Source organism: Onychomys torridus, chromosome 22 (genome assembly GCF_903995425.1).
Source record: "Onychomys torridus chromosome 22, mOncTor1.1, whole genome shotgun sequence".
NCBI lineage: Eukaryota > Metazoa > Chordata > Mammalia > Rodentia > Cricetidae > Onychomys > Onychomys torridus.
In genome coordinates, this window is record NC_050464.1 from 25,450,889 (window position 1) to 25,594,723 (window position 143,835).

The 143,835-nt window shown below is 47.0% G+C and overlaps 2 protein-coding genes across 3 annotated transcripts; one reads left to right on the forward strand and one right to left on the reverse strand.

The window, feature by feature from the left end:
• Window positions 1-27,913: 27,913 nt before the first annotated feature.
• On the reverse strand, window positions 27,914-98,036 carry Glt1d1 (glycosyltransferase 1 domain containing 1). 2 transcript variants are annotated; one of them, XM_036172466.1, is made up of 13 exons: window positions 97,830-97,892; window positions 92,545-92,667; window positions 87,328-87,476; window positions 79,050-79,155; window positions 73,634-73,685; window positions 67,134-67,170; window positions 66,244-66,300; window positions 56,115-56,210; window positions 55,276-55,325; window positions 45,408-45,451; window positions 44,421-44,541; window positions 40,813-40,911; window positions 27,914-28,517 (listed from the first exon to the last, which is right to left on the reverse strand). In XM_036172466.1, the coding sequence occupies exons 3-13, from the start codon at window positions 87,449-87,451 to the stop codon at window positions 28,356-28,358; spliced, it is 948 nt and encodes a 315-aa protein (XP_036028359.1). In that variant the 5' UTR covers window positions 87,452-87,476; window positions 92,545-92,667; window positions 97,830-97,892; the 3' UTR covers window positions 27,914-28,355. The 2 variants fall into 2 exon arrangements, with proteins under 2 accessions (XP_036028359.1, XP_036028358.1); XM_036172465.1 differs by lacking the exon at window positions 92,545-92,667 and having other exon boundaries at window positions 97,830-98,036.
• An 18,727-nt stretch (window positions 98,037-116,763) lies between these two features.
• Slc15a4 (solute carrier family 15 member 4) lies at window positions 116,764-141,484 on the forward strand. The gene is made up of 8 exons (XM_036172220.1): window positions 116,764-117,346; window positions 125,417-125,706; window positions 129,573-129,741; window positions 130,113-130,190; window positions 130,458-130,626; window positions 135,143-135,298; window positions 136,410-136,568; window positions 140,426-141,484. Exons 1-8 carry the CDS (start codon window positions 116,792-116,794, stop codon window positions 140,572-140,574), a joined length of 1,725 nt encoding a protein of 574 aa, XP_036028113.1. The 5' UTR covers window positions 116,764-116,791; the 3' UTR covers window positions 140,575-141,484.
• The last annotated feature ends 2,351 nt before the right edge of the window (window positions 141,485-143,835 follow it).

Genomic DNA, 143,835 nt, shown 5'->3' on the forward strand with positions numbered 1-143,835 from the left:
AGGGCCCCCACCCCCTTCCAAGATGACATCTTCCACCCTGAGGAGATTCTGGGTCCCTTCCTTCCTGCAGCCTCGAGGTTCTGAAAGGACTCCAACATTTCAAGGGCTTTGTCTAAATCTGCTGTGGCCACTGCTATCTTCAGACCAGCCCGGCACCCCCCGAGGAGTCTCTTCAGAACTCACTAAACTAAGGGAAGACTCTCTCCACTGAGTGGATTTATTTTCTTCCCTCCCGAGGTGCAAGCCGTAAGGGTCAGAATAACTTACTCCATTCTACTGAAGAGGAATTACGCCTGGACGGCTCCCCGAAGGACAATCGCGGCTCCAGTCCATATGTAAAGCAGCCTCGGGGAGCCCCGCTCTGCAGCTGCGCCCTATTATCACAACGGCGGCAGGCCGCCTTGTCTTTAACTGTAAACGCTCCTGACAGCTCCAGCGGAGATAATTACGATGCTTAAGGGAACTTTCGGCCTTGCTAAAAATACTGCGCATCAGTTTGAGGCGAGGGAGGTGCTTAGGTGGTACGATCTGCTAAAGACTCAGGAGCTGGCGGCTGCAAGTTATGTGTGGGAACCGCGTGGCTGCCTGGCCGCTGCCGTTTTCATCCATCAAAAGCGGTGCTCGGTCTCACAGCTGAGCCTGGTCCTGGTCCTGCCCGACAGGAGAGTACAGTAAGGAGCGGAAACTGGTGAGTTTCATGGCTGAGGGAGGACTGAGGGAGGTCATTCAAACTCATGGGCTTCTCTTGGGGACACAGTTCAACTCAAGCTCCCAGTGCTCTGGAGGCTGAGCCCAGGCCAGAATATCTACCAGCCACCATCTCTCCCTGCCCCCACCAGCTCAGGCAGGGAGAGAGGGAAAAATTGAAGACAAACTGCCCTCAAGCCGCCATGTGGGGGGAATGTCTTCCACACACCTGTACTTTATTTACTTTTACGGGAAAGGGAGGTATACTCTTGAGCACACTCTGCACCAGCTGGTGGCCCTCACTTTCATCCTGGTATTGAAGAGGCAAAGACAGGAGAATCTGGGGGGGGGGGGGGGGGCTCACTGGCCCGCAAGTCTAGCTAAACCCTTGAGCTCTGGATTCAGTGAGAGACCCTGTCTCAAAAAAAGATGGAGAGCTGTTTTAAAAGGTACCCAACATCAACCTGTGACCTCAACATTCTCGCATGCATGCATACCAACACACACACACACACACACACACACACACACGCACGCACGCACGCACGCACGCACGCAGGCACGCAGGCACGCAGGCACGCACATGCACACGCACACACAACATGCACACATACACATAAAAGGAATGGGATAGGGGAAAAGAAATAACCGGGTTGTTTCCTTGCTCGTTAAGGCAGACTACAATAAGGAAGTTGAACGTGACACTCAGCGCCATGGATGACACTGGCAGTCTGGACAAGATCTGTGTTGTTTCGAGGGCTGGCATCAAAAGAGAGGTACAATGAAGGGACCCCTTTCTGGAGGACAAGAGAGAGCAGAGTAAAGAAAAGAGGTAGCCTGAGTACCTCAAAAGCCAACTCTTCCCCCAACATTTGCATGGCTCAGCCAGCAGAGGAGGGGAAAGTAACAGGAGGACACAGGGCAGCCTGTGGGATGAATGTCCTCCAATCGCTGATGGAGGGGAAGGCTGACTGTCAATCAGTGCAGAGAGACTCATTCCAACCATGGAATATACCCTCTGTAAGATTGTGGGTGTGGGGCTCAGAGCTTAAAAGGTCCTTTTTCCACTGCTTCTGATTTTCTTGGTGAGGAAGAAGCACGTGGCTTTGGGAACCAGGAAGGGGCTTCTGGGCTGCCCTGAGCATGCATCAAAGAGAACCATCAGAAAGGTAGCTAAGATTCATGGGCAAGTTGTGTGTTTCTGTCGGCAGCTGGATACAGGTGTGAGGCAGATGAATAGTCGGGTGGCTTGTGTCAGCGTGGAGGGGTGCTGGGGACCATGGCATTGAAGCATGGAAAGGAAAGAAGGGATTGGAAATCAGCTGTCCTCCCCACCAGGATGGGAGACTGACAGAAAGGTCTTAATAGAAGGTAGCACCAAAGGATAACTGGAGGGCTGAGAATGTAGCACAGGTGGGAGCGTTGTTTGCTGAGTACTCACAAAGCCCTGGGTTTAATCCCAGCCCTACATAAATCAGGGTGCTGGCACCTAAATCCTAGCACTTGGAAGGTAGAGGTAGAAAGAACAGAAAATCAGCTACTTAGAGAGTTTAAGGGTAGCCATGGCTATATGAGACCCTATCTTGATAAAACAAAACAAAACGAACAGAAAAGGGTTTGCTGGAGCTGAAGAACAGGGAGCTAAGCCTAAGGTAAGATTGGAGGCAGGATCCGTGAGGGAGAAAGTGATGGACAGTTCAGAAAAACATCTACAACACAGTCCTCATCATGGATCCTTCAGAATGTCTCAGCATTAAAGGCCAGTGTCAGACCTGGAGAGACAGCTCAGCTGCTATGAGCATTTGCTGCTCTTAACAGAAGATCTGAGTTCACCCAGCACCCACCCATGTCAGGTGGCTCACAGTCATCTCTAACTCCAGCTCCAGGAAGATCTGACACCCTCTTCTGGCTTCCTGGGTAACTTGGCACTCACATGAACACACACCACCACCACCACCACCACCACCACCACCACCACCACCACCACCACCACCACCCAAATAAAATTTAAAGAGAAAATGACAGAGGGCCATGACCATGGTTTGAAAGCACAGGAAATGGGGTAGTTAATCCTCACTTACTCTCAGGCTTTGTAAGTGTGGGGGACTTTTGACTAACTCTGGAAGTAAGAGTAGAATCTCAGTGTGTGGTTGTTAGTGACATGGTGTCCATTCTCAGAGGAAGTGTTTCTCTCCTGGTGTGTGTGTGTGTGTGTGTGTGTGTGTGTGTGTGTGTGTGTGTGTGTGTGGTGTGAATTGAATCTCAGAGTTTAAGAATGCCAAGCAAGTACTCTACCAGGGAGTTACACTCCCAGCTTCTCATATTCATTTTGAGACATATCCCAGGCAGCATCTGAACTTGCATTCTTCCTGTCTCTCAGTCTCCTAAGTGCAGGGATGACAGGCATGAACCACTGTGCCTTGGTCATGATTGCTTTGGACAGACTCCTGGGAGGTCACCTCTGAGCCTTTGGGATGGCCTTCCTGATGCACGTGGCTTTGTTCACCGGGGACCCTTCGCCAACATCAAACAGTAAGTGGGATTTGTGGTAGAGACGAGAGCATGCAGTTGTCAGCTCAGCCTAAGGAGGAGCAAATGATACAGTCAGTCATGGGTGTGGTTGAATATGAATGTGGTCATCGCTGACCATAGTGAGCTGTGAGTGAGATCATCCATGAGCATGGCTAGCTGTGTGGTCAATAGTGAGTAGTCGGATGTGAACAAGGTCAGCCATGAGCTTGGTCAGCTTTGAGTCGGGTCATTGGTGAATATGGTCAGCGTAAGTGTGGTCAGTGGTGGGCATCGGCAACTGGGAGCACAGTCGGTGGTGATCACTGTCAACGGTGATCATCTTTCAGTGTCTGCAGGACTAGTAATAGCCAATGAAACCTCCAGATAGCAAAGCTGGGACTTTTTGATACTTTTGTTTTTTTTCTGGTTAAGACACAAAGGCTGGCAACAGTCTGCGTGCATTGGCTGTGGCTGTCCACTTGACGCTCATGGAGAGCTTGACTCTCTTGGACCTACCAAAGCGTCTCTCATCTGCTGCCATTGCTCTGACCCTCCCACATCTTACCAGCTTAGCTCCCTGTTCTTCCCTGTTTGTTTTGTTTTTATCAATAGTGTCTCATGTACCCATGGCTACCCTTGAACGCTCTAAGTAGCTGATTTTCTGTTCTTTCTACCTCTACCTTCCAAGTGTTAGGACTATAGGTGCCAGCACCCTGATTTATGTAGGGCTGGCATTAAACTCAAGCTTTTGTGAGTGGTAAACTATAACCACTAACGTAAAAGTTTGCTGAATTCTGGGAGTCTTCCTAGTGGCAATCTCCTTCCCAAGGTAGTCTTGAGGATTGTGGTTAAAGGTGAGGACCAAGCTATTGTAGGTAAGGTGAAAACTAGAGCATTCCAGGTAATGAGAGGATCAGACATTCTCTCTAAGATAAAGACAGGGGCATCCTGGGTAAGATAAGGACAGAGCATTCTGGGAAAGATGAGGCCCCTGGCATTCTAGGGAAACACCTACCATGGAAAAACAGAGAATTGGAAGTGTCATTTTTCACAAGGACAGTAGGAAGAAAGAAAAAAAAATCCCAAACACATGAAAAGAGGTTGAAGCGGACTCCATAGCGTCCCAAGTGTAAATTAAAAGTAGGCGGCAGCAGCGTGTTTTCTCCCCAGCAGACTGGCGCACATCCCAATGCACGGAAACACGCTGCGTTGGAGAAGCTGTGGGAAGCAAGGCCTCGCACGTCGCTGCTGGAAACCCAAACCGATGCAAGCTCCATATGGACAGACTTGGCAACAGCCATCCGCTTACAGATGTACATCCCTCTGACCCTCCACCCGCACCTGTGAGTTCCCTTCACCTGCACATGTGTGGCACGTGTACGAGAATGTTTAATTGCTGCATTTTCTTGTAATAACAAGTGGTGGAGAAAGACCATATGCTCATCCATAAGAGACTGTTTGGATAAAGTGCATTGAACCATTCGTGGGAATATGTAATAGCATGCTGAGTATGTAGAAAAAGAAGGTGGGGGTGTGTGTGTGAAAAGATCTCAAACTGATGGAGAAAGAGAAGCAATTCAGAGGGGGAAGTGGGTTGCAATACAGTTTAGACAGCAGGCAACTGTGTGTAAATAAAAGTAGAGGAATAAGAATGTATTTTGTGTTTGATCCTGTCTGCATGAAGATACTCTATGACCTATAAAAAATGAGTCAAGAGCCAGGCAGTGGTGGCACATGCCTGTAATCCCAGCACTCGGGAGGCAGAGGCAGGTGGATCTCTGTGAGTTCGAGGCCAGCCTGTTCTACAGAGTGAGTTCCAGGACAGGCTCTAAAGCTACAGAGAAACCCTGTCTCAAAAAATAAAACAAACAAAAAAGAGTCAAAAGTTGTGACTGGCTTAGAATTGAAAGGAGTAGGCCGTATGCAGGTGTGAGTGTGTTATTCACTCGAGGGATTCATTTTAAGAATGGCTTGTCTGTAAGTAGCAGGATGTGTTGATGCTTCTGAGGATGTGGGCTGCAATTGGCCATAGAAAGCTGTTTGGTACTGCTGTGTCCTTGCTGTGGAGTTGGTCTCTAGGATTCTCCCTCTGGCCCCTGCTAACCACTGTTTACACATCCCCTTTCCATGGGAGCTGCAATTAAATGCAGCAGAAGTGGTGGTGGTGGCACATGACTTTAATCCCAGCACTTGGGAGGCAGAGGCAGGAGGATCTCTGTGAGTTCAAGGCCAACCTGGACTACAGAGTGAGTTCCAGGACAGGCTCCAAAACTACACAAAGAAACCCTGTCTCGAAAAAAACCACCACCAATAACAAAAAGAAGTGATGGGGTGTTGTTTCCATATTAGGGTATAAAAAGATGAGCCGTTAGGTAGCATTATGTATTTGATTGGGTATGCACCAAAATTCCTAAGTAGAAGCCCTAACTATAACTATATAACTCCTGTTGTTATTAGATGAAAAACAGGGAACCAAAGAGATGGCTCAGCTGTTAAGAGTACTTGTTGCTCCTTCAGAGGACCCAGGTTTGAGAGCCAGCACATACTTGGTGGCTCAAAACCATTCATAACTCCAGTTCCAGGGGATCTCATTCCCTATCCCGGCCTCCACGGGCACCAGGCATAAGCAAGGTGCATATACACATGCAGGAAAAACACTACCATGTATAAAATAAATCAGTCTAAAAGACAAAGATCTGAAAGAGACATCCAGACTCCATTCTCTTTCTCTCCCTCCCTTCTCCATCTCTTCCTCTCTCTTTCTATCCCCCCTGTTTCTCCTCTGTGTCTCTCTCCTTTTTCTTCCTTTACTCCCATCTTCTCCCTTAACTCTCTCTACTCTGTTTCTTTCTCTATTCCTTCTTCTCTGACTCTTTCTCCCCATGTCTGCCCATGCTATCTGTCTCTCCCTACACCATGTATGGAGGCAAAAATACAACCATCCTAATTTTAGTAAGACAGCCTGAGCCAAACATTGGGTACCGGCTTCCTGAAATGTTATTAAAGCTACACAATCTAGGAGAGTTGTGAAGAAAGGGACACAGAATTCACTCTCTTGCTCTTGCTCTCGTTCTCTGGAGGGAGCCAGGAGCCATGTCACAAAGCAACATTGTGGAGGCCCCTCTAGCAAGAAAGCAGGGTTGATCAGCAGCCACCTGTGTGACCCAGAAAGCCACTGTCTCCACATAGGCATGGAAGTGACTGCGGGACCAGCAACCACAGTGGCAGCCTCATAAGTGACCCTGCGTCACAATGTCTGAATAGACTCGCACTGGTTTCCAGATGCTGTACCCAGGACATTCATTACACAGCAAGAGGTAACCTACACATCTGTATAACTGAATTCCCAAAGTTCAATCTCTTGAAACCACAGACAGCTCCCATGGTCAGGAACCAACCCTGGCTTTGCCTCTCACAAGGTCACACACAGTCAAGGTATGCTGTGTTGGCTGATGGCTTGGGGTCTGGGAGGTGCTCATAGCTGCTAGAAGGTCTTTGCTCATCGTTGCTAGAAGGCCTTTGATCCATCCAAACTGCAGGCAAAGGCCGTCCTCCATCCACCATCAAGTGAGCCTGACGTCGCCTGGGGTCCTCTCAATATGACAGCTGACTTCTCCCAGAACAAATGACCCGAGAGATCATCTTGGCATGGATTTGAGAGTCTCACACTGTCATTGTCACGATGACATACTGATGACACAGTTGGGGATATTCTACACATCAGGGCACAGCTGGTGGAGTGGATGCTGATACTGAGAGCCTTCGGTACCTTAATGGAGCCTTCCTTGCAATGTCTATAACAGACTGGAAGTTCAATACGGCCTCAGCCTGGGGGTGGGATGAGAGTAGGGAGGAAAGGTGATGGGTGCAGAGTGGGAATGAACACAGGTTTGCCCTTGAGCCTTGTGGGTAGCCACTGTCGTCTGTCTTGTATACATCACTTCCATCCTCTTTGTCTCTACACCGAACCTATAGATGGGGGTGGGAACATGAGTGACAGTGGACTAGGAATATCTGCCTGCATCTTCCAATGTCTAGATGTCTGTCTTTGCTGGCAAAGACAGCTCCAGCATATGTTGTGTTTCCACGTCTGCATGGCAGGTCACAGAGTGCCAATAACTATTTATTAAGAATTTTCCTACTGCTGTGCTTTTAAGTTAGATCCAATTTTGCGCTATTAGTAATAATCATAGCCAATCTCAAAGCTTGGCGACCACATGATTCCATTTCTGTAATGGCCTTTAAAAATAAAACCCTTGAAATCCATGCTGAAGGAGAGCAGGTGGGGAATACCAGAGGTAAGGAGCAGGGACAAAGGATAGCACATGGAAATTTCTGGAATCTTGATCACAGTGCAGGTTAGAATGCATGTGGTATGTCCATAGAACTCACTATGTGTGTGTGGGGGTGGGGGGGATGCATGTGTGTGTGACACCCACAGAAGACAGAAGAATGTGTTGGATGCCCTGGAGCTGGAGGCATTGTGAGTCATCAGACATAGATGCTGTGAACTGAACACAGGTCCTACTGAACCATGCCTCCAGCCCCATGAATTTAGATGTACCAAATGCATGTAGGTGCCCACAGAGACCAAAGAGCATTTTATCACCAGACCTGGAGTTATAGACAGCTGTGAGCTGTCATGTAAGTAATGGGAATTGAACCTGGATCCTCTGCAAGAGCAGCCAGTGCTCTTAACTGCTCAGCCATCTCTGCAGCCCTGATACCTTCTTAAGCTGTTTTGCTGATATGGGGTCTCATTGTTGTCTAGGATATCCTGGATCTGAAACTCACTAAATTAGTACAGGCTGGCATCGGCCTCCCAAAATGCTGGGATTACAGATATGAACCACTATACCCAGCTTTATTTGTATATTATATTTTAAACAGCGTCTTCTATACCTACACTGACCTTACACTTGCTCTGCAGCCAAGATGACCTTGAATTCCTCATCCTCTTACCTCCACCTCAGTGCTAGAAATTCAGGGCTATGCCAGGTTTCATGACTCCTCCGGTCTGAGTTCTAACCAGTGGCTCGCTGTTTTATGAACTCACATTCACAGTGGGGAGGGGTGGCGTGAGAAAAGGAAGGACTCTCAGCCCAGGAACGAACAACCTGAATTGTTGTTCAGTACAGGGCCCAGTGTGTTCCAAAGAAGACTGCAGCCATGGTCATAACAGCGGAGAGGGTTCCAAGCATCAGGCATGGACCAGCCATCCCTTTGTGTCATGGTTCATCTGGTCTCAAAGGAACCTAACACAGAACTGGGCTCTCATATTCAGGGGAGAATTAAGAACCGTCCGTAGGGTGCCTGCAATAGTCCTTCTGTAGCCCTGTACCTGATCCCAGAGGCAAGGACCAGAGCTAGCACCATACAAACTCCACAGCCAGTTCTCAGCTCAGCACACAGCTGCCCTCAGGGAATACATTGACAGATCTTTCATTTCTTGAAAGACGTTGAAACTGGGATTTCTTCTATAAAATGTCTCAATTTAAAAATATCGACTCAGCTTGTTTCTCATAAGCGTATAGATCCTAGCTCAACCTCTGCATTACAAGTCGACTGAGTGACTGCATTTGAAAATGTCCACAGCAGCATGGCATGTAACTTTTTTTCTTCCAGAATCTGGCTGAAGTACAGGAGGAAACCATCTTTCCCTCGCCTGTTATTGCACAACAAACCATACAAAATCCTAGAACAGTGATTCTCAACCTTCCTAATGCTGCAATTTTTTAATTTAGTTCCTCAAGTTCTGGTGACCCCGCCCCACACACACACACTATAAATTATTTTCATTACTACTTCATGACTGTAATTTTGTTATGAATCGTAATGTAAATATCAGTGTCTTCTGATGGTCTTAGATGACCCCTATGGAAGGGTCACAACCCACAGGTTGAGAACTACTGAACTGCTCCACTTGCTGTTGACAGTTAATCACGACTGTCAACTTCACAGGATTTAGAGTCATCTAGAAGACACATGAGATGTGTCTGTAAGGACATTCCCAAACAGAAGGGAAGACCCATCCTGAATGTGGGTGGCACCAACCAAAGAACTGGGATCCCTGATTGGATGAAAAGGAGAGAGTGAGCTGAGCACCAGCATCCATCTCTCCATGGTTCCTGACTGTGGATGTCATGTAACCTACCTCATGCCTGTTAGACCCATGTCCGTGATGCACCATGAGAAAGGAGAGAGACACTACTTACAGGTTCCAATGATTTTAATAATTTACCATGTAAGCGGGTCACGGATTGATCAGGGCTGCAGGACAAGGACTCGGGAGCCTTGTTTCTCCTCACAGCCCCAAGCAGGGGCAGAAGTGGGGTTTGTAACTACAAAAATCACAAAAAATTTGTGACCGAGTTACAGTCACAATTTTCACCAATCAGAAGTCAAAGATTAGGGACTTTCCTTGTGTGTCCCATCACTGTCAGCCAACATACAATGCAAGCCTTCCAGTCCAACCAATCAGATTCATTTGTTCCTTCTGTGGTTAGGAACAGTCATCATGTTTCTAGAGAACTAAAGATGACATGTGACTATTTCTATGCTTTAAAAAAAAGGTTGGGGGGCTGGAGAGATGGCTCAGAGGTGAAGAGCACTGGCTGCTCTCCCAGAGGTCCTGAGTTCAATTCCCAGCACCCACATGGTGGCTCACAACCACCTGTAATGAGATCTGTATACATAATAAATAAATAAATCTTTAAAAAATAATAGGTTGGTCAGCTATTGGAAGGTTCTCAGCTCTCTTAGGGCTTAGGAATCTACACTTTGTTTCACCCCTGTGGGTAGAATGGAGTCTGAAATGGCAGTACTTAGGCCAAAGTCCTTTGACCTGCTCTCTTCAATACCTTCCTTGCTATGATGGACTATGCCCTCAAACTGAGTTAAAAGACACCCTTTCCTTCCTTCTTTAAGTTGCTTTTGTAACCTATTTTGTCATAGCAACAGGTAACAAAGACTTAAAATTATCATTTGTTATTGTAAGTTATTTATGATTATATAGTGGACTTGGCTAATTATAATTTATTGTAGTAGCTTATGGTGATTATAGCTCATGAGTTTGCAGTTCTGTTGTCCAAATCAGGCTTAGCTGATGGTGCCTGGTCCTGCTCAGAGATCTGTCAGCTGCCTGGCCTAGGTTGTCCTTCGGTGGAGGAGTCTGTGTCCACACAAGGATTCTTGTCCTCCATCAAGCCATCCTGGGTTCCTCCACAATGAAGCATGGGTTCATTCTGGAACTTGGAGATACTGCTTGTCCTCCTTACCTTTGATTGTCAGTTTGACACAGCCAAGAGTCACCTGAGAAGGGAGTCTCAATTGAGGGATTGCTTGGATCACATTGACCCACGGGCATGTCTGTGGGGATTGTCTTGGTTGCTAATTGATATAAGGACTCGGCCCACTGTGGGTGGCAGCATTCCCCTAGGCAGAGCTGGTCCTGGGCTGTCTAAAAAAGCTAATTATGCAAGAGCATGCGAGTGAGCCAGCAAGTTGTATCCTCTATGGCTTTTGCTTCAGTTCCTGCCCTGATTATTTATAAGCTGAAATGTACCCTTTCCTTCCCTTGGTTGCATTTGGTCTGAGTGTATTAGTATAAAAATTAGGACACTGTTCTCACTACATCCCATTCCCCAAGGCAAGTCTAGAGGCTGTATAGCTTTTCTTCCTCCACATGGACCAAGTACCAAGAGCAATGCCCAGGCTGAGAAGGGTACAAGGCTACATTCCTACCTCTGTGGCTTGCCACTGCAGCTATACCACCTTTCTGCCCGGACTCCATGCTTCACACTTTGCTGACTGCAGCCCCGAAACCCCAGGTATGAAAGAGAACAAAGAGACTCACAAAAGAGCACATCAGTGAACTACTTAGTCACTACTAGTATTCACCTGTGCCCCAATGACCCAAGGAAGCTGGGTTTTCTATTCCAATACCACCATGAAGTTAGCTGCATACCCTACATGGGATCGAGGAAGAGAAAAGACCTTGAAAAATTGTTCAGCCTTCAGGAACATCATAGACCTGTGAGAGCTTGCCCCGCATCCTCCAGGAATGTGTGGAACCATGGTACTGCTGTGTGCTACCACTTGGAAACTAGTGCCTGGAACCAAGGAAGAATGGCCCATGGTTTCAGCAGCTTCAACACATGTCACTGACTCCATTGCTCCTGGGACATGATAAGAGAAAGCATCATGCAGGCAACATGTAGAACAAAGCTGTTTAACACATGACAACCAGGAATCACAAACACAGGAAAGGGCAGGGGGTGGGGAGGGCACTCTTTTAACATACACTTCAGTAACCTACCTGGGCATGCTTATAACTCATGTATCACGGTGTTCATAGAAGGATCAAGTACATTCAAATGTGGACTGTGCTTCTGGTTCCCCACACCACACACGACTAAGTTGTGTGTGTGTGTGTGTGTGTGTGTGTGTGTGTGTGTGTGTAGAAAATGTGCCCTGAACCTTTAGGTTCCTTCACACAATTTTTAGGAGTCACAAGCTAAATAGTAACATCGCATATCCCCATTGTCAAGTGAATTTAAGGAAACAGTAGTGGTTTGCATAAGGCCCATGTGCAGTCTCTTCACATAAGCCTTAGAAACTCCTGTGACTATGTGTGTGCATGGACCAGCTTGCATACACACACTCCAGTGGATCTCTATGTTAGAGTATTTATTGCATCTTACTTTATTCTCTCCAGACACCAGCAACAGCAGGGACCTCTCTGTGTATGGTATGAGCATTTAGAAATGGTTCAGACACCCCCACTGAATGCCTACTAAGGCTTGAATGGATTAAGTTTGAACAGCAAACACCCTTTGGTCTAGAGAGAGGATATCACACAAGAAAAATATTGTCATGTGACACTCTGGATACTGCATTGTTTTTTTTTTTTCTCCCTAAAGCCCCTGCAAATCTAGTTACATGTGAACACACCTTTACACTTAATTGATGCCCACCTATATCTCTAGAGAAGTGAAAATTTTTTCTGAAGCCTGCAAGGGCTCTCTAGGAGTCCTCTTATTTTTCCACTGGGTCTTTTGCTTTTGTTCTCTGACCTGAATTCTGCCCAGTTCTGCCTAAAAGAGATTGCCCAGTCCCTGGGCATATTTAGAAGAGGTAGTTGGCTGATTTATAACAACCAGGATGGTAAAACATGTTTGCTTAGAGCACTGTGTCCAGTTTCTATTCTCCAATTTCAGCAAGCTAATAAGGAAATTGATTTTCTTGCAGGGCATAGGAAAGACTTATTTCTTATATGCAGCACAGGGATTAATAATTCATTAATGAGCTCTATATGTCTGTGGGGAAATCCATTTGACAATGCTACAGTGACATTTAGAAGGCTGTCTGACTCTTCCTTAGGCACACAGATGATTGGGCTCTTTCCTACTGTCATCTCTCACCTCCAGAACAAGCTCAACTGCATAGAACAGAAATCTCAGAATGACAGTCACGTGAACAAAATGAGCTTTGCTCTACTATCACGACTTGATAATAGTCTTCAGACACCTAGGCCACTTCTCACTTGTGGTTGTAGGATGACGACCTCTGAAGCACCAGAGATGACATGGTCATTTCAAGCAACAGGGAGAAGGTAGAGAAAAGAACTCCAGCCCCTCTCAATTGAGTCAGACCTTCCTAGAAGTTCCTTCAAAGAGGTCTTACCATGATCTTCCCAGAATTTGATCATCTGCTCACACCTAGCTGCAAGGGAAGCCACCAAAGCAGACCTGAGCAATTGCCATCTGTATTAGGTACTTATCTCAGTAGTATGAGAAAATACTTGACAAGAAGCAACTTAAGGTGAAATGGGCTTGTTTTAGCTCACAGTTTGAGGGGCTACACTCCATCATGGTGGGAAGGCATGGCTATAGGAGCATGAGGCAGCTGGCCACATGACATCTGTCATCAGAAAAAAAATAGGTGCTGATGCTCTTTCTCCTTTTTATTCAGTTCAGGACCCCATTCAATGGGCTGATGCTGCCCACATTCAGGGTGAGTATTCCTTTCTGAATCCAGACTTGAAACTTCCTCATAGACAGGCCCACATATTTGTCTCCTTAGTGATTTTAGATCCTGTCAAGCTGACAATCAATATTAATTATTTTATACTTCTTGTGCCTGAGAATGAAGGAAGAAGAGACATTAGAAGTGCTCATCACACCTCAGTCTTTGACAACGGTGCTTCCCCACCCCCATTCAGCTGCTTATCTTACAAAACCCCAAGGCTCATTTTCTATGTTGTGTTCCATACCTGACTTAATATGTCCTACCAGCTCGTAGAGCAGTGGTGGCACACGCCTTTAATCCCAGAACTTGGGAGGCAGAGCCAGGCAGATCTCTGTGAGTTTGAGGCCAGCCTCAGCTACCAAGTGAGTTCCAGGAAAGCACAACGCTACACAGAGAAACCCTGTCTCAAAAAACAAACAAAATGTCCTACCTGCTCTACCTCCAAATGCATTCAGAATCTGTCTGTCTTCTCTGAATTCCCCTGCACAACTCTACACAACCACACTGTCTCTCCACCACTCCCTTCACAATGGGAAAACATGATCCTGCCACTCTCCTGCTTGATATGACCCAAAAGCAGTCCCTTACACTGGGAGTGAACACCTGAACTCAGTGACTCCATGACTTCAGTCTGAGTTCATGTCCTATCTCTGAACCTCAGTGGCAGTTGACTGCTGTTCTTCCCACGCCCTAGTGCCTTTCCACCACAGGCTCCTGCATTCACACTTTCATCAATTTGGGCACCATGGTCACCTGACATTTGTGAACTATGCTTTTCTGGAGAGTCCTATCTCTCAAACAGATGTCCTTCCTCACAAACACTTCCCATCACCCAATATCTGAGTATCAGTCTCTTCATGCCCACCTCCAGGCACTCCTCAGCTCTGTTCATCTTCTCTTCCATACTATGCCACCACTGAAATTGTCTGATGTACTTATTGGCTGCTGAATAGACTGACTCTGCTCACTAGAACCCAGTGCAGCAAAGAGAGCTGCCGCCTTTAAAAAAAAAATTAAAAAATTTTATCCTCTTGTAAGTTTATGTATAATATATACCCATGTATGTCTACATACATACAATATGATAATACTCACCCCTACTCTCCATGTTCCTCCCCCAAGAGCACTCCTTCTTAAATTAAAACATTGTTTTATAAATGAAAAAAAAGTTACTTAAATTTAAAAAAAATAATAAAAACATTGTTTTTTGATAACCACCTAAGTCCAATTGGTGTTGCACACACATATGTGCATGCGTGTATGCCCCACCCCACCCCACTGGAGAGTGGAAAGCCTGCCAGTGGCCGTTCCCTCAATAAAGAGGGATTCTCTCTCCCCTAGCAACTACTAACTGCAATAGGTTCACCAGTAAAGGGTGGGCGTTGGGGAGCACCTTTACCCCACCTCCATCTACGCCAGCCAGAATTTTGACTGACTTGCCTCTGAGTTGATAACCACGGCTGCTATGAGTCATGAAGGCAATAGCATTAGCAAGTTTAACAGCCAGGCTCTAGCGCTATGCCCGCCTGTGTGCTGCCACACTTCCCGTCATGATGAAAATGGACTGAACCTCTGAACCTGTTAACCAGCCCCAATGAAATGCTTTCCTTTATAAGAATTGCCATGGTCCTGGTGTCTCTTCACAGCCATAGAAAAGTAACTAAGATACCACCAACCATTCTCTGGGAAGAAGCAAACCATGAGGAAGACAAACCCAGGAGTCCATTAGGTACAAATTTGTAGAGAGTGGATCTTGGGAGCATCTTCCAAGACACACGCACCAGCCACTCAGAGCTGTTGACTTTCTGATGATTTTCTGTCCAGCCCAAAAGAACCTAGGAAAGAGAGCTGCTCCCACCATGATGAAATTGTACCAGACAACTTAATGAAAACTCCTCAGCTCCTGCTGAGACATTAAACAGTTGATTTCCACATGGAAGCCCCCATCAGCTGTGACAAACCCATTATAAACTATTTCTTTCTTCTTTCTTTCATGGAAATGTGAAGAATGACAAAGATTAGCCAAAAGATTTTCTCCAAAATACGATCTTGTCTTCGGGCTTCACCACTCACCAGCGGAGACGCAGCAATGGGTGGAGAGACAAGAATGTGCAAGATGGATTACACTCTCACTTCCAATTATAATGAGCTATTAATTACACAGCTTGGCATTAGCTTGGATTATAAACCACTCATACAGAAAGAGAGCTATTTTTCTCTTTCCAGCTGGGTTCCTCCACAATCACCTTCCAGCAAGAGAGATGAAGCCTCTGCTTAGAGAGTTTTACATCCCGATAGCTGACACTGCAAGGGAAGAAAGAGGCAATGTTAGCTCTCAGAGATTGAAAATCACCTGTATGTGGCTAGTAACTCCTGGGCTGCCCACCAAGACTTTACCTTGCTCTGGTTGACCTCGGATCAAAGCTGGCACCTCAAATATCTGCAATTGACCTATTGAACATGCTTGCTACCCACTGTCAGGATTCCACGTCACACTTCCTGTGCTGATCAGCCATGGACACACTGATTTCTTTCAGCTGGGCTAAGAATGGTCCACACCACGTTTGAGTGGGACTTGGCTCTCTATTTCCCCCTTAACACCCTCAAGATTAAAGCCATGTGTTCATCTAGCATGAAATGAGTAGGTCGATAATCTCAGGCTACTGTATCTGAGGTGTGCTCAGCTTTTAGACTCAACTCCTGCACTGTCACCATTTTATTAGTATGCTCTAGAAAACCAAAGTCAGGCTTTAGCCAGAAGCTACTGGAATTTTATTGCTATTCTTGTCATTGTTATTATTCGAGACAGGATCTCACATAGCTCAGGCTGGCCTAGAACTCACTATGTAGCCAAGGATAATCTTAAACTCACGATCCTCCTGCCTCTACTTCCTCAGTGCTAGGGTTACAGTCATGTGCCACAATGTCCGATTTTATGTGGTGTTGGGGAATCTGTAAAAAATAAAATTGAAAGGTTCATTTAAAGTTAAATGTACCTTGAGTCGTCTTGGTCTAGCTGCAGACAAACAGAAAACACTGGGATCCTGGGAAGCCAGCTACCCAACCCAACCTCTGTTATAGTCTACCCTCCCACCTCCACATACTCCCCCACACACAAACGACAAGCAAAAGACCAGGAAGACAAAAAAAAAAAAAAAAAAAAAAAAAAAAAGGCCCAAACAAAGCAATATGAAACAAAAAGTCTACAAAAGTATCACTGAGTCCATTATGTGTCAGCTGTCTAGTGCCAGGTATGTGGCCTGCTCTTAAGTGTGATTTATATACCGAGTGAGACTCCATTGGAGAGAAGGAAGTTTTCCTTTGCAAGTGAGTGTCAATTGCAGAGAGCTTCTCGGTGAGGGTTGGGGGCTTGTGTCCACTTCCCCTCCCAGCACTGGAACGCCTGTTAAAGTTTTAAAATAAATGGGATGTAAGAGAGAGGTGAGAGACTCACACAGGGCTTTTGTTGATGGGGCCGGTGGAGATAAACAAGAGAGAGGAAGATAAAGACTCAGTTGATGCTGGGTTGCACCACCCTTGTTACTCAGCTAATGAGGTTAGAGAGGAAGCAGCCTGCCTTGGGGTTACAAAGACTGTTCTCTGCCTCAGTCTACCCCAGAGCTCCTGCCGGACTTTGTAAGGATGTAAAATAAATTGCCTTCCTTTCACGTCTCAGAGTTTCCAGGGCTCTTATGATGAAATGAGGGCCTGGGCCTTCTGCTTGGATCAAACCCGTGTGGGTGGGTGCTAGGCAAGCGCCCTATGAAGTGAGCTACATCCTCACCCCATCCATGAAATTCTGGAGGGAAACTCAATTTTAACTTTTCGTGAAGATCTCAAGGCCTCCGGGAAGAGATTGTCTCCAGTGAGGCACCTACAAGGTAGGTGTTGTATTCCATGCCTACAGCTTCTTCATCCCATAAATGGCATGTGTCCTTGGGTCAAAGTCACTGAGGAATAAGGCAATAGGGAGTTAGTGACTATTTTTCTGGATTTCTCTTCTTTTATTATTATCTGTTTGTTATTCATAGGTTTGTTTGGGATTTTTTTGTTTTTGTTTTTTGTTTGGGTTGTTTGTTTTTTGCTTTTTGGTTTTTTTGTTTTGTTTTGTTTTGCTGTGTGTTAGTTTTGTTTTCAAGACTGTGTTTCTCTGCATAGCCCTGACTGTCCTGGAACTTGATTTGTATAGGCCAGGCTGGCCTCGAACTCACAGAAAATTTCCTGTCTCTTCCTCCCTAGTGCTAGGATGAAAGGTGTGTACCATTACATCCAGCTGTTGTTTGTTTTTGAGGCCGAGTCTTGTTACTTAGCCCAGGCTGGTCAGGAACCTACAATCTAAATGCTAGGAGAGCAGGCATGCACTACCACACTCAGCTATTTCTTTGTTTTTTTTAGTATAATTTGTTTTCTTTGTGTGCTTGTGTGTATAGCATGCCTGCCTATGTGTATGCCTGTTGGAATGCATTCTCATGGATGCATGTTGGAATGTACATGCACATGTATGTGGAGGCCTAACGTTGATGCCAGAAATCTCACTTCTTAGTTCTTCCATCTTATTTTTTGAGCCAAAAATCTACTCATCAAAGTACCTAGAGCTGGTCTTGATATATCCTCATTTTAAAAACCTATATTTAAGAAATTAAGACCCCCATCTCATGCCTTGTCACCTAAATAACCAGGGTGGCCCTGTGAGTTCCAATCCGTGGGCAGGAAGTGTCATGTACAGTGAGACAGTCCCACCACACACACATACACACCCTGGTGATGTTTGTCCTTTTTTGGGTAATGCCATTATAACACAGTAAAAAGGATGCACACAATCCAATTTTATAACCACACAATTGTTTAATTAAGGAATCTATTTCTGACCATGTACATTGTTGGAAATCTCCTACCATTGTAGTTGACATTGTGATGGGGCCATCAATCTCTCTAATCATCTCTGATTGCATCCTTTGGGTAAATCCCTACACGAAAAATGGTTAGGCAGAAGACAATTCATATTTTTAAGGCTTCTGAGGATGGCTGTATTGGGTTATACATATATGTGCTTAAGTTTTTATTGCCTTCATTATTTATTTTGCTATTTATGCCATGCATTTTAAAACCATCGTTTACAACTTTATAAATATCAGTTAAATAGTTATGAGTTTGGAAGCTGAGATAAATTCTGCATTATAAGTTCTGGTATATGCATTAAATATGGATTTATACATATACTTAGATAAATATTTAAATGTTCATCTATTTTCTCTCTTTACATTATATGTACATTTTATTCCTGCAACTGTACTGGCAGTGGGAACATGTCAGTGGCACAGTGTTACTTCGGAGAGTCACCGCCTTGTGCTCTGATGTGTGGTTCACCCCAAATTGGAAATTACAGCCCACAAGGTCATGGGAGCTGGTGATGTTCGCACCCTTAGTATTGTTATGAGTCGCTGGAGTTCTGGCCATCTGTCATGGAAGCCTTGAGGACAAATCCATCTGTGATGACCCTTCTGGTCCCACAGGGCAGAAAGTGAATGTTTTAGCTTAGTCTGTTAGCATGGCATGTCACCTGCTGCCCACAAGTCCCTGTCCCCACAACCCCTGGGATTTTATTCAGTAATCCATGTACACAAAATGACAGAAAATCCTGGATCTTGTGATAATTCATCTGATCTGTAAGCATCCAGGGGCTGATGGACACATGAAAAGACAATATTAACTCAACTAACAAATTATGGGAGCTACATTGAACTGTAGTCCGCAAAAAATGCACGTTCCAAAATTCAGTGCACAGTGATGTTTAGAAAGGAGATATCTACAAGCAACATAGGTGGCATCCTCCTGGAGTAGGGTGGACCAAAACACAGGTCCTTGTCAGATAGATGGATAGGCAAGTCAGGGACACACAGAGAAAGATGCCAGGGACAGATATTAGAACAACGGGGCCACCTGCCAGGGATTGCCTAGTGCCACTATGACCTGGCTGTTGGAGTATCCTCCCTGAGAGCCTGGGAGGGAACACAGCCCTGTCTGCATCTTCATCCCAGGCCTTGGCTGCCAGGATTGTGAGCAGATAATGTCTGTTGTTTGAAGTCACCAGAAATGTAGTCACAGTCATGGAAGTCTTAGGGATGAACTAAACTAAAAGACTTCCATTCATTCTGGGCTCACACAGCCCTCTATCTACTCCACAGTCTGCCCTTAGGGGCTCCCAGCACAGATGGACCTGCCTTGCTTCCCTGTGCCTTCTGAAGTGGGTCTCACTGGTGGTGGCCCAGCAGAAGAGGATGAGGAAGGAGAGGGTGAGTCTCTCCATGGAGCCAGAGGACTTGCGCATGCTTGCACACGCACGCACGCGCACACACACAAAAGAAAAAGCTGCAGCTCCTATGAAGGGCCCCCTGCACATAGCTCCCCTCCAGGCAATCCATGTCCCTGCTGTGTCTTCAGGTCTGTGGAAGGTACATGTTTCCCCCACATGAGCCCCAGGCATACTCAATTGGCTGTGGCTTTCCTGTCTGCAGTCATATCTATGTAAGAAATCCTTTTATAACACCCTCCTTAGTACTGATGGGCCACTTGTTCCCATGGGGCTATGACTGACAGGCATTTGTGGGTGATGAGTGACAGTTACATGGACACAGTGTTGTATTATTACATTTGCTATTAGGTATGCTCAAATGTCTCTATGACAAAGAACTAAAAAAAAAAAAAAAATTACATGAGAACAGATTTCTTTTCCCTGGAAGCAGAAAGGTTATAGCAGCCATGGAAATATACCACTAAATCACCTGTCTATGAGAACATCCCAGCCATCACCTCTCTCTATGCCCTAATGCCTGCAAGATGGCTGCTGGAGTACCAGCCATCACACCTGAATTCTGCCTTGCAAGTAGGTATGCCTCCTGTCTCTCCTAGTGTCATTCTAGGGGGTTCTATTTGAAACTCAGACTGGAGATACACAGCGCTGTCATTTAGGCACATTGCCTCTCTGAGCAAAGTCACACTTTTGTTGACAAAGAAAGAGAGAGTAGACACTTGACATCCATGTGCAAATAGCATTCTTCACCCATGACCAAGGATTCAATCTCACAGGTCTCAGACCATGTGAGGTCTAAAGCACAGAGGTCTAACCAAGGCTGAGAAATATGTACAAGTTTGCTCAGTTGCTGTCCAGGACACAGCCTGGGTCAATGGTCAGGCCACAGCCTAGAGACCTGATGTGGCTTGTCAAGCTCCATGCTTGATGGAGCTCAAGTGCACTTTACAGTTCTCATGGCCTAGCTCGTCCCAGCTAAGTTACTACCAAGTGTGTCCAACCTTTGACATTTCCACATCACATCATCATCTACAAAATCATACTCAAGAACTGTACAGTCAAGTCACAGAAAGAAAAAGGAATCTCAAGATATTCTGAGTAACTTTCTGATTTGGGGTTCGGCTGCACTGGTAGCCACCCTTGGCTCTGTGCAGCCCAGAGGGTGGGCATGCCTGCAAGCCTCTCTCACCACAATCTAGCCCAAACTGGCTTAAAAAACAAAGATAGCTGGACGTTGGTGGTGCACGCCTTTAATCCCAGTACTTGGGAGGCAGATACAGGCCGATCTCTGTGAGTTCGAGGCCAGCCTGGTCTTCAAAGTGAGTTCCAGGAAAGGCGCAAAGCTACACAGAGAAACCCTGTCTCGAAAAAACAAAACCAAAACCAAAACCAAACAAACAAACAAACAAACAAAACAAAGGTAAATTATTCTGGAGATAAGATGGTGGTGTATTGTGGAGCCAAGGCATAAGACTGGAACTGCCAGATCTAAGAATGGAAAACCTTGTCTGTCTGTCTGTCTGTCTGTCTGTCTATCTATCTATCTATATATCCATCATCTATCTATGTATCTATCATCTATGTAGTATGTAGTATGTATGTATGTATGTATGTATGTATCTATCTATCTATCTATCTATCTATCTATCTATCTATCTATGTATCTATCTATCTATGTATCCATCATCTATGTATCTCTCATCTATGTAGTATCTATCTATCTATCTATCTATCTATCTATCTATCTCTATCTCTCTATCATCTATCTATCCATCTCTATCTATGTATCTATCATCTATGTAGTATGTATGTATGTATGTATGTATGTATGTATGTATCTATCTATCTATCTATCTATCTATCTATCTATCTATCCATCATCTATCTATGTATCTATCTATCATTTATGTATGTATGTATGTGTGTATGTATGTATGTATGTATGTATGTATGTATGTATGTATCTATCTATCTATCTATCATCTATCTATCTATCTATTTTGAGATAGGGTCTCAGTATGCCTACTATGTAGCCCTGGCTGTCCTGGAACTCATTGTGTATAGACCAGGCTGGCCTGTCTCTGCCTGTGATTAAATGTATATACCCCCAACTTCTAGGTCTGAGTAAGCCTTTAATACCTCTCTCTCTCTTCCTCCCTTTCTCCTTCCTTCCCTCCCTCCCTCTCTCCCTTCTTTCCTCCCTCTCCCTTCCCTCTGCTGACTACTTGTGGATCAGAGCAGATCCAAGCTCTCAGCTCCTGCTCCAGCACCATGCCTGTATGAGTGCTGCCATGCTCCTTATTATGATGGTTGTGGACCAACCCTCAGAAACTGTAGCCCTAATAATGTCTCTCTATAGGTGGGTGTCCTTACAGTGATAGAAAGGTTGCTAAGACAGGGACTTTCGTGTCTTGAACCTGTATTTGAATTTGCTGAATTTGCCTCTGGCTTCCTCACTCATGTGTGAGGTGAAACCTGGAGTCATTTGTATGACATGTTGATAACTCTTGGAATATTTTCAAGATTTGGTTTTTACTTATGTGTCTCTCTCTCTGTGTATGTGAGTGTAAGTACCCTGGAGGCCAGATGAGGATGCCAGGTACACTGAAGCTGGAATTAAAGGAGGTTGAAAACCACCTGATATGAGTGCTGGGCACCCAACTGTGGTCCTCTGCAAGAACCGTACACATTCTTAACCACTGAGTCATCTCCTCCAGTCCCAGAGTCTGGAATTTTAAGTGTGACATACCATTCACCCTTTGGATTGGGAGTAGTGGGCGAGACAAATGGCCCAGTCTGGCAGTGGGTCGACAGGTCCAGAAGATACATCATGCCTGCACATGCACAATGATCATGTGCGAAGATGATAAAGAAAAGCAGGGCAGGAACATGGAATCCTGCCTCTTACCTGTATATGGGGGCCCAGGGGGCAAGACTCAGCTTTTGCTATAACATTTTCTCTAAGGAAAATTCAGAAGTTTTTTTTTTTTTTCATTTACAAAACTCTTAGGTTATTTTTAAATTACTACAAGCAAGGATAATTTAAAGGTAGTGTATGCGAGTGAATTTCTCCAACCACCTTTTCATGTGTAAGAAAGAGAACCCCCCCCCCACACACACACACAGAGTTTCCCTTCCCTCCAATCTGACAATTAAATATGCTGAGGCCTTCCAGACAGCTTGTGAGACACATCCAGACCTTGCATTTGAAGGCCAAAAGCTTTCTTCCCCAAAGCCCTACTTTGTGATTTAGACTTTGGTGTTCAGGATACCTACTCTTTCTGCTGACATTCAAAAGCCTCTTCTGAAGTCCAAAGTTAGGAACCCGACTCCAGGGGCTGGAGAGACAGCCCAGCTCAATGATAAAGAGCATATACAGCTTTTGCAAAAGACCTAAGTTCAGTTCTCAGCACCCACATTGGGTGTACACACACCCCTGGAACTCCAGCTCCAAGGAATCTGACACCCTCTTCTGGCTACAATGGCCAATGCACACTCATGCACATACCCCCACACATAACACATAAATAAAAGTAATAAAATTAATCTCAAAAAAATAGAAACTGACTCTGGTGTTAGAATGGGCACTGCTTGTTTCAGCTCTCAACTGTAGAAAACTTGTGCATTTGAATTTTTCACAGTGAACCACACTCAGGTGTGAGGGTACACAGATGCAAAAAGTACCCAGATTAATGTTGATGTATTATCCTGCACTCAAAAGTAAACCTGTTTTCACAGATACTGGAACACAGTAGGATAGCCTATGAGGTCTGTCCAGAAAAGAATTCTAGTCTTATATTTAACACTCATTTGTCAGAATTCCTGCCATGATATCCTCAACAGGCTATGGTCTTTATACCATGCAAGTTGCACTTCAGTGTGTGTGTGTGTGTGTGTTCCCCAGGAGCCAGAAGAGGGCATCAATCCCCTAAAGCTGAAGTTACAAGTGGTTGTAAGCTGCTGGATATGGGTGCTGGGAATGAACTCAGCTCTTCTGTAAGAGCAGTGCATGACCTTCATTCACTACTAAGCCATCTCCCCAGCCCCATGCATCTCATTAAAAAAAAAAAAAAAAAAACTTTTTAAGATTTATATTGTGTGCATGGGTGTTTTCCCTGCATGTATGACTGTGCCCTAGGAAGTCAGAAGATGTTAGATCTCCTGGAACTATAGTTACAGACAGTTGTGAGCCACCATATAGGTGCTGGGAATCAAACCTGGGTCCTCTATAAGAGCAGCCAAGGCTCTTAACTGATGAGCTATCTCTCCAGCCCATGCATCTCATTTTTTTTTAAATGTATAAGAGTGACTTCAGTAAACACTGGCTGGTAGATCTCTTTGGAAAAGATCTCAATGTCCCAGAACCCTCCACCACATACAACAAAGCACTGACTCACTCCACACTGTCATGAATTCTTTCAGAGGGAGCTTGTGAGTATGTGTAATCAATACATCTTACTTATTGTTTCCAGTGGCCATGCTTAACCTGAAGTAAAGGGACATTTCATGCCACGAAAAGTCTTACTCTCTCTTACACTGAGTTTTTAATTTAGGAACAGCAAAGTCTGAGGTGCCGATCGATAGGATGCGCTGGCAGAGAATTTGGACTATAAATGATCATCTGATGGAGAAAAGGTGAGTGGTGACCTTAAAAGGCTAAATTAAAGCCCAGAAAAACACTGTTCTTGACATTAAAAGTTATTCAGCGATTATGCAAAGCAGGCTGCCTATAGCCACAACCAGGATCTCAAATCAATATATCGCAATGGCTGTTACTACAGCAGGGCCACCCTATGCAGGCACCACCTTCTTCTTCCCAAGTTAGATTTCAACTTTTCCACTGGACCCAGGAGTTAGTATATCTCAGCATCTCTTGCAGCTTTATGTGGCTATGGGATAGGTCCCAAAGTAAGAATTATCTTGAAGAGGATAGGTATTTTTGTTCTTGCCTAGAATTCAGGCATAAAGGAAGAACATAGGCAGCTTCTTCATACCATGAGCTAGTAATGGCCACCTCCCCCTTGATGAGGGAAGAGGAAGAGCCAGATGGAAAAAGTGTGGGTCTCTCACCCCACAGAAAACTGGATACCCCAAGGGAGTCTTGTTATTTGAGAGGGAGAGAGAGAATTAATTTCCCTGTTGTTTAAACCACTACTCATTTACTCATTTAGGGATTTTTCTGGTGTGTGTGTGTGTGTGTGTGTGTGTGTGTGTGTGTGTGTGTGTGTGCGCGCGCGCTGGGAATTGAACCCAGGACCTATAGAAGAATAGTCAATACTATTTACCACCAAACCATCTTTCCAGCCCCTGCATTATTTCTTTGAAACAGTCTCTTACTGAGAGCCTGGAGCCAGTGTGGTGGCCAGTAAGCCCTAGTGACTCTTTTGTCTAGGATCCCCAGAGCACTGTGTTTATAGACATATATGTCTGTTAAATAGCAATTTCCTCTGAGTTGAAACAAGAAACAAGCAATTCACAAGTCTCAAGAAGACCCTGAAACTGAGCAGTCACACAAGCCCTCTCCTTCCCCAAGATTATAATAGGTAAGGAGGGCAGCTGAGGAAGAGGAGACTCTCTGACCCATAAAACTGCCTGCCCCTCTTGTAGAGAGGCACCCAGGCTAGCCTTTGCAGAGAGTAATCTATGCTCTTACATAATTCCTCACCTACACTCCTGTACATAACCCCAACAAACTCACTGGTTCACCAAGTTGGACCTTGGTAGAGCTTGTACATTTGTGTGCCATGGATTCCCTAACTGGGGCAAGTAGTTTGTTTTCCAGGAAAAGTCACACAACAGTGGTCAAACCTGGCTTTTTTCATAGGTGCTGGGATATAAACTCAGGTCCTCAGGTTCACTTAGCATCTCTGAGCCATCTCCCCAGACCTTATTTTTTTATTTTCCTGTTGTCAAACACAATGTCCCCAGAGTCCTCCTCCATATCCCTGTTAAGTTGGTCCCTCTGATGAATGTTTAAAATGTTTTAAATACCACCGCAGGGGGCAGAGAGATGGCTCAACAGTTAAGAATATATGTGCAGAGGACCAGGGTTCAATTTCCAGCAGCTCACAGTTGTGTGACACTCCAACTCCAAGGACTCCGATGCCCCCTACTGGCCTCTGCAGGCTTCTCAACACACATGAACCCATTCAAGTTCATCGATATATAAATAAATATAAATCTAAAAAAGTAAATAATGTGCTGTTTGGACTGTAAAGCAGAGTTGCAAATGTTGGGAAAGAGGCAGGAAGTGATGGGGTTGACAAAATGGAGGTTGGGGAGTATTGCAATTAAGTGAGAAACCATCCACACTGGCTCTTATGTTGGGCAACCTAGCTGATGGCACTTTCTGGAGAGGCTGTGGAACCTTGGGGTTGGAGTCTTGGCCAATGGAGGGAGCCATTGGAAGCATGCCTTCAAAGAAGATAGTGTTCTGGCATAGCTTCCTACCCCAGCTCTCTGATCAGACAAAATGTGAACAAGCTAGGCCAAAGCCCCCACTGCCACACAGAGTCACCACAGCCTCCAGGGCAGATTGAATGGCCCGGCAGATGAGCCAAAGGAAACCTGACCCCCCCTTCTGTTGCTTCTGTAAGGGATTATGTTGTGACTAGAAAGAGAACAGGTACGGAAAGTTAGCTGCAGCCCAGTCTGTGAGGAGCTGACATGATGGAACTGTCATGAGTGCTGGGAAGCAGTGATAAGGCTCGCAAGAGCCCAATAGTACAAGGTGCCCACTAAGTGCTCCAACATTTGCAAACCTCCCTCCTGGGCCTGTGGGGTGAGCGTGTCTCCCACACACAGGCCTGCAGCAGCCCACCTCACTCACATGCCCCCTTGAAAGGACAGCTGCAATGTGCCCCTCTGAGAAGGTGGGATCTCCAAAAGACAGGGCCTACTCTGTGGTCTTGAGGCCCTTATCGGCCTTGAGTAGGGTTCTAGGACCACTACCTCTTCGTTCTGACTTCCCAGCTGCGAAGGGAGCAGGTTTGCTCTGCCAATCATTCCTGTCAAGAGGCTTCTTTGCCACAGGCCCAGAGCAATAGAGCCAACCAGGGGTGGATTAGCAACTCCAACCTGTGAGCCTGCATAAACCTCTCTTTACCGCTTACTACAGTGCCTGTTATGGAAAGGGAAAACTATCACACTTGCATCTAAGTCCGTGTCAAACCCCTCTGATCAGACACTCGAGTATCGTATTTGTTGTCTTGGGGACCACAAGAGGTGCTCCTGGGATGAATAAACAGCGGCTGTTTCTGTATGGCTGATCGTGGCACACTTTATTAAGAACCCTCCCTTCCCCAGAGTGCACATTTCGGAGGATGTGACGCTGGCAATGTGGGGCTCGGGCAGTGATGTCATCACCAGGCCAAGGAGAGGCATGCATTCCAGAGTATCCCACTTTGGAAGCAATGACACCTGACCTCTGCATACCTCTCCTGAGGTGGGTTTGAACTCTGAGCTCAGAGGAACCACTCTCAGGATTCAGGCTTCATTACTCCCTCCCTCTCCTTGTACCCAGAGAGGTAAGACCCCAGCACAAGCCAGGTGCTAAGGAAATGGGCACGTCGCTCAGCCGGCCTCCAGACGCTAGGAGCCCAAGGACTGTGGGATTGCTGCTGCCTCGGCTGGAGCCTTCATGAAAGTGACTGTGCTGGATATGAGGTACAGAAATGGGAAGCCGAATGATACCCTATGGAATGGTGCTCTGTTCTTATCCCTGAAGTACTGGCTTACAAAGTTTACTTCCTTCTAGCCTGCTTCTCTTAAAAAGAGATGTTGCTGATAGTGTTTCTTTCTGTCTGTCTTTTTCTTTCTTTCTTCCTTTCTTTCTATTTTTTTTGTAGAAAAGCAAAAGGCCCAGGCTGTGCCTTCAAAGTTGGACCAAAGACAATATGGGTGCTGAGTCCTCCTCAGTTCCCTCCAGAGTCTGACATTTTCTTTGCATGTGTGGCTCTTGGCTGCGTTTTCCTTCTCTCCCTCCTCCAAGCTGCTTGCTTTAGCGCAGGTGGCCATTCCATGTCCTGCTTACAGTAACACAGCCTTGCTGGAATCCAGCAAGAGGGCACAGGAAACATGGTGTGCTGGGAAGATCCTACTGACCCCCAGGCTGACCTCCCCATACCCCCAGTGACCTCCTGTCACAGTCTTGGGTGCCACCATTGTCCGGAGTCTCAATTCCCTAGCATTAAGAGAGAAGAATGGCCACACTGAATTCAAGGTCCTAGCCTCCATCATGGGGGCCATCCAATCATCTTCCAGGCTCCCTACGACATGATACAGGTGGGCAGGACATACCTGCAGGGCAACCTGGCCTCTTTTGGAAAGCATCCCTCAGGTGCATCAGTAAGGAGTGACATGTTCTGACACAACCCATTCACAGCCTCTCCAGGGCTTTAATAAGCATGCCAGCCGCTGCCTGAGCCCCCACATGCCCACCAGAACCCTGTGATGGGCCGCAGGTCAAGATCTTATCAAAAATGCTGCCAGTTCCACATTGTTGACAGTCCTGGCCTTTCTGTTTCTTCTTCGGGAACAGGTAAGGATAGTCAGAGCACACCCTGAAGGCACTGAGCTGCAAACACTTTTGGGGACTGAGTCCTAAGGACTTTCAGGAGTGAGCTATAAGCCCATCCAGAACGGAGCTGTAAGCACTTTGGAGACTGTGTCTGCCACGCAGGAGAGTTGGGGGTGGATAAGTTCCTGGGGACTCCAGGATTCCAGTGGTCCAGGACTAAGTCCCATCTTTTGGCATCTTCCCAGAGCTGAGCACCGGATGGTTGTTGGGACAGATGTGGTAAGCAGAGACTTCCGTCATTTAATCCTCCGAGCTGGCCTCCAGCTTCCGGATGAGCCGCTGGTAGGTGTCTCTTTCCACCTGCCAGGAATGGTGTGTCCTCACATACTCCCTTCCATTGGTCACGATTTCCTTCTCCAGTGCAGGATCACTAACCAGTCTCTTTGCCAACTGAATGAACTCCTGAAAGACAGGAAGTGGATGAGAAACACACAGGAGCGATGAGCAGAGGGGAACCCGAGGACGCGTCTGAAAGCCTATGTCTGCACCAGTTCCTGGTCATCCACCACCACTCCATCCCCTATGTCAGACTCACAGCCTAGAGAAACAATACTTCAGTGTGGGATCAGAGTGGTGCAAGCATTGGGGTTAAGAAACACTGTATAGGTTGGGCTGGAGGGATGGCTCAGTAGGTAAAGGCGCTTGCCACCAAGCTTAACAGCCTGAGTTCAATCCCCAGGACCCACATGGTGGAAAGAGAGAACCGACTGCCATAAGTTGTCATTTGGTCTCCATGTGTGTGCTGTGGCATGATCACACCCACACCCATACACACAAATGAAAATGTTTGTGTATGTGTGTGTGTGTGTGTGTGTGTGTGTGTGTGTGTGTGTGTGCAGAGACACAAATATGTGTATACACACAGACACACACATGCATATGCCATATCCAAGACCATATGCTCACACTGTTCTGGCAGTTTTGCAGTGACCAGTAACTACAAGCAGCAGCATGCACAAACACACACACACACACACACACACCCCTATCCAAATTTGTGCCCATAAACACCTGCGATGAACACCCAGGGAAAACCCTGGAGCTGTCAATCATGTCTCTCTCCAGTCTTCCCTAGCCCAACACGAATTATCTCTCAAGCCTATTTCTGCAGTGGGAGGTAGTTACACAGAGATGCACACACGGTCAAAAGTGCTAACGATAAGTGTGACTCAGCCTCAGATGGGATGTGTTTATCACACCCTCCAGGTTCAGGGAACACTGTATGGGATGTTAAGATTGTAAGAGCTGAAGGAAGGGATGCAATGCTATGAAATGTTGCACCTGTGGTCCACCTGCACAAGACTGGGTCCACTGAAATTCTGTCAAGGAGTGAGGAGGGTCTCACAAGGCCTCACCCCTTCCTGAGAGGCCTCACTCCTTCCTGAGAATCTGTAGCCAGACCAGGGTTGACAGGGGATGGACAGTGTCCTGGTTAGATTTTTTTTAAAAAGATTTATTTATTTATTATGTATACAGAAGAGGGCGCCAGATCTCATTGCAGATGGTTGTGAGCCACCATGTGGTTGCTGGGAATTGAACTCAGGACCTCTGGAAGAGCAGTTGGTGCTCTTAATCTCTGAGCCATCTCTCCAGCCCCTTTTTTGAGAAGTCTTTTTTTTTGGGGGGGGGGGGCTGAGGATCGAACCCAGGGCCTTGTGCTTGCTAGGCAAGTGCTCTACCACTGAGCTAAATCACCAACCCCCTGGTTAGATTTTTATCAACTTGACCTGTGGGTTATCAGAAGAAGGGATGAGAAAATGCCTCCACTGGCCTGTAGGCAAGTCTGTGGAGCATTTTCTAAATTATTGCTGCTTAATGTGAGAGGGTCCAGCTCACTGTGAGTGGTGCCACCCCTGAGCAGATGGTCCTAGTTGCTATAACAAAGCAGGCTGAGAGATGAGTGGTGGTGCACGCCTGTAATCCCAGCACTTGGGAGGCAGAGGCAGGCGGATCTCTGTGAGTTCGAGGCCAGCCTGGTCTACAGAGCGAGTTCCAGGACAGCCAAGGCACAAGGAGCAAGCCTGTAAGCAGCTTCCGTCCGTGGCCTCCGTTTCAGCTCCTGCCTCCAGGTTCCTGCCCTGCTTGAGTTCCTGGCTTCCCCTAGCGATGGACTACGATCAAGATTTAGAAGCTGCAAGAATCCTTTCTTCCCCAGGTTGCTTTTGGTTCATGGTGTTTTATCATGCCACTGAAAGTTAATATAAGAAAGAGAGCTATTGTCCTTAGTGGTGTAGCCACTGGTAAGGAACCCGTGCTCATGAGAATAACCGCTGAGTCCCACAGAGAGAAAAGGGACTCATTGGGAAGAGAATCAAATGGGAATGAAGGGGAGCAAGAGGGAGTAAGGTCCAAATCCATTAACTATATATAATTAATATATGCTAATGAAGAACTTTTTAAAAAATCCCGCTTTTTTCTTTGCAGCGGCCCAGGAGTCATGATTTCTTCCCTCTTTTTATGGCCACAGCCAGAGACCATCACCTCACGCACTGGGCACAGAGAGCCTCTTCCTACCACAGGCAATGCCTGGTGCAGAAGGAAGCTCTCAGGTTCAGGGTCAAATCTTCAAGTTCTGCACTACTTCACTCCCCGAGTGTGGCTCCCAACACGCCAGTTACCACCTCTGAGCTCCTACTGATCACCCGGGAAGGAGTGAAGGCCACTGTCCCTGCAGGCCGGATGCAGAGCGTGGGAAGGACCTGGGCTTTGGTTTTGGGTCCTGTAGCTTCCCTTCAGACCACCTGTGTGTTATTTATTGAGACACTGAGAGGCTCCTGCTGACCAGTCCTTCATTTTGAAGCCTTTCATAATTAGAAAACTAAAATGTATTCTGATAGCAAAGCTTGCTTAGGGAGAAGAAGGGAGCACACATTATTTATTCTGCTTGCATGGAATTCTCAGGAGTTCACAAACTCCCCTTCCCGAAGTAAACGAGCAGATGGGCCTCAACTGTCCACCACAGTAGTGACAGCAATTGCTACAGAAATTCATGCTGAGAGGGCTGGAGCAATGATTCAGTCAGGAAATTGTTTGCCTTGCCAAGATGAGGGCCTGAGTTCCATCTCCAGCACCCCACGGGAAGGAACCTCCATGTGGCGGCACACACTTGTAGTCTCAGTGCCAGGGAGGCAGCGACAGGTGGATCTCCAGGGCTCACTGGACAGCCAGCCTAGCCTACTTGTGAATTCTAAGCCAATGAGAGACCCCGTCATAAGTAAAAAACAAACAAGCAACCAGCTGCAGTGTTTGGGGAGCAGCAGAAAAGGTCACCCTCTGACCTCAACATGCACCCCACCACCTGAATGCATACTTGTGCCCATAGCGCGCGCGCGCGCGCACACACACACACACACACACACACACACACACACACACACACACACACTACGACTCTCATGTAGGCACTCATACACACTTAATTACTATTATTCTCTTACTCCCTCAGCTCAAGTAAATTCCAACCAGGAGACAGTGCCTAAGACTTTACTGTCAAGAAGGAACATCCACATTTTCTCAAAATTATTGTTAATTAAATGTTGAATGCCTTTTATAGCTGGCAATATAAATAGCAACATTTATGTGGGTGGGATTTTATTTTTATGTATTATGTTACACATTTTCTAGTAAATTGGTGTTCTTTTCACCATAAAAACATAACATATTTATTCTCACTGCGTGGCAGAACAGCATTCTTATTAAAATCATTTGAGGGGCTTAGCACTCGGGAATATTACTTTATGATGCTGGCCATATCTGTGATTTATCTGATGGAAGACTGGGCTGAAGCCGGGCCCTTGCTCACTAATGCTGCAAATCTTAGAGCAAAATCCTGAATGATGGGGGATAGGCCCTGATAAAATACCCCTTTATTTGTCTGTTTGTTTGTTTATTATTTCCTCAGCAATGATGGCTGAGAAGAGGGCTTGAAGCAAGAAAGATCAGAGGTAGAAATTGTATGTACCTGATGGCTGCCTTAATGGGAACTAGGGAAAGGGGTAGAAAGAAGAGAAATGGCCAGACCAAAGAAAGGGAAAGGAAGGAAGGAAGGAAGGAAGGAAGGAAGGAAGGAAGGAAGGAAGGAAGGAAGGAAGGAAGGAAGGAGAGAGAGAAACTCTTACCCCGGTTCTGCAGTGACCATCTCCTGAGCCAGGGTATCACCCCTATAAGTGGATGAGCTACCTGCTCAGTCGTTTGCTCTTGGTCACGGACTGTCTGCTAAGTTAGCTGCCACATGCCCCCATCCCTCATGCGAGGGTCTTCTTTACATTGTAAATCTCTCACTCCTCCTGTTGGAGTCAAGTCTGATTTCCCCTTCCCGTAACTGCCAGTGGACAGGACTGGGATCTTGCTTTCATTGACACGGGACGTCAAAAGTAATGTTGTTCTGACTTGCAGGCAAAGCTTTGAAGAAAGAAACTTCAGTAGATTTTAGAAGTAAAATCTAGCTTTAGTTTTTGCTTTTCTCTCTCAAGTCTCCTCGGAAAATGATGCAGAAAGATGCTTGGGGCAGCCACACTGAGGATGAGACACCAAGGATGGAGATGCAATGCCACTTCAAGAGGAACGCCATCCTGGACCACCCGGCCTCCCGATCGGCTATAGCACAAGTTGACTCACTGGGCTGGCAGCTGGCCCCAGCTGGCCCAGCTTGCCTCCATGGGACCCAGCTGCTTAATCAGCCATGAACACAGCAGCCTGCAGCCCAGTGCTTACTTCCTCCTTCCTCTCAGATGAAATAACCAGTTTCTAATGTAATGTGGTCCAGAGAGAAGACTTGAGCCAAGCCTTATCTATCCACACTGACTATGGTGCCGTGCGTAGCAGGCACATCATGGGGTAAGCACAATCCATTCCTTTGACTCAAGGACAGAGAAACCCTGAAGCTGGCGACAGTCAGGAGCCATGGCAAAGGTCAGGAGCTAGGATGCCTTTGACTGGTCCATACTCCATGGCCTCCCGCAAGTCCAGGCTATGTGTAAGACATCAGACTGCCTATCTGAAACCTACCAGGGGCCACCACAGCAAATAGACCAAAGAACCACAGGGCAAAGGCCACAAAAAGAGGTCTGTGGAGTACTCACACTAAATCGGGGCAGAAGCCGATTTGCAGTCAGTCAGCCTGGAGCAATCACAGGTTCCACGCGGCTGTCACCCGAGAGCACACCAGAGTGCTGACTTAACCAGGTCAAGTGGCTTTGAGGGGGATGCTTTCTCTAGGACCAAAGATGCACTCTTGAAAGCCATCAACAGAGATCAGTAAAAGGCAGAGAAGGTGCGCACACTAAGACAATTAAAATAAAAACCATGTACAGAAATCCAGTTCCTCATGCATGCTTACAAACAGACCTTGGGAAAACCATGTGCCGCCCACCCCACAGTGAGCAGCCAGTAGTGGCACACACAGGGAATCACTCAGAAACACAAAGGACGGAGCCAACAAAATAAAATGAAGGTGTCAGCCAGAGCTGCCCCCAGGGTTGCAGGTGTGTGGAGCCTGGCTCAGACACCTGCATAAAGGAGTTTGTTTGTTTGTTTGTTTTTTGGTTTTTTTGAGACAGGGTTTCTCTGTAGCTTTGGAGCCTGTCCTGGACTAGCTCTGTAGACCAGGCTGGCCTCGAACTCATAGAGATCCGCCTGCCTCTGCCTCCCGAGTGCTGGGATTACAGGCATGCACCACCACCGCCCGGGCTTTGTTTGTTTGTTTGTTTGTTTTAAGTGGTACAAATAAGCATTGTTTGTCTTCAGATATGTAACAGTTTTCTGCTCACTTTCTTTCCATGCCATTCTCTATTGCTAGTGGAGACCGTATCCTTTCTTTAAAAAAATAAATAAATAACATTTTTAATTTATTCTTTGAAAACTTCATCTATGTATACAAAGTATCTCAATCCTATCTACTCTCTCACCCCAGCTGTCTCAAAGTCCCTAACATATCTTTCCAGCTTCATCTGGGGCGGGGGGTTGGGAAGGGGTTTGCAGGCAGTGGCGCACACCTTTAATCCCAGAACTCAGGAGACCGAGCAAAATGGATCTCTGTGAGTTCGAAACCAGCCTGGTCTCCAGAGCGAGATCCAGGACAGGCACCAAAACTACACGGAGAAACCCTGTCTCAAAACCAAAAAGAACTCACTGAAATAAGAAGCACATGATTCACGGTCGGCCACTGGGCTACGAGCAATCTACCAGTAGCCCCGTACTCCCTCCCCCACAGCCAACAACTGCCAATGGATTCTCAGCTAGGGATGTAGCGCTAGGAAACCCCTGCCCGATCTGTGCTGGAGTTTTGATTGGCTTGAATGAAAAATGTCCTCCACATCGTCGTAGACATTTGAACACTTGGTCCCCAGTTGGTGATGCTGTTTAGGGAGGTTTAGGTGATGCAGCCTTGCTGGAGAAAGTAGATTACTGCGGGCAGGCTTTGAGATCACAAAGGACTCCACAATTGCTACTAATTTGCTCTCTGCTTCATGATTCCAGCCAAGGATGGGCACTCTCGGCTTCCTGCTCCTGCCCTGTGTACCATGCTGTCGACGCCATTATGGATTCTAACCCTTTAGAACTATGAGTCAAAATATAATAACTTCTTTCTTCTATAAGTTGCCTTGGTCATGGCGTTTGATCACAGTAACAGAAAAGTGAGACGCGTGTCCCTGTGAGTCCTTGGGTGTAACCACCATGTCCCGGCCAGCAGACAGTACTCCACAGCTCTCCTCCTCCTCAGCTTATGGCCCTGCCCTCCAGGAGCTTGGGGCTGATGAGGAGGCAGCTGGCTCGTTTACAGATGGTTAAAAGAAGAAATTAAAACCGCACATCTGGTGCTGGGGTGAGAGCCCGGCGGTTACTTGGGCCAAAGAGAGCTCAACAACAGAGATGCTAGCATGGGAATGGTATTCTGCTGAGACCAGCCCCTGTGGGCCACAACCAGTGGGTCTGAGCAGAGGAGGGCATGGTGGGTATATGCAGCACCCCCAGCCTGGCCTAGCACGTGCATCACTCCCTATGTGTGATGGGAAGAAGCAGAGAGTTCTCAGACGTGGTGGACGGAACTGAATTTTCATGATTTCAAACAGGTTCCTTTGGCTGCCCAGGGCCAGGAAGGATGCTGTAATGGAGGTGGCTGCTGAAATAGACCAGGTAGGACCAGGTACTACTGTCTGGCAGTGATGGGACACAGTGGATACTGGGTTCGGCTCTGTCTTGGAGACAAAGCCCATAGGAAGTGGGGGAAGTGGGAGATCAAATGCAAGCAGAGGCTGCAGGTGGGTGACTGGACCCATCTTCCCCTCTAGCATTACCCTGCCTGTGACAGCCCAAGAGCATCCTCTAAGGGTGCCCCCAGACACCTGCTGACTTCCAGGGTACTCAGCAGCCAGCACCTTCTTTACAGTGAACTCCCACAGAGCAGCACTGCTTGGCTCCTATTCAGGGACACCGGTATATCTGCCACACACCTGGGTACCGAAGCGGTCCCCCCACCTCTGTGCCTGGTGAGGGATCTGGCAGTGGGGTTGGCCGAGCCCTCATAGAACATAGGCGGACCGAAAGAGTAAAGGGACGGAAGGAAAGAGAACCCTTCCCTTCAACCCCTCTGAGCCACAGCTGGCCCCTTCCCCAGGTGGCACATCCATGTCCAACTCATTTTTGTTTGGGTGAGAATACAGAGGCAAGCTGGTAACTGTGCAGAAGCTAGGATAGTGGAGGGATGGGGAGGGGATCACCGTGGAGCTCACTGGGAGAAACCATGCACCCTCTCGACCTCATATTTTGGGAGAATTCTTGACTAAAGGGTTCTCCTGATGGTGCCCCCACTCTCCTGAGAGCTAGGCCCACACTGAGCCCAGGTGATGCTGAGGTCCGGGTCTGAGCTAACCCCCCAGTACAGCTTCTGTTTTCCTGAGGCGTGAGCCCCATCTGGTGGCTCTTTCCACCCAGCTGCACTCATCAAGCCCAGGCTCCTTGGGTCACTAGGGGTTTCCCTTCTGCCAGACTATGCCCTCTGTCTCCAGCAAAGGGTGGGGGTGGGCCTCAGACAGGAACGGCCCCTTCTCCTGATGAACCTGGGTAAATAAAGGCAGAGAGAATCCCCTGTGGAGACTGCTAGGTGGGACAGTGCCAGAATTCCTCGAAAGGAAAGCACAGGGGAGGAAGGGAGAAAGGGAAGGAGGAAGGGAGGAAGGGAGGGAGGAAGGAAGGAAGGAAGGGAGAGAGGGAGAAGAAGATAAAAGGATGGAGGAAGGGAGAGAGAGAGGACAGAGTCACAGTGACAGAGAGAGGTGGAGCAACTATCAGCATGTGTGCAGAGTCAAGTGTTCGGAGCGGAGTGTGCATGCATGCGTGCGTGCGTGCGTGCGTGCGTGCGTGCGTGTGTTCGTCCATTTCCGCATCTTTCACCTGGGCTGGGCTCTTTGCAGGACCAGAGTCCCTGGAGCACAGATCAGTCTCTCAACCCTCTTTTGGTAGGTGTGACTGCTAGGATTCACAGATCTAACCCTGCATGGTGCCTGTGCACCACACAGAGAGGCTGAGCCGAACCCCTCTGACAAGCCCAGCCAAGGCTCTTCCCTGCCCAGAGCCCCTCTGTCCAACACTGGAGCCCTGGCCTACTCCAGCTGGGGCTTCAGAGCATCCAAATGTACAGGGACTGGGATCTGGATGCTTAGTGGCTATTTAACTAACTTCTGTTTATTTTTGTACGCCAGTTATTTGTGCGTGTGTGTGTGTGTGTGTGTGTGTGTGTGTGTGTGTGTGTGTGTGTTTTAAAGCATGTAGAAGTCAGAGGTCAAGTTGCAGGTCGGATCTCTTCTCCTACCATTTAGGTCCCAAGGATAACACTCAAATCTTCAGGCTCAGTGGTAAGTGCCGTTTTACCATTAAGTGATCTAAATTTAAATTTGAAGATTTTTGAATAATCAAATCTAGGAAGTATCAGTTTTCAAAGAACTTGGCACAGCATTTTCTACTTTCAGAGAGTCTTGCCTCCATCTTCTGGATGAAGGAGCATCAGAAAGCCACAGTGGGTTTTGAATGGGAACAAGACCCCTGAGCACCACCACCTCCCAGCCTGGACAAATTCCCAGAGTACCTTGCTCTCCCCAAACACAGTCAAAGCAATCCTGCTTAAAGAAGGCGGCATTGACCTTAAGAAAGACACAGGCCTTGAGATGGGGATGTAGCTCAGTGGATAGAGTCCTGACTGGCATTCATAAAGCCCTGAATCTGATCCCCGGTACTGCTTACACTCAGTGTAGTGGTGACCTTCTATAATCTCTGTACTGGGGAGACCAGGGTGGGGTGGGCAGGAGGATCAGTCATTCGAAGACATGATGGCTATATATACAGAGTTTGAGAATAGCCTGGGCTACATGGACATTGCCTCAAAAAGAAAAATAATATGTATATATTATATACACAAACATAAGCTGGTCAGGCAGTGGTGGTGCATGCCTTTAATCCCAGCAGTTGGGAGACAGAAACAGGTGGATCTCTGTAAGTTCGAGGCCAACCAGGTCTACAGAGTGAATCCCAGGACAGCCAGGGCTACACAGAGAAACTCTGTCTTGGAGGAAGAAAACAAGCCATGTTAACCACTAAGGATAAGAGCTGGCATATAACATGCCCTTTATAAACATTAGCCACTGCCCTCATTAATATTCCAAAATTTATTTCTCTACAGTTGGCTAAAGAACAAATAGAAACCTTCTAAAGGATAAGCATAAGCTTCCCTTGAAGAGCCCAACCCTAGCAGAATATGAATTCACAGTTTCTATTAAATGTCGTATGATCTTAATTTTGAAGCTATAAAACTAAGCTATAAAAAACACCTAGGAAAGTCACTAGACTCATTTCTTCTTAAATGGAGAAATAACCAGATTGTTGAGGTAATGAGAAATCAATGCTGAGCAGGTTTGGAAACCTTCGCTTAATTGAAATTTTCCAGAGGTGAAGTATACAAAAACAGAGATTATTCTGTGCTTACAACCATGAAATACATTTAGTCATCAAGTTTTTAGATAAAAAAAAAAGACAGATACAGATAGAGATATAGACAGATATTAGGTAAAGATAGACAGAGATAGATAATAGTTATATATACATATAGCTATAGATATACAGATATACATATAGATAGATTTACATATACATAGACACACATACGTTAGATAGACATATAGCTAGATAGCAATATTAGATATAGATAGATATAGACGTAGACACAGACAGATATAGATGACCCTGTAGGCTCTCCTTATAAGGTTCCCTAAGCAAAAGCCCTGTGCTGCTTAGTTTTTGACACCTTGACCCACACTAGAGTCACCTGGGAAGAGGGAACCTCAGTTGAGGAATTCTCTCCATCACATTGGTCTGTGGGTATGCCTAAGAGTTCTCTGAGTTGGAGGCCAGCCTGGTCTATAGAGTGAGTTCCAGGACAGCAAGGGCTATACAGAGAAACCCTATCTCAGAAAAAAAGGAGGAGGAGGAGGAGGAGGAGGAGGAAGAATAGGAGGAGGAGGAGGAGGAGGAGGAGGAGGAGGAGGAGAGAGCAGAATGAGCAAGCCAGTAAGCAATGCTCCTCTATGGTTCCTGTTTCTGTTCCTGCTTGAGTTCCTGAATCCCCTCGGTGATGGACTATGACCGGGACGTGTAAGTCACATAAAACCACTTCCTCCCCAAGTTGCTTTTGGTCATGGCCTTTACCAAAGCAATAGAAAACAAACAAATGCAGCCCTTTCCTTCCAGATTCCTCTCTATGCACCTGCAAGTAGCTGTCACAGGGTTGGGGGTGAAGGGGTGCTGGTACAGGGTCTGGCTTTAACTATTCACTGTCAAGGAACAAGGGCTTAGGGGCAGGTGCTGTCTCAGGGGATAGAGAACAACGCAATGTAGAGATCCAAATTCTGAAAATGGGCATCAGATCTCCATTTCTCAGCAGCAGAAATCACTCTGAAGGGCTGAGTCCTCTAGAGGGTGTGGAGAAGAAGGTTGGAGACAGAAAGGCAGCTACAAATAAAACCAGTGTCTGAGCACCCAGTTCCATGTAGTTGTCGCCAGGAGTGAACTTCTGAGCCTCCTAAATGCTGGGTTTATAGACACATGTCCGGTTTCATACTATGCTGGCGCCTAAATCCAGAGCTTCATGCATGCTAGGCTGGCAATCTACCAACCGAGCCACATCCCAGCATCTAAAATGATCCTCTTTCTAGAGGTCAGTACAGCCGTGGTTCTTCCATCTCCACACCCAGCTATGCTGCGTGGTCCATGGGTTTCTCATGCCCTCTTCCTCCCTCAAGCTTATACGGTGCCTGGCCAAATTCAATGTTTATGTTCCACACACCAAGGCCCCTTTCTTCTGCTGCCCATCCTTTGGAGCTACTCTGAGCTCCCAGACTCTGCCCAAGGTTCCTGGCCACACACCCTACCCCCTTACACAGGCCCTACCTCCCCAATCTCTCTGAACTCTTCAGTCTTTTCTCTTCAGCCCTCTATGGGGAGATCACGTTTCTTTATGTTCTCAATGAAGGAAGAACAGCTCATGAAGAAGGAGTAACTATATTTAGCTTGGATTCAGAGAGCATTTGTGCTTACACATTATTTATGTCCTGTGCATTTCATAGACATATTTTAACTCCCAAAGCCGGTGATCTGACAGGACAGTTCTTCTTAATAAATGAAAAGCTGATTCTCATACATATCTGAATGCATATTTGAAACTACGTTTGCCCTTCCTGCAGCCGACCAGCCTGAGTTCCGCAGTGGTTGAGATGAATACAGTGCCAGCCTGGAGTTCCTTAAAATGTGCGTTATTTGTTTTTCAGGCCACGTATCTATCCCGCCACACACTGGGTGTAAAGTCTGACGGAGATGATGAGAGAGGACAGCGAAGTATGTGTGACATCCGTGTCTCGCGCACCATTTCAGAGTGTGAAGAATCACAACACTCCCCGCGTAGAACTAGAAGACCTGCTGTTCTAAACATCCTAGGTAAAGCCAATGTGAAGACGCTGAGTTGAAACACATCTGCAAGTAAGTTCTGTAGTGTGTGTGCGCGTGCGTGCGTGCGTGTGTGTGTTTGGGGGGGGGGGGGAGGCTGTGTCTACGGTTCTTAGTGGCTTGTGCTGACCTGAGAGGACTTGAACATGAGAAAGGCAGGGAGCTGTACCTCCAGACCCCAGAATGCACACAATGTCACAAGGTACCTACCAGGAGGCTAGAAGCCCTTTTCTTCTGCTCCACCCTGCCCCAGACAGCCACTTAAGAGAACACCTGTGCATTTGGTCTTTGTTTTTTTTGTTTGTTTATGTGAGGTTAGTTATGTTTTGTTGGGGTTCTTTTAGAGAAGGTGTCATGTGGCTCAGGCTGGTCTCGAACTAGCTACATAGCAGAGGTTGACCTGGAACTTCTGATCCTCCTGAACGCACTTTGACAGGTGCGCATTACCATACCTGGCTAATGCACGCCGAGCAAGCCAACTCAACCAATGGAGCTAAAATCCTCAGGTCAGAAGTAACCCTGGATTTCTAAAAGCTGCATGTCCCTCCAGGGTGAAAACAGAAACCACAGAGCTCGGCTGGGCAGCTCTACCTCCACCAGGAGCTGGGGGGTGGGGGGGTTACAAGGAACCCTAATTTACAGCCGTTCTTCATACAGGCAGGTGGAAATCACACCAATGAGGCAAACAGGGGAAAAGGACTCTCTCTACCTGAGGATTGGAAAACAGCAGTCCTGTGACTCCATGCTCCACCACAGCCGAGTTCCCAGGGATGTTCCGGGCCAGCACAGGAACTTCTAAATCCATGGCCTGTGAAGACGAGAGAAGATTGGGGGAGGGGAGTCATTTAAGGGTCAGACAAGGGGGGCTGGAGGATGGCTAAGGTGGTAAAGTGTTTGCCCTGTGAGCATGAGGACCCGAGTTCAGTCCCCTAGGATTCGTGTTAACAACAAAAACATAACCAGATACGGTGGTGCAGATCTGTAATCTCAATACTGGTTATGGGGTTGGGAAGACAGAGGGGGATCCCTGGAGCTTACTAGTCAGCCAGTCTAGCCTAATTGTCAGGCTCCAGGTTGTGAAAGACACTATCTCAAAAAAAAATAAATAAATAATAAGGTGGATGGGACTGAAGAGGTGGCTCAGAGCTTAAGTGTGTTTGCTAGTTCGGCTCCCAGTACCCAAGCTGGACAGCTCACAAGCACCTGTGACTCTAGCTCTGGGGGATCCAGCGCCCTCTTCAGGCCACCATGGCCACTCCCACACAGGTGCACCTATCCCCACATAGACACACATGAGTATACATAATTAATAAATCCTTTTTTTTTTTTAATGGCAAATTCTAAGCATTAGACAAGCTCCGAGAATATGAACACACTGAGAAGCTGGTCCTGGTAGCGCTGCAGTTGGCAAAGCCATGCGCTAGACAGTGTTTGGAAATAGACATGCTCGCTTTCAGAGCAAATGCACGGAGTGAGCAGGGAAAGACAGAGGAGCGGGTGAGCTGGGCACTCAGGATCGACACACAAAATATCAGAACTCAAGACACACCAGCCTCCCTTCCATAAACAGGCCCACCTGGCCTCCCTAGACCAGCTCAACCCCTTCTTCTCATGGGGTGGACAGAACCTCCCTGCATGGCTCTCTAAAATCCCTGCAGCCAACCTCCCACCCTTATTAGAGCTGCCTGGGGTGCCTAGAAACAGTCTTTATTTTTCATGGCTGAGAAGTCATGAGAAACTCAGCTGCTGGAACTCTACCCCCAGAACAACACCCAGGCTTTGGAACTACATAGCTCCCCGGCGTGTGTGGCTCATGAAGCTTGCTAGTCAGTCGTGGGTCACATCCCTGAGGTTATACACGGCCCTACCTAGATGTTCTTGAGGAGGGGTTTGCTTTGCTTAGATTTGGGTGGCATGGGTGATCATTCAGAATGATCACCGCTAGTGTGGGGGAAATGACTTGATCTGAAGATGTTCATAGAGATGCACAGACTGAGCAGAGGGGGTTTCTGGTGAGGCTGGCTAGTGGTTGATGGTATGCTTCTTGTATGCCGAAGACTGCATGGCCCCTTGCAAAATTCCTCATCATCTCCTGCAGCTTCCACAGCCCAAATAAATGCCCTGAGCAGCTCTTTCTCACCCTGACATTTTCTTTTTTTTCTTTTCTTTTTTTTTTTTTTTTTTTTAAGTTTTTCCGAGACAGGGTTTCTCTATGTAGCTTTGCGCCTTTCCTGGATCTCGCTCTGTAGCCCAGGCTGGTCTCCCTGCCTCTGCCTCTCGAGTGCTGGGATTAAAGGCGTGCGCCACCACTGCCTGGCTAGGTCTGACATTTTGTAATGTAGCTTTGGCTTTTCCAAAGAATAAGTGATGGCCCTGCCCCATGAACCCACATACAATTTTCTCTCTCCCTCCCTCCTCCCTTCTTCTCTCACACACTCTGACACTAAAATGGCACAAGTGTTTTGAAACGCTCTTACAGGGTCCTTCAAGGGTCTCCCACCACTATAGCCAGTGCTATTCCCTCAGGTCAAGCATCCTCCTTCCACACAGGTTGTCAAAACCTGACCCAGAAGGTCCGGTGTCCGTCTGTGTGTGACTGTACCTATGTTGGTACTCCAAACAGGAAAACAGATATGAAGAAAGTCCTTTACATCCTTTGTGTGTAGAGGGGTCTGTGTGGATGTGTAGAAGACAGGAAAACTTGATACAGCCTTCCTCAGAAACTGTCTGTTTTTGGTTTTTGTGGGGTTTTTTTTGTTTTTGTTTTTGTTTTGTTTTGTTTGAGACAGGGTCTCTCTCACTGGCCTGGGGCTTACAGATTCTATTAGGCTGACTGTCCAGCAAGCCCCAGAGATCTGCCCGTCTCCCCTCTCCACTGTCCCGAGCCCTGGGATATCACTCAGAAGCATCCATGCCTGGTTTTTCCTGTGGGTCCTAGGGATTGACCTTAGCGAGTAGTGATTGGAGAACCTTGAAGGACCCTGTAAGAGCGTTTCAAAACACTTGTGCCATTTTGGTGTCAAGAGTGTGTATGAGAAGAGGGAAGGAAGGAGAGAGAGAGGGAGAGAGAGAGAGAGAGAGAGAGAGAGAGAGAGAGAGAGAGAGAGAACCATCCAGCCGCTGTGCGTCTGGCCGAGATTTTGCTTTTGAGGAGTTTTCGGTGAGAAGCTGTTTTTAGCCAATAGGCATCTGTACTTGCCTGCTCCGGAAAACTGATTCAGAAAGGTCAAAAGGTCACCTCCCTGACCAATGATGGGCATGTGCTCTGTGATTAACTGCCCTGGCCATCTGAAGTGATTCTGACGAGCAAGACACGCTAACCCCTCCCCCTGAAATCAACTTCATTCAGAGCCCTTCATCCAAAGGTTATTTGGACGTCTCAAAGGAACGCCACATCCACATTTCCAGGGCATCAGGATTGCTAACAGCTGCCTTTTCTGTGAGGCAAGCCAAGGCTGAGAGCAATTCCTCCGCAGAAAAAGCTGTCTGTGCTGCTTATAGAAACCACTCAGCGGACTCCAGGCTCATGACCTCTTCTTAAGAAACAGGAATTAATAATAATAATATAAAAAATGTGTATTTATATATAGCAGAGCAGTTGGGCACCTGCTCTACTCTACTTTTTCAAAGTTAGTTGCTGAGGGGACAGACGGTCCCAGTGGCTGGGTGCGCAACCAAGGCTGACACTTACCACAGAGCACTGGTAGAGCTGGCTTCTTTGCCAAACACAGAGCCGACACAAAGCTGAGTCACGTGCTTTCGGAACAGTTGATTCAAATTCACACCCACATGGGGTGGCTTACAACCTCCAACCCCACAGTTCCCCCAGAGTTTTCTTGAGTGTGGGCAGCAAAACATAATAAATAGAAGGATTTAGAATGTGGAGATGAACAGAAAATACAGGATAGCCTCGAGGGGGCCGGGAACCTATTCCAATAAGCCCCGACTGCCTCTGCCCTAGGGTATTTATCGAAATGCAAAGGGGTGGCACAAAAGACCTCCTCCCCCAGCACAGCCAAGGGCAGACCATCTCAGACACCTGCACTCAGGCCCGTGGTCCAATCATCCTCTATGCGGACCTGCTGGGTAAAGCCACGAGGAGCCTGAAAATGGGCTCCCACACTCCTGCAACTCCAGCTCCAGGGTATCTGGACCCTGTCTCTTTTGTTCTTCACCCGCAACTGCACTCACTTGTACATATCCCACACAGACACATGTGCATACACACAACTTAAAATTCAACAGTAAATCTTTAAATTTAAAAAAAAAAAAATGAAGAGAGAAGAACCCCATCATCAACATTCGAGCGTCACTTACCTCCAAGATGGCGGCCGACATGCCCTCGGAGACTGAGCTGTTGACCAGTGCGAAGCAGCTCTTCACCACTGCGTGCAGATCTTCCTGGCACATCTCTCGGATCAGCCGCACCCCTGCAGCCCTGAAAGAACAGAGCAGGGTTGGCATGGCTGTTTCAACCCTTCTCAGAGTCCCGCTCAAATTTATCTGAACAATTGAGACTCAACTTGTACAGCCAGTGAAGCTGGGTCCCTTGTTCCTAGCAGGAAAAAAAAAAAAAAAAAAAAAAAAAAAAAAAAAATACATGCTATTTAAATAGATACACTGATTAATTATCTCCCAAGAGGCTATAGATGTCAGCCGAACACATTCCTTCTTCCAAACCTTTTTATTTTTATGTGTATCAGTGTTTGCCTGCATGGATGCATGTGCACCATGTGACTGCAGTGCTCACAGAGGCCAGAAGAGGGCATCAGATCCCCCTGAAACTGGAATTACAGGTGAATGTGAGCCACCATGTGGGTGTTGGGTCCTCTAAAAGAGCAGTCAGTGCTCTTAACGAACTGAGCCATCACCTCTCTAGTCTCCATATCTTTGTTATTTTAAATCATTTTATTTATTTGCCAGGGTCATCAGTAAAAATTATCATCTTCAAGTGGTCTTCACTAAGCCAACCAGGAGGCACATACCTAGAATCCCACCATATCAGAGGCTTCTGATTCCAGTCCGCCCTGGGATATGTATGCAGTGAGACATACAAAGTAGTTTGCCCTGGCCTTTCCACAGATGACTAGGGAAGTCGGGCATCTTACACTTTGAGTGTATCCATTTATTTGCCTATACCTTGGAGCCTAGAGCATGACCTTGAGGGATCATAGGCAACACTAAAGGGCGCCGTACATGCAACCTGCTGAGAGAAGAGTCTGCAATGGGCAAGGTGGGACTCGTGAACCACTCTGCCACTTAGGACTCCTAACGTGCAAGATGCCACCCGCCTGCCACTCTTACCTCCTCACCCGGTCTTTCACTTCCCTTGTAAATGCCGGATCTACCTGGAAAAAAAAAAGAGGGACAAGAAACACTTAGAAACTCTTGACACTTGGGGCTGGCACATGGCTCAGCAGGTCAAGGTCCTTGCTGCAAAAGCCTGAGGACCTGAATTTGATCCCAGAAACTCACATGGAGATAACAGACTCCCTAAAGCTGTCCTCTCCCTTCCACACATGCACCATGACACACACACACACACACACACACACACACAAACACACACACACATACACACACACACACACACACACAAATGCACACACAGTAACTTTGTAATGCTAACCCTTTCGGTGGGGGCAGGCGGTGGAGCAGCTAACTAGCACTCGTAAAGCCGCGGGTTCAATCCCCAACACTGCATAAAGAAGTGTGATGACAAACACCTGCAATCTCAGCACTTGGAAGGAGGCCAAAGGATCAGGAGTTCATTCATCTTCTGCTAGCTACATCGGCAATCCCACGGCAGCCTGGGATATTTGAAAGACCCTGCCGGGGCTAGGGTGAGCCTGACCTAAATCTTAGTCTCCAGAGCATGAATTATAACAGGATGAAAGCCCACCCAGTAGTTCAGACAGGAAGAATACAGGGGGAAAAAACAGAGGAACAGCCCAAGTCTAGCAGTTAAACAGCGAAGACAAGAGGGGAAAGAGCAGTGAGCATGTGGACTGTGTGTGTACCACCTTCTAGGAGAGCCTCGGGGCTTCAAAGGACCCTGGAGCATGCCTACACATAGGACAATTTACCAGTCCAATCCTGCAGGGGAAAGGCTCGCTTTCCTAAAGGATGCAGATGGAATTTGTCATAAGAGCAATCAAGAAGGTGCGTGGGCAGCCTTAGTAAGCCTCTAAGCTTACTAACAAAGTAGTTTGTGGAATTAAAGTTTGTCTTTAATGGGGAGCCCTCTCAGAAATACAGCTTTAAAATCAAGGACGCTCCCCCCAGCTGATGAATAACAAAGTGTGTTTATCCACATTGAGTATTATTCAGACACAAAGAGAAAGGACTAAATTATGTACTAACATAAACGAATCCAGAGAACTAGGGCAGGCATGGTGATGCACACCTGTGATACAGCCCACAGGGGCGGAGGCAGGAGGATCAGAAGTTCAAGGTCATCCTTGGCTACATACGGAGTTCAAGGTCAGTTTGCTGCGGCGGAGCTGCAGAGTCTCTTATCAAGCCTCTTTAAACTCACCACAAACTCCTCACTGAGACATCTGACAAACTGCATCAGACAGACTGCTCCCTCCGTGTCTCCCACCTGACTGAGATTACCAACAGTGAATGCAATTTTAAAACAATTGAAAAAGCTTCCTTCAACACAAAATTCTTGAGTCAGCAAGCTGAAGATGGCTCCCTGGGTCAAGATGCTGGCCAACAAGCCTGGCCGAGTGGGATCTCCAGGACACACATGCACTGTGGTTACATGGGGCCTCCTCCAAAACAAATAAGTAAATAAAGGTGATTTTTAAAAATGAGGGGCCGGGAATAGTGACACTGGCCTTTAATTCCAATACTTGGGGAGGCAAAGGCAGGTGGATCTCTTGTGAGTTAGAGGCCAGCCTGGTCTAACATAGTGAGTCATCCAGAGCTAAATAATGAGATCCAGCCTCAGAGAGAGAGAGAGAGAAAGAGAGAGAGAGAGAGAGAGAGAGAGAGAGAGAGAGAGAGAGAGAGAGACTTATTTTAGGTCAAAAGATGGCTCAATGGCATATGCATGCAACACATAAATAAAATTACATTTTTTAAAACTTTTTTTTGAAAATCCTAGACATTGCTTCAAAGACACAGCAAGGGTGTGAACCAAGTTCACGAATGCCGGGTGCCAGCAGCCCCTCCTGCCACTGGCTCCAGCCGGGCTGCAAGGAAAGCAGACTTCTGTTCTCATTTACACATTGCCAATAGCCATCATGAATTACAAGCACGCTGGCTAGCTGAAAACAGATGCCAGAACGGCGAGCTTATAACGGCAGGTGATATAATGCCATCTTCTAGAAACTCAGTTTCACTTTCTCTTGAGAGTAAGTGCTGTACGGAGCACCTTGAATCCTTCCCACTGCTCAGATGCCTGCCCAGGATCCCAAAGGGCTGCTGGTGGTAGGCTTACTGACATCTCTGGAGCTAATACATGGTTGGGAGTCTGAAGGGCTATGTTATATCAAACATGAATGCATAAGAATTTGTAATTATTCCAAGGAAGATCTGTGCAGAGAAAGCCTTATAGTTATGAACAACAAATTGCTGCTGTTTCAGCTCTTAATAATTAATACTCTGTAGCCACTTAAGCCAGAAGAACATGTGCTTAGCCTTTTACAGTCATTAACTTCGTTCTAGCAACAATGTTATTACAGAACACTTCCATACAGGAGGACTGAGGTCCCGTAACTTCACTAGAGTGCCAGAGCAGGAAAGCTATTGGGCCCACATTCCCATCTGGGCAGACTAGAAGCCAAGCTTTCTTGGTTCTTTCTGCTTGATTTCACCAGATGACTCCCCCAGAAAGGTTGAGGGACAGAGGCTGGAGAGATGGCTCAGCTGGTAAGTGTTTGCCTTGCAACCATGAAGACCTCAGTTCAATCCCCAGAACCTGCATTTTAAAAAGCCAGGTGTCGAGGTTGGAGAGATGGCTCAGTGGTTAAGAGCACTGGCTGCTCTTTCAGAGGACCAGGTTTCAATTTCCAGCACCCACATAGCAGCTCACGCCTGTCTGTAGTTCCAGTTCCAGGGGATCCCACAGACACGCAGTCTGGCAAAACATCAATGCATATAAAATAAAAAGAACTACATCATTTAAAAAAAAAAAATCTAGGTGTCCATACTCATAATCCTAGCTTGGGGGCGGGAAGTGGAGGATACCTGATCCTTTCCCCGAGAGTCTGCCTAGCTGATCTGTGAGCCCCAGAACAATGAAAGATTCTGTCTCAAGACAACAAAGAAGCAAACACACACACACACACACACACACACACACACACACACACACACACACACACACACTATAAAGGCTCTTGAAATTCATGCCATCTTCTTTACTAATCCCCTTCTGGCCAACCTGTGTCTCAGTCTCCAGGCGTCATCCCCCGGGATGCAACTGGTGCCATATCTCTGAAATGCTTTTAATCCCCTTGACTGTCCTGGCTCGAAGCACCACCTCCTCCCCAACTATCCTGCTACCTGCCACCGAGGGTCACCCAGTCTAGGATAGCTCTGCCTCTCTTTCCTCTGCACCCGTCTCCTTGCCTGGATCCCACACAGCGACTAGAACATAGTCCGGTGCATGAGGACTCCCTTCCCACTTCCCATTCCTGAGCCCTCATCCTCCAATTAGCCTAAGCAACTAGACCCTATTACAACCCTCCAGTGAGAGCCTCTTTCTAGACTGGCCAGATGGCTCAATGGCCAGGGTGTTCTTGCCACCAAGAACAAAGACTTAAGTTTGATCCCTGGGACATCCCCATCCCGGAAAGTTGTCCTTTGACCTCTAGATGCGTGTGCCATGCCATGCACACACACAAATAAAAATAAGCAAAAACTGAAAGCCTTTCACTCTACGCGTCAATTTTCACGTTACTATTGTACGTGGGGTTAGTTACTTCAGCCAGGCCATCTTCTTTTTGTCTCTATTAGCGTGCTTTGGCTCTCGTGATGAACTATTTGGGGGAAAGGTAATTTGTCAAAGAAACACGTCGTGTTCTGAGTCATTTGCTGAAATGCAAAGCTGGAGCGTAGCTAAGGAGCCAGGAGCGAGTCGTAAGATGAAACTACAATTGGCTCTGGCTTTCTCTGGGTTTACTTTCCACGTCAGTTCATTTTCAAATCTCTTAGTGAAGCCGGGTGGAACAAAACACAAGGTAAAGAGGAAAGGAAGAGGGGACGTTGTTAATGAAATTTTTAAAGGTAAAAAAAAAAAAAGCATTGAAAGCGGCAGAGAAAAATTCTCATTTCCTCCTTCCAAGGGTGTTTATTTCCTAACAAAATATATTGTTTCAACTCTCGGGCTTAGGGGAAATAATCTTTGCCGTAAGAAGTTACTGGGCAAAGTCATTAAGCTGTCATGCCCAAAGCAAACGTTCCGGCCTCCAGCACGCCTTATCAAAGAGCCAGGGAAGGTACCAGACAAGATGCCTTGTGAGCAGAACACATGCTCCTCTCAAAGGTGGGAACTGAGAGATCAAAGGAGCATTAGAGAAAACCCACGCTGAGCTCAGAGCATCCTGCAGCATCGCAGCAGTCAGAGCAGAAAGAGAATGTTGGCTGTAACTGTCCCTTCTGCCTTCTGTAGCCACAGGACACTACCCCGAGGACAGGAACTGCTTTTTTATGAGTTTTCACCCATAGCAAACTGGGAGGCAGGTACTGCTGTCTTCAGTCATTCCTGCTTTGCAGATGGGGAAACTGAGGCATATGGTTGACTCAGGAGCAGTCAGGTAGTTGTCCCCGAAGTCAGTGAGGGGCATGTCACCCTTCACAGTACAGCCACATGGCCTAGCTTTTCTCACTACACAGAGACAGCAGAAAAAGAGAAGACCTCGGCAAGCACCCGACACCCATATGCTGCATATACATAGTGTATAGGTCAAGCACTCACGTGCATAGGACATCAGATAAATCAAACGTGTGTATACATAAACCGTTTTGAATCCTGTAGTGTTGTGACTGTTGCTGTTCAGCAGCCCCCCATCTCACCCTGCCTGCCCATGACTCCTCCTCACTTCTCCCCTCACTGAACAGGATCTGATGAGTGGCCTCACATGACAGTCCTGTCCCTCTGAAAGGACAGACAGCCTGACACCCTCCTGAGCCCTGAGCCTGGAACAACAGCCAGGTCTAAGAGGCAAGGGGGGAGGGGCTCTTTATTTATTTATTTTTTTTTCCTCCAGGCACTCGGCCTTGAGTGGCAGCTGTCACAATGAGCGGCCCTGTTATGCTCATTTCCAGACACTTCACATCATTCCAGGGATTTCTCCCCTGAGCTCGTAAGGTGTCCTCTGGCAGGCTTTGGGTTGAGAACCTTTTTTAGTGATCGCGGCTGGCTGAGGCACGTGAATGAGCCTACTCAGCGCCTTCACCAGAATCTTCTACCTGACGGGGCTCCAAGGAGCCAACGGGCAGAGGTAGTCGCTGCTGAACTCCGCACTGACTCCCCAGTCACCGCAGGGCTCCGCTTCTTGGGCCACGAGCTAGCCAAGTTGACGCAATGTTGCAAAGAGCCATGGGACATGACCTGGAAAAGCTAAGTAAGCCTGCCGAGCATCCCACTTAGACCACAAGTGCTCACTGAGACACGAGTGTTCTGCAGAGAGCAAAGGCAGACATGGACCAAAGGAAAATTCAATGTCGAGACAGGAAGATTCAGGAGGCTTGGGGAGGGGGAGGGGCGGCCATTGAAAACAAGAATATTAATGTGTCCTGACACTTGGCCACTTGGCAAACCCACCCACCTCATCGGCATGTGAGCCCCTAACACCGCACGCAGCAAATATTCAGAGTCAAGTACAAAATGGTTAAGTCTCCTCCCCCTGCTCCAGACTCTGAGCAATGATAAATTGAGCGCTTGAGAGTGACCGTGTTAGACGTGCGGAAGTTTTGAAATGGTAAAGGCTGAGTTTGTATAGAGGGGTCAGAGAAGAACATCTGAGAAGGGCCGCACCCGAGCCAGGCCCGACACTGGGGAATTTCATCTCAAGAGAAGCAACTGTGTGGCCTTCGGGAGGGCGTGCCACTGACCCGTGGACAAGTCTGCAGGATATTTTCTTGATTGGTGATTGATGTAGGCAGGGTCCAGCCCCCTGTGGGTGGTTATCACCCCTGGGCAGGTGGTCCTGGGTCATACAAGAAAGCAAATTGAGCAAGCTGTGAGGAGCAAGCCAGTAAGCAGCACTCCTCCATGGCCTCTGCTTCAGTTCCTGCCTTCAGGTTCCTGTAGCACCCGAATTCCTGCTCTGGCTCCCCTTCATGATGGACTGTGAGCTGTAAGTCAAATGAACCCATCCCCCTGTCTGATTTTCGTTATGGTGTTTATCACAGGAACAGAAAACACACTAAGATGGGAAGTCAGAGAGTGAGATCTTGATGTGATGGAGCTGCCTGTGTTGTTTGGGGCAGGGCGATTATGGAAGGATTTGGGAGCTCTGGGGTGAAGGAGATGTTGAGTGTCCAGGGCTTGGTGGGCTGTGGTGATAGGAGGCTGGAGGATAATGCCAAGGGCGGCGCAGATGATAGAGACCTGGCTTATGGGTCTCTGAGGGGAGTCTGAGAGTCTCTCAGAGGCTATCAGGACCATCCCTTCATGTGGTGTTTTAAATTGCAAGTCTGGTTTCTGATTTGCGGGGATGGAAAAGTAAGCTGTGATTAATAAGAGACCAGCGCCATTCAGGAGGAATCTTCCAGAAGGTGTTTCCTTGGCATTGGCACACAGAAGCAGTGTTTCAGAAGGTAAATGCTGCATCTTAAGCTGGCGGTCAAACTTAGGGTGTGGAAATCCCCCCACATGTTCCTGGTTTGAGGGGACTCATGACAGCAACCTATGGCAGGCAGGGCTGGAGTCCCTTCAGAGAGGTCAGGAGGCCATTGATAGAGGTATAGTATCTATAATGTAATGGAGGCTTCAGGCTTGAAGGGGTCATGGAGGGAATCTGAGGCTTGATGCCGTGGCTGGGGGTAGGGGTGGGGGGGGGAGGGCCAGAGTAACTAAAGGGAGCCCAGACAGAAGATACAGGGGAAGGTGCAGCCTCAGTTGCAGTGGTGACCCCAGGGTCGAGGGGTTCATGGAAAGAAGCTGAATCTTGGCAATGGGAGAGATCACTGGTGAGGGTGAAGCCTTCGTTTCAAGGAAGACCCCAGAATATTGGAGATGCCAGACGATGGAGTGACCACTAGGGACAGTGGCAGGTGTGGGGTGAAGCTGACTGGAGTATGCAGGACAGACAGTGTGTACTGTAGTGACAGAATCAGAGAGCTGGGACTGTCCAAGCCCTTTGGGGCCTGGTTCATAATGGAGTCCCAGATGTCGAACACTGAACTATTTACACTGTTGGAGTTCGGATTTGCTTTGGTCTGATTCTAACTGTACCCTGGTTCTTCCCTCTTCAAATAAGAAGTGTGCCGAGTTATTTTAAATTTTATAGGAAGCCACTGTGAAAAGACTCTAAACTTTTAAAATGTTGGGATTTTTCTGAAGACTGCAGAACTTCTAACACTGTACTGGGTATTATATCATGAGGTTAACATGAGATCTCTTCTCACTGTGGCCTCTGATATGGCTATACAGATCATAGTCCATGATTGTGTGTGTATGTGTATGTCTGTCTTAAATTTGGCTTCACGTGTACCATTGGACAACATTTGGGATTTGTTTCTCTCTTGCCATTTATGTGGATTTTCTGGGATTGAACTCAGGCCAACAGGCTTAGTAGCAAGCACCTTTACCCACAGAACCATTTTACCAGCCCCCTCCCCATCTTGTTTGCCTTTATTAGCATCCCTGGCCTCATTCTAGGTAAACACAATTCTTTCCAAAGGCTGTGAGAACACGAGGAACAGCTGTGCATGCTGGGAAGGTCTGCGGGGCACTAGAATAAGACAAATAAATGAGGCTCTGAGAAGTTGTGTAAAGTGGTCACTGGACACTGGGGTTAGGGGGGTGTTTCTAAACCAGTGAGTGAAAGTGAGGCCAGCTCCTTGATTAATACAATGGAGAATCTGTTTCCTTCCAATGAAAGCGCTTCCTCCTGGATGGAGGTGGCTTAGGAAAGACACAGGGGAGTCACCGGACTCACTGGGCCTCCTGAGGTCACAGAAGCAGGGAAGTGGTAGCTAGGGAAGAGAAGACTCTTTGGGGGAGCTGTCTGAAAGTTGGGCAGGAAGCCCCAGGGATGCATCATCACCCAGGCTGGGCGGGATTGTTGGTGTTGGAACTAGCTGCCTCTGAGCCAACCATGTTCCTGTCAATCATACCCATAATCTCACTGGTTGGCCAAGATGGACTTGTATACATACATTCGTTTCCTCAGTGTGTGAATACTCTCTCTATCAGGGTGTCAGTTAGCAAGCCTCCCAGCTTGCCTGTCACCACAAGGTGGTGGGAGAGGCAGCTCACACTGCATAGATGAGAACTCCATTCAACGCCATAGACAATTTCTCTGTTTTAGCTCAGATAGATTAGTGCTATGATGTACTGTAACTTGGGTGACCTACAAACTTAGCAGAGAGTCACAGAGGCTCCAGGATCAAGATATTAGCAGGCTGAGCGTTTTATGAGGTGTGCTTCCTGGTTCATAGGTGGTGGCCTCTTGCTAGGTCCACACACAATGAAAAAGTCAAGGCGCTTCCTTGGGGTTTCTTCTATAAGGGCACTAATCACACCTCCGTCCCCTTGATGTAGTTACCTCCCAGAGACCTCCTCTCATCACATTGCAAGAAAGGATTTCAGCAGAGGAATTTTGGAGGGAAAGGTGCATAGTGGAAAGCCTGGAACAGAGGCCACATGAAGGAAGGCAGAGTTCTTATGGCCATGTGGATCCCATTGGGCTAGGAGCATGAAGTTCACTCTGTTTTTTAAACTGCTTGGGGTAAATGAAAGTCCACAGAGGCTAGAGGCTGGATCTGATTCTGGGTTCAAGAGCAGTTCTGCATTCACAGTTTGAGCAGTTAAAGGGTTTCAGACCATAGAGAGAGTTTGGCTTATATATTTTTATATGAACCACCAACTTTCCCATAAGAATTATCCAGTTATCCTTGGCAACAGTAAATTAGTTTGGATTCATTGTAATCTTTACAGTAAGTCAGCCATAAAGGTGAACAGCAGCTATAATTAGCTTTGCTCTGATCTTTCCTTCCCTCCCTCCCTCCCTCCCTCCCCGCCCCCTCTCTCACCCACGTGGTTCTAGGAAATGAATCCAGAGCCTTGCACATACAAGTCTGACAAGTGCTCTACCCCTGAGATATGACCCAGATGATTTTCATTTTTTAAATATTTTACATTTATGCATGTTTTGCATGTACGTATGCATTACATCACATGTGTACAGTGCCTGAAGAGCCAGATGAGGGTGTTGGACCCCTTGGAACTGAAGTTACAAATCGTTGTGAGCTGCCATGTGGGTGCAAGGAACCAAATCCAGGTCCTCTGGAATAGCCAGTGCTTTTAATGGCTGAGCCATCTCTCCAGCCCTATGCTTCTGATTTTTAAAAAGGCAAATTATGAGACAGCTCAGTAATAGAAGGGCTTGCCACAAAACCTGACACCTGAGTTCAATCATTAGGACCCACATGGTAGAAAGACTCCCTCAGGTTGTTCTCTGACCTCTACATGTGTACTGTAGACACATGACCACCCCTGCACATAACATAATAAAATGTCATAAAAAGGCAGACTTACTTCAGTTTCTCAAAGAGAACAAACACCTAGATATATAGGAGAGGAACATAAACTAGTTTTAGAAAATACGTAAGTATGGGTTGGGGATTTATCTCAGTGGTAAAGAAAAAGAAAAAGAAAAAGAAAAAGAAAAAGAAAATACAGAAGTTAATAGAAGAGAAGCCAGAGAGATGGTTCCACAGTTAGAGTGTGTACTGCCCTTACAGAGAACCCGAGTTCCATTCTGGGCACCTGACAACCACTTTTGAATCCAGATCTAGGGGATTTAATGCCCTCTGCTTGTCCCAGTAGGAACTGCACTCACACAACACACACACACACACACACACACACACACACACACACACACACATATAATAATAATAATAATAATAATAATAATAATAATAATAATAATAATAAAACAAAAAAAGCAGCCATCAGGTAGGCATTCACAGCACTTGGACTCACCTCGGGACCTACAATCACCATGTAAACATTGGGCTCTTCTTGATGCCATTCTTGGGAAGAAAAAGAAAGAAGAAAAAAGACTTTGAATGAACCTAACATGGCTTCAAGTCACAGCTAAGAAAACAATTCAGCTTAAAACTACAAATTATTACAGGCTATGTATTGTGTACTCTTAGGTCATTAAGCATTCAACCACGCTAAACAGGATCGATTTCATTTATTTAGAAGGCCTATATGAGGTATTGTATGCTTTTACATGAAGATTTGTTTCCTTTTGGGCCGGAGAAATGGGTCAGTGGTTAAAAGCACTTGCTTCTCTTGCAGAGGATCAGAATTTGGTTCCCAGCACCAACACGACAGCTCACAACTGCCTGTAACTCCAGTCCTGGGATAGGGGAGTCCCAATACCCTCCTCTGGTATCTACAGGCACTGCACACTCATAAACAAACACATAAAAATAAGGGGATATTTATAACAAAAAGTGATAGGATTTTTAAAACACTCTTTTAGCCTTATAATTATTTCCAATTTTTCTGCCATCCTTCATACCAGAAGCTACAAGTCTACAATAAAGTAATCCAATAAATTACCCTTCTGTCTGTTTCCAAAGTGATCATCTAGAAATGGTTCTGCTTATGTGCAAAGAGCAAAAAAAGAAAAAGAAAAATGATCCCACCAGGCAAGACAGCTCACAGTGTCATCCAGAACTTGAGAATCTGAAGCAGGAGGATTGGGTGTTCAAGGCCAGCTGGGGCCAGCCAGTAAGAACACAACACCAAGCAAGGCACATTCTCTATTCACAAATATACATGAGGAAGGGGGACACTGGACCACATACCTGAGAACGCGTCTACCAAGTACAGAGGATCCTTTACAGGCCTGAGTCCGCATATTACCAGGAACACATATAGGTTGTCTGCATTTTGGTCAATCTCTACAACATAAGAATGGAGGATACAGCTAAGTTATGCAACAGCAGTGACACCATTGTGGCATGCAGACCAGAGGTCCCCACATTGGCCTTCCTGCTTCTTACGTGTCCTCTGACTGCCTTGCCACACATTAGCTTCTCCAAGCATAGGTAGACCTGAGATTCACTCTGCCCGTGAAATGCAAGGTCTCTGCCATAGAGAGGGAGGGGTGGGGCCTGGGAGAGCTGACCCAGTCACTGGTGATAGGAGTCAGCAGTCCCAGGAAGGACTTGGGCACAGTTCCCGTTGAGAAAAGTGTTCTTTTCTTGATGCAGCTAGAAAAGTGGCGTATGGATGAGCGTACTCAGGAATTCACAGATGCATGGTAGGTATGAGCATATGTCCCTGGGAATAGGAAACACACACATACGTCTTGCCATCCTGTTGTTTTTTTTTTTCTGCATATGCCAGTTGGATTTGTCAACTATACCTCAGAAAATTGTAACAGTTCTAAAAGTAGATGTATATGTTTGTAGAGTGCTTTTTTTTCCCATTTGTTTCTATTTTGTTTCTCATGTATAGTAGATGAGATAGTGTCTCCTGTAATAGTCCAGGCTGGCCTCAAGCTTGTTATGTAGTTGAGGAGGACCTTGAACTTCTGATCCTCCTGACTCCACCTCTCAAGCTAGGACTACTATACACCACCATGCCCAGTTTATGCTGGGATCAAACCTTGGCCTTCCTGCATGTTAGATAAGCACTCTACCAATGGAGCTGTCTGCATTAGCTTTGAAAAAGACAGAGAGGGAAAGAGGTTGGAGAGATGATTCAGCAGTTAAGAGCACTGACTGCTCTTGCAGAGGACTCAGGTCCAATTCCCAGCACCCACATGGCAGCTTACAACCATCTCTAACTCCAGTTCAAGGGGATGTGATGCTCTGATGCCTCCTTCTGGCCTCCATGGGTACTGCATAAATGTAGTGAGTAGACATATGGGCAAAATACTCATACACATGAACAACAATAACAACAACAACAATAATAATACAGAGAAGGCCTAGGAGTGCCAAATCTATGATGTAGAACCAGCAGTGGGTACCGGTCTTGGTGACTTTTCTCATGATAAGTGAAGCTGACTTCCTCACCCCTGGCCTCTAGATGGAGTGGGAACCTTCCTGGCCAACAAAACACAGGACTGTGTCGATATGTGACCTTTGAGCCTTGGTTGTGAGAGACCTTACCGCTCCCTGGTCATCTGGCCACACAGCTTTCTTGGGAAAAAAGACTTCATAATGAGGCTCATCCTGGCAGTGTGAAGTCCCAGACCTGAGGTGAGGCTGGGCATCAGACACATGAGAGCAAGAAGGGAACAGCATTGATGGGCCGGGAACAGCACTGATAGGCCCGGAACAGGCAGAGGCTGCCCAACTGAGCGACAGAGCTACAACAATTCACACCTACAAAAATCATGAGAAATGACCATAGTTGCTTGAGATCAGGAGATGATTTATGGCAACTGGTAGATAATTGATTTAATAGCAACTATTAATAGACTCAGAAGAAAAAAAAAAGATGGTCTAAAACATAAGCCTTTACAGCCTGTGTAATTGGCCATCAAACTATGCACGTACAGAGCTATCTGTCCGAGGATGGGTATTTGCTGATTTTTTTTTCATGCAAACCATTTTCTGAGCTTACCTAAGTCTTAAGAATGAAAATGGTATATGTGTCATACATGTAGCTATGTACATGAGGGTCCCAGGTCAGCAAGGAGGATAGCAAGAGTGACTCTGGACAGAACCACACTGACCATGAAGACTCTGAGCCCTGTCTCAGCAAAGCTTTAAAAGCAATCACAGTGGCTGGGGATGCAGCTCAGGGGTGGTGTGTTTGCCTTGCACACCTGAACTCTATGGTTTGATACCAGTGCTACCCCCACACTCATACACACACACACACACACACACACACACACACACACACACACACATTTTAAGCCAGGTGAGGTAACATATACCTTCAGTCCTGGTAATTAGTAGCCTAAATCAGAAGGATAACATCAAGTTTGAGGTCAGCCTAGGCTAAACAGTGAATGCAGGACCAGCATGGGCTACAGAACAAAACCCTGCCTCAAAAAAAAAAAGAGAAAAAGAAAAGGAAGAAGGAAAATTCTAGGTGAATATGATCAAGAAACTTTATATGTAGGGGCAGGAGAGATGGCATGGTGGTTAAGAGTTCTGACTGTTCTTGCAGAGGACCCAAGTTTAGTTTAGCACTCATGAGGCCACTTGCAAGGGTCTGCAACTCTAGCTCCAGAGGATCCAATACCCTCTGCTGGCCTCCTTGAGCATTGCACCCAAGTGCACACAACCACACAGAGATATACATGCAAATTTAAAACTAAACTAAAATATAAAAAAAAAAAAAACATGGCCAGGGTGGTGGTGGTTCATGCCTTTAATGCCAGCACTCAGGAGGCAGAGGCAGATGGATCTCTGTAAGTTCAAGGCCAGCCTGGGCTACACAGTGAGTTCCAGGACAGCCAGAGCTGTTAGAGAAACCCTGCCTCAAAAAAACCTAAATAAATAAATAATAAAGCATTATCTATGTATGAAAATGTCATCATATATAATGTCATATACATATGCTTCATGCATAATTAATATATTGTTTAAAAAGTTACCACAGTCTCTGAATTAAATTTGATAGTATCACTAAGCTATTTTGAGGGTTCTATATTTTTCCACCAACACTCTGGATTTTCTACCTAATCTTAGTAGATAAACCTTAGCGAATGCATATTTGACTAAAGTCTGAGCCAGAAGCTACGGATAGAATGTGGTCTCAAGGTCGGAGAATTGGAATTCAGGCACCGGAATCCAAGGTCAGGAGTCAAGTGATTGTCTTTAATAAATGATAAGCTATTCTCCTTAATAAAATCTAAGGGGAGGACAGGTCAGGATGAGGAAGCAGCCCAAGCCTTGATTCCCAGGGAAGAGCTGCTAATGTCTGCCTGAGCCTGAGACTAAAGGTCTGCTTGGGGACAGAGATCAAAAGTACCTTTAAAAAAATTTGCTTATTAATTTCAGAGGAAATATAATTCTATACATGGTGAAAATGAGGATCATTTTTAGCTAAAGCAGGAAGTCTCAGTCCAACACACAGGGTCTGTGTATTCACACACACAACCCTATTGCTACATAGATGCATCTACAGCATGTGGACATACACAGGAGTTCATATATTCGGAAATGACAGTCAGGGTGGAACATGACTCCAATCTGCTCACACTCTCGATGTAGGGAATCAAATCCATGGGAGGAAGAAGAGGGAAAGGCAGGAAGGCAGTGGGAGAGCCGTGAGGACCCCCAAGATGGGAAAGTGGTCTCATTGAAATGGGAGAAAAAGGGGGCTGGAGAGATGGCTCAGCGGTTGACTGCTCTTCTAGAGGTCCTGAGTTCTATTTCCAGCACCCACATGGTGGCTCACAGCCATTTATACTAGGACCAGATGCCCTCTTCTGTAATGCAGAAATTCGTGCAGGTAGAGTACTCATATATGTAAAATACATAAATAATAAATAAATATTTTTTAAAAGAAATGGGGGAAAATATAAATTACTGCACCAAGATGACATTCCAAGAGCTCACGTAATTGCTTGGGGAGACTTGGCACCTGGTAAAAAGACTCTTCTGTGTCTCTGTGTGACATAGGTGATGGGGACATTGATTCCTTATTGTTCACATGAGTCACCTGCTTGGAACAACTGCTTGAACACCTCTTGGTCCAGTTGGGACGTACTGGGGAAATCTGGCCTTGTACCTTCTGAGATAACCCAGATGGCTTGGAAAGACAGCCCTGGAAAGAGGCTGGTCCATGGACCTCATCTCTGATTTCCACAGGATGCTGCCTGTTAGTTAGAGGAAGTTAAGTGCTATATTGCAGCTGAGAACCCATGATGCCTGTGTGTCACATGCAGCATTTGCACACAATGAAAACATACTGTAGGGCCTGGAGAGACCCCAGTGGTTAAGGGAACTGGCTGCTCCTACAGAGGACATGGGATCAGTTCCCACTACCCATATAGCAGCTTACAACCACCTGAAACTCCAGTTCCAGGGGATCTGATGCTCTCCTCTGGCCTCTATAAATAAAAATTAAAATTAAAAACACTTAAAAGTACACATGCACACACACACACACACACACACACACACACACACACACACACACTTTAGACTTCAGGTGGATAATGATAGAATTCCTCTCCTAGAAACGGGGTTCCTACAAGGTCACTAATATCTTGCAGGACCTTGCTTGGTCATCTATTGGGAGAGCCTGTCTCACCTTGGGCAGGCAACTCTGGGAGGCAGGAACTTCAGGAAGGAAATGTGAGCGACACCATACAATTCTTTCTGCCCTTTTTTCCCTGCAAGAAAGAGTCTGCTCCCTCACTGTGTGCACCAATAAACACAGTCCCATCTATTGAAAGGTTAGAATCTTGTCTCCTTCTGTCCCCTGTCTCTTTAAACTGCCTCCAAAATCTAATAGATGGGACTGTAGAACAATGAAAGGGCTTGCCTAGCTTGGAGGAAGCCCTGCATCCACTTGCCAGCCGAGTATAAACCAGGTACGACAATGTATGCCCACAATTCTAGCACTCAGGTGGAGGCAGGGGGGTTAGAAGTTCAAGGTCATCCTCAGCTACACAGCAAATGTAAGGTCATCCTGGGCTACATGAGACCCTCAAAAAGTAAGTTATTCAAATGAAAATAAATAAAATAAAACTGCATACTTCAGACTGACGACAGGCAATGTACCTTGATGTTTTCTATTCAGTAAAGTGCTTACCCCCAACTCTCTAAATTGATTTCAAGCCTCCTGCCCCAGAAGACCCTGGAGGGAGACGGAGTTAATCCTATATCCGTTGCGCCTCCTCAAAATCTTTTTGCTGGGCTGGAGATTAAATGTAATGAGAATTCAGGAAACTAAATTAGAGAATGACAGACGAGGGCATTCCATGCCTGGTCTTCTTCAGGAAATAAAAAAGGTTGGGGAGGGAATGAAGAAAGAAAATTCGGAGAAGAACCTAGTGTGTCCTGCCCACAGATAGAAGGCTCATTTTCAGACAGATGAACGCTCAAAAACCCCAACCACAGAACCAAGGGCTAGAGTCCAGCACACTTGGACTCAAGTGCAGTGGTTCTCAACTTGTGTGTCGTGACCCTTTGGCAAGCCCTATCTCCAAAAGTATTGACATTACAGTTCATAACAGTAGCAAAACTGCAGTTATAAAGTAGCAATGGAAATAATCTTAAGGTTGGGGGGGGTCACCACAGCAGGAGGAACTGTGTTAAAAAAAGATGCAGCATTAGGAGGCTTGGGAACCACTGGTCTAGTGAAGTGACTTGGCAGGCACCCTCTAGCCTGTGGTGGCTTTAAGGCAAAGTGATGTGTGTGTTCTTAGTTTTTCAAAGGGAGCAGAAAGAGATTGGCTTGCAGAGGCATGGATAAAGCAGGTGCTACCTAAAGCTTGAGTGACTTTTGTTCAGCCTATGCCTATAGCCTTCCCATGGCTTCACACACTGGGCTAGGTTGAGTGTAGGTGTGAGCCCAGTCCTGGCATGTACACAAGCATGTGTGTATTTAATACAGCTCGGTGGCCAGCAGAATGGTATTTTTATCTTTACAACAAAATACATTTTGTTGTTGTTGTTTGGTGGTCTAGCATCTGCTTCCAGTGATAGACGAAACACGATGCTATCTGCTCACACATGAGAACAGCTGGGAGAGCTAAATGCCAGTTGCTGGCGCTTCTTCCATCATTTTTCTGTTTTGTTTCTTGAGGCAGGGTCTGACGTAGCTGGCCTGGAACTAGCTATTCAGCCCAGGCTAGATTCAAATTTTTGAAGAACCTTTGGCCCTTGCTTCTGGAGTCCTGACATCACTCCAGAATACCCTGCCTTGGCACCTCTCCTATCCCTCACCTGTATGTGTGAGAAGGAAAGGCTTGAAGAACTTCAGCCAAGGGCAGGATGCTGACTGGACTCTAGATTTTTGAAAAGGTATCTTGATTCGCGGCTGTATAAGGAATGGAGATCCGGCGGCGCCTTCACCCCATAGGAAAACCAAATGGCTTTTCTTAGGAATAGGTGGGGTGTGGGTTTTAGAATGTTGGGGTCTCTATTGTATTGAAAAACAAATAGGGTTGAGAGAGTGGGGGGAGGGTGGGAGGAGAGTCAGGCATGGTGGTGCACATCTGTCATCCCAGGACTTGGGAAGAATCAGGAGTTCAAGACCAGCCCCTACTGTATAGCAAATTCAAAGCTACATTGGTCTACATGTGATCTTTCTAGAGGAAAAGGAAGAGGAATAGGGAGCGGGGGAGGAAGACAGTGAGCAACATGTGGGGGCATTTGTGGGGTATGTGTTTGGAGAGGGGAGAGATGAGATAAATAAGTAATATAATGAAATAAATAAAATGGATAGTGGTTAGTTTGGCGACTTGACACACTCCAGAAAGTATCTTGGGAAGAGTCTCAGTGGAGGGTTGTAGAAGCTGGCCTGTAGGTATATCCATGGGGAATTGTGTTGAGGCGGGAAGACCCAGCCCACTGTGGGCAGTACCATTCCCTGGGTTTGGCTCTTGGACTGTATAGAGAGGAGAAGGTAAACTGAATGTAAACGTCCAGGCATTCTTCACTCTGCTCTTGATGGTGACTGTGGTGTGACCAGCTGCTTCAAGTTCCTCCATGATGTCCCCCAAAGACCGCCTGTCACCTGAACTGTGAGCTGAAATGAGCCCTTTCTCTCCTAAGCTGCTGTTTTGTTTGTTTTTTGTTTTCTTTTTCTAGGTGTTTTCTCACAATAACAGGAAATGAAGGTAGGATAGTGGAAAACGGAAATCTAGAGAGAGTAGCCTCGTGGATCTAAGCCTTCCTCTTTCTGTGGTCCTGGGTTTGATGGCCTGTGATGTGCTTTGCTTTAGATGTATAGGTTCTTACCAGTTATAAGCAAAAAAATTGCAGAACACTGTGTCATAACAACACTGGACATGTACTTGGAAATGGATAGGGAACCTCACTGACCACGTGAGGAGCTTGGTATAGACACTCATATCCTCAGCAGAGGAGCCAGCCATAAGGAGCACAGGAAAAACCAGTGCAATTCTGTGGATGGCCCTTAAGCCACCTAACCACTAGTGCTCAGTGGATCTGTTTGAATATGGAGTCTTGGTGGCATAGAACTGGCTTCACATTCTGAACGGATGCAACACTGATTTGTGAGCTAGGGCTGGGAGGTCCGTGACTGAGCAGTGTCAGAAACTGCAGCATGTTGAACAAGGGACAGCACTATCAAAGTGATATCAGGTCGGGCGGTGGTGGCGCATGCCTTTAATCCCAGCACTCAGGAGGCAGAGCCAGTCGGATCTCTGTGAGTTCGAGGCCAGCCTGATCTACAGAGTGAGATCCAAGACAGGCACTAAAACTACACAGAGAAACCCTGTCTCAAAAACAAACAAACAAACTCAACAAAACAAAAAAAAGTGGTATCAGGGGCCTAAGAGATGGCTCAGTGGTTAGGAGCACTGACTATTCTTCCAGCAGACCCAGATTCAATTCCCAGCACCCTCATGGTAGCTCATAAATACCTCTAACTCCAGTTACAGAGATCTGATGACCTCTTCCCTGAATTCTACATGTTTTGTATGTACATGGTATGCAGAGATATGTGTGATGAAATATTCATGCACATAAAATAAAAATAAATACTTTTTTAAAATAGCATCAGATGGCCAGGCATAGTAGTGTACCCATTTTAATCCCAGCACTCAGGAGGCAGAGGCAGGTGGATCTCTGTGAGTTCTAGGCCAGCCTGGTCTACAGAACGAGGTCCAGGACAGCCAGGGCTGTTACACAGAGAAACCCTGTTTCAAAAAACAAACAAAACAAAACAAAAAAATAGCATCAAATGTTTAAGGAGCACCCTCCATACCCGAGTGACTATAAGAACTTAGAGGGCATTTGATCACTAAGAGGCCACATCAAATCCTCCACATCTTCTCTTCTCATCATCTGAGGCACAAAGGAGTGGCAGGTCACAATCTCAGATCATACAAACTCCAGAAACCCAGTGAGAGAGCAGGGCTAATAGGCCAGGCCATCCCCCCAAGACCAAAATTCAACAGAAACTATAACTTGTACAAATGGGAACTCACACCTGATTGTCAAACCCACAGAAGAACTCTAATAATAGCTCCCTTGCTTCACTGTCTTCCTCCTGCAATCAGCTACCCCAGCCACAGCCAGGGTCTCCCTGCACCCAGGGATTCCCAAAAGACGGAATTTCTAACGGTTCACATTGAGGTGGAGCAGTAGCCCAGTCAGCCTGTGGGGGAAATGCCTTCGGTGGAGTATTTTAAATCTCACTCAACTGCAAGCCCAACCATCAGCCCTGAGACTAAGGGGTTTGATGAAAAGCCACTCAGCTTTTGGGAATTATGGGTCTCAGTTATGCCTCCATCGTGTCCTATAATATATTGAAAGTGAAATAACCTCCAGGCAGGCAATTTAAAGCCACCACCCCCCAAGTCCTGAAGAATTGCACCCACATGCTGACATGAAGAAGCAGTGGGGTCTCAGGGGTTCATTTGTAACGCCGAGAACAGCCACACTGCTGTCATAGGGATTGATGAACGTGCTACGGAAATTTTTTCTAATAAAATGCCTGGGATTTTTCTCTTCAACTGAAACTAAAGCTGACATGCACTCTGTAGTGGAGAGTTTAGGTGAGACTTTGGGAGTGGAAATGGGCTTGGAGTGTCCTTTAATGTCCGCTGTGGATGGGGAGCTGGTTTCAAATTTTGAGTCGTGGAAGTTTGTAGCAAAGCCTCTATCTCCAACTTTCCCCTCCAGGACCCCACAGTTTAGACCCTGTTAACACTATGAAATACTGGGGCTGGGGAGATGTTCAGTCAGTAAACAACCGACTTGTAAGTGTGAGGACCTGTGTTCCATCCCCAGAACCCATGTAGAAAAAAAAAAAATGCCAGGTATAGGGGTATGTATTTTTTTCGTGGTTTTGTTTGTTTGTTTGTTTGTTTGTTTTTTCAAGACAAGGTTTCTCCATGTAGCTTCAGAGCCTGCCCTAGAACTCACTCTGTAGACCAGCCTGGCCTTGAACTCACAGAGATCCTCATGCCTCTGCCTCCCGAGTGCTGGGATTAAAGGTGTGCACCACCACTGCCGCCCGGCAGGGTCTGTGATTTTAATCCCAGTGCCTGGAAGATGGAGACAGGATTCCTGGGACTGACTGGCCAGCCATCCTGCACTACTTGGTGAGCTCCAGGCCAGTGAGAGATACTGTCTCAAACAACAAAGTGGATGGGTCCTCAGGATGACCTGAGGTTGTGCTCTGGTATTCACACATACCCAAGTGTGCACACTTAAACACCACTCAACAGTGTTGTCATCTCTGGGAAAACATGTTGGGTTAAAACAGGAATTCATGTCCTCCAATCTCATGTCAGTAGGCAATTTTACCTTTTCTAGCACTTATGACCCAGAATAACTGGGTGGCAATCTAATTGGGAATTTTGATCCCTTTAAAAAAAAAAATCATATACTGCAGGCCTTGTTTATGGACAGCCTATATTTAAGACTCTGCACAGTAACCTTCTGTTCAAGCATCATTGCTGAGCTTATTTCATACCATGAGTGGGAGCCCAAGTGGTTACGTTTCTCTGAATTCCACCAGAAGCTGGAAAAAGCCCCTCCCCCACGCCACCATCCGGCTGTGTCCTGATGCCACCCTACCAAGTGACCATCTCGCAAGATGCCTGGGGAGCTCAGATTAAGTGTACAGTCTCTCCCGGAAACCAGCTGTTGGGACTGCCTCCTAAGAAAACATCTGGGCAAATGCATAGAGAACGGAGGTCACTGCAGATCAAAAGCATTATAGACAAAGAAAAGCAGGGTCCAGCAAAATGGTTTGAAACAGGGAGCTAATGGCAAAGGATGCTTCTGGCAAGCATCCAGGAAGGGAGCCATACCTTACCTGATTGCTGGAGGAAGGTGTTCCAGTTAAAGTTGGTATTTGGTATCGTTGCAATTCCTGGTGGAAGGAATATGAAAGGGAAAAAAAAGTGAAGTTTTGGTTCTTAGGAATCTATTCAACTTCCTGGGCACTACAATGGAGTTTCCTGGACCCCTCAGCAAAGAGACTGGGTGCATATCTGAATGCCAGGGACATACCATCCTGCTGGACCACCATGCCACTGGGCGGTACAGACTTGAGCTCTTTGAAGAGACTCAGGAAAGTCTTCTAAAACATCCGCACTTGAACTCTACCACACTGGGTAAAGGCTCACCTTCACCTACAATTCCTCAAATCACCATCCGCTCTGTTATTTCCTCCGATGGATTTAAACTAAACTTTTTGTTGTTGTTAAAAAGAAAACAAACACCACAAACATTTCAGCCAAGAGTGATGGCTCATGCCTGTAACCTACACCTAGGAGGCCGGAGGCAGGAGGATTTCATCAAGTTCCAGTGGAAGCCTGGTGTGCAGAAGAGGGCTCTGAAGAAGGGAAGCAGAGAGAGGAAAGTTGAAAGAGAGAACCAAGTTAGGCGGTGATAGTGTATGCCTTTGATCCTAGCTCTGGGAGGCAGAGGCAGGTGGATCTCTGAGTTAGAAGCCAGTCTGGCCTACAGAGTCAGTTCCAGGACAGCCAGGGCTACAAAGAGAAATCCTGTCAATAAGAAAAAGAAAAAAGAGAGAAAAAGGGAGGAGAACCGAGTCTTAAAAGTTGTCCTCTAACTTTCATGTGCGTGCAGTGGTGTGTACAAGAACACAGATGAGTGAAATAAATGCAATAAATTGTAGGTGTATTGCATATGCATTTTAATAAATTACATATATATGTATGTATATTTAAAAATTCTTACCTTGACTCTGGACAAAGATCTTCCCAGTAGCATGTGGCTTTTGAAAGGGAAAGAAAAGGGGGGAAAGTTAGTTTGACAATCCAACCATTCTATGCTTTTTAGAGATCAAGTTAATTAAATACCCCTTTGGAACCATCTTGAAGTCAACCACAAGAGCTTGTTAGGGGTACAGAATTATTTCCACTCCTAATGGGTTTTGTGTCTCTAAGAAGAACAAAGGAAGGGAACCAATGGGGGCTGTCAGCAGGAGAGTCTCTGAGGCTCAGGAGTGCTGAGGCCAAGGAGGGTGGGGAAGTGCCATTCAGCCAATGTTGTCCCTAACTGGAAAGGGGGTATTCCTCACCGCTCAGGACCAAGGAGGAAGAGGAAGAAAAGGAGAGAGGACTGGGAGAGGAAAGGGGAAGCGGGAGAGAAAGGAGGTGTGGGGAAAGGAGGAAGAGGAGGTGGGCAGAGACCAAAGAGCACAGTGGTGGCCAGTGAGAAGGACAGGGTGACCTCAAGACCCAGCAGCGTCCTCGGTGTTCTCTCTTCCACTCCCTCCCTCTTCTCTCCCCCTCTCTTCCCTCTTTGTGCCAAAATGCCAACTTCTCATTCTTTGTGGTGTTCCCTGGTGAAAGGGCACAAAGCCACTAAAGGGCAAAGAGTCCATGTCTCCAGGTCCTGGAAACGGGGGACTAATAATCATTAAATGACACATTTGAACACGGAGGTGGAAGCTGGAGAAGCGCCGGAAATTCTGTGTTCCATGGCAGAGGGGACTCGAAGATGCCAACAGCTGTGGTCAAAAATAGTCCCCTGAAGGTGAGCTGTGGGGACCAACACTGTGTAACTTTTTATCTTGTAACAAAAATATTCTGATGAAGGCAGGAAGGGACACTTGAAACCGGAGGTCACCATGCCTGTCGTGTGTGTACATATTACAGGCACACACAGTATATGTTGGGGGCACAGCGCCACACACACATACAGGCACACACAATATATATCGGGGGCACAGCGCCACTGGTAACAAAGCAAGGCCCTGACACTGTAAGGGGTACACATACTGGTCCTCAAACTAATTTATCAGTTTGGAGAACATGCTGTGGTGATACAGACCTGCCAGGCAGACATTCCATCGAAAGATAGGGAGCCAGCCACAGGTCTGAGGAAGAACAGGTTCCAGAACACTGAGGTTCACTCCAGTTTGAATTTTGCCTCAGCCTTACCTTTTTAAATCCCTTCACTGTCCTACTCAAGACACTGTACAGAGGATATGGGTGTCCTTGAGGGGATCTCTTGAAATGCCAAGCCTTTCAAGAGGAAGTATTTTTAAAAAAATCACTTCTCAGCTTGGCAGAGTGGTGTCATGTCTGTAATTTCATCACTTTGGATACTAAAAACAGGAGGGGCCAGGCGTTGGTGGCGCACACCTGTAATCCCAGCGCTCGAGAGGCAGAGGTAGGCAGATCTCTGTGAGTTTGAGGCCAGCCTGGTCTACAAAGCAAGTTCCAGGACAGGCTCCAAAGCTACAGGGAAACCCTGTCTCGAAAAACCAAAAAAAAAAAAAAAAGTTGAGGCCAGCCTGAACTACAGTGAGACCCTATCTCAACGCAAAGCAAAACAAAATAAAAAATCTCCTACTTAAAGAAAATAGAGACCTTTCACAAAACAAAAATAAAATAAAATGAGGAGCGGAGACAGGCAAGTTACCCTGTGGCACCCTAGCCCTCGCTAGCACATAAATTTGAAAATAATAACAAGCTCAATGGTGTGCTAGGTGAAGGCTGTGGTCTTGAGGACTTGGTGTTTCAGAGCAGGGACTTTCCCAAGACTTACCTTTCTGCCTACAACCCCTGTGCCTGACTTGTCTCCATAGACCTGTGCCATGCGCTGAACCTGGCTCTTGCCAGGATCCCAGGCCTCTCATTTTCAGGCTCAGAGCCTCTCCATATGGGATTCCATAGTCAGGACTGTATTTCTACCTCAGGCTGTTTGTTCATTTGTTTAAGATGGGACCTCCTGTAGCCAAGGCTGACCTCAAACAAACTAGGTAGCTGAGGGTGACTTTGGGTTTCCAATTCTCCACTTTTGAGTACTTGCATTGCAGAGGAGCACCAAGGTTTTGTGGGGCTGGGGATGGAACTTGGGGTTGAGCACGTGCTAAGGGGCATGCTACCTACCGAACTACATCAAAGCCCAGTTATAAACACCTTCTGTGTCTCAGTCGTGTATGTTTTCATGATGAAACCCACCTTGTTTTAACAGTGTTATTTTCTCTCCTTGCTTGGTAAGAGATTTTATAGGGAAAAAGAGTAGGAGAAGGGTAAATAACCTCCCTGAGAAGTGCCAATCTGTGTGTGATCTGCACTGATAACAACGTGTGAACATTTTGTGTATGGGTGGCAATTTCCTCTTAGCAATTCGTTACTATTCCTTAAAAAAAGCTACAATCAGGAGTCATTTTTTTTAAAATTTCAAAGCGAACATGGAGCCCTGGATTCTGCATCCACCACAAGAACATTTAATGTAGTTTCCACATGCAGAAGGCATAATGTCAGAAGATTAGTCTTTTTATTATATTAACCAAAGAACAAGAGGTCTTTTTGTAGCTGAGGTCTGGTCTGTCTTTTCCTTTGTCTTTTCCTTATCTTGTGATGCCCACAGTCAGAGATCAAATGCTGTACCATGGGGCCATGCGTCCACCCCTCCTCGAGTACGGTGACAGCACCAAGCTAAGCCCCAGGCGCTCCTTGGTGGATTCTAGGCAGGTGCGCTACAGCTGAGTCCACCCCCGACCTTGTCATCCCCTCCCAACCCCCTTTTCAGTTTTAATCTATAAAAATGGGTCTCTTACAGAGACACGCCTATTTCAGAGCTTGTGCCTAAAAGGATGCTGGCCTTTCCTATCAAATAATTAGTCATATTAAGTAATAAGTTCTCACAGGTATTAAAATGGAATCTTAATATTCTCTCCCTTCCTCTTAAAGTATCACATAAAGCCCTTTAGATTTTTCATTAGATCCCAGAGAAAGAGCCCTGAGAGATGAGTGAACAGACACATTCAGAAGTCTCTAGGTATGGCCATTTCTTCCCGCCACAGAGTTCACTTGGCAGCTTAATTAATTTTGAGCAGAAAGGGGAACCGAAAGGGTCATCTGACTTTTTACACTTGTATTAGAACGTGCATTTCTCATGAGAATTGTAGCAAGATTGTGCTGGGATTAGCCTGTCACTACACCCAACTTAATTACCTCTCTAGAAATAAAGGTGGAGAAAATGCAGGTTTAAGGTTTGAACTGGATTCCCTGCTTAAAACCACATTTACTTTTTTAAAAGTATGTCCTGAGGAGAGAGACAGACAGACACTGTGCATGCAGTGCCCAAAGACACCAGAAGAGGGCACCAGATCTCCTGGGACTGGAGGTAGATGGTTGTAAACTGGCACGTGGGTATTGAACCTGGAACCTCAGCAAGAGCAGCTAGTGCTCTATCTAAACCACCGAGCCATCTCTGCAGCCTCCATATTCTCTTCTGAAGCTACAAAGTGTCAGGCATGGTGGTAGGGTGGGGGCTTCAAAGCCTATCCCAGCACTCAGGAGGAAGACCCAGGCCCATCTCTTTTGAGTTCAAGGTCAGCCTATTCTACATAGTACATTCCAAGCTAACCAGGGCTACATGGTGAGACACTACTTCAGAAAAAAAAGGGGGGGGAGGGGAGGGGAGAAGGAGGAAGAGAAGAAACCACAAGAGCACTAGAAGTGGGTCCTGTAATCTTTCTAATCTAGGATTACTGATATTTGATCACACTTTGGTAATAATTAGGCAAGATTAACAAGGCTACAGCCTGAATCAAGCCTGCCTCCAAAACAGAGAACATAAAATTAAAAACCAAAGCTGGCTTTTCCTCCGGGAAGATTAAGACCGCACTGCTCAAAACACATTATCACCATTCACAGTCCATGAATCAAAGTCTCCCCTCCAAAATCAAAAAGAATTCTATAAATACAGCTGAGTAAGAAACCTTTATATTATTTATACATATTTGTACTTGAAAAAATCGAATCAAATAAAGGTATTGGGCTGAACTTTATTGGAAAATCCACCCACCAGTCCTGTACAAAAATGTGTATTAAAAACAACTTTGCTTTCAAATTTAATAACTATCCCCCAGCCTTTAAGATATGAAAACAAGTTAGTCTCATCTTTTATTAGGTTTATGCCAGTATCTCCTACATCCTCATCCGAGACAAGGCCATCGAAGCTACCTCGCAGTGTTTTTCTTCCTTAGTGTTCCTTTTTTTAATTTATAAGATTTATTTTTAATTACATGTACATGTGCAGGTGTGTGTGTGTGTGTGTGTGTGTGTGTGTGTGTGTGTGTGTGTGTACACATGAGTGCAGGTGCCCATGGAGGCCAGAAGAGGGCACCAGATCTCCTAGAGCTGGACTTACAGGCAGTTGTGAGCTAATTGTTGTTAGTGCTGGGATCTGAACTCAGGTCCTCTGCAAGAGCATATGTTCTTCATTGCTAAGCCGTCTTTGCAGTTCTCATTTTTTTTTTTTTCAGATTTATTTATTTGATTGTATGTGCATGACTGCTTTGCCTGTAGGGACGTGTTTGTACCACATGCATGCTTGAGGCCTGCAGGTGTCTTAAGAGGGCATGAGAGCCCCTGGAAATGGAGTTAAAGATGGTTGTCAGCTGCCATGTGGGTGCTGGGAACCAAACCTGGGTTTTCTGGAAGTGGAGTAAGTGCTCTTAAACACTGAGCTGTCTCTCTGGCCCCTAGCTGTTTGTTTGTTGGTTTGCTCAGATGCCTACTATTCTTGAAAGAGGACTGCCCAAGCGCAGAGCATATAATATATTAAATATATTCAGTAGCATATACATATCGGAGGCAGGTGTGGTAGTACATGCTTTTCATCCCAGGACATGATAGGCAGAGGTGTGTGTTCTCTGTGAGTTCTAGGCTAGCCTGGTCTACATAGTGGAACATTGTTATACCCATACATTAGTACACCTCTCAATTCCCACAAAAGCATCTTTTTGCTGTAGATGGTATTGAACACAGAGACCCACAACTGGTCACAGTGCAGAGAATTAGAGACTGGAATCCTCAGCCTTCAAGAGTACAGCTGTATCACATTCCCTCTTCCCAAGGTTCAGGTATCATTACAGAAGAGAGGGTGGGGAGACCATAAGAGCCGGAGGCGGGGGTAGGGGGGGTGACTATAAGAAAACAATGTTTTCTTATATAGCAGGGCAGTTGCATATATTGACTCACAGCCGTTGAGCTAAAGCCAGACAAGATCTCAGCTTGAGAACTGGAGAGATGGCTCAGTGGTTAAGAGCACTGGCTGCTGTTCCAGAGGACCCAGGTTCAAATCCCAGCAACCAGATGGCAGCTCACAACTGTCCGTAACTCCAGTTCTAGGGAGATCTGAGAGCCTCACACAGACATACATGCAGGCAAAACTCAGTGCACATAAAATAAAAAATGGAGGGGAGGAAGGCACAAAGTCTCATCCTTAGCAGATGACTCCTGGGAGAGAAAGAGTCCATTTTTTTTTTCATGTGGCCCCTGGTAGTTTGACCACACTTCACAGTAGTTCCCACATGAAAGAGTATATGTGGGGCTGGGGATTTAGCTCAGTGGTAGAGCCCTTGCCTAGCAAATGCAAGGCCCTGGGTTTGATCCTCAGTTCCACATATAAAAAAAAAAAGAGAGAGAGAAGAGAAGAGAAGAGAAGAGAAGAGAAGAGAAGAGAAGAGAAGAGAAAGAAAGAAAGAAAGAAAGAAAGAAAGAAAGAAAGAAAGAAAGAAAGAAAGAAAGAAATAGAGAAAGAATATGTAGAGGCCAACTGGACTGAGAACACAAAGTTGTGTGGGTAGGGAAGAAAGGTAGATCTGGGAAGAGAAATAGTTGGGGGTATGAACATGCACAATAACATTGTATGGGGCTGGAGGGACGCAGACAGTTCTTTTTTTTTTTTTTTTTAAGATGTATTTATTTATTTTACATATATGAGTGTTCTATTGACTTTTTACCAGCAGGGGACATCAGATCCCATAGATGGTCGTGAGCCACCATGTGGTTACTGGGAATTGAACTCAAGACCCCTGGAAGAGCAATTAGTGCTCTAAATCACTGAGCCACCTCTCCAGCACAACAGACAGTTCTTGCAAAGGACCTGGGTTTCAGTCCCAGCACCAACATGATGGCTTACAGCTATCTGTAATTCTGGCTCCAGGAGGCTCAAGCACCAGACAAGCATGTAGTACACAGACATACATGCGGAGGAAAAAAAAAAAGTTTTAATTTTAAAGTTTTTTTCATACACTGTATGAAATTCTCAAAGAAGTAAAGAAAAAATATATAAGCATCGCTAAACTTTTTAGGGTAGCCACAGTGGAGAAAGGCAGCTCCCAACTGTGCCTGCCATACCGCCACGGCCTAATAGACTTACTTCTTCCCCGTCCCCAAGCCCCTCTAAAAAGATATCAGAAGAACACATACCCACTGCGCCTGTGCTGTGCCCTTCATCGCCTCTGTGAAAGCCACGGCAAACCTAGTCAATGGACAGAGATAACAGTCAATTAGGCTAGAATTCAATTAACACAACTCTGAAGCAGCACTTCCTAACGGCCCATGAGAGACGGACAGGACAAGGTTCCATCCACCGTCATTACTCCCGGTCACTGCCCATTAGGCCTCATCTCCGCCCACCCACACCAGAAAGAGTTGTGTGAGGGAAATAAACTCAGCGAAGCTCAAAACTCCTTATTTCTCTTGTTCCTTTCAACTAACGCTAAGAAAAAAAAAAAAAAAGCAGAGATTAAAAAAATCAAAGGCTGGAGCTGAGGAGGTGGCTCAGTAGTTAACATTTACCGCTCTTCCAGAAGACCTGGATTCAGGCCCCAGCAACCATGTGCATGTGTGCGTGCGTGCATGCGTGCATGCGTGCGCGCAGTGGCTCACAGACACCTGTAACTAGCTCCAGGGGACCTGACACCCTCTTTGACACCTGCATGCATACTAACATACATTTACATTTAAAATTAAAAATCAGGGGGTTGGGGATTTAGCTCAGTGGTAGAGCGCTTGCCTAGCAAGCGCAAGGCCCTGGGTTCGGTCCTCAGCTCTAAATGAATGAATGAATGAATTAATTAATTAATTAATTAATTAAAAATCAGAAGTCAGGAAACACAACTCAGTAGGTGACATCGTTAATATGCTATGAGCACTCCAGGACACACAGGAACTTGCCCAGGGAATGCTGTGTGTGCTATAGTGCCTATATCTGCCCAGGATGCCAGCATGACAATGGGAACACCTACATCTTAAATCCATGGGGTACACACACATAGATTCAGGTTTATATATACAAATAAATTTTAAAAAGCAATAGAAGGAAAAGTAAGTCCTAAGGGGCTCCAGCGCTAAGAAAATGGGGAACCTCTATTTTTTTTTTTTTTTTTTTAAGCTGAGGATCGAGCCCATGGCCTTGCGCTTGCTAGGCAAGCACTCTACCACTGAGCTAAATCCCCAACCCTGGGGAACCTCAATTTATGACTGTTTGCCAGGCCAGCAGATGGCTGAGCAGGAAGAGGCTTGCTGCCATGCCTCATCACCAGAGTTTGATCCCCCTGGAATTCACATGGTAGAAGGAAAGAACCAATTCCCACAAGTTGTTCCCTGACCCCCACATGAGAGCTGTAGCACGTTCACACACACACACACACACACACACACACACACACACACACACACACACTAAATAAATAAATAAACGTATTTAAAAAGATTGCCAGCCGGGTGGTGGTGGCACACGCCTGTAATCCCAGCACTTGGGAGGCAGAGGCAGGTGGATCTCTGTGAGGTTGAGGCCAGCCTGGTCTACAGAGCGAGTTCCAGGACAGGCTCCAAAGCTATAGAGAAACCCTGTCTAGAAAAACAAAAAACAAAAAACAACCAACCAAACAAAAAATTGCCTTTGCCATGAAAAGAACGTTAACAGATACATTTTAACAGAATGGTATAGAACATTTCTTGCACAGGAATTGGATTTTTTTTTTAAACCAAACCAGATGAGAAAAACCCATAACTGAATTATCATGGCATCAGATAGACTTTAAGGATTAGCCATGCGTGTAATTCTATGATAGTCATACAGAAAGATTTTAAGAATGATTTCAGAGTTGGGATATCTCTAAGGGTCCTAGTCACTCTTTAATTACCATCCTGATAGGGTATAGAATCATCTAAGAGACAGCTCTCTGGACATATCTATAAGAGAATGTAATCAGAGGTGGAGTTTTCTGTCCCATATGCCTGATTACACTAGGCAGTCACTTCCCAAATTACCACACAGAGGTTTATATTAATTACAAATGATCGGCTGTTAGTCCAGGCTTATTACTAACTAGCTCATACAACTTAACCCATTTCTATTAACCCATGTACTGAGTGCGCCAAGGCTCATACCTCTATCCCATTTTGTATATCTGGCTTGTTCTCTGTCTGGCTCATGACTCCCATGACTCCGCCCTTCTTCTCCCTGTATCTCCATTTGACTTTCCCGCCCAGCCTTATTCTTCCTGGCTATATATAGGCCAAATCAGCTTTTATTATCAACCAATGAGAGCAACACACATGCACAGCAAACAGAAGGATCCTCCCACAGCAAGGGAGTATCTAGATTAGGAACACTGAGTTGGGGAAACACACCCTAACTGTGGGCAGCACCATGCTAAAGGGCTGGGGCCATGGGCTGAGGAAAAGGGAGTGAGCTGCGCATCAGTGTCCATTGTTTTCTGCTTCCTGACTTGGGGACACTACATGACCAGCTGCCTCACATTTCTGCCACCGTGCCTTCCACACCAGGATTGACTGAGGGGTACCCTCAGACTATAAACCCTTCTTTCTTTATTATTATTATTTTTGAGATGGGGGTTTCTCAGTGTAGACCTGGGCTGGCCTTGAACTTAGATCCTCCTGCCTCTGCTTCCAGGGTGCTGCTATAAAAGGTATGTACTGCCACCACACCTAGGTCCTCCTTAAGTTGCCTTTGTCAAGGATTTTGTCACAGCAGTGACAAAAATTTCTGAGAGAAACTGTCCTGGCTAGTTTCATGTCAACTTGACACAAGCTAAAGTCATCAGAAAGGAGGGGGGTCTCAGTTGAGACAATGCCTCCATGCGATCCAGCAAGCCTGGAGGACATTTTCTTAATTATTGATTGATGGCAGGAGGGAACAGCTCATTGCTGGTGATGTCATGCCTGGGCTGGTGGTCCTGGGTGCTGTAAGAAAGCAGGCTGAGTAAGTCATGAGGAGCGAGCCAGTAAGCAGCACCCCTCCATGGCCTCTGCATCAGCTCCTGCCTCCAGGACCCTGCCCTGCTTGAGTTCCTGCCCTGACTTCCTTTGATGATGAACGGCAACATGGAAGTGTAAGCCAAATGATCCCTTTTTCCCCCAACTTGCTTCTTGGTTATGGTGTTTCATTCTGTGACTGGGGCAGAATCAAACATGCATGTCACTGAGTAGCAACCATTCCAGATAAAGAATGCAGAGCTAAGACTGGCATTACACACTGACCCATATCCGGAGTGCAATGGTTAAAACTGTATTGGCAATGAGGAAAAGAATAGGAGATCAAAAGTGAACGCAAGGCCAGGTGCTGACTCAAACACATCCAAGATCTTCATACAGCATAATGGTGGCAAGGAATGGGTTAAATACATCGAAAAGGTTCCTGCCTTCCTACGCAGGATATATCTGAAAAGATGTAATAATAATAAAAGACTGGGGCTGCCTGGAGAGATGGCTCAGAGGCTAAGAGCACTGGTTGCTCTTTCAGAGGACCTGAGTTCGATTCCTGGCACCCACATGGTGGTTTAGAACCATCTATATAACTCCAGTTGCAGATGATCTTACACCCTCCTCTGGCCTTTGAGAACACTGTACACACATGGTGCACAGATGCACATGCAGAAAAGCACCCAAACACATGAAATAAAAATAAAGGAAAAGCATTTTTAAATAAACAATAAGTGATGAGTATTATTTTTCAAAAATATATCCAGAAACAAAATGATACTAATGTTCAGATACACTTCATTTAATTTTGATATTTATAATATAATTACCAAGCATTTACTATGTCATAATTCTTAGAAGCTAAAAATCTAATCCAAAATTAAAATTGAATACTATACTGCATGGGATGAAAGTTTAAAATACTGAAAAAAAATTCACACAACCCCTATAGAAAAAAAAATACGCCAATTTAAAAAGTGTTTGATCAAAAATAAAATGCTCATTATAAAGCCAGACAAGGCCAATATATCTCGTTTATACAAACATGAGCTGTGTGCTGTCAGACAAGAAATCCATGAATTGTGCTTCTCTCTTGCCCACTGGCCTCAATCAATACCCCCCCAAATAAAAAAAATCAATATTTGTTTTAATAACAATGCAATAAATAGCCCTAAAGATAAGACTGCAAGATGGATCTGTTCAATAGTGTTTCTAGTAAACAGAATCACTTTCCTTCCATAGGACTGTGCAGCGTGAACCATGTAAATAGAAAGGTAATATGTTTTTAGAATGTGCAAGAAGTAGTGGTAGGAATATTCACTAATAGGTCACCTTTTTTTTTAAAGATGTGTGGGGGTGGGGGAGTGAGTGGAGGGTGAGGGGGTGTTTGCACTTGTGAGTGCAGTGCTCATAGAGACCAGAAGAGGGTGCTTATAGCCTGGTGCTTGAGTTATACTCCAGCTATATCAGGAACCACCTGATGTGGGTACATGGAAGAAAACTCAGGTCCTCTGCAAAAGCAGCTATTGCTTTTTATTAATGTTGTTTTTGGTGTGTGTGTGTGTGTGTGTGTGTGTGTGTGTGTGTGTGTGTGTGTGTGTTCCAGACAAGGTTTCTCTGCATGCTTTTGTCTTTGAAGATGTGCTTATTTTGATTTTCTGTGTATGAATGTTTTTCCCCGTGTGTATGTATGTGCATCACGTTCACACATGGCCCATGCAGGTCAGAAGGTCCTGGCCACAGCTAGTATCTGGGGCAGGGGTTCCCGCACTATCCATCCCCACAGAACTCATGAATGTGTCATCTTGGAGAAGGACCACCTGCAGGCAACAGAGCCATGCTCTTGGAGGCTCTCTGGTCCCGGATGGCTAGGAGTAATGTGTAAATGGAGGACTAAGCCAGGGTACAGAGTCCCCGCTGGCGACTACGCTCCCAAATGGTTTGCAGAGCTCATAAGGCGACACAGACAGGAGCCATAGTGAATAATAAATACCCATACTGAAGAATAGTTACAAGGATGACCCTTGGCTTGGGAAACCTAGCACAAACCTGCTTTTGCTCTTTTAAATCATCTACTCAGCTCTTCACTGTGGTACATTCCTGTAGTCCCAGAGCTTGGAAGATGAAGGCAAGAAAGAAGAGTTCAGGGTCATCTTCAGCTACCCATAGTGGTCAAGGCTAGCCTAGGCTACAAAAGACTCTTTCAGCATACTTCAGCATACACACACACACACACACACACACACACACACACACACACAGACATACACACCAAAAACACATGCTAGCTGTCTTCCAAACCCACAGAACACTTCTAGAATGTTCATGTGATATTACCATTCGGCCAGGTATGACTTCCTTGGTTTACAATGAGAAATGGTAGCAAAATAAAACTATAGTGAAGGACAGTTTTGTTTTGTGGACTTGTTGTTTGGAGACAGGGAACTTGCTTATGTAGACCAGGCTACCCTTAACTCTCTGATATCCACCTGCCTCTGTCTCCCAAGTTCTGAAATTAAAGGCATGAGTCACCACGCCTGGCAAGGGTCTTATGTTGATGGCGTGAACTTGCTCTCCCTGGTAGGACGAAAGCCCTCCCAAAGCAGAGCCTTACCTGGCTTCCTCCAGAACTTTCCCCATGACTTCATTTTTGTCTTTATGATTGGCATCTTCGTTTAAATCAGTTCCACCAAAGATGACCCCGAAAGGAATGCCATGACCTGCAAAATGATGACAAGTGGGACAGACTGGACATCAGGAGGCGTCCCTTGACAAGTGGCCCACAGCCATGAAGCAAAAAAAGCAGAAGTTCCCATGACACAGGAGTGTGTGGCTTGTTGATTTGTCTGTTTTGAAAGAGAGCTCTACAGCCCAGGCTGGCCTGGAACTCAGTGTTCCTGTCTCAGCACAACCAGGGCTAGAATTTCAGGTGTGCACCACCACTCCCAGATGTATGTGTGTGTGTGTGTGTGTGTGTGTGTGTGTGTGTGTGTATGATATGTGTGGGGGCATGCATTTGCCACAGTGCTAGGGTGGATGGAGGTCAGAGGACAACTTTGTGGAATCATTTCTCTCTGCCTTTATGTGTGTTCTGTGAACTGAACTTAAGTGGCTCAGCTCAGAGAGCAATTACCTTTACCTGGGGAATCATTTCACTGGCCCAGTGTTGTTTCTGAGGCAGGTTGAACCTGAGCTTATTTCCCTGAAGATGAGCCGGAACTCTTGACCCTCAGGCTTCCACCTGGGATGGGCCAGAGGGCTGCGATGTCCCACAAGCACCGCCACACCCAGTTTAGATCCCTCTAGGGATTGAAAACAAGGCTTTGCGCATGCTCGACAGACACTCTGCCAGCTGAGCTCCAGCCCCGGCCCCTAGGTGTGGTGTGTTTTGGTGTCGGTTTCATCCCGTGCAACTCTCCAGAGGGATAGCAGATATCACTGTTAGAAAACTGCACTGAGGGCCAGCGAGATGGTTGAGCAGACAAAGGCAAATGCCACCGTGCCTGACACTCTGAGTGCCATCTCTGGGACCCACATGGTGGAAGGGAGATAATGGACTCCTTTTAAGTTGTTCTCCTAACTTTCACAAATACCTCTTTCCAGGGCTACCATCACCATAACCACGCCCATCACCATGACCACGCCCGCCAACAATGCGACCACACCCACCACCACCACCACCACTCCACACACACAAATAAATATATGCACAAAGAAAAAAAAAACATGCCAAGTCCCACCCATGGTCCTCAGAACTAGTTTTCAGATGAATTTGCTTTCAGTTATATTCACAGAAAGTATCGTTCACCACCATCTGTCAAAGCCAAGCTCACCAATCCTGGGAAGAAATCAAAGAGCTCAGACAAAACCTGTTTATCATCCTCCAGTCTGCAGCTCAGCCTTGAGGAATGGGCAGCGCTATATAGACACTGGTACCTGGAAGTCACCAGGCATGGCCCCTCCCTCATGATCACCAGCTTCTAAAGTCAGCCATTCAAACTGTAGAACTCTGAGTGGCATCCCTGGCCCTGGATGTGAATACAACATTCTAAACTGAACTTCCCACTTAGACCTGGCTTGTCTAGAACTCAGAGATCTGCCTGCCTCTGCTTCTGGATTGCCCCATCGCCCCATCACGTTCAGCCTAAAAGTATCTTTGAATTCAAGTTCATCACAGATGGGGTGTGGTGGCACATCACATGGCTTTAATCCCAGCACTCTCTCTGAGTCCCAGGCCAGACTAGTCCACATAGCTACTGAGTTCCAGGTGTCAGCTACATGGGGAGACCCTGTCTCAAAAACAAAAGCGGTTCATCACGCACTGTGTCTGAGACAAAATATGGAAATAAGATGTCATCATTCAGGGCTGGAAAGATGGGTCAGTGGTTAAAAGCATCAGAGGACCCAGGTTTCCTAGCACCTATTTGCAACTCAACAGTCTGTAGCTCCAGTTCCAGGACCGATGACGACTTCTGGCATTCATCTGCAGGCCCGGTGTGCACATGGTGCACAGACACGCAGACAAAACACCCACACATAAAAATAATAATGGAGCTGGAGATGGTTCAGAGGCAAACAGCACTGCTGTTCTTGCAGAGGAGCCAGGCTTGATTCCTAACACCCATAAGACAGCTCACAGCTGTCTGTAACTCCAGTTCTAGGAGATCTAATGCCCTCTTGTAGATTCTGTGCGTACCTGGGATACATGCAGTGCACGTCTGTGCATGAATGCATCCATAGATGGGAAATTTTGTTTGTTTGTTTTTTGAGACAGGATTTTTCTGTGCAGTTTTGGTGCCTGTCCTAGACCTCGCTCTGTAGACCAGGCTGGCCTTGAACTCAGAGATCCACTTGACTCTGCCTCCCTAGTTCAGGGATTAAAGGCATGTGCCACCGCCGCTGCCACCGCTTGGCTCATGTGAAATATTTTTAATTTTAAAAAGTAATAAACATCTTTTTTAAAAATATATCATTACTCCTGATTGCTGTGAGAGACCTGGCAAAGATGGAGGATGTTCTTATCTTATTTCAGATAAGAACAGAAAACTGAAGCTAGATGGACTGGCCCACACTTGTGAGCCAAGGCAGGAAGATTGTCAGGAGCTCATCCCCAGCCTGGGCTACACAGTGAGTTCTAGACTAGCCTGGGCTGTAAAATGTAAGACCTTGTCTCAAAAGCCTGAGTGTATTGGTGCCTTCTGTAACACTAGCATTTGGAAAGAGAAGCAAAGAGGACCAACAGGTTAAGGTCAACCTTACCTATATTGTGAGTTCAAGGTCAGCCTGGGCTACATGACACCCTGTCTCAAAAATCTAAAACAACGATAAAAATGACAAACAGCTGTGGGCCAAAGAGATGGCTCATTGGATAAAGGTGCTTGCCACCAAGGCTGATGAACTGAGTTTGATTCTTTGGACTAACATGGTAGGAGAGAACAGACACCACACAGTCGTCCCCTGACTCCCACATGTGTGCTGTGGCACACACGCCCTACAAAATAGATCAATTTAATTTAAAACTTAAAGACAACCAAACTATAAGTCGTACCTAATTTTGATTTTAAAAACAACACAAGCTGGGCGGTGGTGGCGCACGCCTTTAATCCCAGCACTCGGGATTAAAGAGGCAGGCGGATCTCTGTGAGTTCGAGGCCAGCCTGGCAGCCTGGTCTACAGAGCAAGATCCAGGAAAGGCGCAAAGCTACACAGAGAAACCCTGTCTCAAAAAAACAAACAAACAAACAAAAACAAAAAACAAAACAACAACAACAACAACAAAAAAAAAAACCCACAAACTAACGAGCAATTATATGGGCAAGGCATTTGAATTGGATCCATATGAGTCATGGGGTGTTATCATAGACCGGTTAATCTTGTTCTTGGCTACCTGACCCTATCTGCTTCCATATTAGGTTCCAGCCTAAGGCATATTCGTAAGACTTCATTAAAACTCTGCAGCCTACATCGAATTAACTTGCAAGTTGTCTGTTTTATAGGCTAGTTAAAGCATATGAAGAGTTCCCAGAATGCACCCTGCAAAGTGCCCCAGCTATAGCCTCTCTTAGATAAGGACAACTATAAAGTCCTGTCATTAAACACTTGAAAAATTGATTGATTTGTACACAGGGGAAAAAAAAAATCTTTTACACTCAACCCCAGGAGGAAGAAACAAAGTTCCTCCAACTCAGAAGCAAACAGAACTGTGACATCTTCATGTTTATTTGAAGCAAAGGTCAAGAGTGGTGGAATTAAGCATATAAATTAAAGAACAAAAACAAGCCAGGTGGTGGTGGCATATGTCTTTAATCACAGCACTTAGGGGACAGAGGCAGGTAGCTAGATCTCTATGAGTTCAAGGCCAGCCTGTAGAGTGAGTTCCAGGACAGCTACAGCTACCCAGAGAAACCCTGTCTCAAAAAACAGAACAAAATAAGACAAACAAAAAAATCAAAACAAACAAACAAACAAAACCCAGTAACTGGACCAGTGTGAGGTGTGAAGCAGGTCCTTCCTGTCTCACCTGAATTTCGATGGCAAATTTGTCAGTGCTAATCAAAACAAAACCCTGCACAGCCCTTTGGCCTCCAGGATAACCTAGGGACTGGTAGCACAGACACTCACCCTGACTTCAAGAACCATAATCCTCCTGGTGTGGTGGTGCATGCCTTTAATCCCAACACTTGAGAGGCAGAGGCAGAAGGATCTCTGGGAGACCAGCTTGGCCTACATAGTGAATTTCATAGCAGCCAAGGCTACCTAGTGAGACCCTGTCTCCAAATGATGACAACAGAAAGGTATGAACAAAGACAGGGCGGCATGCTGTAGGGCCTAAAGTTAAGGTTATGAGCACAGAGGAGCCCTACAGTGTGATGCAGGTGGAGCCTGCCTAATCAAAACTCCAAAATGTGGGGTGATCCCAAACTGGAAAGTCTCTGAGGACTGAAATGAGACCACAAGTGGAAAATTCCACTCCCAACATCATAGATCAGGTCACTGTTACCAGAAGGGGCACATTGAAAATACTGTATGAAATCATTTCAGGAGCTGAGGATGCCTCTTAGCTGGCTGAGTGCTTGCTGCCATGTCTGAGGTCCTGTGTTCATTCCCCAGCACCACATAACTCGACATAACACGTGTCTATAATCCCAACACTTAGAAAGTGAAGCCAGAAGGATGAGAGAGTCAAGGCTATCCTCCGCTACGTAGTACGTTCCAGCCTGGGCTACATGAGAGTGCCTCAAATAACAAACCCAAATGACTCTAGGATGTGTGTACAAGGGAATGAGGCACATAAACGAACTTCATATTTTAACCTAGTCACTTCACTTATGTGAAGATACAGAATTTTTAAAAAGTAAAAAATAAAGATGAAGGGATGGAAAGATAGTTTACGTGGTTGAAAGCACTTGTCCACAGCCTGATGACCTACATTCAAACTTTGAAATTCACTTAAAGATAGAGAAGACCAAAGTCATCCTTTGCTTCCCATGTGAGTGTCATGGCATGCTAGCACATCACACACACACACAAATTTAAGGTTTTTTTTAAATAAAAATCCTTCTGCCGCAGACATTTCAGAAAAGAAATGCCCAGCTTGTACCATAACAACATGAAAAGGAGGAAGTCAGATGAAACTCTGCAAACATAGGAGAGCACAGACATAAAATGAAATCTATATTATAACCCCACCATGGGAATAAAATACGTTGTGTGTGTGTGTGTGTGTGTGTGTGTGTGTGTGCATGCATGTGCACCACTTTAAAAGAAATAACAGCATTATTTCACAAAGGGTATATCTCATGCCTGGCAGATCCGCCAACTAGGAACTGAACCCCATAACTGTCATGTGTGGCCTTTGCAGTCCCATCTCAAAGCCCCTGGGCAGCCGGAGAGGAGGGGTAGGCGAGGCACTTGATCTTGGCTCATTGATGTTCTCCATTCTGGGAAAACCTCAGACCATACCTGTGTGCTGCTGAACTTCTAATGGAATTGAGAGTCAGCCTTGGTCTATAGACGTCAGGGGAAAAGAAATGTTGTTTGAATATGTATATGTGATATGTGTGCTCTTGCACACCTGTTCACAACAGGATCACATGCATGTGGAGGTCAGAAGCTCAAGTCTGGTGTCTTATTCAGTCATTCACCTTATAAACCACAGCAGGGTCTGTCTCTTAATCTGTAGCTCTCCCATTCCACCAGTGGAGCCAACCAGCTTGATCCAGGGATCTGGTCTCTGCCTTTCTTGCACTGGGATTACGGCCAGGCCACCATGGTCACCTGACGTTACAAGGGTACTGGGGACTTAAATTGGATCATCAGGCCTGCATGGAAAATGTTTTATATGCCCAGCCATCTCCAGAGACACTCAGAATAAGTCCTTCGGGAGCACTGTCCTTACTTCTGGAAACAGTGGGTTCTGGTCAGGCAGGGTTGCAATAATTGGGCAGTGATTATACTCATCGACAGGCATATGCTGAGTGTCTGGGCAGACACCTCACCATGACAGTTAAAGGAAAAAAGAAAGAAAATTTAAATGTCTGGATTTTTTGTTTTTGTTTTTGTGGTTGTTGTTGTTTTTTGAGACAGAATTTCTCTGTGTCACTTTGGAGCCTGTCCTGGATCTCACTTTGTAGACCAGGCTGGCCTAGAACTCACAGAGATCCACCTGGCTCTGCCTCCTAAGTGTTGGGATTAAAGGTGTGCACCACCACCGGCTGGCTTAAATGTTCATTAATCAAAGACTCCAGATGACTTTGGGAAGCTGGGCATGATGATGTATACAAATGACCCCAGTACTCTCGTGCTGGAAACAAGAGATCAAAGTTCAAGGCTAGTGGGTATGAGGCCAGCCTGAGATATGTAAGACGAAAAGACAAAAAAAGAAGGCTAAGGAGTTGACTCAGTTGGCAAAGTGCCTGCTGTGCAAGACTGTAGATCTGAATTCAGATACCCAAAACCCACACACAGCAATGTATGCCTGCAACCCCAGCCTTGGTCGGGAGACTGGGGTGGGAAGAAGCAGATTCCTGAAAGTCACCAGTCAGTCAGCCTAACCAAATTGGTGACCTTTATGATCAGTTAAGAGTCTCTGTCTTATAAAATAAGGCAGAGGGCTGGCAAGATGGCTTGGGAGGCTAAGGCACCTGCCTTATGACCTGAGTTCAGTCCCTGAGACCTACATGGTGGGAAGAGAGAACCAACTCCCACAAGTTGCCATTCAGGCCTCGGGATGCACTGAGGCTTGCCTGCTGTGCCACTCCCACCATCCCAAAAGAGAAATATAAATTAATGTAAGAGAATAATAAAATAATGTAGAGAAGCAATTGAGAAAAGACACCAACCTCAGGCATACACAGAGACCCCAATATACACCTACATGCACATGTGTACACCACACACATACATACATACATACACATACACAAAGAAAAAAAGTAAAGGATGGGTGATGTATACATGTGCCGTCGTGGGAGAGAGTCCTCATATCTATCAGGTGTTACAATGACGATGCAGGATATGTATGTGCATGCCCTCAGTTACGCCATGTGCAGCCAGAGCTGTGCATAAATGTATGTATGAGTGTAAGCCATGGCCAAACTGCAGGGTGGTCACCTCCTCATGCTGATGGCTCAACTTAGTAGCTCCCACCTAGATGATGACAGAACAACTACGGAATTCACTGGAAGACTTTAATTTTCATTTTTTTGAGCCCTAAAAAACTTACTTTGTATTTGCCTAAGTTGGCCTCAAAATTGGAATCCTCCTTCCTCTGCTTCCCAAGTGCCAGCACCTACAGACACCTATCCCTATGCTTAGCATGTTAGGTGATTTCAGAGGCTGAGTCACAGAAGAGGAAGTGGCTTCTGATTTTGTCTCCCTGGAATGTTTTTGTTTTGTTTTGTTTTTTGTTTGTTTGTTTGAGGCAGGGTTTCTCTGTATAGTTTTGGTACCCATCCTGGGTCTCACTCTGTAGCCCAGGCTGGCCTTGAACTCACAAAGATCCACTCTTGGCTCTGCTTCCCAAGTGCTGGGATTAAAGGCATGTGCCACACCACTGGCTAGAATGTTCTTTACAAGAGAAGCTGGGCACTATGTCTAAAGCTACTTAAACTGCCTACGATGGTTTAATTTGTCAACTTGACACAACCTAGAATTACTAGGAAGAGAGTCTCAGTGAGGGTTTGTCTGAGTCAGATTGGCCTGTGGACATGTCTCTGTAGAGACTGTCTTGGTTTAACTGATAGGGGAAGACCCAGCCCACTGTAGGTGGTACCATTCCCTAGACAGGGAATCCTGAATGATATAAATATAGAATAGGGTAGGAGGAAATGTGCATGCATTCATTTCTCTTGACTTCGGATGTGATGTGACCAAAGGCTACTTCAAGTTCCTGCCTTGACTTCCCCCTCAATGATGGACTGTAACCTGGAACTGTAATCCCCAAAAAGCAAACCATTTCTCTCTTAAAGTTGCATCTGTCAGGGTGTTTTAGCATCGCAACAAGGAAGTAAACTGCAGCACCCCGCTCTTGGAGGAGCCCAGGTAGGGAGGAAAGAGGACTCCTAGCCACAGCTGAGTGAGTGAGCTACCCTAGACACATGCTCTGACCCACGGCAACCACAGCTTTGTGAGAGAGACCCCGTACTGTGAATACAGGCAGGTACCACCACAGCTAGCCTCAGGCTGACACTCAAATATTTCCACAGTAATGATATCATCAATATCTACCTGTTCTGAAGTGGCCAGGCTACCAAATTTAGAAAATTTGCTTAATAGAAAAAGTGGAGAGCTTGTATAAGCCTTCAGTTTGTCTTTGGGGAACAGGGCACTACATCTGGTATTTTTCAGTATCCTCCCCCTTGTGTGACGTTGGAAGCTTGAAAGGGGTGTACCTTGCAGAAGTCTGCCTCCTCTGTAGAGGTGAAGGGCGAGGGCTGCTTCCAGGTTCTCTGCTGCGATGAGCTTGGCAATTTCAGATGGGCTTTCAAAGTCAAAGGCATCTCTCAGAATGCACATGTGGCCTGCGGCTTCTAGGTGGTCCCTTCATAAAAGAGAGGGGGGGGGAGTTGGAGTTATCATTATAGTTAAGGCTTTAGAGATGGTCTGTAGTGAAAACACAGATGGGGAGCTAGAGGAGGAGACTGTAACCATCCATTCCCCAGCCTGCGAGTCCTCGGACTGTGGCTGTGATCAAGGCCGGATGTAATCACAACGGGGAGACACAGTGAGCCCCTCACCACCTTCAGTAGCATTGGACTACCTCAAAGCTCTGTCTGTCCGCACCTCTCCAATTCCACTGTGTCCTTTGTCCACCGTGCCTTCACTCTAGATGGTGCCCAAGAGGCGTCTTCTAGTTGCTGTCACTCATTTCTTTTAGATTCATTGATTTCATTTTAGGCTTCTGAGGGTTTTGCCTACCTGTGAGTCTGTGCACCACACAGAATGCCTGGTGCCTGCCGAGGCCAGAAGGTGTCAGATCCACCAGAACTAGAGTTCTAGATGATAGTGAGCTGCCATGTGGGTACTGGGAGCCAAATCCAGGCCCTCTGCAAGAGCCACAAATGATCTTAACCACAGAGACACCTCTCCAGCCCCTGTCACTTACTTCTTGGAGAAAGATTTTGAGGGGCAGGCATGATGGCCCCGTGGTATAAAGGCACTTGCTGCCAAGCCTAACAACCTGGATTCGATCCTATTGCAATCCATGTGATGAAAAGCAAGAACCAACCAAGTTGTCCTGTTACCTCTGATAGGAAATCACATGTCCACACGGTTGGGATTTCCTAGCGGACCGCCTAGTTATTTCCGGTTCAAAACAGCCATTTCCAGGTCAGAACATCTTGCGTGGCTAGGACTCCATGGCTTTACATGGTTCCGTAAAGTGCGCGCAGCCATGTAATCTATGCGCATGTGTGGAGTAGCCACATGCAGTCCTGTACATATGCGCGGCTCACTCTTTAAAAAGCCGGCACCATTTTGCACAGGTCTCTCTCCTCTTCTCTCCTCTCCTCTCCTCTCTCCTCCTCTCTCCTCCTCTCTCCTCTTCTTCTTCTCTTCTCTCCTCTTGTCACTCACCTGTGTGCTTCACACAGGCCTGTCACGTCTCTTCCTATCCTATATTAAAAAACAGCTCTTCTGTGGATTTGTCCGGGACATGTTCCTTGCAGGATAAGAGCACCACCTAAATAACTAACAACCTCCATATGTACGCCATAGCATATGGCATGTGAGGCTTCCCCGGACACTTCCTGCTCTATATTAAATATATAAGTAAATCAATAAAAATGATTTAAAACATTGTAAAGACTGTCCCCCAGTTTGGGCCCCTACCTTAAATCTCTAGAAATAGGAGCTCAATGAAACCTCTTTTCTTTATAAAGTTACTCAGTCTCAGGATTTTTGTTACTGTACACAAGACTGGCCTAGCATGGGTCATCTGCTATCCAAATGCAGTGTGAAAACAAAAATGCCTTGGGAAGAAGCAACAGACTGAGGCCTCAGTGCCATGCTCACTCTGGGGTATGGGGTGAGACTCATCCCCTGAGCTAACATCTCTTTGTGTAAGGTAAATACATAACATGCTAAAGGCTCTGTGCAAATAAAGCCAACTCTGGAGCTGGAGAGATGGCTTAGAGGTCAGAACACTGGCTCCTCTTGCAGAGAACTCCAGTTCCAGAGGATCTTATACGCTCTTTTGGACACTGCAGAAACTGCAAACATACAACGCTTACATGTGTATTGAGTGTGTGTGTGTGTGTATGTGTATGCATGCAATAAATTTTGTATTCTGAAAAAAGAGTTCTTCTAAAATAAATAGAATCAAAACATGAGTCTGAAGACTTAAGTGCTCCTAAAGTATATTGTATTTTTATTCTTTTATTGATTTATGTATTTATTTATTTCCTAGTATGGGAGATTCAACCTATGGCTTGACACAAGATAGGCAAGAAAGATATCATCACTGAATTACATACATTCCCAGAGCCTTACCAGGTTGCTAGGCTGGCCTTGAACTCACTCTGTAGTCCAGGCAGACCTTGAACCTGCAGTCTTCCTGCCTCAGCCTCCCAAGTAGCTAGGATGACAAACCTGTGTCACTATGCCTAGCTCACTTTGTGTAAGTTGGTCATACGATTTTCACTGTTCAATTTGATTGGTCATTGTAGGTCAATAGCACTGCCCCCCCCCACACACACACACACTCTACTCTGGGGAGTGTAGAAACACTGGGGGCCCCTGGCCAGTACTCTAGGAGGAAGCCAGCTGATTCTGCAGCCGTAGGAAATGAGAAGCTGTTGATAGAGGGCAAGGGGTATAACCTCTCCTGGAGAGTGAGTACCAGAGAGATCAATGACCTCTGCTGAGTCCATACAGAAGAAAGGGAAAGGAAGCCTCGTCATGGATAATGAGAGTCATGATAGCAAGTTGTTCTTCATCTACTAAATGTCCTTTACACAGTATCGTGACACTCTCTGCATGATCTCATAAACATTCTAAATTTAAATAAAAATAATGTTTAATCTTAATGCACTGTGGACTGAAATTTTGCCCAGGTGGCTAAGCTGACTTATCACACTTCTAAATTGCTTTGTCCTTATCCCTTCTGTCAGATAATAACTCAAATCAATAATAAAGTCACAAAGTACCTATTATGCCTAAGGAATTATGTTTTTCTTTCCTAGCAAAAGATTTTTAAAGAAAGAAGCATATATATATATATATATATATATAGAGAGAGAGAGAGAGAGAGAGAAAACTTTAACTTTAATAAATGGTTCATCATTTCCAAGAAGAGAGGGAACCAATTTGCATATTCATGACTTAAGATTAGAAATCACTCCATCCGCCTCCACCTAACAACAGCCCTATATTAAGACTTATTTATATGGTTTTTAAATTATGTCTATATGTGTGCATGTGCACCATGTGCATGCAGTACCCACAGAGGCCAGAAGAGAACATCAGACTCACTAGAGCTGTAGCTACAGGTGGTTGTGAGCCACCATGTGGATGCTGGGAACTGAACTCAGTTCCTCTACAAGAGCATTAATCACTCTTAAACGCTGAGCCATCTCCACAGTCCCTACAGCCCTCTTCCTATTCTTGTGAACAAGTAAAAGTTAATTGCTTCTGTGTGTCAAAGATGAGAATTTCCATAATCGACAATACCTGTGTTTACAAAAAAATACTAGCACAAGGAAATTAAAACCAGGCATGGTGCTACGTACCTGATATCCCAGAGCCTAGGAGGCTGAGACAAGAGAGTCTCTGTTGAGTTTGAGAGTCATATGGACTAAATAATGCCTTTCAGGATAGAGGAGACCATGGCACTTAACAATGACAAAAGTAAAGGACTAGGGACATATCTCAGCAGCAGAGCACTTGCCTAACTAACATGCATAAGGCCCTGGAATCCATCCCCTGAATTATGAACTTTCTTTCTTTCTTTCTTTCTTTCTTTTTTTTTTTTTTTTTTTTTTTTTTGTTTTTTGAGACAGGGTTTCTCCATGTAGTTTTGGTGCCTGTCCTGGATCTCGCAAATGAGCCAGGTGATGGTGGCACATGCCTTTAATCCCATTACTCGGGAGGCAGAACCAGGCGGATCTGTGAGCACTTTCTTTTTTTATATTTTACATTTATTTCATGTGTATGAGTGTTTTGCCTGCACATATATATGTATATACACCATACACATGCAGTGCCCTCAGAGGTCAGAAGAAGGCATTGGGCCGGGTGGTGGTGGCTCATGCCTGTAATCCCAGCACTTGGGAGGCAGAGACAGGCATATCTCTGAGTTCAGGGCCAGCCTGGTCTACTGAGCTAGTCCAGGACAGGCTCCAAAGCTACAGAGAAACCCTATCTTGAAAAAAAATAAAGAAAGAAAGAAAAAGAAAAAAGAAGGCATTGGATCCTCTGGAACTGGAATTACAGATGGTTCTTCATCAACATGTGGGGGCCCGGAACTGAACCTGGGTCCTCTGCAAGAGCAACCAGTGCTCTTTGCCTCTGAGCCATCTCTCCAGCACCACGCATGATATACATTTAAAGGGTAGATTTTATGGCGTGACAAGGATGTCTCACATGGGACAGGATGGGGCATTTCTGCAGGAAGGCTTTTCATATGCTACTGTAGCACAAGCCAACTCCCTTTCCTGGGTTCTCATCCCCCCACACTTCTGTCAGAGGGTCACATATAACTAGGTAATGCTTTGTGCATGTACATGCCAGAACCTTCTTCCAAATGGCCATGCTTGTTCTGACAGATCTGCACAGCTCTGGTTGCTGGCTTCAGGCATGCAAGAGCTGCAGGGGTCGGCTCCGCTACACGAGGACCCACCTTGCCTTTGATACTCATTTGCCAAATGTCTAAATGCAGACTGCCTTCCAACACCTGTTGCTTATGGCAGAAAGATAAAATAGTCTCTTTCCGACGGGTGGTGGTGGCACACGCCTTTAATTTCAGCACTCAGGAGGCAGAGGCAGGAGGATCTCTGTGAGTTCGAGGACAGGCTCCAAAGCTACACAGAGAAACCCTGTCTTGAAAAACCAAAAAGAAAAAAAAAAATAGTCTCTTTCCAGGTACCCATGATTTCCTGAGTCCTTGTTATGGTTTGGATGTGAGATATTCCCCCAGAAGTTCATGTGTTGAAGAGGTGTGTGTGTGTGTGTGTGAGAGAGAGAGAGAGAGAGAGAGAGAGAGAGAGAGAGAGAGAGAGAGAGAGAGAGCGCGAGAGAGCGAGCAGGTGTAGTCTTTGGGTGGTGACTGACTCATGAAGGTGCTAATAGAGCCCTCCATACTCAGAGGTCTGAAACCTTCATCCAAAATTCTGCTTTCTTCTTCTGACCTCTCTCAAGAATTTTGTCACAGAGATTTAAGTACATTCTTCTGGAACAGAAAACTTGAAAACTTCTCCCATGGATTCTTCAAAAGGTAGTGGTGGCGCACTCCTTTAATCCCAGCACTCGGGAGGCAGAGGCAGGCAGATCTCTGTGAGTTCAAGGCCAGCCTGGTCTCCAAAGTGAGTTTCAGGACAGGCTCCAAAGCTACACAGAGGAAACACTGTCTCGAAAAAAAAACAAACAAAAAAAAAAAATTTTTTTTTTCCTACCCAAAGCCTGGCAATTGCAGCAGAACTCAGCCAGGAAGAGACAGAGCTGTGGTGAAGAAAGGGAGAGTGATTCCTCGCTGCTGATGGTGTCTTCCCCAGGAGGCTTCAGATTGCTCCTGGTCCCTAAGGTTTAGCAAAAAAAAAAAAAAAAAAAAGTTTGCTCGCCAGCTTGCCCTGGGTGAGGCAAGGGCAGCTACCACCCCCTGCACAAAGTCCACTTCTTCCCGTGAGAAATCTGGTGCAACACTCTGCTCTACGCCAACCTGACCCTAGAAGCGTCGTGCCCCTGAGAGCTGAGAGTACTCGGCACTTGGCAGCATTTCCCAGGAATCCTCAGGAGTGCCACCGACACTGTGCTCCGTGGGGATCTCAGGTGTGGGGCGAGAACTGCATGGCATGATTCCGAAGCCAAGGTTAGGAAACGTTCTGTGGCGGGGTGGGGTGGCCCCCGCGCCTACAATCCACGCACTCGAGAGGTAGAGGGAGAATGATCAGAAGTTCCAGGTCTTGCCTAGCATGAGCCAGGCCTGTTCCCGTTGTGAGGTGGTGGGGGGTGGGGTGTTCAAGGTCTCTCAGCTACATGGCCAACTGTTTCAAAACTGATGATGAGGCGGGTGGCTGTGGCTGGAGAAATGGCTCAGTGGTTAAGAGCAATGGATGCTCTTCCTGAAGACACAGATTCCGTTCCCAACACCCACGCAGTGGCTCACAACTATCTGTAACTCCAACTCCAGGGGATCTGATGCCTTTATCCAGCCCCCATGGACACCGGCCACATACGTGGTGCACAGTCATACACGCATATAGACACATTCAGGCAAAACACCCATACCTAAGAGTTAAAAAACTAAAAATAATAATCATCATCAAAATACTAGAAAAACCTACTTGAAGATGGAAAGTAAAATGTCTTTGGGTTTCTGGCCTATAGTTTTTGTCTCAGCTATTCAATTCAAGTACTGCCGTGAGAAAGCCTTTCCCATACAATGGAGTACTTTGGGGTTTCATTCTAAAAGAAGGGGTCAGCTGGGGATGTAGCTCAGTGGTGAAGTGTCTGCCTAGCATGCATGAGACACTGGATTCCCCCAAACTGCCAAAGGAGGGAAGGGAGGGATGAAGGGAGGGGGAGAAGGCTCCTGCTATCCACAAAAGCAGGGACTGATCCAGGTCGCTGTATTAAGATTAATTTGAACGATTGAAACGATTTTTGAGAATCAGCCACGTTTCCATGAGAGGAGGGGCTCTTTGAAGCCCTTGGCCTGGTCCTGGCTGGACTCAGTGACTGAGGACACTGCTCACATCACATCTTCTTCCTGTGTTACTGTCTCCACCAAGACGATGAAGCGAAGTCTGTTCTCCGCATTACATTTATTTTTGAGACATGTCTATGTAGCCCAGGCTAACCTTGAGCTCACTGAAGTCCTCCGACCTCAGTATTCTAAATGCTGGGACTAGACAGGCTCTTGCCTCTGCTCTAGGCTTCTGACTCTATGATTTTTTTTTTAAGTTGTGGTTTTGTTGTGGTGGTGGTGGTGGTGGTTTTCTGAGACAGAGTTTTTCTGTGTAGCTTTGGTGCCTGTCCTGGATCTTGCTCTGTAGCTCAGGCTGGCCTTGAACTCACAGAGATCTGCCTGGCTCTGCCTCCCAAGTGCTAGGTTAAAGGTGTGCGCCATTGCCGCTGCCCGGCTTAAAGTTGTGTTTTAATTATATCATAATTAATAATATTATATATTTATTTAAGTGTATGTACCTGTGTGCATGTGGGTGGGTGCCCAAGGAGCCTAAAAGCTGGGATCAGATCCCCTAGAGCTGGAGTTGCAGCTGAATGTGAGCTTCCTGTTGTGGGTGTTGGGTACTGAACCTCAGAGAGACACGTGCTATTAACTGCCCAACTATCTCTCCAGCTTCTTTTTTTAACTGGTCCCCCCCCCCCCCCCCGCACCCCCGCAGAGTCTCATTATGTAGCTCTGGCTGGCCTGAAACTCACTTAAGTAAACCAGCTGGCCTTGAACTTACAGAGATCGCCTTCTTCCACACATAGCTTGTTTGTTTATAGGCAGGGTCTCATGTAGCCCCGACTGGCCTTGAACTCATTATATAGTAGAGACTTACCATAAACTTCTTAGATTTCCACAGAGTGCTGAGATCACAGATAAGTACCACCACACCCAGCTGGTACAAGGCTGAAGATTGAACCCAAGGCCTAACGCCTGCTAAGCCAGCACTCTACCAACTGAGCCACAAGCACTCTACCAACCGAGTCATAAGCACTCTACCAACCGAGTCATAAGCACTCCACAATCAGAGCTACAAGCACTCTGCTAACTGAGCCACATCTGCAGCCGTCCCCATCGCCTAAACACATGAGACCCACAGATCCAGTCTCTGTTACCTGCCATCATACATCCAGCTATCACTACCTTCCTTTCGTGGCTGTTCTTAGCCTTTGGTGACCAGAGTCCTGCCCACATCTCCAGCCTTATCCCCAGCCCTGACCACAACAGGTTTGTTGCCTTGGCACTACCGACACCTTGATGTTGGGACACAGAAAATGACACCCCCATGTAAGGCCTCTGAGGCTAACCTCCTTTGCACCTGTCCCCTGTTCTCTGTCTCATGCAAAGCAAGCAAAGGACAACAAAATACTGAATTTCTTCTTCCCAGGGTGGTCGTAGAAATCTGAGCCCTCCCCTCCCCAACCCCAAAACCAGTCATAAAACCAGAAAATTCTACCCCCCACTTCTTGTGAAACTGGCCATAAAGAAATAAATCCTCTGCTACAGGATATAAACTGAAGTTCCAAGCCAAAAGTCACACCTCGAGGTCTAGAAAGATGGCTCAATGGATTTGGATGAAGACTGCTTATTGTATATGCAAATGGACCCCAGCACGCACATTAAAAAGAGGGGTTCAGGTGTGGAGAAAAGGTTCAAAGTTTCAAAGCACAAACTTTTTGCAGCACCTATGTCCAGAGGCTCACAACCACCTGTAAATCAGATCCAGGGGACCCAATGACTCCTTCTGGCCACTTTGCAAATGTACACTCACATATACATATCCCTACAGACACATACAAGTACACACAATTAAAAAATATTTACATATATTTATTATCCAGGCACAGTGCCACACACCTTTAATCCCAGCACTCAGGAGGCAGAAGCAGGTGGATCTCTGAATTCGAAGCCAGCCTGGTCAACAAAGCAAGTTCCAGGATAGCTAGGGCTATACAGAGAAACCCTGTCTTGAAAAACAAAACACACACACACACACACACACACACACACACACACACACACACACGTATTAAAGTCAAACATGTTAAAGTTTCTATGAGGCTGAATAATTAGAACTTGGTGGTTCAGACATCTTTAATTGGCTTATTAAGGACAGGTTGTCACTTATTGGGAGCTCACACTGTGATCCCCAAGTCCTATAAGAGCCCGTTGTCATATCCCATTGTGTCTGAGTTTGGCACTGTCCCATATTACTAGGAATCATTTACAGCCATTCACTGTTCTGTGAGCTTCTCTAAGGCCACCAAGGCCTCTCCCAAATTATTTACTAGTTCCCTTAGGAATGGCACACGTTCTCCAAGCCCTCTTCCCTCACAGAAAGGGGCATGCACACTTTTTGGGTTAATGAGCAATTATACTCCTTGCACATCATAAATTTGGGTATGTTTTCTCCTGTTTCATTAATCGGTGATCAGTTCGTTCCAGAGAACCTTGGACCTTTTCCCACGCATAGAATCAAATGTTAGCTAACATGTGCTTAACGTTTAAATGCTAATCTTAAACACAATCTGTTCTTCCCACCATGTGTACAAGACATGTTGGCTCTCACCAACCTTCTATACCTTGAACAGCTCAGAACAGAACCTCTGGACCTGTGTTATTGTTAGCCCTTCCAGACCTATCTTCCCAGATCTGGGTGGACACCTCCCCTCTGGTCTTAGCTTTCATGCTCCTTCTACTGAGAGAACAGCCTGAACCCTATTGCCTGAAGGAGCTCCTCCAACACAAAGGTCATATTATTTCGTTTTTTGAGATACGATCTCATATCTGACCTGGAACTTGGTAGTGGCAGAGGATGACCTCAAATTTCTGATCCTTTCTGCCTTCACCTCCCAAATGCTGGGGTTATAGTCTTATACCACCATACCTGGTTTATGCGGTGCTGGGACTAGAACCCAGGGATTCAAGTATGCTTGCTTGGCAAACACTCTACCAACTTAGCCACGCTCCCAGCCTGGTTTCAGTTGCTTGATAGCACCAATCGCCCTCTGGAATGATGTACCTCTGTTTATTCTCCTTGTCTCTCTTTCACTGCAAAGAACTCTGTCTAAAACCAGCCCCAAGAAAGCCTGATGACTGAACTAGATCGAGGGGAAACTCAAAATCCAAAATCGCCTCTTCGCCAGTATATTTCAGGAAAGCATCCACCCTCCACTGGTTGTTCACGTTGATCTTGAGAGGAACTGTAACATTTTCTAGCTGAATGTGGCCTGTGAGGGCTGGAGTAGCCTCAACGGCTCTTTCCCATAATGAGGAAACAGACTCACAGAGAGGAAAGCCATTGGGAAATTTCATGAAGCAAGTGAAAGGGGGTGGGGTGGAGGTAAAAAGAGGGGAGAGCAAGCTAACTTCTAGGCCGAGTGGGCATGTAAGCATTTACCTTCCACTGATACAGCCCAGCCCTGCTTGATCCAGGCAGGCAACCAGATGGCCAGAGGCTAATGGACCCGCCTTCCCCCGCCTTGTCCTGGCACCAGGCTTCCGTCCCAGGTAAACACAAAGCAAAAAGACTTAACAAGATAAGCTGAGCGTTCAGAAGAGAACCACATGGGAGGTGCGGGCAGGGAACAGAACGCAGACCCTAGATCCTGCACGTGCTGGACCATCCACCAGGACTCTGCCCTTCTCCAACCATGTAGCTCTGCCTTTCACTGCGATTCTCGGCCTTTCTCCAGCCACGTGGGGCCCCCCTTCGAATCCCAGGGCACTCTCCCCAAACCTCATCTCCGCATCCAGGCCTTTGGGGAGCCTCTGAGTCTTGCCCCAACCCCGCCAGCGCTGGCCCAGGCGGCCCCTCTGCCGCATCCTAGGGCACTCACAATCGCCAGATAGTGATAGGGTAGCGGCATCTGGGATCAAAGCTGCAGCCCCCTCGCACGCGCGCCGCGGCACCTGCGCCCACGGCCCAGCCGTTTGTGCACGCGCGGCCCCAGCGCCGGGCCCAGCCCCGCATCCCCAGGCGAGGGATGCTCAGGCCCCACAACATACCGTAGGCGCTCGGCCGTGACCGCGTTGCCGGTGTGTGGCCGCAGCACCGCCAGGAACAGGAGCCGCATGTCGCTACCGCCAAGGACTGAGCCACCAGGCCCCGTGGCCGCCGCAGGGACCGGGTGGACTCTTGTCCCGCCCGCCGCTCCTAGGCGGAGCCGCAGGTTCAGGAGCAGGGAGGGGAAAGGGGAGGGTAAGAGGGAAGGAAAGAGGGAAAGACAGGGAGGGGAAAGGGAGGGGGAGGGAAGGGGAGGGAGGAGGGGAGGAGAGGGAAAAGGGAAGGCTGGGGACTGGAGGGGACCCAAGAAGACTATCGGGTGGGTAGGGGTCACGAGCCCAGCTGTCAGGCATCCACGAGCTCAGGAAGTAGAGGGGTATCCACTGTTCTGGGGACCCAGAACACAGCTGGCCCTGTGCCTCCTCCCATGGTGGCCTTGAGTGGGCTCCCACATGCAACCTGGTGGCTAGGAAACTGAGACAGTCCCCCCACCCCCCACCAGGACCAGGTGAGATGTGAGGTGCAAGCCCACATGCAGAGAGGGGGTTCGAGCCTCACTCTGCACTTCCTTATCTTTGAGGGGACCCTGAACTCCAGGATGCCCTGGACTCTGAAGCCTTAGGGCACAGGGCAGGCAGTTCATCCTTTTTTAGACCCTGGCATCCCTGAACTAAGTTCAGTGAACTTCCAGAGGAAGAGAATGGAGCAAGGTTGGCTCGGGGATGCAGGTTTGCAGTTTCAGCAATACCGAGGCTGAGGCAGGAGGATTGCTCCACAAGATTCTGAGGAAGGGAAGGGAAAGGCGGACCCCAACAGTCCGGGATTTCTTGCTTGCTAGCCTGTTGTTCTGTGCCCTGAGCTGTATCCTAGCCCCAAGATGACTATGATGTGAAGCCAGGCTAGGTTTGTGGGAAGCCCAGGACCGAGAACCTCTTGCACTAAGTACACCTCAGCAGGAAGCAGGAAGGGTAGGACAGACAGAGCCCTCTGACAACATGACATGTGAGTGAGTTCATGGTGTTTCACAAAGACATGTGCAGCATTGAAAGCTGAGCAATATTATAGAACCAATATTTTAAACGTAATAACCCCTGAAATCACATTCTTCCCACCGGCAAAAACACCTCAACAGCTTCAAAGGGGAAAGGATAAATGCCTGAGACCTTTGTGTGGGATTCTTCCTGTCCAGGTCTGCAAAACACTGGCCTCTGATTGGCCAGTTGACAAAGCCTGCCCTGCAGGGAGAGAGTGGGGCCTTGTCCTGTCTCTCCACAGGGAGAGAGCAAGGGAAGGTTTTTTTGTTTGTTTGTTTGTTTGTTTTTTCTTTTTTTTTTTTTTTTTTTTTTTTTTTAGGGAAGGGTTTTTGTCTTTGTTTTTTATTATCTAGAATTACCTGTTTCTTCCCTCTCTTCTGTCAAAGCTGCTGGGACTTGCTTTTTCTTTCTTTTCTAACTTATTTTTGAAAAAAAAATTATTGGTGTGTGTGTGTGTGTGTGTGTGTGTGTGTGTGTGTGTGTGTGTGTGTGTGTGTGTTTGTGTTTAGATGCCTGTGGAGGCCAGAAGAGGATATCAAATCCTATAAAGCTGGAGTTACAAGTGATTATGAACTACCTGGTGTAGGTTCTGGGATTCAAACCTAGGTCCTCAGCCTCCCAGAATTTGTCTTTTGAATCTGGAGATCAAGCATCATGTTAATATTCCAGACAGAAGGAAGGAAGGAAAAAATGAATACTGCATTTCATTTTTAAGGCATATTCCTGGAAATTCACAGGATCCGTGATGGTGTTTTCTTAATGACTACATGGGTGCTTTGAGGATACGAGGAAGCAGGGAAATGCTGCCCTCGTGGGACCCACTGTCACATTCAGTGAAGCTCGTTTATCAGAGAAAAATGGGGGAGGAGGTTTGAAGTCCCCTCTGCCACCATAATCTAAACCTATAAACAAACAGGAAAAAAAAATGTGTATGACCTCAGGTGGTATAAGCTGAGTATGATGACACACACTTATAAACCCTTCTGCTGGTCAAGATGCTGATGCAGGAGGATGGAAAATTCAAGGCCAGCTTAGGCAACTTTCTGAGACACTTGGGTTTTTTGTTGTTGTTTTGTTTTGTTCTTTGAGACAGGGTCTCACTATGCAGCGCTGCTGCCCTGGAACTCACTCTGCAGACCAGGCTGGCCTCAAACTCAGAGATCTGCCTGCCTCTGCCTCCCAAATGCTGGGATTAAAAGTATGGGGTTTTTGTTTGTTTGTTTGTTTTGGTTTGGTTTGTTTGGTTGTATTGAAAAACTTTTCAATAGAGGGTTTCTGTATGTATCTCTGGCCATCCTGGAACTCACTCAGTAAGCCAGGCTGGCTTCAAACTCAGAGATTTGCCCACCTCTGCCCCTCAGGTGCTGGGATTAAAAGTGTGCCCCACCACACCATCACCTGGTTTAAAACTGTGTTTTTAAAAGGAGGGTTGAAACTAGGCATAATGGTACACCCCTTTAATCCTAGCACAAAAAACAAAAACCTGAGCCCTTTTCTACCCATAGGCTTGCTTTGGAGCCTTTTCTGTAGTGGGGAGACCTTCTTCCGGGTTCTAGAGAACAAAGCTGTGTCTCTATGTCATCTGGGTAGCACCCCCTCTGGACACTCTAGGACAGGGGTTCTCAACCTTCCTGACATGGAGAACCTTTAAAACAATTCTTCATGTTGTGGTGACCCCCTCAACCATAAAATTATTGCATTGCGGGCTGGAGAGATGGCTCAGAGGTTAAGAGCATGGACTGCTCTTTTAGAGGTCCTGAGTTCAATTCTCAGCAACCACATGGTGGCTCACAACCATCTGTAATGAGATCTGGCCCCCTCTTCTGTATACATAATAAATAAATATTTTTAAAAAAGAAAAAATGATTTTGTTGCTTTTTTTGTTGTTGTTGTTTTTGTTTTTTTGAGACAGGGTTTCTCTGTGTAGCTTTGCACCTTTCCTGGAACTCATTTGGTAGCCCAGGCTGGCCTTGAACTCACAGATATCCTCCTGCCTCTGCCTCCCAAGTGCTGGGATTAAAGGCATGCACCACCAACGCCCGGCTGTTGCTTTTTTATAAGTGTCATTTTGCTACTGTTATGAATTGTAATGTAAATATTGGATATGCTGGGGGTCTAGACCCACAAGTTGAGAACCACTTCTCTGGGCATCCCTATTGGCTCCTTGCTGCTGGTGGCTGTCAACATTCCACCTCCCCTGGCTCCACCTGGTGTATGGCCACTGTCTCTGTTGGCTGTCACTTGGTCCTTCCTCCATGCAGTGTCTCATTACGCACTGGGGAGATGCCTCTTTGTCAAGATGCTAGTCTTAGCGACAGGAAAAAGCTCCCTTCAAAACAACAGAGCTGTGGTAGTCAGAATGTGTGTGTCCCCTGCAAAGTCTATGGTGACACTGGAGCACACAATGGGCTCTCTGGACTAGTGCAGGCCAGAGGCTCCGCACTAGTGGGTAGGGGAAGGTCTTGAGGGGAAAAACAAGACACAAGCAGACAGTAGCCCTCCTCAAACACCAAATCTGCTGGTCTCTTCATCTCAAACTTCCCTGCCTCTATGACTGTGAAGTTTCTATTGTGTCTATCTAAATTATCCAGACTCGGGTGTTTTGTTATATATTTAGTTTCTAAGGAGTTAGGACATGGGCATATTGTTTTTTATGGGGAGGAATGGGTCACCATATGTATTAGCTACTTTTGTTGCTGTGATAAAACACTGATGAAACAGGTTAATTATGAGGGTGGGAGACTTTATTATGACCTACGGTTCCAGAGGGATAAAGGTCCATCATGGCTGGAGAGCATGGTAACAGGTGGTACTCATGGTAACAGGAGCAGGAGGCTGTGAGACCACGTCTTTAACCACAAAAACGAGGCAGAGAGAGCAAGCTAGATGTGGGGTGAGATCCTAAACCCTCCAAGCATGTCCACGGTGATATGTGTCTTCTATCATGGTTGTACCCCCTCCCCAAAGGTTCCATAACCTCCCCCAGACAGTGCACCAGTGAGAACCAAAGGTTCCAATACTCGAGCCCCTGGGGGACATTCTTATTCAAACCACAGCACCCCACAAACTTGACAAAGCCCCGGGTTTATAAAGGACTGCGTTCACAAGACACCCTACTCATCTCATATGAAATACTCCCCCCATCTTTCTCAATCTTGTGTATTTTGTCCCCTCTTCCCCCTCCATGGTCCTACTCTGCTTTCTAACCATAACATGGAGGAATCAGTCCTTGTCTCAAGACTGAGAGGTTAGCGCTCTCTTCACAACCTCTGTGTGCTGAGGCAGCAGCATGAACATCCTAGGCAAATATTCAGTAAGGATGTGCTTAACTCTGTTGAAACATTGAACACATGCTGCTGTGTCCCGATTGTTTTGTAAGATCTTGTATATTTTTAATTTTGTGTATATGAGTGTTCTGCTTGCACGTATGTCTGTGCAGCATGTGCATGCAGTGTCCGTGGAGGCTGGAAGAAGGTGTCAAACCCCCTGGAGCTGGAGTTACAGGCGATTATGAGGTGCTGCATGGGTGCTGGCAATCAAACTCTGGTCCTCTGCAAGAGCAGCAGGTGCTCTTACCTGCTGGGTCATCTCTCCAGCCCTTGGGTCCTGACTTTTGATAGGATAGCTGGCTAGGCTGAAGCTCATACTGGATATTTCTGGAATATGAGTGTTCCATCAGGTGGGAGAGGCTGGCTTGTCTTTTGGGACCCATAACTTGGACAGGCCCACTGCTTCAATTTATTCATTTGTAAAATGAGAAGAACTGTAAACAGTATCATGGCCAATGAGCTCATTTTTCATGAAGTCTTTTAGGATTGTCTCAAGCAGGTAATAGAATAGGGCACACATGGTATTGTGGAAAATGTAGAAATTATTACTGGGGAGGAGGGAGACTGTTGAGATTGCTCCAGCTGCTTCTAACATAAAGGGCTTCAAAGATATGCTAAGAAAATCTGTGATCTCTTTGATCATAGTGTTTGCTCAGATTGTTTCCTAGTTCCTAGCACCAGGGAGAACAAAAATTTTTATCACCTCCTTGGTAAAGATGATAGAATATTCTAAGGAGAGCTCAGAGGGCCCACTGCATTTAGAAAATGGCTCTGTTGTCAGAATCAACACTTGAATTGGTTTTCTTTTTCTTTCATGCTCATAATAGGCCAGACAGCCATGTCTCTGTTGCTAACAGAGTTTCGAGACTTTGGGTCACTGTTCTTCTCCATGACGATGCAGGGTTGCCGCGTGCCTGTGTGCAGGAGTGTGCATTAATTCATGACCAAAAAGGAAAGGGAGATAGAAACAGAGGAAAGATGAAGGAGGGGAATGGGGGGGGGAGAGTGGGGAGGAATATTTTGAACACATTTGTATGAAAGAAGAGTCAAAATCCCATAAAATCCCATGGCCCTGAGAAAACCACCGTGTTGTTTTGGATGTGAAAGGTCCTGCATAGGCTGGCTCTCTTGAATGCTTGATCCTCAGCTGGTGGTGCTGTTGCTGTTTTGTATGATTATGGAACATTTAGTTTGAAATAGAGCCTCAATGGAGGAAGTAGGCTTCTGAGGGGTGAGAAGGTGGGTGGGCCTTGAGGCTTATAGCCAGATCCTATTTCCTGTTAGTTTGTGCTCCCTGACCTGTCTGTGTACCAGCAGGTCCCCATGGCCATGCCTCCCCCACCACACCTTCCTGGTCAGGATGGGTTCTTCCTTCCCTCATATTGCTTGTCTTGCGTATTTTTAATCACCATGACCAGAACAGTACTGACCAGAACTCTGTTTGTGTTTTGAAGTTTTCCAGATCTTTTTGTTTTGTTTTGTCTTGTTTTATTTTGTTTTTCAAGACAGGGTTTCTTTGTGTAGCTTTGCACCTTTCCTGGAACTCACTCTGTAGACCAGGCTGGCCTCAAACTCTCAGAGATCTGCCTGCCTCTGCCTCCTGAGATTAAAGGAGTGAGCCACCACTGCCCGGCAAGTTTGTTCAGGATGATTGTGTGGACCTTGTTCCAGGGAAAGAGCATAGCTCAGTCTACTCTTTGTAGCCTCTACACAAGAATCTGAGAATCAGGAAGTCCTGGAGCCTCCCATTACATCCGGTGAACTTCTATACTCTGTCTTTGACTTCATTATAAAAACATGTACTTGTCCATGTATTTTGTAGACAGGGGCTCATGTAATCCAAGTTGGCTTCAAGCTCACTATACTTGTTAGCTTTCTTGGTTCGTTTGTTTGTTTGTTTTTTGTTTGTTTGTTTGTTTTTTTGTCAACTTGACACAAGGTAGGGTCATCTAGGAAGAGGAACCTCAACTGAAAAAATGCCTCCGTCAGATTGGACTGTAGGCAGGTCTGTAGGGCATTTTCTTGATTGATGACTGATGTGTGGAGGGTCCAGCCCACTGTGGGCAGTGTCACCCTTGGGCTGGTATCCCTGGGTTGTACAAGAAAGCAGATTGAGCAAGCCCTGAAGAGCAAGCCATGTTCCTCCATGGCCTCTGATTCAGTTCCTGCCTCCAGAGTCCTGCCCTAGCTACCCTACAGAATGGACTGTGACATGGAAGTGTAAGCCAAAGAAACCTTTTCCTTCCCCAGTTGTTTTTGGCCAGTGTTTTAAAATAGCAATAGAAAGCAAATGTCTTAGTTCAGGTTTCTATTGCTGTGGTGAAATACCATGACCAAAAATAAGTTGAGTAGGAAAGGATTCATTTGGCTTACATTTCCACATTTTAGACCATCATTGAAGGAAGTCAGGATAGGAACTCAAACAAGGCAGGAACCTGGAGGTAGGAGCTGATGCAGAGGCCATAGGGTGGTGGTGGGAAGTTGCTGTTTACTGGATTACTCCTCATGACTTGCTCAGCCTGCTTTCTTATAGAACCTGGGACCACTTGCCCAAGAGAGGTACCACTCACAATGGGCTGGGCCCTCCCATATCAATCACTAATTAAGAAAATGCACCATAGGCCTGCCTATAGCCTGTTCTTATTTCTCAACTGAGGCTTTCTCCTCTCCAGTGACTCTAGCTTGAGTCAAGTTGACATAAAACTAGCCAGCACAACAAATAAGGACACTTACTAAGCATCCAAGGATGGCCTTGGACTTGTGATATTCCTCCATCCACCTTCAAAGTACTAGGGTTACAAGTATGTATCCCCATGTCTGATTTTCTGTGGTGCTGTAGATGGGACCTGGGACTTTGAGTACACTAGGCAAGCACACTACCCACTGAGCCACATCCCCAGCCCCAAGGATAAAACATTTTTGTTGTGATGATCTTTGTTCTGCTTTGGTTCTTACTACAATAAAAGGAGGAACCATAGATGTTTTTATGTGCAATATGTTCTGTTTTTATTTAGTCACCATCGTAGGTAGGGATGTCTCAGTGGGTAAAAGCATCGGCCACCAAGCCTGATGACCTGAATCCAATCCCCAGGACCCACATGATGGAGAGGATTGACTCCTGTGGGTTGTCATTTGACCTCCTCGGGCATGTCTTAGGGGCTGGAGAGATGGCTCAGTGGTTAAGAGTACTTGCTGCTCTTGAAGAGGATCTAAGTTTAGTTCCAAGCACTCACATTAGGTGGCTCACAACTTCCTGTAAATCCAGCTTAAGGGGACGTGATACTCTTGCCCTCCAGGGGCTCCCGCACTGATATACATACCCACACGCAGGCACATAATTAAATATAATTTAAAAAATCTTTTTAAGGGCTGAAGAGATGGCTCAGTGGTTAAGGGCACTAGCTGCTCTTCCAAAGGTCCTGAGTTCAATTCCCAGCAACCACATGGTGGCTCACAACCATCTGTAATTAGATCTGGCGCCCTCTTCTGGTCAGCAGGCATACATGCAGACAGAACACTGTATACATAATAAACAAATAAATCTTTTAAAAAAATCTTTTTAAAAATTTTAGGTCTGGGGAGCTGGCTCAGGAGTTAAGAGTACATATTGTTCTTCCAGAGGATCTGATTTCAATTCCCAGAACCCAGGTCAGACGGCTCACAACTACCTATAACTCCAGTTACAGGGGATCTGACACCTTTGGTCTCTGTGAGCATCTGCACTTATGTATACAGACTTACACACACACACACACACACACACACACACACACACACACACTAATAATAATAATAATAATAATAATAATAATAATAATAATAATAATAATAATAAATTTAAAATAATAATTTGGGTAGGCAAAATTATATACCAGGTCTCAATTAGAAACATGCCTTCTCCTGGTGGTTCAGGCAAGTCCCATGCCATGAATTACCAAGAGGAGGAATTGTAGCTATGCAGTTTCTTCACCTTAAAAAAGGAAGATAATGTCCTGGTGGGAACAATAAGCCAAAGGCTGAGAGGAAAGAAAGCATTTATCAGACCAGAATTAGTACAAAAGTTGTAATAAAAATAAGCTAGAGAGAGAGCTCAGCTGGTAAGAGCACTCACCACTTTTGCAGAAGACCTGAGTTCTCTTCCCAGCATCCATGTTGGTACCTCACAACCACTAGCAACTGCAGCTCCAAGAGATCCAATGCCTATGGCTTCCATGGGCAATTACATTCACATGCACACAGCCCCACACAGACATATGCACATAATTGAAAATAGAAATACATCTTTAAAGTTATAATAAAAATTAGACAAAGTGGAGTGAAACATAGTGGGCAAATTCTGAGCTGGGGATGGGGGAGAAGAGAGAAAGAGAGAGATCCTTCTGAAAGAGAATGGAGCCCTTTGGTAGCAGTGGGGAGAAGTAGCCTCACTTTGTCTCATGGGCCATTTGTGCAGGGTGGTGTTTGAACAGAGTTTGAGAGTGCAGTTCACTACCCTGGGATTGTAAATTTCTTAAGGGCATGTGTCCCCATTATAGGACATTCCTTTTGGGTTGAGGTCAAAGGGCTATAGGACTCAGATTCTAATCGTTTGAATGAAGGTGTCATACAACTCAGGCTTCGAGCATTTGGGGTCTATTTGCCAAACACTGCGGTATTTGACATTTTATTTTGTCTGTACAAATTATACAGAATGAGTCTCAACTCATGTCTGTCCCTTTAAAAGAAGTGAGTGTTCCCTGACTTGGTGGGCAACTCCAGCGGGTTCTAGGACCCGGGGGTGGGGGGACAACTTCTAGATGAAGGCTGGGAAGGAAAAGGACATCAATGAACTACATTGTACCCTGAATTCCAGGTGAGGTATCTTCTACCCTTCTGTAATTTTAGGTTCTGATCTTGTCATGGCAGTGCTCAGACTTCAAACCCACAAAGCTGTGTGTTGATAAATCCCATTTGTTTATGAGCAACAGAGGTTTCTCGGTCTATTACATAGTGATAGAAACATAAAAACACATATAGAGAATGCTTCCTTGACTACAGAGTATCCCAGCATCCACACAGCTAGAATTCATTGTATCAGTGCCTTCTTGTACCCAGTGCTCTTTCCAGGCTTTTGGGATGCTTTTTGGCAACATTATAATGAATGGTTTAGAGCCAAATTTCCCATCAAAGTCTGCAGTCCAAACCTATAATTGTGCAGAGATAGCCTGTCTCAAATTCTCCCCAGGAGGGTTCCAACCTAAAGCCTGTCCACTCAACACACCAGCTGTCAAAGCTTCACCAACACCAGGGTTTTTCCAAATGAAATTACAAAAAGTATCCTCCTTTTGAATTTTAATTTTTTTGGATCATGGGTGGAGTTGAGACATGATTTCTCTGTGTAACTCTGGCTGTCCTGTAACTAGCTCTGTAGTCCAGGCTGGCCTCTAACTCACAAAGATCCACCTGCCTCTGCCTCCTGAGTGCTAGGATTATAGGCATTTGTCACTATGCCAGGCTTTGAATTTTAAATTTATTGTGTTTTATTTCATTTTTTCTTGAAAGGCTTAGGTTTCCCCCACTCTGTGTATGCATTATTTGTATGGGCTTAGAGGGTTTTTGTTTGTTTGTTTTTGTTCTGTTGGTTCTTTAAAACTAGGTCTCATTGTGTAGAACAGGTGGGCCTTGAACTCACAGAGATCCACCTGCCTTTGCCCCTTAAGTGATGGGATTAAAGGCATACCACCAGGAAGCATGGCTTGATTATTTATTTGTTTTTATTTGGGGGGAGTTTCGTTTTAGTTTTTCAAGACAGGGTTTCTCTGTTAATAGCTCTGGCTGTCCTGGAACTTGCTCTGTAGACCAGGCTGGCTTCGAACTAACAGAAATCCACCTGCCTCTTAAAGGGATGTGCCACCATTGCCCGGGTAACACTACTGGAATTTTTTATCTGTTCATGTCTCCTCAGAAGAAATTGTGCAATGTGGCTTCTGCTGGCATCAGGCTTAAGAAACAATCCTCTCTCTGAGACTATATTCCCAAGTTCTTTTAATTTTTAAATATATTTCTGGTCCTTTCATTTTAATATTTCTTATACTTGGAATTTGGTCAGCACAAAACATGAAGCTGTTTTCCCCATGTTCAGTAGCTTTCCCAACAGAATTAATTGAATAACTGTTCCTTTTTCCCCTGGGTTGCAAATCTCTTTATTGCTTGGGGCTCATTTTTTTTTTTTTTAGTTTCACTTTTAAATCATTCATTGGTTTGTTTGTTATGTGTGTGTAGGCATGCATGTGCCAGAGTTTATGTGTGCAAGTCAGAGGACAACTTGTGGGAGGGGTCCTACTTAGGTGGGCAGGGTTGGTGGCAAGTGCCTTTACAAATTGAGTCATCTTGCTGGCATGGGCTGAGTTATTTTTATGAGTGTTTCAAGTTTTCTTCATTGTCTTTGTCCCCATTAATATTTCCTAACAGTCTAACCCCCAACAGGCACACGTTTTAGCTGCAGATTATCTGGATTTTTATTCCAATATAGAACTGCGATTAAAAAAAAATATTTGAGACATCTCATGTGGCCTAGCACGGCCTCAAACCCTCTTCGAATCTGAGAATGGCCTTGATGTTCCTTCCCCCAACCTCCAAGAGCTAGATTTACTGGTATGTGCCACCACACCAGTCACGACTATGATTATGCTTAAGAAATTATAAAGTGATAATGAGGGAGCCGGAGAGATGGCTCAGCAATGGGAGCACTAGCTGCTCTTCCAGAGGACCTGAGTTTAGATCCTGAGTTCAGACCAACTGCTTAAGGTTGCCTGTGACTCCAGCTCCAACATGTTGGGATGTTGGCGCCCAGATGTTTAGCTGGGAAATTGGCCCCACTCCTCCCATTCCAGACCTGCCCAAAGAAAGTGGCTCCTCCCTTGGAGCTCCCCAAGACCTGCCTACAGGGTACTTAAGGTCTGGTCCATAGTCTTTCCATGTGGTTTCTCCTTTTTCCCCTAAGATCACCTGGGGATGCTCTGCTCATTTAATTGGCTTATTGCATCGGCATAGTAACCCACTACTGGGGGAATTTTCAAAATACTTAACAGGCCAGCCTGGTCTATAAAGCAAGTTCTGGGACAGACTCCAAAGCTACACAGAGAACCCAGTCTCGAAAAACGGCGGGGGGGGGGGGGAATTGAGGCTGGATGTGGGGAGATTAAAGACCTCCTTTGATCTTGGCACTGGGAGGCAGAGGCAGGTGGATCTCTGTGAGTTTGAGGCCAGCCTGGTCTACATGATGCTCAAAAGCAATGGTTAGTAGAGGGTGGGTAGGCATGATGGCACTGTTACCATCTTGAACATCTTATGATGTACAGAAGTGGAAGTTGCTTTTCTTTCACTTACGCCCTTGTCTCCCCCCCCCCCCCCATTGATCTTTCCCCTTCTAATGATGAATGGTTGATGTTCACCAACATTGTGTGGGTTTTAAAGAACAAGAGAAAAAGCACCAAAGAAGCACAGATTTCTCCCCAGAGGATCACATAGAATGAGAGCTTGAAGTAGCTCACTTCTCTAATTAGACACTCTCACATCCTCTATTCAAAGGAACCCATGTCATCCTGAGAGCAGGGTTAATACATCAGAGCATAGAGCACAGACTGCTTTTTTTTTTTTTTTCTTATGTCTTTTGCTTCCTTCCATTCAGGTTGTCGGGAATCTTAGCTGCTGCTACTACTTTGGAATAAATAGAATTCACAACTGTCCATACCTAAGAGGACCCCGAACATAGCACTGCCCATGGCCACATTTGTGGCCATGTGTAAGGAGCTGAGCAGCCATGCCAGCATCACTCCCTGAGGGAAAAGACAAGTCCAGAAAGGCAGAAGTGGCCTGAGTGCCAAGGCTGAGCAGCCATGACATGCTATTTCTGAAACACTTTACCTGGGGGAATGTAAATGCTTTCCTCCCTTATACAGGGCACCAATAACGAACCAAAAAACGGTTCCATCAAAGTCCAACTTGGGGGACCAATGAGAATATTGGGCTTGCTTACAGATGTAGGTGGACTTTTCTGTCCTGCCAGTTACCAAATAACCACACAGAGACATAATATTAATTATAAATGATCGACTGATAGCTTAGGTTTATTTTTAGCTAGCTCTTATAACTTAAATTAACCTATTTCTATCAATCTATGTGATAAGGCTTATTTACCTCATGTACTCTCTTCCCATCCTGCTCGGTCTGTGTCTCATGGTACCTCTTCTGACTCTGCCCTTCTCTGAAGCATTCTCTCTGCCCTGAAAATCCTGCCTAGCCACCGGCCTGTATTTAGAGTTTTCCTGCCTGGCCCACAGTCAAGACAAATCTCTTACTCGCCAATCCCACAGTCGCTCAGACCCAACCAAGTAAGCACACAGAGACTTACATTGTTTACAAACTGTATGGCCATGGCAGGCTTCTTGTTATCTTGTTCTTTTACCTTAAATTAATCCATTTCTGTTAGTCTATAAGTTGCCACATGGCTCACATCTTCCTTGTCATGGCGGTGGCTCCCTGCCCCAGCCTTCCACCTCCCAGAATTCTCTTGTCTCTTGTCCCGCCTATACTTCCTGCCTGGCCACTGGCCAAACAGCACTTTATTTATATAGAGCGATATCCACATCACTGGCCAATCAGCTTTTTAATAACAACAAGAGAAACACATCTTCACAGTTTACAGAAGGAATATTCATAGTATACAGATCATGAGTGAGGGGTTATTGACCAAATCAGCCACACTGGAAGTCTTATCTCAATATGGGCGACTTCCCACTGCTGAGGTTTCTACTGTCTGTATACTCTAGCAGCTCCTGAGATCACACAGCCACATAGCTAGGCCAGAATTGCACAGATACCGGGAAGGTGCAGAGGGAAGTGGCTGGAGTCTGAAGGGGAGGGTCTCTGACCCTCCCCACCCATTCCTACTATGAGGGACTGTCAGCAGCCAAACCCTCCAATGTACTCCCCTCTAATCTTGCTCTCTTTCAAATGCATGGCATCTTTTTACTTATTTATATTTTATGTTTATCAGTGTTTTGCCTGCATGTATGTCTGTGTGAGGGTGTCAGAGCCCTGGAACTGGAGTTGCAGACAGGTGTGAGCTGCCATGTGGGTGCTGGAAATTGAGCTCAGGACCTCTAGAAGAGCAGCCAGTGCTCTTAACCGCTGAGCCATCTCTGCAGCCCCCTTATTATTTTTTAAAATTGCCTGTGTGTGTGCATGTGTAGACACACATGCAGAGTGTCTACCCTCTCTCCATCATGTGGGGCTCCCCTGGGGATTAGAACTCAGGTTACCACCAGGCTTGGCAGCAAGTCCCTTTACTTGGTGAGCCATCTCTCTGGCCCAGGCTTAGCAGTCATTTTTTAGCAAACACTCCAAGATTCAGCCTCCTTTACCAGCAGGACTAAGAATCAGTTACATGCTTTTAAAAAGGGATTTTTGTTGGTTTGTTTGTTTTTTCAGTCATGGTCTCACTTATGCAGCCTTAGTGGAACTCACTATGTAAACCTGCCCACCTCTGCCTCCTAAGAGCTGGGATTAAAGGTATGCACCAGCAAAGATGTATTGTGTTTTATTTTATGTGTGGATGTTTTATCTTCATGTAGGTCTGTGTACCATTTGTGTGCAGTGCCAATGGAGGCCAGAAGATGGTGTCAGGTCCTTCTGGAACTGGAGTTACAAATGGTTAGGAACCACCATATGCATGCTGGAAATCGAACCCAGAACCTTTGGAAGAGCAGCCAGTGCAGAGTTATTTCTCCAGACTTAAAAAAAAAATGGAAATAAATTTAAAACAAATTTTAAGAGACTGATAGGTTTCTGTACCCCAATAATAAGTTTCTCCGCTGATGCAGTAAGTCAGATCAAGCCAAATTATAAAGTAAAGGACCAGGTTTATTTGGGCAAAGCATTCCTGGGTGACTCTCCAGACCCCAGAGATGGGGGGAGGGGGAGGGGTCATAAGAAAAATCACATGGCTGGCCTAAAGGGAGTTAAATACCCTGTAGGTGCAGGGGTAGTGACATATTCTCCACAAGCTGGATTTGTGCCCAAATATGGCCTCTTTTAGGCTGGGTATTGAGCAGCTAGCAGCTTTGGGGGAGGAGCTGCCATTACCACCACAGAACTGAACTTTTTTGGCAGTTTTAAAATTTTTTTTTATTATTATTATTATTATTATTATTATTATTACTACTATTACTATTATTATAGAAAGCAGGGTTTGGAGAGGGAGGAATGGCTGGCTTAAGCAGGGGTGAGCTCGAGATTCCAGCCAAACATCCCGCTCTTCTTGGATATATGGGCAGTGGTTCAAATCTGGCTACTTCCTTCTGGCATGGGATGATATGGGGAGGGCGAGCCAGAGGTTGGTGGGCTCACGCTCAGTGGGAGGTATGGGTGAAGAAGCATTCAGTTAACTGCCATCCTAGAGACCTCAGGAATCTTTTCCTTGAGGAGGCAGAGAAGGCAAGTTGCTAGGAGAAGAAATAGATTATTACCACCAGCCCTATGAATGGGGCTAGTCATGGTAGGAGTGGAGACTGCCAGTAAGAATGGTACGGAGATGTGCCCTGGTTGTATGAAAGAGACAAAGGTGAATGAGCCAGACACAAAAGCAGATAGGCCCTTCATCGGGACAGTTTGGAAGACCAGAGAGTGGAGGGTCCCAGTTGCTGGACAGACCATTTATCCTCCATAGGCGCCAGCTTGAGCCTGGAGAGGTGGTACCAGCACTCATGTCCCAGGAGCTTGGCCGCTAAAGGGGTAGTGTTTAGACCCTGGGCTGAGTTGAACTCGAAAGTATACAACAGTGGGAGAGCAAAGATGAGCCTTAGGTGGGGAAACAGGATATCCCAGGGAGCCAAGATAGTTGAGGAGCAAAGAGGTGGCTCATTGGGATAGAGACATGCATGGAGGGACTACAGAGAAGGAGGTCATCTACCTACTGGCGGAGTGTGCTAGGACTGGGGTCAATGGTGGAAAGATCCCAAGGGCCAAGGCTTGGCCAAAGTAATGGGGGTTGTCCTGGAAACCCTGAGGAAGAACTGTCCATGTAAGCTGTCTGGAGGGTCCTCCAGGTGAAGGCAAAGAGAAAATATGAGTCAGGGTGTAGAGGGACCATAAAAAGGGCATCTTTCAGGTCCAGGCTGGTAAAGTGGGAAGTTGTAAGGAGGAATGTTAGAAACAAGGGTGTATGGGTTGTTGACCACTGGGTGGGATGAAATAACTGCTTCATTAATGAGGCGGAGATCCTGAACTAAACCATAAGCAAGGGCTTACGCTTGGGGAGAATGGGAGTGTTGCAGGGTAAGTCGATGGGAATTAAAAGTCCCTGAGATAAAAGGCAGGTAATAATGGGCTTGAGGCCTCAGTGATGGGTTTCAGAAACAGGAAACTGGGGTATGGAAGCGAAGGAGGAGGGGCCATTAAGGCAAACTAGGATTATCTCTGGTGGTGGTAGCAAAATCGGGGTGGAGATATCCCATACTTGGGGGTCGACTGGACACGGGAGGGCAGGGACAGGACAGGACCTGTGAGGAAATTAAGGGAAGATGGAAGTCACGAGAAGAGTGTGGGGGCCAAGGTGAGGGTCACCCCAAAGCAGCCAAGGGTGTCACAGACAAGCAGAGGCACAGGACAGATGGTTATAGCTAGAAAAGGGTGAGAAGAATCGTCCTGCAAGAATGCAGAGAAATGGCAGGGTCTTAAGTGGAAAGGAGGGGGTCCCATCCACCCCGTGACAGAAATTGGCGAGGTAACCGCAGGACCTGAGAGAGAGGTCAAGACAGAATAGGTAGCTCCCGTGTCCACCAGGAGGGTGATGGACTGCTACCTGGAGCGTTACCCTAGGCTCGGCAAGTGTGGTGGGAGCCTCCAAGTCTGGGTGGCATCAGTCCTCTGTCAGGTTGAGTAGCTCAGAGGCTGGAAGAGTCTCAGATGCCTGTGCTGGTGAGGCTGGACCTCCATGGCGTGGCATAGAGGACGAGCCCCCATGAGGCATTTTGATTTCTAGTGGCCAGGCTGCCGGCAGACGGGGCATGCATGGCCTTGTTGGTGGCCGAAGGTTGGGGCAGCACTGGGTTGCCTGACTTTGGCTGGGCTCTAGTGGTATGTGGCCTTGTGGACTTCTCTTGTCCCTCTTGTGGGGGTGCTGATGGCCTCAGGGCAGCTGCCAAGGTGTGAGATTGGAGCATAGCCTTCGTTGCAGCTGAGTCTGTCAGGAAGACTCTGCTGCCTCCTCTTGCTCATTAAAAACCTTAACAACTGTTTTTCACCAATTCCTGTATGGGGGATGGGGACCTTCCTCAGCCTTTTGAAAACGTCTTTGTAATATCTGGTGACGAAATGAAATGGATGGCCAGGACTGTGGCTCCTGCTGGGGAGGCTGGGAATACTGAACCACAGTCTCTTTAAGTTGATTCAGAAAAAATGGCTACATTTTCATTAGCTTGCTGTGTAATCTTTTGGAGCTTATCAAAATTAACAACTTTGAGACCATCTCCATATCCTGAAGGAGGCAGAGGACCAAGAGGTCCCTCCTGTGGTGGCCATTTTGACCTGGCTGATAGTTCCAGTAGGGTTCTGTAGCTGGTACCGCCACAACACCCACAGGGACTGTATTGCCCACTAGGTAGGTTTGGTCTGCATATTGTCTAGCGGCTGCCTGAATCCGACCTCGCTCCTCAGGAGTGCGAGTGAAGGCCTGGATGACATAGAGGTCATTCCGAGACAGGTCATGGGCTTGGGAAAGATAACTCCTTGATATAGACAGAAGGATTAGTAGAGATGGAACCCAACCACTTTTCTATCTGTGAAAGGTCCTGAAGAGAGAAAAGGACACGGAGTGGAACAATTGTCTCAGTTGCAGCCACCTCCCGGAGGCAGAGGGGGGCAGGGGTCTACTGAGAACAAGAAGGCACAGGGAGGATTCAGGGCAAGTAGGCCAGTGTGTGGGTGGGCACCGGGGTGCAGGTTGTGTCTTTGAAGAATGGGGAGGGGATAGGGAAGGGGGAGAGAGGAAGGTGGGTAAGGGGAAGGAAGTTGGCCCTCGACCTTTGTCCCAGAGGAGGAAGAAGGGGAAGGGTGGATAAGGGGAAGAATTTGTCCCAGAGGGGGTAGAATGGGGGAAAGGGTGGGGAAAGGGAAGAAAGTTGGCCACTGGATGGAGCACGTAGCAGTGTAGAAGGTGGAAGAGGAGGCAGGGTTAGGGGTGGAGATGACAGGGACTCAGGTGGCAGGGTCAGGGTGGAGCGTGGTCAGGATCCGAGTCCCCAGATAAACGGGGTCTGGAGGTGCTGCAACCCTAGCCAAAAACCTAGGCCGTGGGGCACTGGCTGCAGAGGGAGGGGCAGGAACGCAGAACCCCAAAACCCTGGGTGTAAGGGAGCTCAGACCATTTGTCCATCCGCAGGCAGAAAGTCTCAAGGTCATGGAGGATGTTAAAGTCAAGAGTTCCCTCTGGTGGCCATCTTGACTGGTTATCAAGAGTGTACTGAGGCCAGGCCATAGAGCAAAAGGAAGTCAAGCGTTCTGGGCATATGGTGTCAAACAGCCCCAATTTGGATAAATTTTGCAGTAGACACCCCAGAGGTGTCTGAGGATCGGGTTTAGACCAGCAGCTGCCCGTTTTCAAGCCTGTGCCAGAGACGGAAGACTAGAACAATGTGACTATAGAAGACCGGAGCTTCCAAACGATGATGATGCAGAATCAAAAATAGTAAGTCAGAAGTTGATCCCATCTGAAGAGTGGCCTCCAACGTGGCTGGGGAAATGGGTCCTCCTAGCGGGGAAGGCTCAACTCCCGGGCTTCTGGCACCAACATGAAAGGCTTCTGTTCCCCAATAATAGGTTTCTCCGCCGATGCAGTAAGCCAGATGAAGCTGAATTAAAAAGTAAAGGACCCGCACTCACGGGTGACCCTCCAGCCCCTAGGGATGAGGTGGGGGAATGGGGGCAGGAGAAAAATCACATGGCCTGTCTGAAGGAGGGGATTAAATACCCTGTAAGCCTAGAGGTAATGATGTGTCCCTTCACAAGCTGCCCAAGTATGGTAGCTTTTAGGTAGAGTCTTGAGCAGCTAGCAGTTTCCTGGGGAGGAGCCCCCACCCCCTGCTGCTGCCAGGGAACTGGACTTTATTGGCGGGTTTTTCTGAGAGGGCAAGGTTTGGAGAGGGGGGAATGGTTGGATTAAGCAGGGGTGAGCTGGAGATTCCTGCTGAACAGAAACAGTGAAGAGAGAAAAGATAGAGGATAATGGAGAGAACGCCGAGGCTGTCAGGGGAATAAGCTTAGACTCGATCCTCGGTACCTAAGAAGATGGAAGGAGGGGAGAGTTAGACGCTGGTGACCTGCATTAGGACACCAGCGTGGCCCCGGAACCTCGGAGCACAGGGCTCGTGTTTCCCCGTGGAACTCGTCCAGCAAACGGAACCACAAAACCTCCAGGCATCTATCTCCACAACATAGCAGCCGCCACGCTTGGTCCCGCTTCCGGGGCGGGGCCGGAAGTTCTCCTCCCGCCCAATAGCGAGGCGGCGGGGCGCGCCTTCTCGCGAGAGCTCGGCCACCCGGGCCTTCAGGGAGCTACTAGCCATGGAGGGAGAGCGGGCGCCGCTGCTCGGTTCGCGGCGGGGGGCGGCGGCGGCGGCGGCCGGGGCGTTTGCGGGGCGGCGCGCAGCGTGCGGGGCGGTGCTGCTGGCCGAGCTGCTGGAGCGCGCTGCCTTCTACGGCGTCACGGCCAACTTGGTGCTGTTCCTGAATGGCGCGCCGTTCAACTGGGAGGGCGCCCAGGCCAGCCAGGCGCTGCTGCTCTTCATGGGCCTCACCTACCTGGGCTCGCCGTTCGGGGGCTGGCTGGCCGACGCGCGGCTCGGCCGGGCGCGCGCCATCCTGCTCAGCCTGGCGCTCTACTTGCTGGGCATGCTGGCCTTCCCGCTGCTGGCCGCGCCCCGCTCGCGCGCCGCGCTCTGCGGGGACCCGCGCCCCGAGCTGGTCCGCAATTGCTCCGCGCCCTTCCCCAACGGGACGGCGGTGTGTCCCGACGTCGCCGCGCGCCGCTGCGCCCCCGCCACCTTTGCGGGGCTGGTGCTCGTGGGACTCGGTGTGGCCACGGTCAAGGCCAACATCACGCCCTTCGGCGCGGACCAGGTGAGCCGCACCCGCCCCTGTCTTCCCTGTTTTGGCTTTTTTGGCACCTGCCGTGCACCTCGCCTACCTGAACCTATGCCTGACTTTGGAGTAGGTGAGCTCCGCCGAGGACACGGGGGGACCGTGCAAGCAGCCGGCGTGCTTGCGCGTGCCCCCAGGGTTCTCCACTGATGGAAAGAAGGAGCCACCCCACATACCTAAACCTACACCCCCCACTTGACTGCACTACTGATGGGAAAGCAGGGAGCTGTCCACCAAGCTCCCCAACCGGTTCACCTGCACGTCGTGTAACATCACATCTAGAGGAAGATGAAGGCTATGGAGTGGAGCCTTCCTGGCAAGGGAATCTCTCTCGTACGTCAGAAGTCACCTGCCTCTGATCCCTCAGAGTGGTGGGGAGGAAGGAGACCTGTCCTGGGGGACTTGTTTGTAGAGTGGGGAGGAAACCCATCTGCCCCAGAACGTGTGAGTGGGTAGAAGGGAGAGCAAGGCTTCTCCAGGTGAGAAGGAAGCCCATGAATACCCGGTTCACGACTGATAAAGAGCGAGCCTCTCTCTCTCCCGCGGGAAACGGTATCCACATTTGCCCTTGCATTTGGTAGGGGACTGAAAGAGTGGAGGGAAATCACATTAACCCTCTGCTCTGGGGGAACTTGCTTTTAGTGCGGTAGCCCTTGAGTAGACAGAAGAAAGCGGTAAAAGCAGATGTGATCTGGGTGGTAGGAAGGGCTTCACCCAGTGAGGTGGTTGGTTATTCGTGATGTGATGGCCAGGGTGGTTTTCAAGAAAAAAGGTTGAAGTTATTAGAGATTTGGAGGTTGGGCATGTACAAAGTCCTGTTGCCCTAGTTTCTCTCTTCACTGTTTTAAATAAGTTTTGGAAAGTCCGATATCATGCTGCTGCTCTGACCACCAAGACCAAGAGATGGAGGAAGAGCCAGAGCTTTTGGAGAGCAGAAGTGATCTGCTAGTGCCTGGGTACCACATCTGCTCAACTTCCCCTTTTTAGGGCTCTCACAGGCTAAGAATGGATCTAGTGGTCAAATGCAAATCAAGTATTTTTGTAAGCAGTGGAACTTATGTGGGGTTTGAGTGCAGGCTCTGGATAAAGCTTTTTAAGGTCCTGCTCCTTCCTGCTTACTCATTCCCCCTGCTTCCCCTAGACTTGGAGGATTGAGTAGTCACAGGCTAGAGGTCTCCTACAACCTAACACACGTTGGTTGTCCAGCTGCAGGAAGATTGCCAGTGGCTGCCATAGAGGGGGTTGTGTGGCAGGTGGGTGGGAGCACAGCTCAGGCTGCAGCTGGTCTGATGGGACAGGTGTGGCCTAGCATGGAGACAGGGGCCTGGAGTAAAGGGATGGACTCAGCTGTGGATGGGGTGCAGTAGGTAGCGCTAGAGGGGTATTTGTGAGCTGCAGGGAAGGTGAGCCCTGGGTCTTGGCACTAAACTGATCCTTGAGTGCTTGAAATTTAAGTCACCAAGGTGAAATGATTTGCCCAGAGAGTAGCACCATGAATATAGGACTGGGCCGTGTTCAGAAGCCTTTTTTAAAAACAAAAAACAAAACAAAACAAAACAAAAAAAACCCATGGTTTTTAGGTTGGCCAATTCGTTGAGGATGCATCTCAACTGTGTCAGAAGTAGTAATTGCAGTACTCAAGATTTTGAGGCAGGAGGATTGCCACAGGCTTAAGGCCAGTTCAGACTGTATCGTTCTAGGCTATTATGGGCAACAGAGCAAGACTGTGGGTTATACAAGTAAAATATAAACAAAAGAAGTGGTTGCTATTTTGGAATTCTGAAAGGCACATCACACAGGGGCAGTTCAAGGCCCAGACTCATGGCCTCTGTTCCACTGGTGAAAAGCACATTAGCTCTGTCCTTTACGCCTAGGTGTGATGGTTTGCCTGAAATGGTCCTCATAAGTCTCATCAAGTTAGGTGTGTGGTCCCTAGATGGTGACTGGGGAGGATTAGGTGTGACCTTGCTGGAGGAAGTATGTTACTGGAGGGTGGACTTTATTTGAGATCAGGAGCTGCTGCTCTGGCCAGCATGTCTGCTGCCATAATGGACTTTCCTCCCTCTGGAACTGTAAGCCCCAAATAAACCCTTCCTTCTGCAAATTGCCTTGATTATGGTGTTTGGCACAGCCACAGCAGAGTAAGCAACAAACTGGGCCATACCACGCAAGGCATACCTCTGACTGTGCATCCCCATGCTGGGATGGCTTGAGCTTCATGGTGTACACAGGGCTCCTTAGACTTTGCACTCACAGCCCCTTTTTACCTGAGAACTTAAATGTGACTCTGAGAGTAAAAAAATAGATGTCCAAATCAAACATTAACTCATATCAACCAAGTCATAAACTTGTTTTAAAACAGTTCTTTGCTGCATGTGTAACTTACCATTTATTGAAGATGAAATCCAGCTGGGTGGCAGTGGCCCACGCCTTTAATTTCAGTACTCGGAGGCAGAGCCAGGTGGATCTCTTTGAGTTTGAGGCCAGCCTGGTCTACAGAGCGAGATCCATGAAAGGCACCAAAATTACACGGAGAAACCATGTCTTGAAAAACCAAAAAAAAAGGGATGAAATCCATTTTGCGGAGTAATGAGTTGGGTGTTTACACAACTTGATACAGTCCAAAGCCATAGCTCCATCCTTGAAGGCTGAGGTGTGGTGGCTGGTAGTGAAATATTCAAAGTCTTGGCTGTTTAAAATTAAGCCATTATGCTTTTGTGAGAACAGAAAAATGTTCTCGGTGCAGTGGAAACAGTGCAGCCTATAGTATGGAGTAGCCTTAATCTAGCCAGGGAGTGTCAGGCAGCATTTGTGGTAGTCATAAGGAGTGTCCATGTGTGAGGAGTAAAGTGCAGGTGGTACTTGTGCAGAATCAAGGCCACAGGCAATCACAGGGTGCACCATGGGCAAGCACTGCCAGGAACATCTCGGGTCCATTTGATTCTGAATTAATATTTGGTCCTTGTGCATTCAGAAACCTGTCACTGTTGCCAAGTTTCAGACACACACCACACAGTTTGAGAAGCTTTGGTTGTAGTGTGCATGGCGTGACTGTCTGTCTGTCAGGGCCCAGCTGCTCAGCAAGTGCTGAGGGAGCAGATTGGATACAGTGTGTCTTAGAGTCAGTGTTCTCCAGTAGATACTAGACCATTGATGAGCACTTGATAACAGACCTGTGGAATGGCCCTTGCGAGGGCCCCTGTGAGCGGCTCCCAGTGTGCACACTTCACTGTAGCTAAGAATAGGCACTTTTCCACAGAGTAATTGGGGAAGAGACCCTTCTGGATGCCAGAACCCTAGAGAAACTTGACAGCCACTTGGATGTGGTCAGTGATTGGCTTTCTGGTGGTTTTGTTTTGTTTTCTGTTTGTGGGTTTTTGTTTTACTTTGTTATATTTTTGAGACAGGGTCTCAGTGTAGCTCAGGCTATCCTCTAATTCACCAGTTGGAGATGACTTTGAACTCCTGATACTGCTGCCTCTGCTCAAGTCGTCCATTTCCCACCATCCTTGGCCATTTTATTTCTTTGACCTGGGGTTTTTCTGTGTAGCCCATGCTGTCTTCAAACTCACTGAGTAGCCCAGACAGGCTTTCCAACCTGTATTAGCCTCCGAGGCTATTAGCTGCTGTGAGGAGTGTGTGCCACCATGGCAGGCTTCCACTGATTTTTGGTTTGGATTGGTTTTCGATCTCCCTTTTTGCTCTGTAGCCAGGCTGTCCCGGAGTTCCATGTATAGCCCAGGCTGGCATCAAACTCATGATCTTCTGGCTTCTGCCTCCTGAATGCTGGGATTTTGGGTGTGTGTACCCCACCCCTTTGCCTTTCTTAAAGCCCTTGTTTTGGGTGCTTAGGGTACTTGACTATGGCCTGCACATTAGATGGTGGGGGTGATGGTCTTAGGTGTGTTTGTGCCTTTGTTACATAGAAGAGTGGTTTTTTGTTTTTTTTTTTTGTTTTTTGTTTTTTGTTTTAGGAGATTCAGCCAAAGGTGTGTGTGTGGGTGGGTGGGTGGGTGTGTGTGGATGTAGGTGTAGGTGTAGGTGTGTAGGATGTGTGTTGATGCAATCTCTTGTTTGCATGTTTGTTTTTGAGACAGGGTCTGTCTGTGTAGCCCCGGCTGGCCTAGAACTCTATGTAGACCAGGTTGGCCTTGAACTCACAGAGATTGACCTGCCTCTGCCTCCCAATTGTTTGTGTGTGTGTGTGTGTTTTCTTGGTAATGGTATGTGTGTTGAGGTCAGAACAACCTCCAAGAGTGAGTTCTTTCCTGTCTTTCAGATTCTGGGAATGGAGTTCAGGTTTTCAAGCTTGCTGAAAATGCCTTTACCTGCCATCTCATTGTGCTGACCCAGGATTTTATGGTTTTAACAGAAAAAAATAGAGCTAAAGATAATAAGAGAAGGGTACATCCTACTTTTTTTTTCTTCCGACTTTTCTGTAACTTTGAAATAAATGTTGAAGTGCGGCCCCTCTACTGATGAAAGGCCAAGCTTTCTGCAGCCTGTCTTCTGTGAAGATGCTGCTCACCCACAGCAAGAGGTCAGGTTCCCAGGGGTGTTGGGAGCACCGCAGTAAGTGAAGGATGCTGAACATCCAGAGTGAGCAGATAGACGGGCTTTCAGGCAGGGCAGTGGTGGCTTTACATCTCTTGAGTATACAAGAGACCGTGGGCCACACTTATGTTCATCTTGTGGCATGTAAGCTACATCTTAGCAGGTAGCTGTGATCCTTAAGGAGGCACTTGCTCTCTGCTGCCTCATGACTGTTCTGTGAGGGAAATTTCAAGGCCTCCCTTGTTCCTAACGTGTCAGCTGCTTTGCAGGAGAAGCCAGATGGCCAGAAGGGTGTGTGCCGATGTTTTCTGCTTGGGTCAGTTCTTTCGCTGGTCTTGCCTGGTTAGAGGAGTGTGCCACTGTTTTTAAGGTGCTTCTGCTTCTCTGGCTGGCATTGCCAGAGTGCCTTTCTCATGTGGGAGATGGGCCAGGCTGTGGCTGTGAGCAGGAGAACCAGGTCACTTCAAAGTGAGTGCAGATCTGTAAGTCACTCTCAAAGGTGGTTCATTTTAAAGCAAAATTCTCCTGCCCTTTGCCTTTCCCAGTGTGTACCAATCGTCAAAGGTCAAGAGCATTCTCGGTTGGTGATATTCTAAACAGTGAGCTAGGTGCTTGTCTATGATTCTAGTACTTGGAAGGCAGGGCAGGAGGATCGGGAGTTCGAAGCCAGCCTCAGCTACATAGGGAGTTGGAGCCCAGCCTGGATTACTTGAGACCCTAAACTAAAAAATATTTGGAAAAAAAAATGTGAAATGCTGAAAGAGGAAGAAGCTACTGCGCAGATAGAACAGACAGTACTGTCTTTGTGGTTTGCTTTAGTTTTGAGTCAGACTGTATTGACTGAGGCATTCTCGCTCCAGTGGAGATTCTGAGTGCTGGGATTATGCTGAAGCATGAGCTAGGACACCCAGGATGGTATTTGTCCCAGTGAGAAGAGGTTAAGATCCTGTGTGTCGAATAACATTCCCTGGTTTAAACCTATAATCCCTTCTGACCTGCTGGCCTCTCCTGTCCATTTGGCTACAGTGTTTTCATGGGGGGGATATGGGAAGCTGGCTCAGCCTTGGCAGGGCATGTGGTGATGTCATGCGACTGGTATATGGGGAAGCTGTGGCCTTTGGCCAAGGACAGAGAGGGGCATGTGACAGCTCAGTCGTCAGCAGTTCCGTTTGTGTGCTGATGGATGGCGTGTGGCTACTGAGGCCCTGGAAGTAGGCCTCCAATTTGTGAGGCAGCTGTGGCTGGAAACCTTGAACAGTGAAGTCAGTTGACCACCAAGTTTACAAAGGACATAAGGACTCTAAAGGTTAGGGTTCTGCCTGGCCAATTGAACAAGTATTTCCTTACTGTTTTGGAGGATGAGCTGTTTCTATGAATGTGGGAAGATGTGTGTGGTTCTATGATGTATAAGGGAAGGGCTTGGGACATTTCAGTTAGTATCTAATGTTTCCTGTCTCATGCTGGGCATTGTGGTGCATGTCTGTAGTTCCAGATATTGTAGAGGTTAAAGCAGGGGGATCACATAAGCTTAGGAGTTTGAGGCCAGGCTGGGCAACTGATCCCGTTTCCAAAGAGGTGCTTTGCTTTTGTTTTTTGTTTAAACTGGCCTCTTCCCTTTTAGGGTTGTCAAGACAATGACATGTATATGGGATGTTTACACCCACAAAGTGTAATATATATATGAAGAATAAAGAGCCAGGTGGTGGCGGCGCACTTTAATCCTAGCATTGGGTGGGAGTGGGGAGCACAGAGGCTGGAGGTTGAGGACAGCCAGGGCTACACAGAGAAACCCTGTCTCGAAAAACAAAATAAAAAGTATGTATGTGTGTATTTTCACTATTTCTCTGCTCATGCTTTTTCTTTCTTCTGGCCTGCCTCCACTATGTCATGGACATTGATGACCACTGTTGGGTAGCAGTTAAAGGCATTGTGCCTCCGCTGTAAGAAATTGAATGTAAACTGTTGCAGTGATGCCTGCCTTTCAAGTGGGACCTTTGTTCAGAACTAACGTGGGTAGGACAACAAAATGCTTATGGTTGGTTGGTTAACTTGGGTGCTGGAGATGGTCCTTAGTGGTAAAGGATTTATCTAATATGTGCAAGGACCTGTGTTCAGTCCCTAGTTCTGAAAAAAGGACAGATCAAACCAACAGCTTGGATTTTTCAGTTTGACATGATTGTAACTATCTGACTAAATTCAAACATAGGACTTGCCAATGCAGTAACTATCATTTGGAGTTTAGTAATTGTCAAGGGATGCTCAGTTTCGACTGTATAGTTTGTACCCTCACCTTAATCTTAAATACTCTGTGGGGAACCTGAGTGCCAAGCAGAAGCCTTACTGCATGTTGTACTTGGCAGCTTTGCCCCTGTTTAAAGCTTGGTACTAGGCAGAGGAGGTTTCTCTGTGGGCCAGAAGATGTGCTGTGGAGCCAATTTTTAACCCTTTCCATCCATTAAGGATGAAGCTGGTGAAGTATGTGCTCAAGTCAGTCTTTGGCTGTGGGTTTGCTCAAGACAGTTTGTGAAGTGAAACTGTCCAGATGCTGACTGGGACTGGGCCATTCCTTAGAGTGTTTATGTAGATGTAAAGAGCACAGATGGAAGAAGCCAGGTTGGGCCTGCCTTAGCCCAGCTACCACTCAGGTGGGATCTGCAGAAGGCTTGCCTGGGGGTGTTGCATTTGAAGGGGAGAGTCAGCTTGTGGCTGATCTTGAATGTGTTGAGATTGTTTGTGTAACTCAGGCCAGCCTCCAGCTCATGATTCCCCTGCTTCTGTCTCTCCAACACTGGGATTACAGGTGTGCACCACTGGATAATCTTTCTAATCTAAAGTTAGTTTGTGGTTGTAACTGTTTACTATGCTTATAGTTTAGTTGCAGGTTTATCAAAGACTCTGATGCTTGGGCCTCATGCAGTAGGAGTGGTGTCTTGCCTCTGAGCCTTGCTATGCATGGAGCCAGAGCTGCTTGGCAGGCCCCATAGTACTTGTATTAAGTTCAGTGAGGCCTGGAGCTCCATATAATAGTGCTTAGCGGTCACCTGGACATATGTAGCGAGCAGGCTCCTGATCATCCAAGATGATGATTCTGCAGGGCTGGGCTGGGCTGTAGTTCTGGAACCTGTTTAAAGGGTAATTCCTGCTGGCTTCAAGGTAGGTGGTCAGCTTACTTTGAACACTAGGACTTGCTGGCATTTGGAGAGGCCACCAGCTTCTGGAGTGATTGAGTACAAGATGGCTTTTGTAAGGAGTCTGGCTGACTATGTAAATAGCATTTGGATTGTGTTCTACTGTCTGCTGAGATCAGGGACTTGAGCACCCTGTATCTGCTCTCGACATGCAGATGATCAGGTGCTTGGTGTGATGGCAGGGCTTGTAGCTGCTGTGGGTGATTGGGTGGTCATTTAAGTATTAAAAACATTAAAGCTTGTTGTGTTTAGAGAGTAAATGAAAAGTGTAGAGGATTACATATTCTTCTGCGTTTCTCTTCTCTAGGTCAAAGATCGTGGTCCAGAAGCCACTAGGAGATTTTTCAATTGGTTTTACTGGAGCATTAATTTGGGAGCGATCCTGTCATTAGGAGGCATTGCCTATATTCAGCAGAATGTAAGCTTTATCACGGGTTACCTGATTCCCACTGTCTGCGTGGCCATCGCTTTCCTGGTCTTCCTTTGTGGCCAGAGTGTCTTCATCACCAAGCCTCCTGATGGCAGCGCCTTCACTGACATGTTCAGGATTTTGACCTACAGCTGCTGCTCCCAGAGAGGTGGGCAGCGGAGAAGTAGGTGAGTGACATGACTTTTTGCTCCCTGTAGATAAAATACCAGATGAAGTTTGGGGTGTACAGCTTGTGTGTTTGGTCTCCAAGTCAGTTTCATTCAGAAAGTGTGTGGTATAAATCCTGCCGTTCAGTTAGCAGAACCCTGAGTTCAATACTTTTTGTCCAACTTCCTCACTGCCAATGTGGGTAAGGATGCCTCGCAGCTGAGTGGCAGATTTTGAAAGTAGGGATCTGAGAGGGTACCATGGAGACAGACACATCATGTGCTTTAGACACAGAAGTATTAATGAGTACGTAGGCTGAGTATGTTGTTAGTTGTAAGTACTTATCTCTAAGGGAAGCTGCTTCTCTCACTTTGGTCAGCATAGCATTCCTCATCCGTGGGCCTGGCAGCTACTCTCTGATGAAGGAGCACACAAGCATTGCTTGAGATGCACTTAGGGACCCATTTACCCTTACATGAATGGGCCTTGCTGAAGCCTCAGTGCTGAATGCCCCAAGCCTGGGACTTTTAGAAACAGCTGTGTTCTGAGATCTCCTCCCTTCTGCTGCTGCTGGTGACCATAGTTCTGCGCTGTGCAGATGAATGAAGTCCAAGAATCAGCCTAAAGAGGACTTAGATGTTTCTCTGTTTTCTGCAGACTGCTGTATAAACTGGTTCCTTGACTGTGGTTGGGAAGTAAGACAGACTGCTGTACTGTAGCCACCAGGGCAGTCAGGCAGAGAGAGAACCAAGGTTCAGGGAAGCTACTGGACCTTGGTGGTCAGCTCCCTCCCAGTGATTGGCTGAGCCTAAGTGTTTCCAGGGATTACTGAGCAGAGATGGACTCCTTGCCCTTAGGGCTTCCTGTGGGATGGCCCTGGTTGTGAAAGTGTTCTGCAGGCTAATGTACCCCCTCCTGTGCTTATCTGTGTCTGTTAATGGTGTACTAGAAGCCTCTGTGTGGCAGACCTGAAGCTACACTGAGTGACTCCTGTGGTTCTGCTGATAGCACACGAGTCCCTTGTGTGAAATCTGACTGTCCCAACCTCCCTTGTGAACCTGCTGTGGCTCTGGCAGCTTTCAGAGGGGGACTAGCACTGAGGAACTTGGAAAGCTAGAGGAGGTCACCCAGTTCCAGTAGACCCTGGAGTTTGCTAGGGCCTTCCTTTAGCCAGACAGAAGCAGTATTGCAGACTTGAGCTGTTTCTGATCGAGACTGATAGGACATGGGACACAGCCTTTTGCAGAATGTCCTGATGAGAACCTTTCAGCCAGGGTCTAGCATTACTCCAGGACCTTTGGGGTTTCGGTACACACGATGCACTGGAAGGGTGAAACTGAGCAGCTTGGCTTCCTCTGAGCTTCAGCTTTGGAAGTCTTTGGGGCAAAACTAAGCAGAAAGGGTTGGAAGTCAGCTAAGTTGTGTGAACTTAATGTGAGCCCTGGTGGTTCAGAGACATTACAGTGCCTGACTTGAATGTTTGCCCAGGGGAGCTGGTCAGCTCTTAGGATTGTTGTATGGCCTCAGTACAGAGAAGTGTGCAAGGCTCTCAGCAGCCTACTCCTGATGGGGCCCTTCACTCTGCTGTCGGGGTGCCTACAGTGGGAGTGAAGAGCCCAGGAAGTGCCACACACCTGTTTCCCATGGGTTTGACCTGCCCTGTCCCTGTGTGTAGTCTGGGTTGATGTGTTTGGAGGGAGATGTGGTGCTGATTTTAGACCGGACAGGCTGAGTTCACACCATCATGTCATCACATAATACTAGAGCTGGCCCAGGGGCTTGTTTAGTGTCTTGGTGTGGTTCGTGACAAGTTCAAGGGTGACACACTGTGCACCTAGCCTGCCAGAGCCTGGACACACAGGTGCAAGGAAACTGAGTCACATCCTCAGGGAGGAGCAGCAGGCTCTCTATGTCACAGCATAGAGCACTAAGAGCTTCTTTCTTTCTGAGACAGGATCTCACGTAGTCCAGGCTGGCTTTGTACTTGCTTCGTATCTGTAGAAGTGATGCTCTTCCCTCAGCCTCCCTAGTGCTGGGTGACACATGTGACACCTCCCTTGGTGATTGGGAGGCTTTAGACCAGCTCTTCACGTTGTGGTGACCCAGCCATACAATGATTTTCATTGCTGCTTCATTCAAAAACTGTAATTTTTCTACTCTTATGAATCATAATGTAAATATCTGATATGCCAGATATCTGATATGAGACTTGTGTGAAAAGGTTCTTCAACCTTCAAGGGAGTTTTGACCCACAGGTTGAGAACCACTGCTTTAGACACACCCTGGTTCATCAGCTTTCAAATATTTTAATGATACACAACACTGAGTGACCTGTGCGAGCCTGGTGCCAAGAGTGTTTGGTTCATCGATATGTTTCAGAGACATCATTAGTGGGATGTGCTCATCACTAATACAGGTAGTGCCTGTATCAGGTACATGGAGACTGGAGAGAAATAGGAATTTGAAGGAGTTAAGGCAGGAGAATCACTTCTATAGATACGAAGCAAGTGTCCCTGTGGTACTGAGCAGAGAGTAGGTATTTATTTCATCAGAATTTGGCTAAAATTAAGTTATGGTTTTTAGTTTATTGATCTTCCCCAACTTGGAATATACTGATTAAGAACATTAGCTTTGTAGGGTAAAATAAGGGGCTGGAGAGACAGCTCAGCAGTTAGGAGCACTCGCTGACTTTTGTCAAGGATCTGGGTGTGGTTCCCACCACCCATGGTCTTCCACAACTCCAGTCCCTGGGGATCCACTGCCCTCCTCTAGACTGAGGGCACCAGGCCTAAGCACAGTACACTTTACATGTATGCACGCAAGCTGGGTGTGTTGGCACATGCTTTTAATTATAGCAGGGACTGGCAAATCTCTGAGTTTGAGGCCAGCTGGGTCTCCATAGCAAGTTCCAGGAAGGCCAGGATGGTCCATAGTGAGCCCCTGTCTCCAAAGACAAAACATACATACAGGCAGGCCACACATCTAAAAGAAGAAAAAAAATTAAACATGACAATTTAGTGAAATAGGGATCATAAACTCCAGTGCAGACAGCTGCTATTCCAGTGTCTGGGATTGGGAGACTCTCAGTGGGGTTGAATGTCTCCTGTTGGTTTTGGTCAGCAGTGCACAGTTTCCTGCAGTCCATATTGGTATTGTGTAGCTGGGAAAGACCCTGTTGCTATCGGGGAGGGGGGGGTGGGGCTCACTCATTTTGTAAAAACTGCAGACAGAGAGGCAAGGGCATTCATTGTATTCTGGAATGCAACCACAGTTATGAATCAAGTGTGGGTGCCAGGCATTTACCTGTAAGCCAAGAAGGCCTCACTCCAGTCCTGACCCCAACTCTGAGGCATTAGGATCTTGACCCAGCTCTTGTCTTATCTGTGTCCTAACTTCCTCTTCGAAATGGGCCAGAAAGAGCCTTGTATCGAAAGCTTGTGATGAAGGTGAATGAGTGATTGCCCTGTTCCCCATTGCCCTGCTATAGCGCCTATTGTGGTTCTTTTCTTTACACTGCCCCTTCAACCCAGAGGGAGATGTTGCTTTCTCTGCATCAGGGCACTCTGGTCCCTGCCCGTGTCTGGTGTCTGCTCGTGTGATAGTCACAAGGAACAGGGCTTGCTGTCAGCTGGCTAGAAGTCCAGGCCACATTGCAGCCCTGTGGAGCTGCCTGAGGTTGAGATGCAGTAGACACCACTGCCCTGTCCCTGTAGTCACAGGCCCTGTAGTCAGCCACAGGAGCTGTGCATGCAGTCTGCAGTTAGTCACAGAAGGCCGTAAAGCAGGGCAGTGCAGAGAGCCGCTTTCCCACCCCAGAAGTGATTAGTTACCAAGCATTGTCCCTGGGGGTGGAAGTGAACTAATTCCTTCATTTTGTTTCCCAAAGTGAAGGCCTTGGAGTCTTTCAGCAATCTTCTAAACACAGTCTGTTTGATTCATGTAAGATGTCGCGTGGAGGGCCGTTCACAGAGGACAAAGTGGAAGACGTGAAAGCCCTGGTCAAGATCGTGCCCGTGTTCTTGGCTCTGATTCCTTACTGGACAGTGTACTTCCAAGTGAGTGCTGTGGGGCTGCAGTGCAGGGCTCGGGGTGAGCCACCAGTCGCCACAGTTTCCAGTCATGGACTCAGATTGGCTGCTTGGTATTGGAAAACCTTCCCCATGCAGCAGCTGAGAGTGGGGTGTGTCTGGTTTTCTGGATCCTCCAGCTTATTTGGTTGCCTGGCAGCCCTTCTCAAGAGACTCTACAGTGACCCAGTAATTGACATGTCTGATTCTGAGTGGTGGTACCACACCTCTTCAGCTAGAGGAGGGAGGGTGTGTGGTGTGTGTGTGTGTCCGTCCCCACACGCGCGCGCGCGTGTGCGTGCGCATGGGCTTGGAGAGGCTCTGCTGGCTTACCTGTACCATCTGCTTGCTTTATCCAGATGCAGACCACGTATGTTTTACAGAGTCTTCATCTGAAGATTCCAGAAATCTCAAGCATCACCACCACCCATCACACGGTAAGAGACGTGGAGGGACATGACTTCCTTTCCGCAGTTGGAACAGGTAGCTGGGACACTGCCTCTAGAACTAGTTCCTGTTGGTTACAGCCTGCTGAGATGGGGTGGACCAGAGCCATTAAACACTAGTACTGTCGGATTGAGCCCCTCCCCCAGCTCAGGACACACCCACTGGGAGTCATTGTTTCTAGTTGAAGTTTCCTGGAGGTCATGTGTGGGTGGTTGGGGAGCTGCTGTACTTAACAGCTAATGCCATGCTCTGTGCAGCTGCCTGCAGCCTGGCTCACCATGTTCGATGCGGTCCTCATCCTCCTCCTCATCCCACTGAAGGACAAGCTAGTGGACCCAGTGCTCAGGAGACATGGCCTGCTCCCATCCTCCCTGAAGAGGATTGCTGTGGGGATGTTCTTCGTCATGTGCTCTGCCTTTGCTGCGGGTGAGCCACCATCTCTCTAGGCCTCTTTCCCCCCCCTTTTCCCAGCCTCGCTTCTGCAGTATGCAGCTGCTAGTGTATTGTGCTGAAGACACTGGGCAGCTGGTGATTCTTCATCTTCTGATGTTCTCTAGACATGTGTCATTTGAGGACAGACCTTCATCTTGTAGGGCTGAGTAGACTTGCCCTGTGCTGCTGCCCAGGCTGCAGGCTGACAGTGGGCATGAAGAGATTCTGTGAAGTCTCCAAATCTCACAGGTGTTGGAGCCTGCAGGTGTCCCAGCATCAAGAAAAAGGTTTTGTGGGATTGTTCAAGGCTCCTGGAAAGCTCCCAACAGAGGTCTCAACAGCTGAGGAGCCAGTTCCTCAGGTCCTGCACCACACTTCAACAAGGGACAGTGCCCTAAGACACTCTGTTCCCATCATTGTTTCTGTTTGCAGCTGTGGCTGGGGTCTGGTCACCTTTTCAGTGTGAGTGTTCTGCCTTCATTAATAATTGAAGACGTTGAGCTGTAGGAACAGTACAGCGGCAGGCAAACAGAAAGGTTTTCCACATAGTTGTGCTCTGAGGAACGTGATGCTGAGCTCTGCTGAAGGGAGCAGATTTAAAAAAGTGCCTCTGTCATCACAGCAGAACACACGCTGCTGATACGGTGCTTCATGGACTTAAAGAAATCAGTCCATCTTCCAGATGTGGGCCCTTTAGAGAACTACTGAGTTCTGTTGATCAAACACATAATTAAAGTGAGGTTTGTCGGAGTGACACATTGCTTTCTAAGTCTGCAGGGATATATGCATAGCACATGAACTGGGGACACAGGGCTGTCTTCCAGAGTCCTGGGCTAGAAGGAGTATCTATCCATCTGCCTCATCTGCCTGTGGCTTGGCTTTGTTCTCAGGTTCTCTTCCTGGGTGCGGGCGGGCCCTGCGTCCTGCAGTTGTGCCAGCTAAGTGCCAGGGATGAGTGGGTGGGGTTGTTTCCTTCCTTGTTTGCAGAGGCATTTTCTCCTAGAGCTCTGTGATGGGTTTCTTCTATACAGCCTCTTTTCTTTCAGTTTCATTCATGGCTGAGGCTCTAGATGGTTGCCCTCAAAGCTATGGGGGCTGTCCTGTGGTCTCTGGGTAGATCTGTGCAGGAAACAGGTGTAGGCCAGTGTTTTGAGATTTCTGCTGCAGGCTCCGTCCCTTCTAAGGTCTTTTACAAGTACCAGGAAAGTATGTTTCATAGAGTCCAGCACTTGCTGCATCCAGGCAGCCTCCTGACCTGTCTATTGAGCCCACATAGTGTGAAGCTATCTTCTCAAACTGTCCTTGCTGTGTGGCAAGATCATAGAAGGGAGCTATCCTGTCACGAGTTGAGGGGCACAGCCCAGCCAGCTCAGTGGAGACAGCCTTTGCTGCTGAACTCAGGCTGCCCCAGTTCTAGGGCAGTGGACTGAGGAGTAGCCACAGGCTGAGTAGAAACCTAAGACTTCACCTTGTACTTCCCACACAGGACACAACTCCACTTACACTGTGCCTGTCAGTGGCAACTGGCTCTAAAGGCCCTCAGGTGCAAATTGGGTAAGCCATGGGCTTGTTTCCAAGGTGGCTTAAGGGAAAGGAGTTTCCTATATTAGGTTTCACTTTTTCCTGTGGTGATACTTGTAATCTAAGAAATAAAGCTTGCCTGAAGATCAGAGGACAGAGCCAGCCACAGAGTTAGCCATAGAGGTCAGGCCTTGTTGACACACAGTTTTAATCCTAGCACCCAGGAGGCAGAGGCAGAGATCCGTCTGGACTTCTGTGAGTTCAAGGCCACACTGGGCTACATGAGATTAATCCAGTCTAAAAGAGAAACAGCCAGGCAGTGGTGGCACACACCTTCATTCCAGTACTTAGGATAACACATCTTTAATCCCAGCACTAGGAAGGTTGAGACAGGAAATGATATGGCTGGGCAGAGAGAGGAATATAAGGTGGGAGGAGACAGGAATTTGCTCTCTTGCAGAGGCTCTGGCAGGCTGAGGAGTTGGTGAGGTAAGAGGTGGTGGCTGTGGCTTGCTCTGCTTCTCTGATGTTTCGGTTTTTATTAAGACCAGTTAGAATTGGCAACATTTCTCCTTAAAAATATTTGTGTTTTTGAAACAAGTTGTTGTGTAGTCCAGACTTACCTGGGAGTGATATCCTCCTGACTTACCCTTGAATGCTGGGCCTACAAGTGTGACTATCACACCAGCTATATATTATGTCCTCCTTCCTCTCTTTCTCTGAAGGGTTAAAATACAGTTCGTCACTATTCTGTATCTCGTTACTGATGCTTAAGTTCCCGCTCTAACTTCCTACCATCTCTGTTCCTGTGGGTACAGTTTTCTAGTGTGGAACAGATTGAAGTCATTTTTTCTGTTTTCTTTTACTTATGGTGTCTTGTAGTTACTTACATTTTCTTCATTTTTATCCTGTATGTGTATGTTAAGTTTGTCCCTAACTGCCCTGCATATTTTGGTGACTTGTATGGGATTTTTCAAAATCCTGTGGGTTCTGGTGGACTATTTCAAATGATGCCCCCTCCCCCTGTGTGTGTGTGTTTATGCTGCTTTGGCTGAACAGTTGGGTGAAATTACTGGAAATTTCTTCTGGGTTAGTCGGTGCCTGGCTCTGCCTAGGGTGGCCCAAAGAGCCACTGTTGGGGTAGCTGCTATTTGTTTACAGTTAGTGGCAGTGGTCACGTCCCAAACTGAGCTTCATTGTACATGTGTTGGCAGCAAGTAATTGTGACCTCGGGTTCCCTTTCTTTGGTGACTTAAGTTTGACAGTTTTTTCCCCCTACTCATATTAACTTCTTTCACTAGTCTAGATGTTTTCTTAAGTTTTTTGTTTGCTTGTTTTTGGTTTCTGGAGACAGGGATTCTCTGTGTAACCATAGCCATCCTGGAACTCTCTTTGTAGACCAGGCTGGCCTCAAAACTCTGAGATCTACCGGTCTCTGCCTCCCCCAAGGGCTGGGATTAAAGGTGTGCGCCACCACTGCTGGCCTTAAGATTTGTTTGAAAGATTTCATTTATGTGTGTGTAAACATGAGTGCAGCTACCCGTGGAAGCCAGAAGTGTTAGATCCCTAGAGTTGGATTGACAGGTAATGATGAGCTTCCTGATGTGGGCTCTGGGAGCCGATGTTGGGTCCTCCGCAGGATGAGTAAATGCTTTTTGATCACTGAGCTACCTCTCCAGCCCCTTATTTTTAAGTGTGTGTGTGTTCGTGTGTGTGTGTGTATATGTGTGTGTGTGTGTGTTCATCCATGTGCATGCAGTGCCTGCCGAGGCTAGAGGAGGGCAGTGGAAGTGGATCCCTGGAGCTGGGTGACCAATGATTATGAGCTCTGTCTCATGGGTTCTGGAGACAGAGCTCTAGTCTCTGCAGGAGCAGCAAGTGCTCCTAACTGTGGAGCCATCTTCCCAGCCCCTCCTTCTTGTTTATATGGTGAAAAAATAATAATGCGGAGAATTTGCCTGTTGTAACAGCTATATACTTTGTTAACTATGTTTACTGTAGTTTTTTGTTTTGTTTTTACTTTTTATTACTTTAAAATTGTTATTTTGTGTGCATGTTGGGGTAGAGGTGTGCAGGCCACAGTACATGTGTGGAGATCAGTGGTCAACTTGCCTAAATGAGTTCTCCCTTTCCACCATGTGGGCTGTGGGGATCAAACTCAGGTCATCTGGCTTGGCGGCAGCCAGCGCCTTCGCCCATGGTCATGTCTCACTGGCCCATTTGATTTCCATTTGAACTGAAAGTCCCTTGGGCCTTTTCAGCCTTCCACATTGGTACTGAGGTTTGTGCTTTTGTTAGTGATGGTTCATTTTGTAGAGTTGAGGGAGACCATCAGTCCTGTGTTGGGGACTTGGGGGCGGGGACTACCATGGCACAGTCCTTAGTAGCATCTACTTGTTAAGGTTCCCAATGGTAGTTTCCAGGTCTTCCTTTCCATCTTCCTGCGGTGCTGTCCTCCTCCTGGAGGACACACCTAATGTGTGGTACTTCATTTGGTTCTGCCCACCGTCTGTTTTATGTTCTTGGACCTGGGCAAGCTTTTGAGTTCTGCCTAGACAATTGGGCCTATTTATTTGAAGGACTGCACATTGGTTAATTTAGCTTTTTTTTTTGTTTGTTTTGTTTTGTTTCTGTGCTTGTGGTGGTGTCTTTAGGGGACTTGGGTTGCTTATAGGATCATGGGTAACTTCCCAGTGGCTCTGCAATGTAGGAAGTAGCTCTGCCTCCCCAGTGACCATTGGCAACATCAGATGCTCATGCATCTTTCCAGTTTAAAAAGATGAACAGAACGAGTAGTCCAGACACTTGAGGGTTAAACTAAACATAGTATCTGTAAAATCCCCTGTGAGGAAGAGGTAGATGACATGACTGACTTGCCTAGGAAACTGTTGTGGTCACCCATCAGAATTGTTGATAAATGCCTGCAGTATACTGCGGACTTAGCTGAATGGCAGCATTAGTGCTCCACTAACCTGCTTCTCAATTCCAGGAATCCTGGAGAGTAAAAGGCTGGACCTGGTGAAGGAGAAGACCATCAACCAGACCATTGGCGGTGTGGTGTACCATGCTGCTGACTTGCCCATCTGGTGGCAGATCCCACAGTATGTGCTCATTGGCATCAGTGAGATATTTGCAAGTATAGCAGGTGAGACTGAATGCTTGTGCCGTCTGGGCCTATCTGTATCATACCCTGCAGTGTCTGAGCAGGGCTGTGGTACTTGTGGGATTAGAGCATGAGTCAGTAAATAGTCCTCAGGCTGAGGCTGCCCTTTCTTGTGCAAAACAGGTATTCCCTAAGGTATTTCCATGACCTGCCCTGTGTGTGCCATAGGAAGGAGGGGGAGGTGGCAGTGGGAGGCTTCCTCTGGATCTGTGTCCCCCCAAACTCAATGGAGAGCACAGCTGTGCTGCTGGTGCAGACTTACGGGGCTTGTTTTCATGGGCCTCTCTGTCACTAGTGAGATTGCAGGGACAGGCATTAGGCAGATCAGCTGTGAAGCAGTGGGAAGAGAGGAGCTGCTGATGCTCAGTCTCGGCAGGGATTCTGTGACTTTGCTCTGCCTGGTCACTGGGAATCTGTTTAGAGGTGCTTGACCCTATTCTGATATGTTGATTGTGAAGCAGGGTCAGTATAGAGAGGACCCCCCCCCAAAAAAAAAACCCCACATACTCAAGTCTTGACTTTTTAAGATTTATTTTATGTGTATGAGTGTGTTGCCTGCATACATGTATGTATACCACATGCTTCTAGTGCCCATGGAGGCCAGAAAAAGGCATCAGATCCCCTGGAACTGGGGTCACAGATGGTTGTGAGCCTCCATGTGGGTGCTGGGAGCAGAAAATCTGTCCTCTGCAAGAGCAGCCAGTGCTCTTAGCCACTGAGCCATCTCCAGCCCCTAAACTCTTGACTTTTTGAGAAAAGCTCTAATGCTGCAGCCCCACTGGCTTCAAACTTACAGCAATCCTCCTGCAGCCTGTTGCATGCTAGGATTTCAGGTATGAGACAACATCTGTCCATATTGTAACAGCGTCTTAAGATCGTAAGTGAGAATACTCCTCTTCCTTGATGTGTTTTAAGAGCCGTCATGAGTATGAGTCACCAGCACCTAGCTCTGACTTCTCCAACCAGGAGACAGTCCTCCTGAGAGTACTCAGACCTCAGTGGAGTCTGTGTATACTGGGAAGCTGGCTCAGGGTGCCTCCTCATGGTGACCAAGGTGGTCTTCTCAGTGTCGCCTCCTTTTCCTTTTCTCTAGGTTTGGAGTTTGCGTACTCAGCTGCTCCCAAGTCCATGCAGAGCGCCATCATGGGACTCTTCTTCTTCTTCTCTGGCATTGGGTCCTTTGTGGGCTCAGGACTGTTAGCCCTGGTCTCTCTCAAGGCCATTGGGTGGATGAGCAGCCATACAGACTTTGGTAAGATTCTGATGTCTGAGACGGGGTAGCAAGGTGCTTGCTGCTGCTGCAGGATGTAGGAAGAATCCAGTTTGTCCCAAGAGGCCATTAGCCCAAACCCTGTTCTTGAAGTCTGCAATGAGTAGCACTGCATTGTTAGCAGCTGGTATATCCAGCTCAGCACTATCTGGAGAACTGGGTGAGGTAGTGAGACCACATGGCAGCTCCTGTGTCAACCTGCTCATAAGTTTTGGTTCCTGGCTGTTTAGGTTTTCAGATGCTAGAAGGACAGCTAGGGGCATTGTCAGTGAACATTGTTCTCTGTCAGTCTGCCACTGCTGGATGTTTTTCTGGGCAGCTCTGCAGTGCTGTGGTGACCCAGGAGATACAGCATCCTTTGCCTTTTAAACAAGTGCGTGTTCCCTGTGCAGATGACCACACTGAGCATTTGCCCTGCTTGGTAGCACTTACTTTTATTGCATAACTTTGGGAAAGTCAGGAATTTTTCTCTAGAAAGTGTATGGTTCTCAGAGCCTTAAGTTAGATTCCTTGGAAGTCCTGGAGTATTGCCCAGAAGGCTGAAACCCCCTCCCCTGGATGCCTATAACTGACTCTAGCTATGTGAGGTCAGTTGGTTCAGGGCTTGCCCTTGCTCTCATCCCCCTGCAAGGGTGACAGCCCTGGCTCATTGGTTCTGGGTGCTATGGAGTCAGCCTGCATGGTGCAGACTTTCCCAAATAGTCACCAGAGACCAGGATTCTAGTTACTGTTTAATTGAGAACATTTACTGTTACGTGTGCACATGTTACAGGCAGGTGGCTGCCGTGGTGCACACAGGGAGGAGTCATTTGTCTCCTTCCCCTGAGCGATCTGAGGATCAAGCTCAGACCATCGGGCTTGCGTGGCAAGTGTCATTACTTGCTAAGCATCCTGCCAGTCCACGGTCCTTTTAGACAGGGTCTCACTCTAACCCGGGGTGGCCTTAAAGTGCAGGAGTGTCCTTCCTCCTGAGGAGACAGTGTGACATAGTGTCCAAATGGCTGGGGTGGAGGAAACAGTGCAGCCTCACACGGACTCCTCCTGGCCCCCCAAGCGACACTGCACCAACTCTGACCACCTCCTCGCCTGCAGTCATGCTGGCTCTGCCTCCCAAGTTCTGGAGTAGAGGTGAGCTACCTCACTTGGCTGAGGCTCTAGTTCTTTAGACCCATTCATTCTCTGTGAGCAGTCGACTGCTTGTGGTTATTCCCTCTCCCAGTCCACTTCTCCCTACTTTACTTACTAATTTAGTGGTTTCTAATAGGCTGCACCTAGGCCTCGGAGAGTTCCTTTTGATTGCAATGTTCAAGGAAGCGCTTAGCAGTGCCCAGCAGCCTCTCACTTTTTACTAGGGAATGGGGTCAGTGCCGTGCAAAGGCCCTGGTGTAACCTGGAGAGAGATCAGTGGAGTGGGTCTCTCCAGAAGAGTGCATCCTGCAGAAGAGGGTGGTAGCTCCAGGTCAGCACGCCCTTCTCCCACCAGATGCACAGCCACTGGACCATTCCCTCACCCTCCTCTGTCCTATGTCGGCATTCTAGAAGAGGTGGTGACCAGAGCTTGTGTCATGTCCCTGGTGGGCTAGGAGTCCTTGGGAGGTTTCAGGACTCCTCAGGCTTCGGTTGCACTGGGTCTCTTACTCTAGCCCCTATAGACACTGTCTCACCACTGAAAGTGGGAAGGAGACTCCTGCAGCCCGGTGCTGGCCAGCTCAGAACCCTGGCATGTCTGCTGACCATCTGACCCTGCACAGGACACATTCTGTTCCCAAAGAATCAGCCCCGAGTATCTCATGTTCCGCGAGGCTCCTGGTTCCCCCGAGTGCCACTCCCTCACAAGGATTGTGTTGTCTATTCTGCCCTGACGGATGTTGCTGTCTCCAGTGTTGGCTTTATGAAGGAGCTTTGGTGGGCATTGCTGTTCAGGCCTTCTGGAGACAAAATGCACTCTCATTTCTTTCTCTGGGAACCTGGAGTCTGATGAAACACAACTTTGCTTTCACCCCTCATGTGCTCTTCTGTCTGTGATAGCCCAGGACAGCTGCTGCTTGGGTGGTGGGTACATGTTTGAATTCTCTGCACATTCCCAAAGTTTCTGGGCCTGGTAAACTCTGCTATGCTTTCTTCTCTGGGGCTGGCAGTGTGGACATAACCACACTGTCCACTTGTCCTTCCAGCTCCAACACTGCACGTAAAATTACATCATTGGTACATGTAATTTTTGCATCAAGTTGCATCAGGTACCCATCCCTTGTAGCCGCAGAGGAGACAGGTTCTGGAGGATGAGTGTGTGACTGACCATGAGGGAGCACGCAGTTTGCCATTTACTGACTGAATCAATCTTTGGTCTGTGAGGCTTAGGGTTTGGGCAGACTTAGGTAGGGCCTTTGTCCTTCCATATGGATTAGTATCTTGCACATATCTGGGTTTCCTGTGAGAGCATATGTGTTGTACATGCTCATGTTGCTTGATAGACATTAGATGCTAATGAGCATTTACTCAGGTAGTAAAATGGTGTATAGAATAACCCAACATAAAAAGATATCAGGAGGAGGAAGTCTCACCTTCTGAATAAACACTAGAAGATGCTTTTTTTTTTTTTTTTGAGCCAGGGTTTCTCTATGTAGCTTTGCGCCTTTCCTGAAACTCGCTCTGTAGTCCAGGCTGGCCTCAAACTCACAGAGATCCGCCTGCCTCTGCCTCCGGCATCCTGGGATTAAAGGCGTACGCCACCACCACCACCACCACCACCGCCCGGCCTACAACGTGCTTTTGAAGTGTCAGAAAGTGCAGCAACTCCAGCCACAGCATTAGCTGTGTGCCAGTGCCCTTCTGTGGGACAACTTACCTAGTTGGTTGTGCTTCTTGCAGCCCCCGGTGACATGAATGATACTTGTGGCTCATGGGGACAGGAACCAGGCCGTCATCCTGCCTCTCTGTCATGTGGTTTGGTCCTGGCTCCATGCTTGGTCCTGGTGGTGCTGGGATCTTTTCAGTGGGTCTTGAGAACAGTGGTTTACAGAAGCAGTGGTGCCAGGTGGGCAGCACTGGGGCTGGCACCGCCTCACCCAAGCCTGAGTCCTCACAGGTAGTCACAGTGGAAACCATAGGCCGGTACCTTCCAGCCTGGTTGTTGAGCTCGTGGTCTGTGGTCCTGATCTGCACCATCCTCCCGCTTTGCCATTTGGGTGCTGTAAAAGCTGTGACATTGCTTTTACAGTGAGACCAAGGTGTGTCCATGACAGCAGTCAAGGCTGCCTAGGTAGTGTAGTGTGTGAGACTTGGAAGAGGCTAAGCCCTGAAAAAGCATCTGTCTTGCTCTAGTGGGAGGGTATGTCCTCATGCTGCCTGTCACGTGGGAAGGCCTACAGCCTATGACCATGCTGTGCTCTGCAGCACTTGGTGAGAGAAATGGGGTATGGGCTCAGTCCATCCTCAGAAGCGTCACTCTGCTGAATGTAGACAGTGACTTTAAGTGGAGGGACGGGAGAGCACCTCAGAGGGGCAGAAGTGAGTGCCGTGATAGACACAGTCAGGACAGATGCAGTCAGGAGCAGAGGCACAGGAAGCGTCTCTCTTTGGATTGTCTGTCTGGAGGAGACAGAATACAAGTTACCGCCATACACCTTCTCTGAGAGGCTTTACAAGCCTTCCTCAGCCCTATGGGGGATCTTCCCAGTGTCAGAGCTGGGGCCAGGACAGCTACCTCCCCTCCTTCCTTTCTCTGGAATGGAAGAACCCCTAGGAAGGAGGTGGCTAGTGCAGAGTGCTCTCGGGTGGCCCAGTGAGAAGGTGCCCTGTGCATGGAGTGCACTCACCAGGAGGCATCTGCTCGCTCCTAGGGAACATCAACAGTTGCCGCCTGCATTACTACTTCTTCCTGCTGGCTGCCATCCAGGGAGCCACGCTGCTGCTCTTCCTCATCGTCTCGGTGAAGTACGACCGCCAGCGGGCCAGGGCGGATGCGGGGCCGGCCAACACAAGGACCTGATGCAGCCAGCCAGCATGCTCACAGGTTCTGCAGACTGTAAGGCCTCGGTGCCTGCTAACCGCCAGGGCACTGCCAGCAGGCCCATTGAGGGAGTGTTGGTGTCACAACTTCTGAACTTGCATGTTGTCTGGACTGGCTTCCCTTCCCTCTGCCCAGATGAGTGTGGTGAGTGCCTTACTGTGATTGTCTCCTGTGCACTGGGCCTGCCAGGGAAGAAGCGTGGGGCTGAGAATGTGGCTTCTCTCACTGAAGGGCTCTGCTCGTCCTGAGCCAGCCATGCTTCCTCTTTTAGAGTCCTGGGCAGCCACTGTTCTGCCGCTGGTATCCTTAATCCTTACAAACACTGTTACTTCTTCCTCATAGCATCTCCTTGAAGACTAGCAAGCACTTCCATCAAGGGGTGGAGTCCCTAGGAGCAGCACTAGCTCCATTCATAGCCTCTTTTTTGTCACAGTCTTGCTGATGCCAAGGCCTTGGGGTCAGTAGTGTAGACTCACCTGAGAGGAGGTTTTGTTGGTGAGGTAAGGGAAGTTTCTTTATTAGACTAGGCTGGCTTCAGACTTGGGGTCACCTCCTGTCTGCCACCTGAGTGCTGAGATTTCAGATGTGTGACACTGTGGTCAGCAGGGCTTAGTTCTCGAACTACTGATCTGCTTTTTTAAGTACATGCATCAGTGACACCTGAGGACACTGTGTCCTCGATGAAACCAGACAGCAGCTGACAGGAGACTGAAATCACATCAGGCAGATCTTCTAGAACCTGACTCTGTAGAGTAAGGCTGGAGGCATGGGTGAGTGGGAAAGTCTGGGGTCTGTTGGACAGGTTACCTTTGTATTGTTACTGACATACCTGGGGTTTGTTCTGTGTGTTGCTGTTTTGTATAATTTTATAAAAGCTTCTCAAACATGACCTCAAGAGCTTCCTGGGTGATTTCTCTGTATTCCGTTTCAGTTTGGCACCCCCTACAGGTTTCATTTCATCGCAGGAGCTGCTGCCAGCTCAGCCTTTGATTCCCTTGGCCGAGCCCTAGAACCACTGTATTCAAGTACATTTCTGCCTCTCACACACCAGGTGGAAAGGCTTTGGGATGAGAACATCCACTGTGCCCCTCGTCCTTGCTTCAAAGGGAGAGGTAGTTCTGCAGAGCTCAGCCTACATCTTAGGAGAAGCTGGGTGCTGATGTCTTCACCTCTGTCACAATGTAGGCCTACATCTTAGGAGAAGCTGGGTGCTGGTGACTTGCTCAACAGGTGAAGGCACTTTGCCACCAAGCCTGAGACCCATGGACACGACTGAAGAACCAGTTTTCACTAGTGGCCTCTACACACCACTGTGGAACGGATGCAACCCTTGACCCCAAGTAAAGCATGTAACTTTTTGTAAAGTAGGTTTCCTTCGCAGGATCTTTTGTATTTACATGAAAGGAGGTCACAGAGAGAGAACTCTGCCTTCCCTTTGTGTGCTTTGGACACGGATACCTATGGCTTCCCCAGCCCTGTGACCACCCAGGAAGCACCCTCTGTGAGACAGGAATGGCAGCTTGGCAAGGGACCTGGGTGTGGTGAAAAGGGTCTGAAAAGGGCCCGTGTGATCTGTCTTGAAGCTCCTGGGGTTTTGTTTTAACCTCTGTCACTTGCTGAGTGGTAAGAACACCCATCATTCTGATGAGACCATAAGGAGGCTGATGCCAAGACACTCAGTGAGTGGTACCTCTAACTGGAGAGAGGCAGCAGCCAGTGATGGGAGTCTCTGTATCTGTACTATGTCTCCATAGCACCCACAGGATGCTTGGTGCTAAGCAGAGTGAGTGGCCTTCCCTCATCTTGACCTCCATGTCTGTTGGAATTAATGAGCTGCCCATGTTCCAGGTTCGGGAGTGATCTGGCATGTTAGTCACACTCAGGAAAGAGTAAGGTGGGTACCAGATTGCCCTTCAGTCCTGTGTGCCTGCAGATCTACTTGCAGTGGGACCTGACTGTGGACGTACAGTTGGTGGTCCTTAACCTTGATATTTGCATCTGAATAGATGATAGGCTGTCACTTTGATCTACAGTTCTAAACAAGCAGTTGAATAAACAAACTGGGCTGGGCTGTTTGGGGTGTTCAAAGCTGTGTCTGCCTGAGGTTTTGGCTAAATTTCCTCAGCTAATCTCCCTGGCGACAGAACAGCTCTTCAAGGATGCGGGTGGGGAACTACATCTGACCTCACAGCCTGAGGCAGAAGCAGAGAGGTTTTAATCAAACCAGCTTCTTTCAAGGTGCTTGGTCCTTCGAGGCTGCAGTTGGTGATACTTGAGCAGGCCATGGCCCTGTGTCCACTTTGACTAGGCAAAAGACTTCACACACGCAGGGCTATGGAGCGTCTCACGGCTTCATGCCCACTGCTTGCTGTAGCCCCTGGGGATGGGGTTGGCAAACAAACACTGCCTGTTGCAGGATTTGAAGACCCTTCGAAAACATCACTCCCTCCTCAATCCGAGGCAACAAAGGTGCTTTATCTTCACACTACAGCTCATGCACTTGGTGCCAAATAAGCTCTTCATGTTACCTGTGATGATACATCTGTGCTGTTGAAGTTCCAGACATCTTAAGTGGAGTCTCACGAGGATCAAAACGTGGGTATTTTCAAGTGTGAAGGTCTAACGCCTTGTTCTTTGGAACTAGGGTCTTTTAAAGGGAATGATAGACAAAGGGGGTTTGCTGAAAAAACATGGCAGGTACACAGAAGGAGTGAAGGAGAAGGCAGATGATGCCAACCTGGGTCTGCAGTCTACCAGAGATGTGCAGATCTCCAAGTCACTGCTCTGTCAGTGTCCAAGAGAGAGGCAGTCTGGGCCCAGGACTACATCTCTTGTCTGCTTGCTTGAGTCCAAACCAATTTAAGGTGAAAGACAGTTCTCAGTCTGGTGACTAGTATGCTCTGTGCCAACAGTCCATACTATAAGCACCAAGGGCTAATGTCCAGGGGAGCCACATTAGCCTTTTTGTGCCATGTTCACCACATGAACATTGAAGGAGGTGAGGGGAGGCAGCTCCTGGGCCCCAGGACTGTGATGCAGAGGGTTTCTCTCCTCACTGATCATATGGACACTATATATGTTAAACGCTCCCCCCCCCCCCAACCCTTAGGTCATCTATCTCTAATTTCCTTTCTAAAACTCAGACCTGAACTACTCTCAGATGTTTTCATGGGGCTAAAAGAGATGTCTCCTACCTGATCATAATGATCTATATATAGGTGTGCATTCAGTCTCCTATGA

Bases quoted from the DNA above. Each gene is read 5' to 3' on its own strand.
- Glt1d1 (XM_036172465.1), bottom strand. From the start codon at position 97,897: ATGCGGCTCCTGTTCCTGGCGGTGCTGCGGCCACACACCGGCAACGCG. The intron at 73,686-79,049 runs GTAAGGCTCTGC...TCCATTGACTAG, and splicing joins AAAGTTCTGGAGGAAGCCAG to GTTTGCCGTGGCTTTCACAG. The intron at 56,211-66,243 runs GTAAGGTATGGC...CTTATGTTGTAG, and splicing joins CACCTTCCTCCAGCAATCAG to AGATTGACCAAAATGCAGAC.
- Slc15a4 (XM_036172220.1), top strand. From the start codon at position 116,792: ATGGAGGGAGAGCGGGCGCCGCTGCTCGGTTCGCGGCGGGGGGCGGCG. The intron at 130,627-135,142 runs GTGAGCCACCAT...TCTCAATTCCAG, and splicing joins GTGCTCTGCCTTTGCTGCGG to GAATCCTGGAGAGTAAAAGG. The intron at 135,299-136,409 runs GTGAGACTGAAT...CCTTTTCTCTAG, and splicing joins GATATTTGCAAGTATAGCAG to GTTTGGAGTTTGCGTACTCA.